Consider the following 124,180-nt stretch of genomic DNA (forward strand, 5'->3'; position numbering starts at 1 on the left):
TATCGACACACTGTGCCTACAGAACGTGTTTGGTTGAAGAAGTCAAAAGAGTCAGGTCCCGTCGAACTCAGATTCTGTATTTTTTTTCGTGTTTGGTTTTTCGAAACACGGCTCCATGTTGGAATCTGCAGATCCACAGAAGTCCACATTTAAGGCTAAATTGAGAATCCAATACAATTCACCCCTTGGGGTATATTCAGCAACGAATCCATGCGAGTCCACCTTCTCTGTTTCTCTCTCTCACTCTCTCGATTCTTGTTCTCCATTCCAGAGCAAATTGTTAAAACCAAAAAATCACTCAAAAGCCCGACTCTGAAGTGCTAACCTCCAGTCGAGCCAAAGCTACACTCTATCGTCTTCTGCAACTATTTGGGATAATTTTGGCAGTTATTCCAGAGCAACTGTGCCTTCTCTCTTCTTCTTACTTCTTCTCAATCTACAATTCCTTTACAGTCTCCCTTCAACTGTGCCTTCTCTCTTCTTCTTTTACTTGTTCTCGGTCTACAATCTCCTCCCATTCTCCTTTTCTTCTTTCTTCTTCTTCTTCTTCTTCTCCTCGGTCTGTAACTCCCATTCTTCTACCTTTTTTTTCTTCTTCCTCCCTTTGCAAGAGATCTAAAATCAAAGAGGCATTTTCCCCCAAATTATAAGGTTAACTTTGGATTTGTAAACCCTAACCAAAATTCACTTTTGATGTTCAAATTTGTTAACTTATTTTGTGTTTGTTGTTCTATTGCATACCTATTAAACCCTAACCACCAAAATCGGAATGATTCCAACTAACAGACTCAAGGTAACCAAACAGTTTTAAAGATGAATTCAAGATGATTCCAACTGACAGACTCAGGGTAACCAAATAGTTTTTTTTTTTTTTTCTCAACTACGAATCCACATGAACCAGATCCAAAATCAGAAATTGACTTGTCTAACACCTTCAACAAAAAAGGCTGCCAATTTTGAACCATAACCGACTCATTAGATATCGAAATCTAACCAAATCGATCTACCGAATACCTTATTTGGTCCGGTTCAGTATTTACCGATTGAATTATTGGTCTCCAATGGTTCTAGAACCGATAGACCAACTAGGAACCGTTGGACCGATACCGTTGGAATCGGAACAAATCTACATCCTAAACATATATATTATATAGGGAAATTTTCTTGTACCACCCTTGGAACTTGCCCTAATATTAGGTCGCCCCCATGATTTGGAAGTACTACAACCGCACCCATGGAACTAAAGGTGTTAACTTAAAACTTAAAAAAAATAATAAAATAAAAAAGACACTTTTAACCCTGAACTTAAATCGATTTTTTTTATTTAAAACCCCTTTATTTTACTGTTGAATACCTTGAGCCTGAAGCTTTGAAGACCGACCTGCTAAACCGAACCTAAAGCTTTGAAGATCTGCAAAGAAGAATTGAAGACCTAGCTCGGCTGTGACTACTGACTAGGTCGCCCTCCCCCTACCGCCACCGTGAGCAACAAAGGTAATCATACAACTCCTTCCATCTACTCTCTCTCTCTGGCCATTGCATTTGTAAAACCAAATACAGTTCCAGGGTCATTGCATTTGGCACCACCAATTCATACAAAATCAGTCACAGACTTAAATTTATTGTACTGTCTCAGTCCTTCTCTTTGCTAGCTCTGAATTTCACTTTTTGGGTCTATATGTGCATGCCTGGGTGTTTAGAATTGAGAGATTTAAAGTGGAAGATAATGTGATGTTGTAATCAATGTCCTAAGACTTGGCTTACATATCTTGGCTAACCAATTGATTGACCAACTGGGTTAAGGCTAGTCCAGTTCCTAAGCTATGGAGAACTCAAATGGCCTCTATCAAAGGTTAGAGGGTCTCTGTAAATTTTAGGAGACTATGGACTTGGATAACTGAAGAGAAATGATTTATCTATAAATTTTTTGTTGAGTTGGTTCTTAGAGTTTGGAATGAGTTAGTATAACAGCCCTCCTAGTCTCAATGGATATAATATTTTTTGGAACTTGCTCTTTATTGGAATGCCCTCTTTTGTGACTAATTATTTATCATGTTTATGTTACAGATCAACTATGTCATCAAATAGTGTCAATAACAGCACCAGCTCTCCAGGTCCATTGATGTATCGCAACTTAAGATATCAATGTCAAAAAAGGGCATTAGTGAGAAATTCAAAGTCTCGTCATAATACAGAAGGAGGATGTGGATTCTTCTCTTGGTGTAATCCCGTAGATGCACCAAGTGGATTTATTCTGACTAGAGACAATACACAATTGGAGGTGAAAGAAGAGTTGCAAAAGATGAGAGAAGGGATGAGGGAAGGGTTCCACAATGTGATGAATAAAATTACTTTGATGGGTCATATTAGAATAGGGCTAATAGTTGTGATTTGTCTATATTTGTTTGGATGTGCTTGACAATAGCTAAAACTTTAAATGGGGAAGCACTATGTTAAAAGCCTAATATCAATGAAATAGTCTTTTGTTTTTACCAACCTAATCTTCAAAGGTTTCACATTAAGAAATTCAACAATGGATCAATTTAATTTGAATAACCTGTATAAGACCATCTTCAGTAAGGGATCACAAATGCCCAATAAAATTCAACAAAATCAAAGGTTTGCCATTCACACAATATAATTCAAAGAACTCATTCACAAGATCTATTTCAAAGATTTAGCATGACGAAAATTCAGCAAGATCAAAGGTTTCACATTTAAAACTCATACCATAGTGTCACATGAAGAAACTACAACCAAGTGTCTGTCATTCACACAACATTATTCAAAGAACCCATCAAGATCAAATACAACCAAATGTTACTTCAGCTACAACTGTACTTTTGCCATATGTGAGTTCAAATACAACAAAATGTTTCCAAATTACTACAAACTCATAAAAACTAGAAACTGTCATCATCCAGTACCCATCAAATGTTACTCCTAAATTTGGCTACCACCACCTCCCCTTATAGCAACAGCTCTTTTTGCTTTTATATATGCTGCCTTCTTATACATTCTTGCTCTCTGCTTTTCCTGACTATTGACTTGATTGAGAGCTCTTGGTTGCATCCACATCACCGTTCTTTCTCTTTCTCTACACAATAAATAAAGAAAAAAAAAAATAGATTATAATTGCATAAAAATAAATAGTGATATTAAAAGAGGATGCTTGAATGAAATTACCCTCACACCAGATCCATGGCTGGAAGATGCCCCCTGTCCTTGGATTGGAGCTCTCTAGCATGTCCTCCTGTTATGATGTCCCAATTGCTTGCATAAATCGCACCGAATTGCACCTCTCTTCTTCCTAAATTCTCCAGGTTCTGGTTCACCAAGTTCCCTTCTCCTTTTTTTTTCTTTCGGTCTACCAGGTAGCCTTTTCAATGGTGGAGGATGCCATACATCAGTACCATCATCAATTTCCAACTTTTTCCAAACCTGGTAGTGGTTTCATCATCTTCTTGTGTGCAAGTTTGTATCTCTCTACTGTGTAAAATGAGTCACAATAGGCTTCTATATCACCCCTAATATGTCGGATTGCTGCTGTTGCATGTTTACGAGGGATTCATATAGCATCTCATACCTAACAACAAGAAGTCTTATTTGTCAAATGCACCACAAATCTTGACAACCCATCTGTGACTTAAAACTTCTCATATTCAGATGGCACAAGTGTACTGAACCTTGAATCTGACATAACCATCATCAACTTCTTTCTAATATTTGGTGTCACCCTCCCCTCCATAATGCAGGTCTTTTCATATCTTTTGTGTAACCTTGACATCACCTTAATCCTGATCTCATCAATCAAGTTTAGTATAGGCTTGCTTCTCGATCAATGGTATCCAATGGTTGATGGTCATGTTGTTTGTAATATGATCACTCTTGGCTCTGTAGTCAAATGCATGTCTAGACCAACTTGAGGGATCATTATGCTCCACTAACCAATCATATGCTTCATTGTTCTCTTTCTTTATCCTTTCTATTGCCTTATTGAAAATGAAATCATTTGGTGCTTTAGATGCTTTCCAGAATTGTGTCTAATAATAGACCTTGATACAAGGCCTCGAAATTGCTGTAGAGGTGTCTACTGCAATTCCTATGATGTGCACTTGGAAAGATTCCTTTGATTGCATATGCAAGACCCTACACAAAAAAGTAATACAACATTTAAGTTATACCTTAAACAATCTACTACAATAACTGTGATGTACACCTGTTTCAAATCATTATTGTGAAGTAAACATACCTTCTGTTTATCACTTATAAATGTGAGACCCATGTCATAGTAATCCAAATGAAGTGTTTCATCTAGATAATTGAGGAAGAAAGTCCAACTGTCTTTGTTCTCCACCTCTACTACACCGAAGGCAATAGGATACAATCCGTTGTTACCATCAACTGATATTGCAGACAGGAGTACTCCACCAAATCTACCCTTCAAATGACATCCATCCAAACCAATAAATGGTCTACATCCATTCACAAACCCATCCCTACATGCTTTAATACAAACAAAGCATCTCTTAAACATTATTTTTTCATTGATGCCATATCTCTGATATGGTAAGAGCCTGAACATAGTCCCAGGGTTAATCTCCATTAGCACGTGAGCATACTTGGGCAGTTTTGCATATGACTTAATAAAGCTGATTTCACTCTCTCCCTTAGCAAGAGTGCATGCCCTATGGCATTGCATTTTGTGTGCTTTAATACCATACCTTTGCAGTAGCAATGCAACCATGCTCTTTACCCTCATGTCTGACTCTTCTTTAAGCATGGGAGCAAGTTTCCTTGCTATCCATTTATAATCTACATTCCTGTTGCTTGAAACCCTTTGACAATTATGTGCTGGCCTAATTGACTTAATCATAAAGCTTATTTTATCAGCAACATATGAGGCATATATCGTCTATTGGCAACCATCTGCACCACATATAGCTGAAACCCTTGTCCTCTCATTTTTTCCTTTTATAAATCTGAAACCCTTCTTGTATGTTATAATTCTGCAAGGCATACCTAAAATGTTCCACATTCTCAAAAACATCATATGATGTGATCATGTAATTGGATTCTTGAATCATCCTTATACTCTCACTCTTGTTGATCAAGTAAAAAAGAACACTCTCATGCAATGCAATGTGTTACGTGTGGAAACCTCCGGTGCCCGGTTCGCCCACGGATGAGCCTGCAAAAAACCGAGTGAGCATAAGAGAGCCGGTGTGGCTCTGGCCTAGGAATCTCCGACGCTCAAGTCAGGTCTCCAATGCGACAGCGTAACAGCTAGTGAAAGTAAGATGAGCAATAGAGCTCCATACCTTAGTATTTATAGAGGGAGATGAGGCGGTTGGAAGAGTCCTAGTATGGTAAGAGTCCTTGTTTGGTAAGGCTCTTCCCCGCGGAGCGGAGTGGAGTGGAGAGTTTCTTTCGGGGTCGGACTCTTATTAAGGTAAGAGTCCTAATGGGAGTGTGATTCGGTATCGTGATGAGATCGTGACTCGATTCTTATCCCGTGATTCTCGGGTGGTACTGACGTGGCACCGTGATCTCCGGTGGGGCGTTTTGGTAGCCTTCATGGAGAGCTCGGCTTAGGAGCTCGGCCTTGGCCTGTATGACCTGAGGGTCATCATTAGTTGTGTGAGCTCGGTCGCGCTATGGTGCTCCAATCGCGGCCGACCTGTGTTGGCTCGGACCATGGGGTAGGCGGGCGTGCAACTCAGCCGTGATGGGGAGATCTTTGGGTCAGCATTGATCTGTCGTCGTGCTGTGCACTCAATGCTCGATTGAGTTCTCGGGTAGCCGCTACGATGGCTTTGGCGGAGGGCTCGGCCTCAGAGATCGGCCTCGGAGCTCGACCTCGTCTTACCCATGTGAGTTCGACTCGGTGTCTGCGGCTGACTTGGGTGGTGCTTGGCGAGCCCGGCAAAGCAGTAAGATTTATCGAGGATCGGGTAGGCCCGGTCTTCCACTGAGCTCGAATCGGCTCTTGGACTGACCTCGGCTTGGACATGTGGCAGTTTTTGACTGGTGATGTGATTTTATGCTGTATCACAGGCCCCCCCACTCATCAGTGATCGGCTCAGCACTGATGAGTGAAGTTTCCTGGTCTGCTTGTCTGAAAGATTCTTGCGACCGAGCCAAGCTCATTCTATCAAGGATTTAACATTATACGGTGCGTCAGTGCCATGTCAGCAGAGTCATTATGACAGGCTCGGGAATTCGAATCGTCTTTTGATCTGGGCCATTGAATCTTGCTGAGTTCTTCTCTGCCGGTGGATTAGTTCAGCCCAAAAGTTATAAATAGGCGACTCCTCCTTGTTCATTCTTCACTGCTTCAAGTTGTTGACTGCTCGGCTAGCTCAGATTTCTCAGCTCTGTAGTGCTCGGTGCTTTCCAGTTTGTGATTGGTTCGGTTTTTTACTTCGTTCGTGTTCAGTTCGTCTCCAGCTCTTCTTCAACTAGTAAGTCCTCTCCGCCCAGTATGTCAGTTGGTAGTAGTCACATCGGCGAGCTGCTCGCCGGGGCGACAGAGGACGCGAGTCTTAGCCGAGAGCTCTCAACTCGTTCTCCCACAATAGACTTGTTGGGCTCGACTTCGGACGAGCCTGGTGTAGGGGAGCCTCGTCAGGCCGACGTTGTCGAGCTTTCGTTGCCTCTGGAGTCCGGCCTTGAGGCCCAACCAAGTCCCGAAGATCGAGCTGAGAGCTTCGGGTCATCCTCGTCTGATGATGAGTCAAGTGAGGATAGTTCTTCAAAAGCGGGGGTCGGCTCGGTCAGCTCATCCGCTGATGCCCTTAAACCCGAAGAAGGGAGTGTCGGCACCGTCTAGAGCACGATCATGGATGCCGACCTTGACCGCCTCAGGATAATCTATGCCATCCCCGAGAGCATCCAGCTCCGAGGCTCCCAACTCAGGGGAGATGGCCTGCTATATCAGGCCCGACGAGGTGGCTTTGTACGAGCTGCCCTTCAAGTATGCGTTCAAGCTCCCATGCTCGACCGGGTGGACCAGATCTTGGACCACTTCCACATGTCCCCAGGTCAGCTGGTGCCGAACTCCTGGCTGGCCGTGTATGGCTTTTACACCTGTTCTGCGAGATGGGCCGAGGTGCAAGCGTAGCGCTTTTCTCTCGGCTCTTTTTCTTGAAGAAGTCTCCAGAGAAGGGGTGGTACTATTTCACCCATCGAACTGGGAAGAGTGCGACCCTGGGCGGCCATAAATTTTTGGTCGGCACGCTGAACTTCAACAAATCATGGAAGCCTCATTTTTTCTTCGCTTGCATTCCAAACAGCCCTTTCCGAGCCGAGTGGAAGGAGATCCACTTGAATTACGTCAACAGGGTATTGCCCCTGACCGAGAACGAGCTGACCTCGCTTAACCTGATCCTCCAGCGTCAGCCGTTTAACATCCTCCAGCTTCAGGACGAGGGGTTCCTCCAAAGGTGGCATATGACCCCTGGTAGGAGCCCGAGCTGAGCCAGTTTTTGTTGTCCGAGCTGACCCCTTTACTTAGTTTTCTTTCCTTTTTGATATGCTTCTAACGTTCTATTTTTCTTGCAGTGGTCGGGCACATTCCCCTGATGGATTCAGCTCGGCTCAAGGCTGAGACCCTTGCGAACAGGAGGAGAAAAAATGCCGAGAAGAAGTCCCGGGGCGAGTCCTTCAAGGCTTCCAAGGGCAAGGCTGTGTTTCCGAGCCCGTCAGACGTTGTGGTCGGCCTTGAGGCCGAGAAGAGCACGGACCCAGTGGGGTCTCCAAGGAAGGTAAAAGGTCGAAAAGGCAAGAGGAGCCCGTTGAGGGACGTCAAATGTCAGAAGCTCTTGCTTAATCTGACGAGTGGTGGTCTTCCACCCGTGGCCTCACCCCCTGACATCTCCCGATATCTCTTGGGGAGGGCCTCGGCCAGCAACTTTCCGGTGAGGCCAACCTGGCGCCTCTTCCCAGGGGACTCGACATTGACGTCGATCACGTATGCCAAGGAATGGCTGGACGTAGGTCGGCTACCAACTGATAGGGAGGAGCTCGAGGCGCTGTCCGACCCTGAGCTCCTCTCCAGCTTGTTTCAGGACTTTAATATGGTAAGTTTCCTGTTCGGCTCTTATGATTGGATCCGACCTATGTAGTCCGACCTGACCTTTGTTCTAATGCTTTCTTGTAGGGTTTCGCCGAGGCAGTGGAGACCATGCTTCGTTTTGAGTGGCTCTTGACCGAGAACCACTCCTTGGGCGTCCAGTGTAAAAAGGCTTACCAGGATGCTCAGGAGGCTGTTCAGAGGCGTCGGGAGACTCAAGAGAAGCTCACTACTGCTAAGCCCGAGGTGAAGAGCTCTAGGGCCGAGGTGACCAGGCAGAAGGAGAAGGTCAAGGCTCTGCAGGCTCAGCTCGACGAGGTGAGGGAGAAGGCCAAGGAGGACCTGGCTCTGGCTCGGGATAAGGCGATCAATGACTACCTCCAATCAAAGGAGTACGCTGACGTATGCCATGAGATCAGGAAGCCTCCTTATGTTGATGGTTTTGAGGCAGGCCGGGCTGAACTCTTGGCCGAGATCAAGGTCGCCTATCCCCATCTCAATCTCTCGCGCTTTGACGATGATGCCACCACTTTTGCTAAGGAGTTGGGAGATGAGGAGGGTGCCGAGGTCACGCAGGCTCTGCCAATTGAGGACCCTATGCAAGCCGACCCCCTCGCCCTCGACGCTGAGCCCCAAGACCTCCTCGCCGAGCATATTACTGTGGAGGTCACCGAGGTTGCTTCTAAGTCTGCTGCCGAGGAGATTGAAATGTAATTATTATTGTATTTTTTTTTTGCTGGGCCGAATTGCCCACTTTGTAACCATGCCGAGCAGTCGGCTTATACTGAATGAAAATATCTTTCTCTCAAAATTTATCTAAGTGTTTTAGCTCGACAATTTTAGCCTTCTTTTCCTTGTGTATGTTGTTCCATTTGATGTTGTGGCCGAGCTGATGACCCGTTCCGTTAGCCGAGCTTAAGGACTTGGCTGTTTTTTAGCTATGCTTTACTGGGTCGTCGGTTCAGCCATGCCATGTCCGAGGTCAGGATGACTTTCACCTTGGTTAATTAATTCGCTGTTCCCAGTGGTTAGATCAGATCAGCTACCACATACGCGGCTGCGTGGCCGAGCAGCCTCCATGGCTGTGCGTAATGCCTTAGCTTAGTTTTAGACTTTGTTCAGCTCGGCCATGGGGAGAGTTTGCTCTTGTTGGTTCAGACGTCGGCCAGTCTTTGTGGGCTGGTCTTATGACTTAATTGCCGACCTATGAGGGTCAGTCTTTAAGGTCGGGCAGGTCTATGAGGACCGGTCTTACGACTTGGTTACCAACCTATGAGGGTCGGTCTTAGAGGTCGGCCAGGTCTATCAGGATCGGTCTTACGACTTGGTTGCCGACCTATGAGGGGCGGTCTTAGAGGTCGGCCAGGTCTATGAGGACCTGTCTTATAACTTTGATTTTGGAGCTTGCAAATACGTCAAGTGGCGGAGAAAGACTTTATTTTATTGAATCAAACGTCGGAGCCGAAGCCGAATACAAATATGCTCGTCATAAACCTTGCCGAGCAGGGTATTTAAGGAAATGACTAAAAAAATTTCTTCAAATTTTTCGAGTTCCAAGGTCTCGGTACCTTTTTGCCCCCTGGAGTCTGCAAGCGATACGTCCCTGGGCGGATTTGCTTGGAGACTATGTACGGGCCTTCCGAATTTGATGCTAATTGCCCTTGCTGCCTTGGCTGGGATGCGCTGAGCTTTCTGAGGACGAGGTCCCCTTGACGGAAGTGCTGCTCTTTTACTCTTGAGTCATAGTACTTTGCCGTCCTCTATTGGTATGCCACGTTCCGGAGTAGGGCATTTTCTCAAACTTCGTCGAGGAAGTCCAGGTTGGCTCTCAGCCCATCTTCATAGGTCTTCTCATCGAAGTTGAGCACTCGGTATGACGATGCCATAACTTCAACCGGGGCGAGGGCCTCGGTCCCATAAGCGAGGCAAAAAGGGCTTTCCCCACTTGGTGTTCTTATCGTCATCCTATATGCCCATAGGACACTTGGGAGCTCTTCCACCCATCTTCCTTTGGCCTCATCTAACCTTCTCTTAATGCCGGCGAGTAATGTTCGGTTGGACACTTCTACTTGTCCATTTGCTTGTGGATGAGCTACTGAGACGGGTCGGAAGTCAATGTAGAAGTGCTCGCAGAACTCTTAAAAGGCCGGGTTATTGAATTACGTGCCATTATCTGTGATGAGCACTTTTGGTAGTCCAAACCGGTAGATGACCTTATCTCCGAAGAACTTCTCCATGTTCTTCTCGGTGGTTGCCAGGGGCTCGGCCTCGACCCGCTTAGTGAAGTAATCGATCGCCACCACCACGTACTTCCTTTTTCCCGACGCCAGGGTGAAATCTTCGAGAATATCCATCCCTCATATAGCGAAAGGGATTGGGCTCAGCATTGAGGTCAACTTTGTTACTGGTCGGCTCGGAATTGGTGCAAATAGCTGGCACTTCTCGCATGTCTTCACATACCTCATGGCCTCTTCTTGCATTCTTGGCCAATAGAATCTTTGCCGAAGTATCTTGTATGCCAGAGCTCGACCACCCATGTGAGTCCCGTATATTCCCTCATGTATCTTGGCCAAGGCGTACTCGGCTCCCTTCGATCCAAGGCATCGGAGAAGAGGTGCCGAGATTGCTCTTTTGTAGAGCACTTCGTCAATTATGGTGTACTTGGTAGCTCGGATCTTGACCTTTCTTGCTCTGTCTCGGTTCTCCAGGAGCTGGTCATTCTCCAAGTAGTTGACAATGGGGTCCAACTAGGTCGGCCCGTCCTCTTCAATGTGCTTTACGCTTTCTTCTTGCAATGATGGCTTCTCCAAGATCTCTATGTACACTGATCGGCTCAGATATTGGAGGTCGACCTCGGCCAACTTTGACAGGGAGTCAGCCGCGGCATTCTCTTTTCTCGATATTCGGGTAATCTCAAAGTGCTCGAGCTGGGAGATCAGATCCCTTGCTCGGCTCAGGTAGGCTATCATCCTTTCGTCTTTTGCCTCATAGTCTCCATTGACCTGGTTGACCATGAGTTGGGAGTCTCCTCGCACCTTCAACCGCTTTATGCCAATTGCCTTGCTGGCTCGAAGTCCGGCTAGGAAGGCTTCATACTCGGCCTCATTGTTCGAGGCGGGGAACTTGAACATTAGGGCATATTGAATCCGAAAACCCTCGGGGCTCACCAGGATCAGGCCAGCTCCGCTTCCTCCGGAGTTGCTCGAGTCGTCAAAACTCATGGTCCAGGTCGGATCGGCCTTAGCCCCAGCCTCTTCTGCTGTCTTCTCTTCCTCAACTTTGAGGTCGGGCACTGTGCACTTGGCGATGAAGTCGGCAAGGGCTTATCCTTTTATCGCCGTCCTTGGACGATAGCTTATATCGTACTCACTCAGCTCGACCGCCCAGGTGACCAGCCGACCTGACACGTCAGGCTTGTGCAATATCTTCTTGAGTGGCTAGTCGATCAGCACCGCGATCAGATGAGCTTGGAAGCACAGCCTTAGCTTTCTCGCGGACGTGACAAGAGCGAATGCTACTTTCTCAAACCCGGAGTATCTTGTCTTGGCGTCGACAAGAACATGGTCGATGTAGTATATGGGTTTTTGAGCTCGGCTTTCTTCCCTAACCAACACCGCACTGATCTCCACCGGGGTAGCGGCTAAGTAAACTTGAAGCTCCTCTTTTGGCTCGGGTCGGCTGAGAAGAGGCGAGTTCTCCAAGTATTTCTTTAGCTCTTCAAAAGCTTGTTGGCATTCGTCCGACCAGACAAAGCCCTTCAGGTTCCGGATGTTCTTGAGGGCCTTAAAGAATGGCAAACACTTATTGCCCGACCTCGACATGAATCGTGCCAATGCCGCCACTCGCTCGTTTAGCCTTTGTACTTTTCGGTTCATCCTTGGAGGGCTCATCTCTTGGATGGCCTTGATTTTTGCCGGATTGGCTTTAATGCCTTTGACAGAGACCATGAAGCCGAGGAACTTTCTTGAGGTCACGCCAAATGCACACTTGGCGGGGTTCAGCTTCATTTGGTTCTTCCTCAATACGCCAAAAGCTTCTTCCAGATCGGCCAAGTGGTGCTCAACCTTCAAGCTCTTCACTAACATGTCATCCATGTAGACTTCTATGTTTCTTCCGATCTGCTCGCAGAATATATAGTTCACGAGCCGCTGGTATGTCGCCCCGATGTTTTTCAATCCGAATGGCATGACCTTGTAGCAAAAATTTTCTTGGTCAGTTCGGAATGCCGTGTATGGCTCATCCTCCTCGTGCATCATGATTTGGTTGTAGCCGAAATATGCATCCATGAAGCTCAGCATCTCATGGCCTATCGTGGCGTCAATCAAGAGGTCGATCTGAGGTAGCGGGTACTCATCTTTTGGATAAGACTTGTTGAGGTCGGTGTAGTTGACACACATTCTCCACTTACCGTTCGGCTTGGGGACCATGACGACGTTAGCCAACCAGGTCGGGAATTTTTCTTCTCGGATGAACCCTGATCGGCGGAGCTTCTCCACCTCTTCTTTGATTGCGGCTTACCGATCAAGGGCGTAGTTCCATCTCTTCTGCTGGATCTGCTTTTGGCTTGGATCCACGTGGAGTCGGTGCTTGGCTATATGCCTTAGTATGCCCGGCATGTCGACAGCCGACTAGGCGAAGACATCGGCGTTCGCCTTTAAGAAAATTTTGAGCTAATTCCTTTGATCCTCACTCAGCAATGATCCGAGCTGGACCACCTTTGTTGGGTCTATCTCACTGAGGGGGAATGGGGTCAGGTCTTCCACGGGTCGTCCTCTCCTTTAGATGAGCTCATCCCGCTGATCCTCAGGGAGGTGCTCGAAGCACATTGCCATTCCTCGGACATTACCTTTGTTTTGCTTGACAAAAGTAGCATAACACTCCTGTGCCTTCTTCTGGTCACCTCGGACTTCGCCGATACCGTTCTCGGTAGGGAACTTCATCTTCAAGTGGGTCGGTGAGATGATGGCTTGGAGAGAGATCAATGATGGGCGGCCGAGTATGGCGTTGAAAGCCACCACCGATCGTACTACCATGAATTTGACCTGGATCGTCGCTTGACATGGAGCTTGTTCGATCATGACCAGCAGGTCGATTGAGCCCTTGATGGTCGCGGCAGCTCCCGAGAACCCGTGAACTGAGGTGCCCTCCGGCTTGAGCGCTTCATCACCGAAGCCAAATTGTCAGTACGCGTCTAGCGACATAAGGTCCACGGATGTGCCCGTATCGACCAATACTCGATGGACGGGTCTCTTCGTAATTTTTACCTGCACCACTAAAGCATCGTCATGAGGCAAACTCATACCTTCGAGGCCGGCCTCAATGAAGGAGATCGTCGCCGCTGGCTTGAGCCTCTTGGTGGGCATCTCGGCGCCTCCGACGAACCACGCGTTTGCCTTGGCCTTTCGAGTAGACTCTTGTCCGGGCCCTCCAAGGATAGTGTATATGGGAGCTCCCTTGTCACTGCTCGGCTCGGATCCGTCCTCTTTCTTCTCAGCTCGGACTTTATCTTCATCTTGCTCGGCTCACCTATTTTTGGGCCTTGGCTCGGCTCTCCTTTGATTGCGATCTTCAGGTCACCGACCCCCACGCTCTTCTCGGCCTCCCTTGACATATCGCTTCAGGCGCCTTGCTTTTATCAGCTCTTCGATTTCTCTTTTCAGCTGATAGCAATCCTCGGTCTCGTGACCGGTGTCCTTGTGGAATTGATAATACTTGTTGGGATTCCTAGATGACCCGGCTTGCATCGGTCGGGGTCAGCGGATGTACCCGACGTCCTGTATATGCATCAAAATCTCCTTGCACGAGGTATTCAGTGGGGTGTAATTGGGGCTCTGAGCTCGGTCTGATCTCTTGACTCGATGATTCATCCTGGGCCGCTTGTCCTCCTTGCGGTCATCAGTCCTCGGCTTTTTCTTATCGGCTCAGCCTTCGTTTCCCTTCTGGGCTTGGAGCACCTCTGCCGTATTTGCAAATTCATTACACCTCTCCAAGAGCTCGGCCAGGTTTTTGGTCGGTTTCTGGGCCAAGTCCTTGATGAGGTCCATGTCAGCGAGCCCATTGCTCATCGCAGTATGGGCCGTGGCCTCATCCAAATCCTTAATGTCTAAGGATTCCTTGTTGAAGCGGGAGACGAATGCTCGGATCGACTCGTCAGACTTTTGCTTCATGCTGAGGAGGTTGACCATCGTCTTCTTGTGTTTCATACTACTCTGGAAGCACGTGACGGAGGCTCGACAGAGCTGAGCGAAGGTTGTTATGGAGTTCGGCGGCAACCAGGAGAAAGCCCGATAAGAAACAATCTCGGTTCCCCCATACGTGGTCATCATCGCATTAAAGTAGTTGATATGATCTGTCGGGTTGGTCGTCCCGTCATACTGGTCGAAGGGAGGAGGTTTGAACCCGGTCGATAGTGGAGCGGTCATGATCTCAGGAGGATAAGGGTGTTGCCTGACTAGTGAATAGGCGTCCGGGGTCGCCTATTTTTTCAATCCCTCCACCTGCTCGGCCAAGTCTCGTAGCTACCTTTCCAGCTCGATTTCAGGTGCTCGGTCGTTTGGCTCATCCACCTGGTACAAATTATCTTGTCACTCGGCCTAGGTTGGCCATTTTATTCTTCAGCTTGAGGTCGGTATGCTCGATATTCCGCTGTGGTCGATCGTTCTGGTCGGCTCGGTCAGCGCCATCCCTCCTTAATCTTCTTTCCATCTAGAAATTGGACCCATGGGGGCTCCTCTGTTGCTCTTCTCTGGGAGGCGGGTTTCGACACCAGGGGCTATGGCGAGATCCTTCTCCTTGCCTTGCAACACGTCTCCCATTTGGCTCGTTCCCTTGTTCTCGGTTTCCCTTCGGTTGCCCGTCTTCTTGGAGTAGACCAAAAAATACTGACCTTCTCACTACCGAGCCCGCTGGTTTGATTTCTTGCCCTGCCCCTGGGCTTCGGTGATGCTCTTGCTCATCCCGTCGAGCGCCTCTACTAGGGCATGGAGGAGGAGTCTTCTGACGAGATGGGTGCGATGATGCGGCCCGGCTCGGCTCGGCCCAACGCCGGCCACCATTCTACTGCAAGTTTCCCTCTACGCGTACCGAGGCTGGAGGGGGCGCGACCAGTGGTTGGCCCATCAGCCCACCCCGGGCCATCTGGGTCATGAAAGCACGCAACATCTCGTTGGTGTGGAGCATCTGCAGCTGCAAGTCCATAACTTGTCGGTTATTTACTGAGGCTTCAAGGTCCAAATTCTCTGGTAAGGGCGGCGGCGGTGGTAGGCCCAGCCCATTCAAGTTTGGCTCGACCTATGCCCGGTCAGCCACTGCTGTGTCGAGCACACTTCCATCGTTCCCACCCTCTGGCGGGGGAATGGGATTGGCCACGGCGCCCGTGCTAGGCTGCGTACCCCTTACCCGAGGGGGTCTTCCGATCGCGCCCTGCCGTGAGGCTTCAGGGGGCTGTGATCGCCTCGCCTGCACAACGGGTTGTAGCTCATCCCCACGGGAAGTCAAGCCATGCTACCCTGATCTCGTGTGCACCATTGTTGCTGCTCTTGAAGTTGGTAGAAACGACGATGGCTTACTGACGTCGTTCCCACAAACGGCGCCAAATCTGTTGCATGTGGAAACTTTCGGTACCCGGTTCATCCACGGATGAGCCTACAAAAAATCGAGTGAGCGTAAGAGAGCCGGTGTGGCTCTGGCCTAGGAATCTCCGACACTCAAGTCAGGTCTCCAATGCGATAGCGTAATAGCTAGTGAAAGTAAGATGAGCAATAGAGCTCCATACCTTAGTATTTATAGAGGGAGATGAGGCGGTTGGAGGAGTCCTAGTATGGTAAGAGTCCTTGTTTGGTAAGGCTCTTCCTCGCGGAGCGGAGTGGAGTGGAGAGTTTCGTTCGGGGTCGAACTCTTGTTAAGGTAAGAGTCCTAATGGGAGTGTGATTCGGTATCGTGATGAGATTGTGACTCAATTCTTATCCCGTGATTCTCGGGTGGTGCTGACGTGGCGCCATGATCTCCGGTGGGGCGTTATGGTAGCCTTCGTGGAGAGCTCGGCCAGAGCTTGGCCTCAGAGCTCGGTTTAGGAGCTCAACCTCGGCCTGTATGACCTGAGGGTCATCATTAGTTGTGTGAACTCGGCCGCACTATGGTGCTCCAATTGTGGTTGACCTGTGTTGGCTCATACCATGGGGTCGACGGGCGTGCAACTTAGCCGTGATGGGGAGATCTTTGGGTCAGCATTGATCTGTCATTGTGCCATGCACTCAATGCTCGGTTGAGTTCTCGGGTAGCAGCTACGATGGCTTTGGCGGAGGGCTAGGCCTCATAGCTCGACCTCGTCTTACCCATGTGAGTTCGGCTCGGTGTCTGCGGCTGACTTGGGTGGTGCTTGGCGAGCCCGACAAAGCAGCAAGATTTATCAAGGATCGGGTCGGCTCGGTCTTCCGCTGAGCTCGGATCGGTTCTTGGATTGACCTCGGCTCGGACACGTGGCAGTTTCTGACTGGTGAGGTGATTTTAGGTTGCATCACAATGGTATTGATGGAAGTGAATGTGGAGAATCATATCCCTCTCCATCTGTTTTGTAGAGATACTCGGTCCTATAATTTTTGTCTTTTCTTCCTTCTCTCTCCTTCTATGTGGAGATTCCTTCCACACCCATTGTGCAGAGAAACTCGACCCTATTATTTTTCTTTCTCTCTCTCTCTCTCTAGTCTTTCCTTCCCACCTTAAAAAAATCCAGTGTTTATCAGATCCATAGAAGGTACATTAATGTTTAAAAAACAGTACATGATTTAAACATGTGACAGTGTAAGATGGCTTTCAAAAATGGACCAAGTTTCGCCTCACCTACAACGAAGGAGGAATTCCTTCATCAGTGATTAATTCCTCCTCGCCGATGGGTGTCAGTGCCTTGGGAAGCGCATTGGGAATAGTGTAAGGGGTATTTTTGATCCCGTACTGTAGTGGGGGCGTAACAAAGAAGATGGTGGGTGAAACCTCCTCCATGGATGGCAGAAAACTTTCACCATAAAACATTGGGCCATATTTTTCTCTGTGTTACCTTCCTCTCCATGTTTTCAATCTTGCCACAGGAAATTATGAGAGAAGTCAAACATGCATCAAATAGAGTCGATTCGCTTTTGCATGCACTTGTATCTTTTGCAACATTTTCAATCTTGTCTTCACTCTTTCTATATAGGCGCAAGCGCGCAACACATGGATTAGTTTTTATGAGTGTAGAATCCTTTTAAAGCATCCATGGCAATGGGTTCTCTACTGTATGGGCCTTTGTGAATAATTCTTGGTGAAGTAACTTTTAGGAGGCTAAACATTATTCAAGAGCCTCATTGATTTAAATCCCTTCCAATAAGCTATTATACTAATTCTTTCATTGTTTATGTTTTTGTTATACTTGTGTAAGAATAAATCCCTTTGGTTTTGATAGAAACCCTATGAAGAAAACCACACAGAACCTTAGAACACGATGAATAAATGAATATAGCAAGATTAGAACATACCTTGTACCTAGGTATGTTGGAAAAGACCTTGTAGAGCTTCGTTACGACGAGCACGTTCTAACCATTAGGTTTGGATCTTCCATAGTCTTCTTCTCCCACCAGTACCTCTCTTTCTTGATAGGAAGAACAAAGAATGAGACCAAAGAGACTATAGGGATCCTAACCGTGTATTTACAAAACAAAACCCTAATCTTTACCCACCCCCCACAATGGAAATGATTAGAATACCCCCATTAACCTTAAAGTGGTCCCAAATCAGATTTATGCCTATGGACCTACACCAATAGGTAGGATATAATTAATTAAGCCCACCAAGAAATCTAACAACTTGTGTTACTACAGTCACAAAACCTTTGATCCATTGATCCATGTGATATGCGAGAGACAGAGATACCCATATTAAAAAGGGTGTAACACAACTTGTTGAAAAAATAATTTTAAGAAATCAATTACTATGCCCAGGAAGCACGTTTGTAATTGTGCAGAAATCTTCAGAAGTTTCTTGTGATGTTTAGCAAAATTTAAAAGAAAATATATTAAAAAGGAGAAAAGTTCTATGTGGAGAGGGGGGGGGGGGGTGTACCATCATTGCACCTAGAAGGGGGGGTGAAATGATCACATCACCCCCATAAAAGGTGGTAATGTCATGCCACCGCATGTGCTCCCATTGGCCCTGTCTGCGCACTGGGCCACGACTTATAAACAATATGAAAAAAAGTTCTTGAGCCACCGGGGCAAGGTACAACACCACCTCTCTGTTTATCTCTTTCTTCTTACATGAAATGCATGACCTCATTGTCCTTCGAAATCGTGGGATTTCTATCACACCGCATTGGTGTATTTCTCTCTCTTTCTCTCTTTCTCTCTCTCCCCCCTCAGCAAAAAGAATGGGATTTCTGCCTTTCATGGGGGTAGGGCAGTCATTTAGCACCCCTATGTATCTTGGCGAGAGCATATAAAAGGTAGACACAAGGAGGTGCTAGCGTTGCATAAGCAGCCTGGTAGCCTTGTTTCTCCCTATATAATAATAGTCAATGTAACGCTGGGTGGTCAAACACCAAAACAATTAACAATTCAATATTATATATTTTTTCTACCAAAAAATAATATTATATGTTTTTCTTGTGAGATGCTCTGCAACAAGTTCTACTGCCTAAGCAGCCGGGCCTAGGGATATCTCTATTCTCTAGTAGTCGTATCGCTATTCGCTATGAAGGTTCTTCTTTAAATACAGTGGAGATCGAAGGGTATTTTAAGTAAGTAGCCATACAAAAGCCTCGTATTCTCTTTGTAGATCTCTGATGACTTTATTAGTGTAGGTTGCCCCGGGACTGCACCTAGCCCTGACCTGTATAAACACAACTCAGACTGGAAACCTAGAAGGCTAGAAGGAGAAGTTTGGGTTGGCCGGGGAGTTGTTCTTTTGAGAGAGAGAGAGAGAGAGAGAGAAGGGGAGACGAAGATTATCTTTATTGTTGTTACTGCAAATCTTCTCGATCCCTGCAAAAGAGGAAAAAGGAAAACGGGGAGGCCGGGTAGGGGCGAAATTAAGAAGAATTAATGGAATTAAAGGTTTTATTATGGAGCTGCTTGTGTGTGGTCGGTGTTTGTAGTTGGTTGTTTGGATATATATACATCATTGCGTGGGTAAAACCAGAGAGACTTCGAGAGAAGCTGAGGAGGCAAGGTATCAGAGGACCTCCACCTTCTTTCCTATTAGGGAATGTCCCTGAGATGAAGAAGATCCAATCATCACTTGCAGCAGCAGCATCATCATCATCATCATCCATTAATTCCATTTCAAAGGAGGTTAGGGTCGTCCTTGGAGATGATATCGCTGCCCACGACTACACCTCTACTCTCTTCCCATATTTTGAACATTGGAGAAAACAATACGGTACGTACATATTCTTCTTTTAATTCTTCTCGATCAGTTCTGATCTCGTACATCAAAAGAAATTAAGTGGGTGTAAGCTAGCTTTCTCCCTTTATTTGTTTTTTGTTAGTAGGAACTAAGAAACCAGAAATTCCATATATGGCTGGCTAAGACCTCCTGATCATCAGATCGAGTGTAGGAATTGAATATTGTAAGATCGATCATATATGGGATATCGATCTTATTAGAGCATAATAATATAATCATAATTAAACTATTGTTGCACAGGAGATAGGACCTTCACTGCTTTGCATATATAATAATAATAATGATTTATAATATATACATATTGTTTAACGATTACCTGACAATCATTAATATTATTATATTATTTAATGAAATAAATTAAAAAGCTTATACTATATCACATTATTGGCGAATTTGATGATGTTTATACAATACAATACTTAACCATTATTATTAGTTCTTTATAATTATGTTAAATGACAATGATATATTATCACATGTTTATATTACTATACAGTACTATAATTAGCGTCATGATCGATCTGTATCAGACACTGTAACCATGACCACAGTTTTGCCTTCCCTAGCTAGCTCATACAACAAAGGGGCGGTCTTCTTTGACCTCTATGCATGGGAAATAAATAGTAGAGATAGTATTATAAAATTTATTGTATCTTACAATGGTGTCAATTTTCACAATGATCTTTTTGTCCTATATGGGACACGAAAAAGTATTGATATGTTTTGTAAATTTTTTTTATTGCAGTGTGATTACTTTATTATTATTATGGGTAAAAAAAAACTTACCTCGTCGTGTGTGTGTGTGTGGTGCACGAGTCGGGATCCTCTACTTCCACCTATCCATATTTTCATGTGCGCCCTACATACAACGGAATGCACAAAGACAACCTTACCCCTGCCCGAGCGCCTTGCCCGAGCGGGGGTAAGGCGGTCTTTGCATACCCCGTTATGTGTTGGGCGCATATGGAAGTAGGGGCAGGCGGAAGTAGAGGATGTGGATATGTGGTGCACAGCCCTTGTGCCCAAACACTGGGCACATGAAATGACCGGACATCCCCATGGAAAGGTGGAAAATCCCAAGGGTGCGGTGATCATTTCATGCATCCATGTGTTTGGATGCAGGAGTAGCGCATTGTACACGTCCATGTAGCGTTCTTTCTCTCTATTATTATTATTAATCCCAAGGGTGCGGTGATCATTTCATGCATCCATGTGTTTGGATGCAGGAGTAGCGCATTGTACACGTCTATGTAGCGTTCTTTCTCTCTATTATTATTATTATTATTATTATTATTATTATTATTATTATTATTAGGGGGAAGTTTTCATACACAGCCGTGTAAGCATGCACGGTTGTCCCCTCTTACAAAGAGTTGGAAAAGTCACATTCCCATACCCATTAATTAATGCCTTGAAACTCCCACCCTCTCACATACACGGTAATAAGGTGTTTGGTAGCTGAACTATTTACTGCAACTACTTAATTAAATGTCCATCGGATCCTTATCTTTTCAGGTTCCTTGTCCGGTATAGGTTCCTTGTCCGGTATAGTATAATTCGTACGATTCCTCTCATAAGGGGTTTGAAGTGATCACTTTATCCTCTATCCTAACACACTGTCCAAGTGGGATCCATCCCCTCTCTTATTAAAGGCACTAGGCACCTATACCGGGCAGGGTTCGAACCTGAGAGGATACTTTTCCTTGTTTGAACGTCTACAAATCTCCATCACGGTTCCCCATGAACTCTGTCTCTAGTGAATTGAAACAGTTGCATGCTTTGAAGGGTCTTTATTAACATGGTCCATCGATCATATTCGTGTGTACGTGGATACCGTGGAGGAACAATGCTAATGTCGCCCTAGTACATACCCTCACAATTATTCAAGATTCCATGCACCGCTTTTGATAGGGACCCAAAACACGGCATCGGATCTGGATCCAGGAACATTCCAATCTGGATATCGGATATAGGATATAGATTAGCTTTGGCATCGGTATCTTCTTAGCATGTACGGTTTCTCAATACTCCCTGCTTGAGGTAGGGTTCACCTCCCTCTATTAGATGTATTTAACTGTCAAATATGAGTAATGTAATTAAGAGGATAAAAATTCATGATCCTATATGTATGTTACATTGACGTTTAATAGACTGATCAGATCAAATCTAACCTTTGGATAGGTACGTAGCTAGGTTCCTGCCTTGTGTCATAAATATTCTATTGTGGGGGACCTATGCTAAGTATGCTCCTTGGTTGGTGAGGCAATAATTTTCGGCCTTTCAATGATGCCTTCAATGTATTAGGAGGAATGCTGAGTTAGGTTTTCATGTGGTAGAAAAAAAATTAGGAGGTCTGCATTGATTTTGTTTGAATTTGCTCAATTTAGTGCGTGGAGACCACTTCAATTTCCAACGTGGTTCTCTCTTTCTCTCTCAGTCGGATCACGGGTGGGGAGCATAGTTTGTAATACCGGGATTGGTCAGGGCCGTCACCAATCTGATATCGATCTGGAATTCTGGATTGGTCAAAATTGGTAAAAAATGACCATAAAATCGGATTGGTTCTCATACCGGCCAGTGTCTAAAAAAATATTAAAGATTATGAAAATTAAAAGTAAATCATGGCCGATATCGATCCGATCTAGACAAATCGACCGATCCAATCTCAAGATTACGAACCATTTTAGAATTGTAATGATTGATATACCGTACGATTTGATCCCCAAATTTGGGCAATCCGACTCAGTTGATCAATCCAAGGAACGATCCACTACTTTCGGGCATGATCAGTCATTATTTGGGATTGGTCTAGGTCGATACAGATCCGATCTTGCTGGTTTTGACCGATCCAAGATTACAAACCATGAGTATAAGTGGAAGTTCTACTAGGAATTGAAAATGCTAAAGTCATATATATATATATATATATATATATATATATATGCGCAATGTACATGACCAATCAATTATCAGATAAATAATTTTTATTTCCCTATCCATTTCCTATTTTTTACATGCTAGCAATGTAATTGGTGTTTCACATGTCATGTGACCTTAGGCTCTTTTACAGAAAAAAAAAAAAAAAAAAAAAAAAAAAAACCCTTAGGCTCTATTTTTTTTTTTTTTTTTTGGTAATCACCTTAGGTTCTATCTGATTGCAAGAGAAAGTATGATTATCATATTTTAATAACAGTTTAAGGTAATTACACAATCCTGAATACAATATATTTTTTTAAACTAATTTAACTTCCCTTCCCTAACCTTACGATCAAATGTAGTCATTGGAAAATCATTTGTGGAAATATAACATAAATGACCCTTTTTTTCTTCCTCTTGAATTAAATGTATCGACGCAATTCCATTGGTTCTCCATAAATGAAAAAAAAAAATTGCGAGTTACGTTTCTTGAGGTTCTATATATACTTGGTGATATTCCAAAAGGTTTTGTGGGTGCAGGTCCAATATACATGTATTCAACCGGGAGCAGGCAACACTTGTACGTGAATCGCCCGGATCTAGTGAAGGAGTTAAGCCAGTCTTCTTCTTGGGATTTAGGTAAGCCATTATATGTAGGTAAGGCACTTGGGCCCATGCTTGGTAATGGCATTCTAAGGTCCAATGGTCATGTTTGGGCCCATCAGAGGAAAATCATCGCACCCGAGTTCTTCATGGACAAGGTTAAGGTACCATTAATATCTATAAAAAAAAAAAAAAAAACCAAAAAATTAAATTTTATACATATAGTTGCTTGATTGATTAATGTATTTGTATGTTGTGGGGTAGGGCATGGTGGGCCTAATGGTGGAGTCAGGGTTGGCATTGATAGACAAATGGGAGAAGCGAGTAATGGAATCTCAAGGAGGGATTGCTGACTTAAAAGTGGACGACGATTTGAGGAACTTCTCTGCGGATGTCATCTCCAGAGCTTGCTTCGGGAGTAGCTATTCGCAGGGCAAACAAATATTCTCTAAGCTCAGGGCTCTTCAACATACAATGTCCGAGCAAGGTTTCCTGTTCAAGGCAACCAGCTTTAGGTATCATACATACGTCCTCTACTCTCTAATACTACTACAATTCCTAATAGTCTCAATTAAGTACAATCTAGCTAGGGCCTAGGGGTTGCAACTCAGGCCAAAGTTAATTGGGATCACCTTTGAGCAAAAAGGACACATATTATCACTTGACTGTAAGTGAGTTCTACCAGCGAGTGCCAACTCAAGCGGGCCTAGGTTGGGAAATTGATAAGTTTTGAACCCAAAAAGTCAAATGATAATATGTGTCCTTTTTGCTTCCTTAAATGTTCCTCCATGCATTTTTATTAGGCAATAGATTAGACACATGTCATCACCTAATCATATGCAAAGCATATATGGATAGGTGATGATCCGGGCCAGTCTCCCAGAAAACTTCAAACCGTATCTGAGGTTCGGCCCGGCTCTTTTGTTTTTTTTTTTTGAAAACTTCGAGTTCTGTTGTGACCCGAATTGAAGATTTGGAAGAATTTCCTAATTTATATTTTACTGATGATCGATCACCTTGGATTAGAAACCTTCCAACCAGGAATAATAGAGAGATATGGAGGCTAGAAAGAGAGATCGAATCATTGATACTGAACACAGTGAAGGAGCGGCAAATAAAATCATCAATGGCTACCTCAACCTTAGAGAAGGCGGATCTATTACAAATGATATTGGAGGGTGCCAAGAGCAATACTCAGGTGGGGTCAAACTCATCTAATCGCTTCATAGTGGATAACTGTAAGAGCATCTACTTTGCTGGTCATGAGACTACAGCAGTAGCTGCAACATGGTGCTTGATGTTAATGGCATTGTATCCTGAGTGGCAAGACCGAGTCCGTGCAGAAATTAAACGAGTTTGTAGGGGTCGATTTCCAGATGCTGACATGCTGCCTAAGATGAAATCGGTATGTACATATATATATATATATATATATTTCAGCAATTAAAATACAAATATGCGGTGAACATGTTAGCTAGCTAGGAGTTTAGGACTTAAAAAATTATGTCCGAGTTTCCCTTCATCCATTGTGAAGGAGGAATGAAGGTAGTTTCACCGAAAGTGAAAGAATTCTTTCTTCTCTATGGGCTGGGCCGAAACTTTGCCATGGTAGAGTTGAAAATTGTTCTTTCTCTTATTGTTTCCAATTTCTCTTTCTCCATCTCTCCCAGGTATCACCACTCCCCCGCATATAGAATGATTGTAGAGCCTAAATATGGAGTTTATCTCCTCCTAAAGAAGATCTGACTCTGCAATATCAATGGACTTAACTCCTCTTAGGTTCTCTGTCCGGTCAGATTCGTAGGTTTCTCTCATAGGGGATCAGAAATGACAACCTCACCCCCTGCCCGAACACACTACTCGAGTGGGATGAGATCGTCATTTTCGCCCTCCCTATGAGAGGAACCTATGAACCTGACCTGACAAGGAACCTGAGAGGCGAAAAATTAATGTGGGCTTGGGTCAAGACTTTAATACAGACACTCTTAAGATTGAAAGGGCTCTACAGTGTCTACATTGAAAGATTTAAATTTTAAGACATTGATTAATTTGTACTATTCCTCATACGAAAACTGTTCGTTATAATTAGTCGTCACTTACTTTCCCTTGTCTCTCCCCACTCCCTCCCCTCCCCTCTTTAAGTGTTAGATGTCGAAATTTGGAAATGCATGCCTTGAAAGATCTATTTGTGGAAGTTTATGTGTTTATCCTAACGCAATAAATCACCTCATTGGAGAGGAACTATTTTTGTATATGTGTATATGAGAAAAGATAGGACAGAAATAGATATTTGGCGTATTAGGGATTCCAAAGTCTTTCCTTCTTTTATTCCAACTCCAATTAAATAAGATGCCAATCAGTTTTTGTTTTTTTGGGTTTTTCTGGGTCAAAAGATGCCAATCAGTTACATACGTACCACTTCTACTTAGCCACTTAAGTATTACATAGTTCACATAAAGACTCTCACGTAGGCTATACTAACTACAACTACTTACATTTTTCAAACCAAAATACTCACACACAATTACATAACAATATGGCCAAATGTTTTTTGTGCTGCGGCGCAGGCTGCGCCCAAACACATGGGGATAGGCGAAATGACCACCCTACCCCCCTAAATGGCAGACCCATGTGTCTAGGTGCAGCCTGCGCTGCAGCACAGAGAACATCAGCCCTAACAATATATTATGGTTTTGCATTTCCTTTTTGGTTTTTTTGGGAACCCAAATAAAGGGAGTGTGCGTTCAAGATTGTGTTTTATCGACTTCCTCAATTCAAGATTGTGTTTTACCAACTTCCTCAATTTTGGGTCATGGGCCCCACATGGTCAATGCCGAGTGTTTTGCTCTAATACAATTTGACGGTATCTCACCTAAAACTCGAATTCAGTGTGGAGAGGTGTTTTCAACAGTCATAAGCCCAACAATTGCACACTACACGGTTGACGCAAGACTAACACATCCTATTCCTAACCGTGGAGTTGCACCCATCGTATCAAGTAGGCGAGCTTACAACTCATCATTGGGAGCATCTATGGTCTTAAGGACAGCGTCATGTAACCTGACTTTGCCCACCTACATCATTTTTTTTTAACCAAGCTCCCTAACTTTTTTAAAGCTTGATTAACATTCTAAGATAGACAAAGATTGAGTTCCACAGATTTCTTGGAAATACAGATTGTACTCCAACTTACAACTTAAAGTAGGAACTAAAGATTTTTCTCTATTGGACCAAAAGAAAGATTGCTTTTTGAAGTAAAGAGACTGCAACATTGAAGATGGAAGTTTGAAAAAAGACATAAAATGTTGGGGCATAGCTGCCAAAGTGGACTGGATCAATACCTGTTTTCCACGGGCACTTGTATAAGCTTGGCCTTCCAACGCTGCATTTGGAGTCAATTTTGTGGAGTAGATCTTGGTAATGAAATTTATTCAACTTAATTGTTGGGAACAAAGGGAATCCCCAAATAGACGTCTAGCTAGACATGCATGTAGTTGGCAAAATATGGAAAAAAACTCGATCATGGATTGATCAAGATGTCTTAACTTTTAAGAGATGAAGAGACATTGGGACTGAATTGAGCTCTTGTTTTAATTAATAATTTTGAGAGCTTGATCCGATCAACTGAGAGCAATAATAGACCTACGTACATGGGTATTTTTATCAAGTGAAATACTATACTCAATAAATAAATAACGTGATTTATAAATTTTATATAATAGTATGATATTTATAATATACATACAGCTAGCTGCAGGTTTGTTTGTTGATGAAAGAATAATGGAGATATATGTATGTGATCGATCTCATGCTTTCTTGAAAAGGAGATTCATGCCATATTGGGGCTCTACTACAAGCCTAAATGTTGGTGAATGGAGATATTTGGGGGAGAGGGAGAAAGAGAATTTAGAGAGGATGAGGGAGAGGAGAACTTTCAATTCAATCATGGCGAATTTCCGTCCCAAGCAGGTCCGAGGGCCAAGCCCAAAGGGTATGTATGCCTGTGGAAGCTTGCAAGCACCGAAAATGCCGTTTGCGAACCTCTCCGGCTTGAATTGGTGGGCGTCTGTTCCCCAGATTTCCGGAATCCGATGCAGAGTCGGGATGGGAATCCATAGGTTTACGCCCTTTGGTATGATCATATCAACAACACCACCACCACCACCACCCAAGTTTATCTCTTCCAACGCCTCTCTCGCCACAAATGAACTTGGTGGGTATAGCCTCATTGTCTCTTGAATCACCATCGTCAACTGCAAGCAATTAAGGTCATGATCATCATGGATCAGCAGAATATATATATAAATCAGATACTTAAATATTGTATGTATGGTTGGTTTATATATAGACCGAATTGTAGCTATAATAAATAAATAATTAAATTAAAATCTCAAACCGTTTTCAACTTGAGAAGCATATGGGCATCTGGAAAATGGCCAGCAAAAACCTCAGCTACTTCGTTGCGAACACGAGACTGCCAATCTTGATGAAACGAAAGTAACATCAAAGCCCAGGTGGCAACAGTGGCCACAGTCTCATGGCCAGCAAAATATATGTTCTTGCAGTTATCCACCGCAAAGCGATTTGCAGTTTCGGACCCTAGCTGATGAGCATAGGCACCTTCCACGATCCTTTGTAGCAAATCCGTCTCATTACTACTTGATGATGATCCCTTCCGTTCCTTCACTACCTTTAAAATCAACCTTTCAATCTCTTGCTCTAACTTCCAAGCCTCCCTATTATTCTTGCTTGGGACATACCTATATATTTACCAGTACGTCCAAATTTTAATTATTAATATATAAGTCACCCCAATTTTGTAATTTATATCGTAATGTTTATGTTGAAACTGAAAACCTAATTATCAAATAAGAAATAAGAAACACACAAAGAAAGGAAACAACCTACAAATTAACAACCACAAGTACTTGTAGAGATTATGTCTACTTCCATGATACAGTGAAAGTATCTTCACTAGCTAGCACTGGAGTTACATGGGGGACCCTCTCATCATTGGTCCCCCATGCGCACGCAGGGGCCACACTGGTCTCCCTCTTTTCTTATTAACAGTCACATATTGAATTCGGTAATACATATACATACATACATGTTTAAATATATATTCTAATAAAATGTAAAGATTGGCGTACGATGAGGCTACACTTCAACTGGAGAATGGATCGAGATGGAGCCCAAAATATATATATATGTACTAATTAAAGTTAGGGATTTTAATCCAATGAATTAATGGACTAATAAAAACTTAATGGGAATTAAGAGATTCACAAATCAAATCATGACAATCTGCAGCAGCTAGCGTAATTAATTTGTTGAGGTGTAGGTTGTGCGTCATAAAATATTGGTTAATTACCTCAAAGCAGGAATTCTAGCATGTAAGCTTGTGCGAGAGGTGATCCTCTGCAATGTCCTAAGCAATGAAAAGATCTCTTTTCCTTCAGAATAGCAACTTCCAAAACAAGCTTTTGAGATAACATCAGCTGAGATATTTCTCAGATCTTCATCAACTCTAATCTCTGCAACTCCTCCCTTACCTCCTCCGACTTGATCCTCCCACGATTTCAACAGAGGCAAGCACGACTCCACCATTAATCCCACCATTCCCTACATATATTCCGTGAAAACAATCGTAGCGCGCTTAGCCCAAAATAAAAAATTAAAAAAACAAAAATCTCCAAAAAAATAAGTTACCTTGACTTTGACTATGAAGAATTCTGGTGCAATGATTTTCCTCTGATGTGCCCACGCTTGACCACTGGACAGTGTTACACCCAGGCCCACCAAAGGCCCAATCACCCCAATAAGGTACGTGGGCTTTCCCAGGTCCCAAGAGTTATGCAGGCTTATTTCCTTGACAAGATGAGGGTCACTGATGTACAGATGTTGTACATTGCCTGTTGAGTACATAAATGTTGGACCTGGCAAAAAACCATTAACCATATCCATTATATATATTCGACAAAGTTTAATAGTGGACGGTTCACCCACCATCTTAGGGTTCACAAATTCTTCCTACGGTTTTGTTTTCTTATGTTTCAAAATACCCTCCCAATATCCGTTATCGCCCTCTCCAACCCATCAGTGAATGGGATAACGTATATCTGGCTGGGCATGGCCATGGCCATGGCCAAAGTTACAACCATCCAGGGGCCAGGGTTTCAAGAATCGATGAATTGAATCGTGAATCGGCCAAGACCGATCCCAATTCCTATCGCTTCAGATTGGAATATTCACACTGATTCCATTGAATCAACGAGTTTTCAGATCAAATGGCCGATTTAAGGGTTCTTAATTGAGAACCGATTCCCATTAATTCCATAACGGATTCCTGGTTTTAAAATCCTGCAACCACCGTATAGGCTAAGTCTATCAATGCAAGCTTTGGCTAAAAGACTCCAACTTCACCCTATCAATTGTATGTACGTAACGGTAACGGTTGCAATCCTTTTATAATTATCAAGTTAAAAAAGACTTGGACCTGAATTATTAGTGGTCCCTTTTGTTGGACGTTTTATTTATTTTCTATCTGTTCCCGGAAGACTCAAAGAGAAGTTATTAATGCGTTTATTCAGTTTTGTGATGATCTAAGTTTTTCTTGAACTGAATGATTATAGAGTAATTTAATGTTGTTTCAACGATAGCTTCGATCAATGCTCCATCTCCGACCTGCGTGGATGAGGTTGTAAAAGGGTGGGAGCGGGTGAGTTTGTAGAAAGAAGAAAAGGAAAGGGAAAGGGAAAGGGAAAGGGAAAGGGAAAGGGTGCAAGAGCAATACGGTAACTTACTTAAATAGAAAATAGGTATAATTGTCAAGTTTCTTAGGTTTTTCAAAATTTTCTGTTAACTACAGCAGCCCATAATCACAGGTGTCGAAATAGAATCTAATCAAAAGGTCTTTTGGGAAATATAAAAATTTAAGGGGTACTTGCAAACCCATAGGGGAAGGGAATTATTCCATTTCGGCGCTTATAATTATTACAAGCAGCAAGAAAACTCATGTTGTTTGATCTACAGGTCATCATCTTACTGTATGTGTAGTGTACATGTACGGGTAAGTGACCCGGTTTCAATTTTAATGGCAATGGCGTTGTTCCGCAATAGTATTGACCTACATATGAATAAGGACCATGCTAAGAATTATCGGGCCTAGGCTTTAATAACTTGGAATTGATCAGACTCGTGATTGGCCTCCATCGATTCCGATTTGAGACAGATTGAAATCAATCTGAAATTTTTTTGGAACCCTAAAAATTGGAATAGGAAAGAAAGAAAGAAAGATCTCTCTAGATATGTAGTTTTTAAGAGTTTTTGATTCAGAGATTTGTAGATCTTGATACAAAATATAGATTTCAATGATTTTCTGTTATTTTTTTTAACTGGCTTAATGATTGAAAAATTGATTAAAAAAAATTGAAAATAAAAGAACATTCATGATCTATTCCAAAATAGGTTGGAAGAATTAACATTAATTAGAGTTTACATCGAATGATTCCAATTCAGATCACCCTATTAATTCCAATCCCATTTCTGAAACCATGATAAGAACATCCAACTGTTCCAATTTCCCACAGGGGAATTATGAAGGAGATTTGTAGAGGTTGAATGGTGATGAGATCGACGGTGGGTGATGAGATCGACGGTGGATTAACTAGCAGCAATAAATACCATTCCCCAAGCTACCAAAATCCTAATTAGAATAATAGCAGGGGATTGCATGCTGCCAGATAATGTGGCCCCTGTGTCCATATATAGAGGGTGAAATGATTAGACTACCTACTTGTGAGCCTACTCTTGTTGGATGCCTTTGCAGTTTGCATGTTCCCATTGACGCCGTGCTAGAGTAGGGTCACACGACCTAACACTTTATAGCACGACCACCGGATGTGGCAACCTTTTTTCCCTTAGAATTTAAAGGTACTGCCTAAACCCAAGTTATTTATATTAAATACGCTAACAATGACGTCTACTGAGTATTGACTCCTTTTTTTTTTTGATAAAAGCACTTCATCAACCGGGGGAACAACGTTCCCGAAACATCAGCTAACAACAAGGGGAAAATGGAGGGGGGTGGGGATGAGATCCAAGATACAGAGTGTTGGAGATCAGCTGCCATAGAGTCTAGAGAGTCAGCCACACAGTCTGAGTACTGACTCTTGATGTGCTATTGGACACCCAACGATGTTACATTATATCTATAACAAATTTAAATTTATTTGCATAAAAATGAAGAAACTAGTTTTTTTTTTGTTGTAAAAGAAGAAACTAGTTAATGGTTCGTTTTAATAACAATAATAATAATGTAATAAAATATCATATCATTCAGCATTGAATTAATAGTAGTTGATTGTATAAGCATCATCACATTCACCAATAATATGATATGGTATTTACCTTTTTGTCCTCTTTAATATTTTATAATAATTAATGTTTAATGATCCCCTCCAGACCCGGCCTGCAATGGTGGGAGCCTAATGCATGGGACACCCTTTATGATTGACATCATTGTCATTACACTTATTATCTATTTAATGTTATGATCAAAGATCCTGCAACAATAGTTTACCCACAGCTGTGATCTCATTATTATTCTAAGAAAATTTTTTCCTTCATCCACCATTGTGGTCTCATTAATTATTACTTACCTTAATGACAAAATGTCTTTGGCATCCACCACTCTGATCGAATCTTACTGGCAGCTCTTTCTGTCTCGTGATTGGGTCAAACACATCTGGGTGGCTGGCCCTCTAGATTTACGTATTAAATCTCTGATTTATGATTCCTTGAGTGATTTCTGTTTTAAGTTCTTTTACTCTAGACAGCTAGATAAAGTCTCAATCACCTGGTTCTTAGGGATGCTTATCATTATTTACTATTTCATTTGGTCAGCTCGAAACAAAGTTTTATTTGGTTCTGAAAAACCAAATGCTATTTGGATCTTGCAACAAGTTTCATGCTGGATTTCGGATTTAAATTTACAACCCCCTCCCTCTTTGCCCAATGATGTACTTAAGGAATCACGATCTAATCACAATTTGGTTTCTTGGACACCTATTCCTATGTATAAATATCCCATTTTATTGTGTGGAGGAATCCAGACCCCGGGACTAAGACTGGCAAGCTGGGAGTATATTTTTTTGACTGATGGAAGGTTTTTGTTTTTTGCTGCAAGAAATATTTTGGCGTCTAAGGTTTGGGATCCGGAATTGTACAGCATCAGGACGGGTCTAGACCATACAGCTATCTTAGGACTGCAAATCAAAGAGATTTGGTGCTCAAACCAACTGATCACCAATGTTCTTCCATCCCCTACTAACTCTCCTTGGCCATGGTTATATATTAAGGATCTTATGTATATAAGTAATAGAACTTTAGACATGACCTTTTCTAATTTTAAACATCACTTATGCTTAGAAGCGGCTCGCAACCTTTCGGCTTATTCGCAAGACAATCAGGTTGTACGGTTGCATTAAGCTAAAGTTGTTTTCTTTCTTTCATCAACAAATAAAAAATTTGCCAAAAAAATTGATGGGTAAAGAAATTATCTCCTCACCGTAAAGGAAGGAAAACTCAATCAGATTGATTATATGCAAATTAAAGATATCCCAGCATACTAACTAACATAATTAATAAGGAGAATTTGAGAGTATATGCGTACCGTATTGTTTTCTCCAATGCTCAAAATATGGGAAGAAAGTAGAGGTGTAGTCGTGGGCAGTCATATGATCTTCAAGGACGACCCTAACCTCCTTTGAAATGGAATTAATGGATGATGATGATGACGCTGCTAGTGATGATTGGATCTTCTTCATCTCAGGGACATTCCCTAATAGGAAAGAAGGTGGAGGTCCTCTGATACCTTGCCTCCTCAGCTTCTCTCGAAGTCTCTCTGGTTTTACCCACGCAATGATGTATATATATCCAAACAACCAACTACAAACAGCGACCACACACAAGCAGCTCCATAGAACATTTAATTCCATTCTGATTCCTTTGTCCCTGTTTTCCTTCTTCCTCTTTTGCAACAAGAAGATTTACAGAAAACAAGAAAGAAAGATCTTCTCCCCTTCCCTCTCTCTCTTTCTCTCAAATGAGACTCAAATTTCTTTTTCTAGAGGTTTCCACTCTTAATTAGTTGTGTTTATATAGCTCAGAGTCTCAGACTGAGAGCTCCAGTCTCGGGGTCTCTGTCTCGGGCCTGTACGTCTAATACGGATTATACCCTCCGATCGCTACTGTATTTACAGTTTCGTAGCGAAGCTACTACTAGATGTATCTCTGCTGCTTATGTGATAGAAAATATTAAACAAATCGACATGTGTCGAAATTACATATGGTTTCGACACATGTCCTTCTGCTTTTACAGTGCCCCTGAACTTTTTTTTTTTTTTTTTGATAAAACAGTGCCCCTAACCGATGATATTCCAAAAATCATATTCAATCCATCTTTGTATCTATCTAGGAGAATTCAAATTCGTTCAGAAGCTAATCGGATACGAATATAATAATAATAAATATTCATCTATTTGATTAAGTTTTTTATTTTATAATTTTTTAAGTTAAGATAATGTGATATTTTTCTAGATTTTCTATTAGTTTATATATATTGTTTTATGCATTATGATACATTAAATCACATATTTATTAAAATAAATACAAGATAAAATCAAAAGTAGAAAACGTAAGTGACAAACCCAAATTCACACTAATCAATCGGAGGCCGCCATGTGTCCCGACCCAAGGAGGTGTGGACCATGACAGAACCAGTGAAGGACCAACCACGGGCGCGGATCGCATGACCCTCTACGGGCGCAGACCGAATGACCACCCTCCACGGGCGTCGATTCGAATGACCACCAATTAGAAGCACTTTGAGTTTAAACAGAACTGCCAAACAAAGAGAGAGAGTCAAACTCTCACTGAGTTTTATTTCTATCCATGCAGGGTTTTAATAAAACCCTATTATTATAAATAGGGACCAAAACACAGAGGGGGAGCCATGTCTCCACGTTTTCTGGCTACCCCCTCTTGGATTTGTTTTGGTTCTCCTCTCTCTCTCTCTCTTGTGATCTCTTCTTCTTCTTCTTATTGCTCTCTACTATGATTGAGAATTAGGGTTTTAGAAACCCAGATCTGTGCTTGAAGAACTGAAGAGCATCTGGGATTGGCTTGAAGAATCTTGGTTGCACCATTGAAGGTTCAGATCTGTTTACTTGGAGTGTTCATTGGAGGAAGAACCATTGTCTATTGGAGGAGCAACACTTGAAGCTCATCAGGTTAGCAATTCTTTATTAATTTCTTTTGTTTTTAATTATTGCTTATTCATGGGATGCGAAAGAAACCCGAATCGATTTGTTTTCGCTGCGTATTTTGGTATGGGATGGATCTCTCTTTCCATTAGATGGATTAGAGATGAAGTTTCTCCATCTCTTTTGGGTGCCATAATTGCATGGGACACAAAAGAGAAGGACAGGGCATTGGTTTATCAGATCAAACCCTAATTGGGATGCACTAGGGGTTCCCATGGGCGACCATGAAAAATCCTAAAATTTAAATAGGGCGCCCTTGGGCAACCATGGGCTAATCCAGGGCGTGCAATACCCTAATTGGTTTATGATTGGTTTCCCAGGGGAATCATGACTTGATCCTAGGACCGTAATTTAACCTACAATTTGTGCATCTCTGAAATATCCTTGTAGCGGTTGAAGTAGGTTTTGCTTCAAAATACATCCTCTTGTAACACTAAAATAGAAGGTAGTGTAGAGTTGAGTCGTATTTTTAATGCCCCAATTTGTGCAATCCGGGTTGACCATGTGTTTATACCTTCAAGATAAAACAAGTCTCTAATCATATATGGTGTACCCCGAAATGCGATTACATAGGGGAGTCCGAACGCTATACTCACTTACTCATTAACACAAACACACTACGATGGAGAGGAAAACAAATTTAAGATTTCTTCAAACAGTGTTAGAATAAATGAGCAAGACCTCCTCTCTTTATATGAGAGAGGAAAAGACACCACTATATGATGTCTCCAAAAGATATGTCACAAATCATGCCTTTTTCCATAAGACTTGTTTATAGGTCATTCTAACAAGTCTTCCAATAGTTATACCCAGTGACTATTTAGGTTTCTATTACGAAAGGACTCAACCTTCTAACACGTCTTTTATAAAACAAAATAATATTTTGAATCTTAAAATTTTAAATTGTTTAAAATTCCAACAATGGGGGAAAAAAATCCTCTAAAATTCCCTAATCAGATGCGACATTGAATGGTGCCGAAATCTAGAAAAATAAAAGAAAAAAAAAACTCGATCAATCAAGCTCCCATTATTGGATGAAGCATCCTCTCAGCATGTCGAGCTTTCAGCCCCAAACTACACGGCACTCGGGGATTAGGGAATTGGGGAGGGTTTTTATTCCCAGCATGAGAGGGCAAGAACCACCCTAGTCGCACGGGGATTAGGGAATTGGGGAGGATTTAAATCCCGGTCTCCGAGGCCAAGAATCATCCGAGTCGCATGCATTATTCGGCTAGCTGTTGACTTTCTTTTGGGATGGGGGGGGGGGGTGTAGAGGTATTAACTAGCTTTTGACTTTGAATACGTAAAAAATTCACTTGGCGAAACCAATGGTATGGTTGACATTGACGAGCTTTACAATCCACAATCCGGGAGGCAGCGCGCAGGAGGGAGGAAGAAAAGGAGAAGACATCTACGAGTGACGACAGCCGGAAGAAGTGAAATAAGAGGCACCCCTCGCCCCGCACGTATTAATTCCATCATCTTAATTGAATCGCTCTGCCTCAGAAAATTAATCTAACGGAGGAGATGGCGGTGGCAAAGCCAAAGAGCCTTGTCCGGCCGTCATCGTCATTCCGGCTCAAGTCACCCAGCCTCAACTGCCTACGCCTGCGTCGCATCTTCGATATGTTCGACCAGAACGGAGACGACATCATCTCCATAGACGAGCTGAGCCAGGCCCTCGACCTCCTCGGCTTGGAAGCCGATATCTCGGAGATTGAATCCATGGTGCAGTCCTACATAAAGCCTGGCAACACCGGCCTAACTTTCGATGACTTTGAGTCCTTGCACCAATCTCTCAACGATACCTTTTTCGGGAACAGCAACAGTAACGACGACGATTGTCACGATAATCACCATGATTGTCGACGTGGTGGCGAGGAGGATGGGGAAGCAGCAGCAGCAGAATCGTCGTCCCAGGAGGATGCGGATCTAACGGAGGCATTCAAGGTGTTCGACGAAAACGGCGATGGTTTCATCTCGGCACAGGAATTGCAGGTGGTCCTCAGGAAACTAGGGATGCCCGAGGCCCGAGACATCGGTCGAGTTGAGCGTATGATCTTCTCGGTTGACCGCAATCAGGATGGCCATGTTGACTTCCATGAATTCAAGGACATGATGCACAGCATCATGGTTCGTAGCTCTTGAAATTGGAATGAATTCCCTTGTCTTCCTTCAATCGGAATTTACTTTCTTTTTGATTTTAAATCTATTGGATCACAGCTCTTGTTCCTTTCTTTAATCTCTTTCTCTTTTTTTTCTCCATTTTTTCTCCCTGTTTTGATTGTGGGGTTTGGAATTTTGAAGTTTGAACGTTCGTGAGACTTTCTTTTCCCTTTTCTTCTTCTTCTTTTATGTTCTTTGTTCTGGGGAATGAAAAGTACGTACGTTCGTAAGCCCTAAGAAATCACAAAAGTCTGAAAACGGATTGTAACACACAAGCCATGCCATAGAGACGGAAGAGATTATAGAAGAAGATCATTTAATTACAATTTGCTCATCAAGCTCTGGCCGCCGGTCTTTTAACCTGGACTTCTCGTGTTAACCTTATAATTAAAACGGCTCCAGTCTACTGAATTTATCATTGTATCTAGAGGAAACGAACTCTATCCACGACCAACCCTGTAAAGAATTAAAAGTTTAATTTTCCTTTAAAAGATAAATTAGTTAGGTCTACATTGTGTAATATTTTCATACCAATTAAGGTATGTCAAATCTCAGTCCAATATTCATACGTGATCACTTTTCACTATTGGACCAAGCAAGCCAACTCCGCAACAAGCAACACTTTCCAATCCGGTTTTAGAAAGACAAGAAATGTGACTATGCTGGCCTATCCAAAAGGAAACTTTACATGTAAAAGAGGAGAAATGAAGAATAGAACTTTCTTAAAAGAGAAAGTGTGGAGATGAGAAGAGAAAGAGATCGATTTGAAGGTTCAAGGTCAGACGAAGGACTGAGATGGGCAAGTTTGAAAGTTATGCTGGGAGAGCAGGAACCCTGGAGAGAACCTGCCATCGGAGAAGAAAAAGTTTGATGGATTTGATTCCCGACCATAAGATTCTGCCTTGTTTTAGACTTATAAGTAATTGCATACATACAGAAAACAGTTAGATTATTGCATAGATGGTTTTGTTCACTTACATTCACATGTATACAGAGGAACTGGGGCATCTTCGATACTCGTTGGAGTGTGGATGATGATCGTTGGCGTCATCTTGGTATTCGTTGGTTGACGTTGGGCTTCTTTGGTCACCGGAGTGAGAGTCTGCCTTCAGTTGCTCAAATGGTAGCAAAGGTTTTTCTCTCTGAGGTATCGATTGAGGAAGAAGAAGGGATGTGTTTGATTATTTTATTTGAGAGGGGCAGAATTATCTTAAAAAAAGGGTTTTTTACAATTACCACCTCAAAATCTTTTATATTTATTAGTACCCCCAAAACTTTGAAACAACTGTTACCCTCCCTGTTGCATACTAATAATCAATTGGCTCCCACCGTTACAGACCCGTAACGAAGGGGGTTAGTCGTGAGAATTGCCGTTGTCACGGGATTTTTTAGGACCAAAATACTTTATGTCAAAACGAAATAAACTTCAAAGGTTTATTTTCTTCACTTCCTCTTCACTTCACCTGCACTTCATCGTCTTCACTTCCTCTTCACTTCACCTATTGCAGCAAACCGGAGGAAGAACTTCGTCGGCGGCACTAGAGCACCCATCCCCGAACTTCATCGGCGACGCTACAGCACCCATCCCCTCTGCAGCTCGTTTTGCCAGTCTAAGGCTTGCATGAATTCTACAACCACCAAGTAATGATGCCCATAAGAACTTATCAGGCTTCATTGGCATATTATCAATAATCTCTTCAGCTTCCTCAAATCGGCCAGAACGACCAAGCACTCTCAATGTTTACACACTTCGAATATAGATGGACAAGAGCACTAGCAGCAAATCAGACCGGTTCAAACCCAATCCGAGTCATGTGCCCATGGACCTGTTTCCCAACATCCTCTGCAGCATGAGTTGAGCAAGCAGTCAAAATCCCAGCAAATGTAAATTCATTAGGTCTGACCGCTGATCTCAAAAGGTCAGCGAATAACTCAAACCCCTCTTTGTTCCTCCCACTTTGAACGTATCTTCCTATCATCGTAGTCCATGAAACAATTACGTCTCGGTCCATACAACTCCAAAGCTTCCCTGGGTTGGTCATTGCGAGAATACCCAGAAATCATTGAACTCCAAGAGCAATTATCCCTATCAGGCATTTCTTCGAACAGTTGGTGAGTTTTATTAAGCTATCTTTGCATAACCCGCAATCATGATGTTCCGAGAACACAAATCCCTGTCAGCCATTTCATCAAACAATTTCTGGGCATAGACCAGACTGTCACACTTCTATTACTTTCCAAGGAGGCGATTACAGATAAACACCAGGTTCAAAAACGGAACACTTAATGTGGTTATGGACCCTTCTGCCCTCCTAGAGTGCTCGTTGTTGAAGGCATAGTTGTAGAAGAGAAGAATATATTGAAGCTGATTAAAAAATGATCTAAAATATCTAGCATTTGACTTGCTTGCTTCAATTGTCTCCGTTGGCATAATATATGCATGGCTTCTTTCCATTTGTTGGTGTTTTATTTTTTTGGGTTAATCAATTTGTTGTTTCTACAGAGTCGGTTTATGAGGCTGCTTCCATCGGATTTTAAGAATGGGTTTTGATAAAGAGGTTTCTTCAAGTAGGCTTGTATTAATGTGGAGAAACACACCTCCAGTGAATTTGAGTTAGACAAATAGAAGCTCTCCGGTTTGGTGATGGGTGCTCTAGCGCCGCCAACGAATAGAAAGTCGAATGAGAAAGAGGGGATGGGTGCTGTAGCGCTGCCGACGAAGTTTGGGGACGGGTGCTCTAGCGCCGTCGACGAAGTTCTTCCTCCGGTTTGCTGCAATAGGTGAAGTGAAGAGGAAGTGAAGAAAATAAACCTTTGAAGTTTATTTCGTTTTGACATAAGGGTATTTTAGTCTTAAAAAATCCGTGACAACGGCACACTCTTACGACTAACCCCTTCTCCGGTGGGAGTCAGCTGGTTATTAGTATGCACCAAGGTAGGGTAATAATTGTTTCAAAGTTTTTGAGAGGATAATAGTAAATACGAAAGATTTTGGAGTGACAATTATAAAAAACCCTAAAATAAATTACTTATTGATATCACTACCTAACAACCCATAACTAACGGTAATGCCATAGGGGGTTGTGTGTTTTGTTTCTAAAGAAATGAGGTAATTGATATTTCGTTTCTTTGCAAGTGTTTCTTGATATTTTACCAAACCTCAAGGGATGACCCTGATAATTGCCCTTAAAAAAAGTATAAAATTCTAAATACAGTACCTAGTAAGGTGTCATTGAGACACACTTTACATGTATCTTCCAAACCTCAACTAAAAGACTAGGTCTTTTGAGAGGTTTGGTTCGGGCAGAAGAAGATGCACTTGAGGGGTCATCGCTGAGGATGAAATTTTGTTGCTACACTTGTAGGCTGGCAGCCAAGGAAATGAGATATTAAAGGGTATTTTAAAAAATACTAAAACCTAGGAGGGTATTTAAGAATCCAAAGGGGAGGTGAATTATTCCATTTCCTTGGCTGCTAGCCTTGTAGCAGGAACAAGTGTAGAAAGCAAAATTTTTTTCCATCGCTCAGGCATGGAAGTGTTTGTGACCAAAGACTACACAAGGATTGGTCAAACATTATTTTTGACAAATTCTTTGTTCGATTCTGGCACACGGAACCCAAGTTTGTAATGTGCCTAGGTTTGGTTGGTACATGTTAAAATGGAATCGCACAAGATGGTGAAATATGAGATCGAAGAATACAACAAACAAGACAATCGCAAACACAAACAGATTTACGTGGTTCGGTTTCGAGAGAAACCTACATCCACGGGAATAATAGCGACAAACTTTTCACTAAGCAAAAATGAAGATAAAGTTATTTTGTCTAACCCTAGAATGAGAGGAAGTGCCTCATATATACGGCTACCCAATCCTTCGTGTCACGAACTAAATCTGAAAATTTTTTCTTTTCAGATCACGCCGCAAAATATATCGAGCCGGATCAGATTCGCATCGCACGCGGATCCTTGAAATACAAACATACTCAACAATACACGTTGCAGAACTGGATCCGCAAGTCGAACCGGATTCTATCTAGTTCGATCACCATGTCTTCCAAGATCCAACCCATCGTATAAAACTCTACCATTAAAAAAAAAGAACAAAGAAAGAGGATAAATTACATAAAACGTAACGGTCTCTTCTACTTCCCTCTGCTTCTCATTCTCTTGGGCTTTCTTAGGCGTTGGTAGTTCCCTCAAGGTCATTGTTTATTGAAAGCTTATTGAAAATTTGAATTTGATACTTTGTTCTTGTCAGAGTTTCTTCATCTTCTTCCCATTGAATCTTTCTATTCCTTTTTCATACGACCTCCTTTCCCTTTCCTAAATTACTGTTCCATCTTAACTGTCATTCTGAATTTATTTCTCGTGATTATGTTGTTGTCTGTGATGAGATTTGTCATTTTTTAGTGTTTCATCTAAAAACATTCGCATTTCTCGTGGTTTAGGGTTTTCTCCCAGGCCTAGAGGACTTTCCGGTTATTTCCTCATATGTGCTCTTTCGTTTGATGTTAGGGTTTCTCGGTAACAAAAATCTGGCCGCTTCAGTTTCTGTATATGTTCAAGTTTTACACTGTGACTTGTGAGCACTGGAAAACTGGCCTGAGGAATACGATTTTCAATTTCCCCCCCTTTCTTTCAAGTTTTTGTTGTCATCGGACACTTGGTATCTGAAGACTGTATAGAGAAAACAAGTAACGAGGGAGACTCTTTACGGGAAACAGTACCCCTTGGGACAATTAGCGTCATGGAAGCTAAAAATGTTGAGCAATCATATCCAAAAATGGCTGATGGCAAAGCTGGTTTAGGGCTAATTAACAGAGAGAATGGACAAGCTCTCGCTAATTTCAAGTCTCCTTTGCCTTGGGTCTCGTCTCCTCCAAGAACCGTTGAGACTGAAGGTTCCGACCGTAGCCCAAGGACGCCAGAGGAGGATGTTTTTGACTCATTTGCACCGGGCCCTGAGGAGTTGATGTTGGCCCCCCGGTGCAAGAAATACTTGGATGAGTCGCGGAAGAGAGTGTCGGTAAGGCTGAATTTTGGTTCTTCTGTTGAGCCCATGGAAGTTGGTAAGGTAGACGAAGGATTGGATTCTATGGAATGCCTTTCACAGGAACAGATATTCTTGGAGACTGTGTATGAATCTATATTGGAAGCTATTATCTCAAAGCAGGTTGAGAGGGTTCGTGCTGAGACATCGCCTCTGCGTACAGATTGTGATGGTTTTAGCACACCCCAATCGTTTCCTCGTATGAATGGTGTTGCTGAGACCTGCCCTGGTGCACCTGTGGTTGTGAAACCCATGAGAAATTTAAGGAATATTGATAAGGGTTTATGTCGGAAGCTTGAATTTTAAAGTAACTTGACTTCACCAGCTCTGGGTACGCCCTTTGACTTCACCCGCACTCTACCAATCTTAACTGCGGAATTTCATGAGTAAGTCTGTACCTGCTACTTTAAACTATTTCACCATTTTTGAATTGTATAGTCAATTGTCACTGTCAGTGCTGAGTATTTTGTCATCGATTAATCGTTCTTGGTCATAGGTTATGTTCTTGTATAGTATTAGTATTATTATTATTTTTTTGGGGGGGGGGGGGGTGGGGGAGGGATGGAATCTTAGTTATTGATTTAGTTTTTTTGATATTTCATTTTCTGTTCCCGAACTGAAACAATAGTGATCAAGAAACTTTCCATGTCGCCCATGTTAAAAAGTAAACTTAATGTTGCTAGAGGGACTTTAAACACAAAACCCTCCATATTACATGGTGTAGCCTTAATCACTAGGCTAGATTTGGTTTTCCAGTCTGAAAACCAGCTTCAATAACAACAACAAACTCAGCCTTATACCAACTTAATGGGATCGGCTACATGGATCCAAACAAAACACGGTAAAGAAAACTGAGTTCTAACCAAAAAAGAGAAATAAAAGATTGGAAAAGAGGGATGGGGAAAGAGAAGAGAAATGCGAAATTGAAAATGAAAAATGAAAGATGAAAGATAGTAAGAGCAAAGAGGTACAACCCAACAAGTCAGGAGAATCTCAGCTAAATGGGGTTTGCTACTAGTTCCTTGCCCTCCAATAGGCTCTATCCGATGTCATACTTGGTGCAAGACCTAGACTATGCATGGCCTTCCTCACCACTTCTCCTATGGTCATTTGAGGCCTGGCCCTAGCTCTTTTTGCCCCTTCAATCGAAATCATATCACTCCTCCTTACTGAGGTGTCCCTATGCCTCCGTTGAATATGACCATACCACCTCAAACGACTCTCCCGGAGCTTGTCATTGATTAGGGTGACTCCCAAGTCCGCTCTAATACGTTCATTTCTTACTTCATCCTTCCTTGTTTTTCCACACGTCCATCTTAACATCCTCATCCCTGCTACGCATAGCTTATCGGTAGGACACTTCTTAACTGCCCAACATTCTGCACCATACCTCATAGCTGGACGAACAATAGTTCTATATAACTTTCCTTTAAGCTTTAGAGGAATATGTCGGTCACACAACACTTTGCTTGCACCTCTCCACTTCAGCCATCCCACTTTAATTCTTTGTGAAACATCATCCTCTATTTCACCTTCTTTACTTATGATTGACCCCAGATATCTAAAATAGTCATTTTGCGGTATCTCTCTTTCCTCAATTCGCACCATATTAATATCCATCATAGTGTAACTAAAATTACACATGATATATTCCGTCTTCGTTCAACTAATCTTAATCCTCTTGTTTCCAAGGTTGACCTCCAAAGCTCTAACTTAGAGTTGATCCCTTCTTTTGTTTCATCCACCAAAACAATTTCATCATTGAAGAGCATACACCATGGGACCTTGTCTTGAATGTTCTTGGTTAGATCGTCCATGATAAGTGTAGATAAATAAGGGCTTAAGGCTGATCCATGGTGTAACCCAATCGTAATTGGGAATTCGTTGATATGTACCTCCGTGCAGAGAAGCATACGAGGAGGGAACCTATGTACCTTACTCCTTTGTACATCTGACATATTAGATATCCACTGACATTAGATTGAAATATCCAAACAAAATAAATGAGAAAAAAATTGTTTTTGGTCATCAGACTGAAATGGACACACCATAATGAAAAATTCACGTTAGGTTGGAATACCTGGGTTCTAAATTGTTACTGAAATTGGTTAAATACTTTTTTTCCTTAAGGGTTGAAATCAGCCCCTGGCAAAATTTCATACCTTGAATAAAACTTGTTTACTTCCTATAAGGCTCTTGTATCTTAGTTAAATTATCTCCAGATTCTAATAGTTTCGTGACTTGGTTACTGATTTATTGAAGATCACATAAGATGCTTTGACATATGACAGAAATTTATCATGTCATATAAGGATTATGTCACTCTCTGCAAACCAAACTGAAGTCTTGGTTACTGGTTAATCATGATTTTGTTGGTCTTAATGCCATAGATATATAATTATAAGGACCCTTTCTAATCATTAGTAAAATCTTGTTGCATTGATATCTAATTTTTAGAGAAACTACGCTTGGGATACCTCATGTTTGATTTATTATGTTTGGGTTACCTCACTGTTCATAAATATTATGTTTGGGGCCCGTATCTCATATTTCATTAAGGACTAAGTTTCCCTCCACCACCCGATGAATGGATTCCCACCTTCACAAACCCCTCCTAGGTTTTAGTATGTTCCCCAAAATTCCCTCCGACACCCCCTGCATGAAGGTCACCAATGGTTCTTGAAAATTAGGGTCTTGGAATTTGAGATTTGGTTAGGATTCGGTGTCTCGAAAATGGAAATGGGATTTAGGTGACGGTAAACTTCTGAAGCTTTATAATCCATATATTAATTTTGTTTTTCTATTTGTTTTTGGATTTTTATCACTTCTGACTTTGAGTGAATCCATTTATTGCTGATTGAGTCTGTCTTAGTGGATTTCTTGGCTGTAATGGACAGAATCGAATCGATTCTCTTTTCTCTTTCCATCTTTGAAGTTTTAGATGAGTTGTAATATGGCTTGATTCAGTGTTTTGAGATTTGTTTTGAACTTCCTTTATCAAGAAATTTCGGTGCTTTTTGGTTGTTCACTTCACACTGTTATTTCTCCTGGACAAAATCCGTGTTTTTTCGTTTTAAATACTTTTGCTGTTTCAGTTTTCAGCTTCTGTGAAGTTTTTGGGTTCACTGAATTCTCATCTTTAGGTCAATTGAGTGCTGTGTTGAAGCTAAATTGCTTTCAACGTTAGAGGAATTCCATCCATGATGCCAATTTAATGTGATTCTTTCTTCCTTATGTACTGAAACAAGCTTCTCTTTGGGTTAGAGATTTTTTTTTTTAGGTGTGTATGAAAGGAAAGTAAACAATGGTCTCACGATCATATTCCGCTGTCTGGATGTATGAGACGTTGACTTCCCCCTTATAATTACGGTTGCAGGAATAATCGGAAGCCATGATGATGACCCATCTGATAGTATCTGCTCATATCTTTCTTCCTCCTCATGTTTGATATATTATATTTGAAATACCTTTTTTTCATATTTCCAATTTTACCCATACCACCACCTCTAACAGTCCTCCCATCACCCCCCCCCCCCAACCACCACCAGGAGTCAGGTGGGATGAAAGCTGGGACATATTTGAAGGTCTCAAGCAGGACCTGAGACGCATCTCCCTTAAGGCAACCTACATAAATGACCTCAACTTTGTCTTCTCCAAAACCATCTTTCAGCTGAAGAAGAGGTCAGAGGAAAAACAAGTAAGGATAAGTAGCACATTTTGTTCATTATCTGCTTTTGGGGTGTGCAGCTTTTTAAGACAATTAATATTGTTTATTTCTAACCATTGTTTTTTCTTTTCTCTTGTTATTTTTCCTGGTTTGACTTTGTGTTTAATTGCTTATTTCAGTGCTTCTGTGCTTTTTTTTTAAAATGATTTTTTAGTAGTTCCATTCAGACACTTCTACCCTTTCTTTCTAAATCATCTTCTACAATATGATTTGGATATACACTTTTCATATCAATTCATGTAACTATTTTTGTCACTCTTCGTTTCTTCTTTTAGCATGGTTGGCACTAAATCTCCTTGTTTAGAACCAATCCAACTGTTCTTTCCCCTCCCCCACACTTCATAAACACCACAGTTTGTCTAAGAATGGATTCCTGTTGCCATATGCTGATTACTGTGTAATTAAGGGTTAAGTAAAGCAAAGTTCTTGGGAAGTTCCATTTGTTGCATTCTCATGTCCATTTCCATACTGGTATTGTGGTATATTACCAACAATTTTTGGATGAGTCAGGTTGATTTGATGAACCTCAATTGAAAGGTGAATGGTGTCAACTAATGGATGCCCATGTAACTATGTTCTTCTGAATGCAGTACTGAGTCCAAGCCTGAATGGGGAATGGCTTTCACTTGGGCATCAGTTTGCACTTCTCTGAATTTAACAGCAAGGCAAATGTGTGGACTGATTAAATTCGAGTTCTGTGTTTCTTAGGGTGCAGGGAGCTCTTTATTTATGATTGTTAATGGGAATCTTCAGAATCGTAAACCACAAAACTTTGGGGTAGGAACTGTTGGATTCTCATGCTTTGCTTCTTTATTTGAATCTACCCTTAAGATACATAAGCATAAGCATGGATATATTTATCTAAAGGGAGTGTCTGAATGACACCTCTGATACTTTTATATGTCTATCTTAAAGAACTTTCGAGAATAAGATAAGGGACTGATAAAGAAGGTGCCAAGTTCTAAATACACTTATAGAGCTGCTATGAAGACTCTCTCAATATTACACATTTTCCTTGATTGTTGTTAAAATCTTGTTGTGCACAATGTACTCAGAAACTGTGTAAGATAATGATTACTCTTGAGAATGATATAATAGTAAGTTTTATTTTTTTTTAATTTAATAAATAATATATTAGTAAGACTATTTAAATCTATTTTGAAAACCCTCTTTTTAGTTGTATCACTTTGGGAATCAAGATAAGGACGGCATAAGTTTTTCTTAAGTGAAAAAATGGGGGGAAAAGTTCTCTGAGTGACAGGTATATAGAATCTCGTACGCTTTTTGCCCACACCAACGCTTTATTAACCCTTGATGGAAGGGAAAAAGATCCCAGCCATTCAATTAGGATGGCACTGTATCTATCCCTCAATCATCACTTCATCCTCTCTGTATCTCTCACCACCCTCCTGCAACACACCAAGCTTCACATGTCACCTCTCTATTCCAACCATGGTGTTAATGTATATATTGATGATATCTTTTCTTAATAGTTCGAGCTTTTAAGTGAAATGGTAACTAACATGGTATTAGAGCTGTGAGGTCAAGGGGACTCTTGAAAAGTGCATCGGAAGAGTTTTCTCAATATTTCTTTGCTCTCGGGGTTGTGAAAATGTTTATCATACCTCTTTCTCATTGTGCACAGAGATGATATGTCGATTGGAGATTTTACTTCTGTGGTGGTCTCGCATATTCTGTCCAACTGCTCTTCTAGAAAATGATTTTGCCATATGATGCTCTTTATCCAAATCCCTCGTAAACCTTGGATCTTGAGTTCCCATGATTCCATTCCATTGCTAGAATCATGATAATTGTATCCAAACGGTGATTGATTGTGTTTATTATCTCTATTCATGTCACGATTAAGCCTAAAGCGTTTTGCACTAACACCATTTCTGCTAATCATAACTTTACGGACAAGGTATCCTCCATTCGTAAGGGGTGAAGGCGTGAAACTCCTCCAGGTGCCATCACGACCTTGAGGTTGTCCGCAGAAATTCCCTTGAAGCAACATTCCCACCATTGTTATTACAGCGTGGACCCAGCCCATCATAATGATAATCATAAATCATTATTCTTTCTGGAGTGAAAGAAAGTAATTGTGGGTTTGCTGAACTGTACACTGCAGGCACACCAAAGGTGATTTTCAGGGACGAAATTTTGCTGCCACCACCCGGGTTGCAGAAATGATCCTGCTATCCGATTCACAGCCAAAGAAATAGAATAAAAAAGGGTATCTTGGAAAATATTATAACCTAGGTGGTTATTTGTAAACCCTAAGAGGAATGAATTATTTCATTTCTTTGGCTGCAAGCCCAGGTAACAAGAACATTCCTGCAACCTGGGTAGCTAACAAAAATTTTTCCGACTTTCAGGTCACCAAAAACTCCACCAGCAACAGGCATGACGATGGTGGTGTAACACAAAGCAAGGGAGGAGAGTGTAGAGGCAGGCAATGGAGTTGGTTAAGATGACGACTAGGCCGGCATTTATGATGAAAAGCTCCATAACTGGAGAAAGGTGCCGGCACCAACATCCACATGCTCTGCTTTTAAGGAACTCCAACTGTTGAGAGAGAGGGTAGGGGAGAGAGAGGTTCCTCCAGCAATTGAAGGAGAGAAATGGAGTGCTTGATCTAAGAATAGATACAGGAGTTCCAAGATAGATGGTATTTGGATCAATATCCTTAACTCCCAATAGTCTTTACACAGGATTTAGTAGCTTAATCAAAAGATCGACCAGAAATCACACTGTTCTTCTCAAAATTGATCTATTGATCAAAGAGATTTTAAAATAAATCAAGAATAGCTTTTAAATCTAATACATCACTCTTAGTTGTTTAGCAGATGAAAATTTCATTAGCAAATAACAAGGGAGAAATTGCAAGTCAACAATTAACCAAAATAAATTATGAAACATTTTTAACCAAAAAGTTGGAAAATAAGTTATGGTATTTGTTGGAATTCAAATGATTTAAATAGATGATTCAAAATATTAGAGAGTTATGTCTTTTCTTAATAGTCATCTAAATGACCATAGTTGTTTTTATTGAAAGGTATGTTTGAATGGTCAACAAACATAACTTGTGGGAAAAGACGTGTCGTATGAGCATTTCTTTTGGAGACACCCCTTAGAGGTGTTTCTTCCTTTCTTATATATAGAAAGAATGCTAAGTCTATTGCTTTAATAGTTTTAGACAAATTCCAAATTGTATATTTTGTTTTGTGTTTAATTGAACACGATTCTGAAGTGTCCCAACATGACCTAGTCTGCGAGTGCAGGTTGACTTGAGGGCCAATAGGGGTTGTCTTATATTGGGAGATTACTTCACACCAAATTAATTGCACCAATAAGGGGTGGAACTAAAGTCTTAAGGAGGGTGATGGCATGACTCAACTCTACCGATTCCTCAAATCTCTCCATGTATTTTCATGTTTGTGACACTATATTTGGTCTTTGAATTTATTGTCATCACCCTTGGTCTGTCGATGGTTTAGGTTTGCACTCTATCCTCTTTATTTACATGTGATATCATGTACACTTTGAATTTTTTTCAACACACATGCTTTTAGAGCTTTTTATATGTCTACATGGGAAAATTATGGGTCGAAACTTTCTTGGTTGATGGTTGATTATGTTGGCACACCAACAGAATTGCCATGTGGCATATTTTGCCCCCTTTCCCGAGGGACTTCTTATGATGGGACATCGAGGGATCCTGCCACAAATATTTTTTATATCATCATCGTCATCATCAATATAGGTGGTAGCACCAGAGACATGTTACCAAGCTAAATAACACGTCCCAATCGATATCTGCCAAGTGGTAATCGACCACAACCTCAAATTTGATGCACCAATGCGTCTTATCATGCCCAATCTACTTAAAACTTTTAGGAATTTTCAAATTACGTGAGAAATATAGTTTAAAATATGGTTAAAAAGTCAACGATCATCTACCATCCAAAGCACACGAGACTAATTAAATACAAGTTAGGCAAATCATATTTGACCACGAAATTTGACATGCCACTTATTCATTATCCACAGGGTCGAAAGTTCCCACATCATTATCCTTGTGGACATAAGCGATTGATACAAGTTAAGCTTGTAAATATCCATGTTGTCACATTTTTTTTTTATTGGCTCTGTTTGTTTCGACATAAAATTTTACCTGAAAAATTTTACTTGAAAATTTTCACTTCAAAAAATTTGACATGTTGAAAAGTTTTTCAATGTTTGTTTCTTGATGGAAAAAAGCATTGAAGAAACTAAAGGGAAAAAGATTGCCACATCGCTAGTGTACAATTTTTTTTTCTTAATTTTCTCTCATCTTTTCTCGAAACATAGCTCCATATGGGTGATATCTTTTTTAAGACACCTATTGATGTGGCATGTAGATTTCTCCCCACATTACCAAATAATAGTAACAGTAATATTAGGAAAACATAATGCTACCAGGACGTGTGCGGTGTGCCTTTCTATTGGGGCACGACGGTAATTTTGTGCACCTATGTCTGGGCACAAGGGCAGCGCACCGCATACGCCCAGGTGGTGTTCTTCGTGGCCCTTTTACGTGCCCTAATTATCATTACCGCCATTCATGGTGGTCATTTTGCCCCCCATATGTTTGGGTGTAGGGGATATACAGTCCCTCACAGAGAGCGTTTTCATTATTATTATTATTATTATTATTGAAAGAATAGTTTTCCTAAGCACATGCATCTATCACAGAACCTATGGATAACAGTATAACACATCTAATTATGTCATATGGCAAGTTGGATGCGATGAAATTTTATGGACCTAGCCATGGTCTGTTGCTCATATGTCCAGTTTTAGCATGAGAGTTTATATGATTGAATTTGTATAAATTGATATGTGACCAGTCTAAAATATTTCTTAGATATTCAACAATATATATATACTCCATAGATTTCATGGTGAGTAGTGCAAAATTTTAGTAAATTTTAGTAGGGAGAATGTTGCTTGGTCGCACCCCCCTATGCCTTCTCAAATGAGCGTGCAGAAAGACCATCTCACCCCTGCTGGTCGATGCCCATGTGTGTGCTGTCATTGGCCCAGCTATTGGCGCAACGGCCATGCAACCAAGCATCATTCTTTTCCCCATTTTACTAATGTACTTTATATACTTTTGGGAAGTAGTTTTCAGTCGGGAGTGTGGCCTAAGCCAACACTCCCATGTGTCTATGCCTCTCCTCCTCAACACAAGGGGGCAGAGGTGTCTTTTCATATGGGGAGGAAAGAGATAGACTCATGGGTCCCAATAATATCTCTTCTCTCCTCTGCTCCCATTGATTTGGCATGAGAATTTGATGATGAAAAAAGAATGCTACCTAGTCGTGTGGTTCCTACACTCAGACATAGGAGTATAATATTGCATGAAATTACCGTTCAACTCCAGTGAAATAGAAAATGTCATTTAAACAAATCCCTCTGCATACTTTCTCATTGACCCCTACCTTTGTGCAGGCACTACACAGCCAGAGCGTTCTCTTGCCCTATAATGATATTTCCAAGTCACGATCATTGAAAGACTCGTGAGATTTTTTGTTGGGTGAATGTTCTCTGCACCACAGCATACTAAGTGTAGGCTACGCCCAGACACAAGGGGTGGGATAGGATGGGAATTTCGGCCATTCAAGAGGGTGGGGCTGTCATTTTGCCCAACCCATGTGTCAGCAGATGCAACAAAGAAACGGTTCCTCCAAATCCCAAGTGGGGCCCAGGGTCTTGGGGGAAGAATAAACAGTTTTACAAGACGGGAGAATTTGACGGAAGGGTAAATAGGACAAAAGGGTTCCCGCCCTCCCTCCACCATTCCATGGCCCCGATAGTAGAGTACTCCTTTTAAAAATGATCAGAATTTCGCTCGTCCTCTCATACTTCCTATCGATTCGCTGTTTTCTCTCTCTCTCTCTGAACGTTGAGGCCACGACGCAAATAGTCAATACACAGTCGGAGTTGGATTCATCCAAGCATCAGTCTCAGGTATATTAACTCTCCTGCGACTTTGACGGAAATTAAAACTCTATATTTTGTGCTCCTTCCGTTCCCCATGCTGAAACTTTTATTTCTCCGTTGGAAGGGGAACAGAGAATTGCAGGGAGGAAGAGAGAAGATCACCAAAATTTTCATCGTTGTCTCTACATTTCCGGGGTAAGAAATTCTTGATCATCCTCCTCAGCGACTGTTCTTCGTTTATTCCCTATAGATCCTTTCTCCGAATGGTTATTCCTTGAAATCACTTATATGAATTCTGTTTCATTGATGTTCGTCGTTTTTTTAAACAAAAGGAACCTTCTATAACCATTCTTTTCTGTTTTTTTATTATTTTTTTTATTTTTATATAAATTTCATTCTTTACCGTTCATTTTGTTCTTAATCAATCTATATGAGTTATGGAACCTTCAAAAATATTTTGTAGTTTGATCACAATCCTGGAAAGATCACATGATATAATGCAAGATATATTCCATTTTTTCTCTTGAAATTTGAATCCATCATGCCTATGGGAGCCAAAGCTTAAACATTCTGGTGTGCTGTCTCTTATTTTTTCCCCCGCTTCTCACTCTTTAACGATGACTTGGTCAAATATTTTTTCCTCGGTCACACGTTGTTAGGAGTATGGTCTGTCGATGTCTGCAGTTTGTGTTTCTCGGATTTTTTTTTCTTCTTGTATTTTGATGTTTGCAGATGATCTTTCGCCTTCTGTATTATGGGTGATCATTAATATTCTTTGTCCCTCCCCTACCCTCTTTTTTCAGAGCATAGGATGTCGGATCCTGTCGAAGACGTTGGTTCTGAATCTCTAATGGAGAAGATCAACGATAAGATTCACAATCGCAATGACTCTTCTTCATCGGATTCAGAAAGTGAAAAATACTTGCCATCGAGAAAAAATCGATTATTCGGCAGGCAGAAACCTGTTCATGACATTCTCGGTGGTGGAAAGTGTAAATATATCTTTAATTTCTCATCTGATCTTTTGATCATGTTTTACTGCGTTCTTCTGCTTTTCTATCCGCTCCCGATTTTGGTGTTTACTTTGTGTTGCAATAACATATCATGTCTTGACTGCTATGCCACCCTCTTTATTAAATTAATATTCTTATTCAAAGGTTATAGATAACGCATTAAATTTTTATGCTTTATGCTCTCTTCTGCAATTGGAAATTACATTTGATAAGTTGTGTTTCTGAATTGAGAATAAAATTTTCAAATGCAATCTTCAATTTGCGGTAGATAACATAAAATTTATCTATTGATCCAGTAGATATGAATTATTTATTTATTTATTCTTGAGATTGAAAGTATGAAGCAAGCCTCAAAAGGCCAATGCACTTGACTATTTTGACCGTATCTGAAATATTTGTTCCTCTGGTTCTTTTATACCAATTGCAGGAATCCAATGTCCTTGAAAACATTCTTCTCTTTTTTTGCATTTCGAAATAAAGGACTTTCCTACTATGTGGCATTGCCTCTCTCTTTTCCTTTAAAAAAAAAGGTTGGTGTTCTCTGTGAGGAGAACGTGGTCCCTGTGCGCGTGGGGGCTAATGAGAGAACGCATCGGCATCATGGGGGCGGGGGAGGAGCGGTCATTTCATCCCCCCTCTGTGTCTGGGCGTGGGTGGTACATTCTCCCACAGAGAATTTCTTCCAAAAATAAAAATAAAAAGAAAACTTACATTGAATATATCCTGTATTAGCTGGATTTTCAAGTAGGAGCCAGAGACAGACTAATGTAAGACTAGAATACTAGTCCCAAAAACCCACAGAAATTCAAATAGGAACATAATCAGAATTAGAGACTTAGGGTTTTTGATCAAACCAGCCAAGTGATGGTCACCCCACTTGGATCGAGTGTAGAGAATAGTAGGGGGTAGCTTGCCTCCAAAATTGATTCAATTCTGATGGTCTGATGTAGAGATATTAAAGAGTCACCAAAATAGAAGGTTTGAAGAAACCTTCCAAAACAAAGCTGTTCTGGGCTTCCAGCAATAGCTGAGTGTCAGGCTTGGTGAATGAAACCTGGTCTGCAACTTTGGATCAATTCTGATGGTTAGAATTGGAGATGGGAGGATGAGACTGAAAATAGAAAGTGAGGGAATTATGGAAGTCTCGGGAAGTGGGATGGGGTGGAAGTGTCAATCGAGTGGAGGTAATTGAAGGGGAAATTTGAGTTTCAAAACCCAGCAGGGTTGGTGTTGATTTGAAGGTGTTGTTTTGGAATTAGAAGGTTGCAGCCAAAAGAGTTGCAGAGGTGCAGCACAACTCCAATTGGTGGATCTCCTAGCAGCAGCAATCACAGTGAGTGAGGGAAGTCTTCAGCCTTGAATATTATTCACCGGCAACAGCAGAAACACACTTGAGTGGCTTTCTGGGCAGAGGTATGTTCACAGCAGCCTTGGTTCGATGGAGCTTCTTAGCACCTGTGTTGATCTAAGGGGAAGCAGCAGCAGCTGTTGCAGCCACAGATCAGTGGTAGCAGCACTAAAGGAGCTCAAGCAGGGTAATGAAGAGACGAGAAGAGAAGATAGAAGAAGGGGGGTAGGGAGAATGGCTCTCTCGGCCTGGGTCTCTCACCCACAGCCATCTCAGCTGTTGAAACAAGGGGAAACTCCCATACTCGATGACTAATTTGGCCAGAAGATTCTTTTCTCAAAAATTCTGTTCCTTCATTAAGATGTGATGCCTACTAATAGTGTTAGCAGAACAGTTTAGAATGTAATGCTTGAATGATCACGTGATCATTGAGCCCTCTTATTTATAATATTGAAAGAATGGACAGAATTACAAATAAGTACCCTCATTCTACTAGCTATGGTGGGAAAAACCCCAAAATACCCTTTTGGGTTACACCACTCAACACTCCCCCTCAAGTTGGTGCATAGATATAACACATGCCTAACTTCACCAAATTAGGATGAAACATTTTTCCACTCAATCCTTTAGTGAAGACATCAGCAAGCTGATCACCTGACTTCACAAAAGGTATACAAATCTGTCCACATTCTAACTTCTCCTTGATGAAGTGTTCGTCAATCTCCACGTGTTTGTTACGGTCATGTTGCACTGGATTGTGGGCAATGCTAATTGCTGACTTGTTATCACAATACAACATCATTGGACGATGAACAAAATCACTAAGATCTTGAAGTAAACTTTGAAACCATAATAACTCAGATTTTTTTTTTAGGTGAATAAATATGAAATACCTTACCCCAGGGGGGGCAGGGAGAAAAGGAATATACAAGGGAGAAGGGGGGAGGGGGAGAAACAACAGCCAACCTACGCAGAGGTGGTAAGAAAAAGAGAGGCCAGATCAAGGCCCCAGTAGACTGCAACGTGCCTGTTCCTAGTGGTGTCTCTGACAGTGCAAAGGTGGGCACGGCTGAGCTTGGAAGAGACTTCAAAGGAGATGGCTTTCCAAATCAGATCGAGAGATCGAGAGTTGGAAGTCCATCTCCTAAGGTTATGCTCCATCCAAATGTGGTGAATTGTAGCTCCAAAGACCAGCTTTCCGATGGTGTCACAGATCGAGGTCCCAGAGAAGGACTTAGCCACCCAAAGCCATTCTCTGTCAAAGGGAAGGGGTCTCCTGTTTCGGTGCCAGATGGAGGAAAGGGCTTTTTTCCAGATGGCAGAGGTGAAAGGGTAGTCAAAGAAGAGGTGGGGAATGTCCTCAAGACTGTTCCAGCAAAGGGAGCAGGCAGGGAAAACATGGAGGTGACGGTGAATAAGGAAGGCTTGGGTTGGGAGGCAAAGGCAGAAGGCTCTCCAGGTGGTAAGGCTATGACGGGGAATGTGGCCTTTGAACCAGACAAGGTTGTGCCAGGGGACAGAGGGGGCGGACAAAGTTCTAGGCTGAGGAAGTGCTGAAGAGGCCATTGGGGGAGGGCAACCACAAGAGTCTGTCATCATGGGGGGAGGGGAGGGGGGGAGGGGGGAGAGCAGGCCAAATCAGAGCGACTATGGAGGGATTGAGGAAAGGGGGGGGGGAACCAGGAACCAGAGGAAATGAGACTGGAAAGGGGGGCATTTTTTGGAAGACCTGAGGAGTATATGGACCTGGGACCGAGGACACAGAAAAGGATACCAAGGGGGTGCCAAGGATCAAGCCAGAGGGAGGTGGAGGGGCCACGAGCAATGGAGGAAGAGATCCCACGGAGGGCTAGTGGGCAGAGGGCAAGGATCTTTCTCCAAATCCAGGAGGCATCAGAGGGGGTGGAGACAGTCCATTAGGAGTCGGACTTGAAAAGGTGAGAGTAAACCCAGTTAACCTAGATGGAATTATGACGGGTGAAGATTTTCCATATCAACTTGAGAATGCCAGCAGTATTGGAATCTTTGATGCGACGTATCCCAAGACCTCCCTCGAATTTAGGAAGGCAGATGGACTTCCAAGAGACAGGGTGGAGGAACCTGGAGGCATCAGCCCCTTTCCAGAGGAAAGCGCAGAAGAGGCGCTCCATCTCCTGGGAAATAGCTTTTGGTAAGCCAAAGATCCCACACCAGTAGATGTAAGTAGCTTGGAGGACAGAGTGAATACAAACAAGGTGGCCGGCATAGGAAAGGAGTTTGCTTTTCCAGAGCTAGAGGCGCTTGCAGATGTTGTCCAGCATAGGAATGCAGTGGTGCTTGGAAAGCCGGGCTGGAATGAGGGGAAGACCAAGGTATTTGACTGGGAGGGAGCCCAAGGAGAAGCCAGTCAGGTGCAGAAGGGAGTCTCTTTCCGGATCGGGAATACCAGAAAGGAAGATTTTGGATTTGAGGAGATTGATGCGGAGGCCGGAGAGGGACTCAAAGAGGTGAAGGGAATCCATAATTGCAGATATGGAAGAGTGAGAAGCCTTGGAGAAGATCATCAGATCATCAGCAAAAGCAAGATGGGTGAGATTGATATGCTTGCATTTAGGGATGGGAGAGATGAGGTGGAGGTCTGTTTTGGATTGGAGGCTACGGGAGAGGACTTCCAAGGCGATGGAGAAAAGGAAGGGAGAAAGGGGACAGCCTTGGCAGATACCCACTTTGGAGTGGAAAAAACCAGCTGGAGAATCATTGACCAGAACGGAGGAGGGGGAAGAGATGCAAGCATGAATCCAGCGGACAAAGGCAGGGGGAAACCCATTTGAGAGAGCACTCCACAGATGAAGTCCCAACGAAGGGAGTCAAAAGCTTTATGGAGGTCAATCTTCATGAGGGCGGCCGGAGAATGAGATTTGCGGTCACAGATTCCTTGGGCCATAGCATGGAACTCTGCTTCAACACTAGACCTTGCCATAACATTCTACTTCTTGCTACACCATGTGACAAGGTTACCTCCTACAAACGCTCAATAACTTAAAGTAGATTTCCGATCAGGATTACCACCCCAACAGCATCGGTTCAGGCCTCAATACGAAGATGATCATGCGGAGACAAAAGAATCCCTTTTCCTGGAGCTGGCTTCAAGTAATGGAGAAGAACAACAACCATATTAGTGGAGTAGGGGTCATGCATGAACTGACTGACCAAACTCACTTCAAATGCAATGTCTGGTCTAGTATGGGAGAGGTAGATCAATATTCCCACCAATCGTTGATAATGTCCCTTATCAACAGGATCACCATCTTTCTCTTTCAGGCGAGTAGTAGCTTCCAAAGGCGTATCACAAGGATGACATTCTAACAAACCAGTCTCTGAGAGAAGGTCTAGAACATACTTCCTTTGGGAGAGAAAAATACCTTTGGAAGAACGGACAACTTCAATCCCAAGGAAGTATCTTAGCTGTCCTAGATCTATTATTTCAAATTCTCGTCCTAAGAAAATCTTCAGGTGAGAAATCTCATCCGCATCATTGCCGGTCACAACTATGTCATTGACATAGAGTATAAGAAGAGTAATTTTATCTCTACAATGCTTGATGAACAAGGTGTGATCAGCATCACTCTGTTTGTACCCTACCGAAATACCTTTGGAAGAACGGACAACTTCAATACCAAGGAAGTATCTTAGCTGTCCTAGATCTTTTATTTCAAATTCTCGTCCTAAGAAAATCTTCAGGTGAGAAATCTCATCCGCATCATTGCCGGTCACAACTATGTCATCGACATAGACTATAAGAAGAGTAATTTTATCTCCACAACGCTTGATGAACAAGGTGTGATCAACATTACTCTGTTTGTACCCTATAGAAATCATGGCTTTATGGAACGTGCCAAACTAAGCCCGAGGGGACTGCTTAAGCCTATATAATGCCTGCTTCAATCTGCAGACTTTCCCACGAGTTTTGTCACATGAAAAAACTGGAGGAATCTCCATATAAACTTCCCCTTCAAGCTCTCTGTGAAGAAAGGCATTTTTACGTCCAATTGTTGCAATTCCCAGCCCAGATTGACAGCATATGACAATAAAACCCAAGCAATTTTCAACTTGTAATTGGGCAAAAGTCTTCTGGTAGTCGATTCCATAAATTTGAGTAAACCCTTTAGCCACAAGTCTTGCCTTGTGTCTATCTACTGACCCATCCATCTTCTGCTTGACTACAAATACCCATTTATAGCTGATTGGTCTCTTGGCCGGAGGAAGAACCACTAACTACCACGTCTCATTTTTTGTATAAGGCTTTCATCTCTTCCATCATGGCTGATTTCCACTTTGGATTTGCAATAGCCTCCTGCCACTTCTGTGGAATAGAAACATAGAAAAGAGAAGACACAAAAGCACGATAGGAAGAAGACAAGGAATCATAGGAAACAACATTGGAGATGGGATGTTGGGTATAGGACTTAATGCGTTTATGAACACAAATGGGTAATTCAAGAGAAGGATCCTTACCAGATGGAGTAGTAAGCTCTGGATCAAGGTCTGGAGATTGGAGAAAGGGTACAGTAGTGATGGTAGTCTCGACTTGCTCCTTGTGCTTAGGGATCCGGGTATAGACTTTGTCAATAGGAATCTGACTTACAGGCCTACGAACCAATTGCTCCCATTGAACAGGAACCGAAGTAGAAGCTGGAACAAATGGCTCCCCCTGAACGGGAACCGGTTGTATAGCAGGCACATCTTCAATACCCAAAGAATCATGCTGTTCTTGAAGAGGTGGCTATGAATAATCCGCTAAGGATTCATGGAAGACAATGTCCATAGTGACCAAAGTACGTTGGGTAGGAGGATTATAACACTTGTATCCTTTTTAGGTAGTTAAATAACCCAAAAAGATACACCAAATGCCACAAGGATCAAGCTTGCCATGAGGATGATGGTTACGAGCATAGCAAATACAACCAAATATCTTCGATGGAACAAAATAAAAGAGGAACCCTGGAGAATGTCTGTAGGTGCACGACCATCAAGAACACGAGTAGGCATGTAGTTTATCAAGTAGGCAGTGGTAAGGACATCATCACTCTAGTATTGAGAAGGTACCTGCCGTGCAAACATTATGGCCCTAGCAACTTCTAAGAGCTGACGATTTTTTCTTTCAACCACTCCATTTTGGGCATGAGTGTCAATATAGCTGGTCTGATGAAGTATCCCATTATCAGGCAAATATGTTTGGAACTGACCCTCCATGTATTTTCTGCCATTGTTACTACGCAGAATTTTTGCAGTTGCATTGAATTGGGTCTGAACCATATGGTGAAAGAGCTGAAAACATAAAAAATTTTTTACTTTTGTACTACATTATGTATACCCAGGTGGTACGAGTATAATAGTCAATAAAAGTAACAAACTATCGATGACCAGAAATATATGTACGACGGGCAAGACACTACACATCAGTATGAACTAAAGCAAAAAGAGAAACACTTCTTTTATTCAAAGGGAAGTAATTGGAACGAGTCTGTTTGGCTAAACATAAGCCTCACATAAAAACTCATCTGTGTTACAATCTTTGACTACTTGAGGAAATAAAAAAGCTACAGTTCGAAGTGGAGGGTGGCCGAGCCGACAATGCCATAGGTGGAGATCAGGAGACGAGACTGAGTGTAACTGATGAGCTGGAGATGAAGCTGGCGGAAGAGAAGTCTGACCCATGTCAAGTAAGTTGAGACCACCACGTACCTTACCACCCCCAATCGTTGTCCCTTTTACCAGATCCTGTATGACACAGGGAGAATGAAAAAAGGTATTTTGCAATTTGAATCTTTGGTAAGACTACTAATTGAAAGAAGATTAGTAGAGAAAGAGGGAACATGCAAAACAGAAGATAAAGTAAGGGTAGGAGAGTAGTGAATGTAACCCTTTCTAGATATAGGAGAAAGAGAACCATTAGCCACACGAACAGTGTCTTTCTCGGAAGAGGGAGAATACTAGTGAAAAATATGGGAGGAAACGGTCATGTGGTTAGTAGCACCAAAGTCTATGATCCAGGGATTGGAGACAGCCGATGCACAATGATTACCGACTGGAATACCTGAAGCAAAGTGAGAACCAGAAGGGGCAGCAGATGCAGATGCCGGAGCGGGTGAAGTTGGAGAGGCCTTTAACATGCTACAGAAAGCTAGAAGTTCATCTGGAGTGGGACCAATGTCTGTAGAAGGGGCAGCAACAATAGTTTCAGTGTTATTAGCCTTGGACTTAGACTTCCCACGACCACGTTTAGCCTCAAAGTCAGCAGTTTTCCCATGTAATTTCCAGCAAGTAGCCTTAGTGTGATAGGGTTGGTTGCAGTGTTCACACGTAACAGGCTCTTTGGAGGCAGCACTGCCATCGGGTATGGGAATGGGAGTAGGGCTGGAACCAGCTTGTAAAGCAAATCTATCAACAGTGGAGGTGTGCAATATAGCAGCCCGGCGAGTCTCCTCAGTATGGACCAAAGCAAAGGACTGCTCTGATGTAGGGAAAGGAGATCGGCTAAGCACTTGCAGACGGATAGGATCATATTCAACATTCAGACCTGCCAAGAAGTCATGGACAAATTTTGTCCACGTGTTTGCGATAGGCAGCAATATCAGCTGCAGTGGAAGGCTGAAAATCTGAGTAGTGATCCAATTGCTGCCATAAACTCTTTAGGGCAGCATCGTATTTAGAGATTGACAATTCCTTCTGTGTGGTATCATGAACCTTCTTTCGAATCTCATACACTTGAGCATCATTCCCTAACTGCCCATAAGTCTCTTTGGCAACACTCCATATTTGATGGGCTGTATCCAATTATAAATAATTGCTAAAGAGATCAGGTTGCATAGAGTGCAGCAAATAGGACATCACCATAGCATCATTGGAAACCCATCAATCTTGAAGAGGACCAGTGTCGACTGACATTACATCACTGCCAATAATATGTCCAGTAAGACCTCGACCAACAATGGTCAAATAAGTAGATCTGGACCATATTAAGTAATTTGTTCCATCGAGTTTAATAGGAGCAGCGAAAGGTAGATATTCAGTCCGTCAATCCTAGAAGTAGTCGTAATAAGATCTGAACCCGACATACTTGCATAAACCAATCAACAGAACCAGCAAGGGATGGAGAAATAACTCAACAGAATCAGCAAGGGATTGATGCAGCCAGCCAAAGAGGAACCAAAAAAAAAATATATCGATATTTGGAAAAATCGATCCTAGAAAGAGAAGACCTGAATTTTGCAAAAAATCTTAGTAGATGTGGCTGATATTAAGGTCGAGTGCTCCTCTGGTATGGATAGAACTCCCCTCAAAAAATCAGCAAGAGGTAACAACCCTAAACCTAAAATCGATCAGTGTCAGCATGTGTGATTCACTTGTTGGACCCGCTTTGGACTATCACATGGTACGGAGGGGGTTCGGAGGCTCCTGCGTGATTCACTCATTGGACCCGCTTCGGTAAATTTCCTGTATAGGGTTTCGCTATAAATCTGTAGCGAGAGTTCTTTCTCTATATTGGAAATCTGAGAGAGGTGTGAGGAACGAGAGACTGTAACCCTATTCTCCATTGATAGTGAAACAGATCTCATCTCACCGTAGACGTAGGCAACCTTGCCGAACTACGGAAATCTTTGTGCGCATTGTGTGACTGTGTAATGTAGCCTAGGTGAAATAAATCTCACTTAGGACCAGGTTCTGTTTTAGGGTTGGCCGAATGGGCAGTTTAGGGTAACTAGGGCAAAATTAGGGTTAGGAATGGGAGATTGAGTTAGGGTTTTATTGGGTAATGGTCTGCAGAATTTTAGGAATCTATTAGAATAGGTTTTAATGAGGTTTGAATAAGAAATAGAAATTCAGAAATATTAGGGTTAGGGTTTTGGGTTTTCAGATTTAGGATCTAAGCTGAAACTAGGGTTTAGGAGCAGATTTAGGCGCTGGGCTTTAGGTCGAGTTTTCCTAGCAGGGAGGGGGTGGTTCGGCTGGACTTTGGTGGGGTTTTGATGGCTGGTTAGGTCTAGGCAGATCTTAGGGTTTCTGGGTTTTTATGTTGAGGGAGGGATTTAGGGTTTGTAGTGGATAGGTGAGGCTGCAACTGAGATCGAGTGGGAGGGTTACTGTGATGGACCTGTGGTTAGGTTTTGAGTGTAATCTGATGAGGGAATAGGGCTGTGATGAATGTAGATGAAGCTAGGGTTTGGGGAAGTCGATTAGGTTAGATGGAAATAAGAAGAAGAGATGATAAAGTTGCAGGAAATTGTAACTCTTACTGGAATTGCAGAATTTCAGCAGCAGCAACCTTGAAGAACTTGAAGGAAGAAGAAAACGAACCTCCCGATCTGCAAGATGCAAGGAGTCGCCGGATTACTCCAGCCCTAGCCCTTGATATTACTCACAAGGGGTCTTGATATGACACACAAGACAGAGAAGCAGCAGCAGCCATGGCGGCAGCAGCAAGAAGAAACAAAATTTCAAACATAATAGGTGGGGGAGCCTCCCACGATTCTACTATTTATAATAATAAAGGGGGGCCTAAAGGCCTTACAAATAATCAATCTAAAGCAATCCTAATCAGATTAGGAGTTGGGATTCCTAATCTGAATCCTAATTATAAAACATAGAATAGACTTATACTCTAAATAGGAGTATGAGTGTAAACAACTAAAACAAATAAAATAAAATACTAATCCCTCTAAAATCGTGGAGAGGAACTAAGAAGATAAACCATGAAAAAGACTGTTTTAACCCTAGGCTAAAAGAACAAACAAATAAAAAGGCTCCAACGAAAAATCAAAGAACAGCCAAATTAATCATGGTTTCGGCTTCTGCATCACTGTGTTTACGATTTCCATTCTTCTCTGCATCGTGTTAGGTTCTACAAGGACGAGGTGGAGGTCTTCCAATAGTGGACTGCCAAGAGTTGTCCTTCACTTCCTGCACATCATCCTTCAAGGAAGCAATCTCTACCATCAACTGTCGGACAGCTACAGAAAGATCTTCATTAGTACTCAATGGAGCATGGTGAGGATGGTTGGAACTCTCTTCATCACCCATGGCTATGATACCAAATAATGTAAGACTAGAATACTAGCCCCAAAAACCCACAAAAATTCAAATAGGAACAGAATCAGAATTAGAAACATAGGGTTTATACTCAAACCAGACAAGTGATGGTCACCCCACTTGGATCGAGTGTTTAGAGAATAGTAGGGGGTAGCTTGCCTCCAAAATTGATTCAATTCTGATAGTCTGATGTAGCGATATCAAAGAGTCACCAAAATAGAAGGTTTGGAGAAACCTTCCAAAACAAAGCTGTTCTGGGCTTCCAGCAGTAGCCGAGTGTCAGGCTTGGTGAATGAAGCCTTGTCTGCAACTTTGGGTCAATTCTGATGGTTAGAATTGGAGATGGGAGGATGAGATTGAAAGTAGAAAGTGAGGGAATTATGGAAGTTTCAGGCAGTGGGATGGGGTGGAAGTGTCAATCGAGTGGAGGTAATGGAAGGGGAAATCTGAGTTTCAAAACCCAGAAGAGTTGGTGTTGATTTGAAGGTGTTTTGGAATTAGAAGGTTGCAGCCAAAAGAGTTGCAGAGGGGACGTGCAGCACAACTCCAATCAAAGGATCTCCCAGCAGCAGCAATCACAGTGAGTAAGGGAAGTCTTCAGCCTTGAATATTGTTCACCGGCAACAGCAGCAACCACTCGGAGCAGCAGCAACACACTTGAGTGGCTTTCTGGGTAGAGGTATGTTCACAGCAGCCTTGGTTCTATGGAGCTTCTTAGCACCTGTGTTGATCTAAGGGGAAGCAGCAGCAACTGTTGCAGTCACAGATCAGTGGTAGCAGCACTAAAGGAGCTTGAGCAGGGTAACGAAGAGAGGAGAAGAGAAGATAGAAGAAGGGGTGGTAGGGGGAATGGCTCTCTCAGCCTGGGTCTCTCACCCACAGCTATCTCAGCTGTTGAAACAAGGAGGAACACCCATACTCGATGGCTAATTTGGCCAGAAGATTCTTTTCTCAAAAATTCTGTTCCTTCATTAAGATGTAATGCCAATTAATAGCTTAGGCAAGCTTACAATAGAATAGAAACTTTCCAAAATAAAAACTAATCTAAAATAGAAACTACTAAATCCTAACTAAAATAGAAGGTAACTAAATTAAAACTACTAGGCTTTATAATTCAGCCACATGCAAGGAACCAATTAGAAACTAATAAATATAGAAACTACTTAAGTGCATCAATCCTAGCTGACTGGTCGAAGGAGAATCCTATAAAAAATAGTGGAGCACCTTTGACTGGTCAAGGGGGGATCCTATCACAATCATGGGGTGAAAATAGATCCTGACCTGCTGGGCTGGCTCGAGATGGTCCATCTCTGGCCCAAAAAGGAGCCTGGTCTTTTGTCTCTTCCTCTGGCAAGAATCTACATCACAGACACAGCACCCACTCGGGTGCCTAGGTGTATTAAGAAAATATATCCTTTATTAGCTGGATATTTCAAGTAGGAGCCAGAAACTGACACAGATTCCACTCGTGTCTCTGGAGGTGTATCTGTGATAATAATTTTGAGGAAAATTGAGTTAACATCAGAGCAAAAATCATTGAATTGCTGTGGTTGATAGAACTTCAATTCAGAGAATGCATACTGGAAAACAAGGAAGGTGGGTACAGAATATCGAGATGCTTGTGTAACCATAACTCAAAAGCAAGTATAATCCAAAGATAAATTGTATGGATGAGGTAAGAAGAACAGTAAAAAGTAAGTGGTGGCATACATTTTTGTATTTAGGTTTAGAAATTCAATTTCCTTCTTGCATGGAAAATGGGGATCGCAAAGAGAACAAGAGGTATTTAGTTTCTCCCTTTTGGTGTAGTGTCCTCACACATGATGATTGATGGGGTATGAGCTGATGGAGCACATCCATGATGATTGGTTCACTTTGCTTGGTTGAGGGCTATAGCCACCTGGGCAATCATTTTTCTTGATCAGAATCCGAGATTTCTGTTTCTGGATAACCTGAGATTCACCCCATTGGTATTTTTTCTTATCCTTAATTAGATATTATCACCAATCTCTTTTGTCAAACACCCATTTATGTAATGGGTTGGCTGGAGTTCTTTTCATGAGGTAGATTTGGTAAGTTTCGTAAGTTGAGTTATTTGTAATAATATTTAGAGATGTCAAAGAGAAGTATCTCATCCTTAAGAGTTAAGAACTACCAATATTTGGACCAAAATGATCAGCTAGATAATAGCTTTTAGTAAAATCCCAGTTCATACCATTTATAAGAGTCATAAGTTGATAGACAGTCAGACAGATAGTTGTATACTGTTAAAGGGATAAGGGGAAATGAAAGATTATTTGTTCATTTGATCTTGTGAAACTGTTTGGAGAATGATTAGCAAATTCACCAGCATTGATAGATAGATGGATATATGGAATTTATTGGTTGGCATTTGACTGGTAAGTGGTGACTATTTTGATGATTACATGTCAATGGAGCAATTTTGGTGTTGTTTTCACCCTGTTTTGTGGAGTAAATCCAGATGTTTGAACTAGGCAGTCCCACTAGTACAGATGTAAGCATTCATTTGGACAGGTTTTTACCTGTCAAATTCATGGGTTGATATTGCCCTGTTGACTCACTGAGATGATTATTGTTGTTGACATAGTGTTATTCGTGTTCTGGCTTTCATTGTTTGTCACCTTGTTTTGTTGAGTCAGTTGTCCACTTTTATGCAAAAAATTTGGTGGTGATGCCCTGTTTCTAATTTTAACCTTATCGACTATCCAGTGTGTTTCCTTGATCTTTCTGATGATGATTAAATTGTTTGTTCGGTGTTCAGCTGCTGATGTAATACTTTGGAGAAACAAACAGATTTCAGCCTGCATAGTTGCTGGTGTGACGGTTATTTGGCTAATCTTTGAGTGGATGGGCTATCACCTGCTTACCTTTGTTTGCCATTCTCTAATCCTAGCCCTCGCGACATTGTTTATCTGGACCAATTTCTCGTCATTTATTAATAAGTTAGTTTCACATCCTTGGATCTTTTCATTTGTTTGATGTTCTACTGTATGTTGCCTTTGTTCTTTTTCTTATATTAGCTAAGTGTTATTTTCTTTTTAATTGGCTTTATTAGAATGACATTCAGAAAAAGGGTGAAAAAAATCTGAAAATGTGGCACTCAGTTGTGATTTTATCTCACTTAATATAATTTTAACGCAATATAAATGTTTTTGCCCTTCTTTTCTGAATAAAATATTTTAGAGTAAACATCTAGTACACCCCCTGAGGTTTGTTCACCTATCTTGTAGCCCCCCCATTATTTAAAACCTTACTTACAGACCCATAAACCTCACCGTGTTAGTTAGGTATTAGTTTTACAATGTAAAAGACCAAAATATTGTACTCCATCATCCTCTCACCTAGGGCCTCTTACCCACTGTCTCTCACTGTTGACGCTTCTCACAGCTTCAACCTTAACTCTTTTCTCTCAATCTCTGTCTCTTTTCTGCTCAGCCACAAACTATTTATAATAAAACCTAAGACAACTTCTAGGAATAAAATAAAATCCTAAAAATAGAAACTACCCATTACATAAAACACCCCATTAAAATAGAAACTTGTGTCTAACTAGGATTCCTAATTAGGATTAGAACTCAAATAGGAAACTAAATAAGTGTCTAATAATAAAACTAACACCTAGAATCAACTCTAGCCAGCAGTCCTTCTCAGCCCCAAATTACTTTTTGCGTGAGGTACTGTTCACTTGAACAGTAATTTTTTTCTTTGTTTTCTTCATGCTTCAATCTACATCAACCAGGAAGAACTAACCATTGACCATCTTAAATCAACGGGGACGCGGGGGGGGGGGGGGGAGGGAAGAATATTAAATAAGGAAAGAAAAAGCATTATATGATCATAAACATTATCTTTAAGCCCTAGCTAAATACTAACTAAACATCTATGAACAGATACAATCAAGACCTAACTTCAATATTTTTCAGTGAGGTGGGGATGGTTGTCCTTAGGGCAACCATTTGTACCTCCCCACTGTATTTGTGGTAATGTTGCTGAGTTGAAGGGTCTTGGAATTTGAAATTAGTTATGGACTGATTCTAGCAAGCAGGAAGATGTGAGGGTTTGGAAAGGAAGAAGAAGAGGAAGAAGAGAAAGAAGAGGAAGAAGAGAAAAAGAAGAGATGAGAGGGAAATCGTGAGGTGTTAGGAGAATAGTCTCCTAACACCTATTTACTTCATTACCAACTATTTAGGAATTACAAAGGCCTCCCTGGGGAAGTAAAAGGTAAAAAGACAAAGTATATTACAACTCTATGACTAATAATAAGAACAGTAACTAATGTACCCCTAACACATAAACTCTAACACTCCCACTCAAGCTGGAGAATAAATGTCATACGTTCCCAGCTTGCAGAGAAGAGTATTGAACTGGTTCGGAATGAGACCCTTGGTGAAAATGTCTGCCAGTTGATCACCAGTCTTCACAAATGGAGTACAAATGCAATTTGAATCCAGCTTCTCTTTGATGAAGTGTCTATCAACTTCAATATGCTTTGTTCGGTCATGTTGCACAGGGTTATGAGCAATGCTTATAGCCGCCTTGTTATCACAGTAGAGCCGCATAGGTCCCTCTTGGTCAAACCCCAATTCTTGAACCAATTGCTTCTACCATATGAATTCACACACTCTATGAGCTATGACTCTAAATTCAGCCTCTACGCTGGATCTAGCAACAATTGGTTGGTTCTTACTTCTCCATGTAACAAGATTACCACCCACAAGGGTACAGTAACCGGATGTAGATCGTTTGTCAGAAATAGAACCAGCCCAATCTGCATCAGTGTAGCCCTCTATCCTCAAATGACTATGTTTGGCATATAGAAGGCCTTTTCCTGGAGAGGATTTCAAGTACCTGATGATGCGATAGACAACATCCAACATAGTTGTCAAGGCGGTAAGGCAACCTAAGGCGGTGGAGAGGTACCTTAGCGCTTAGGCGACAAGGCGCTCGCCTAGGCGATCAAGGCGCCCTCAAGTATTATTTTTTATTTCCCCCCTTTTCTAAAATTATTAAGTGTGCTACAATATTTTAGTATGCTACAATAGATACCTTATATCATCAAAAATCAACATTAAGCCTCCTCAAGTCATCAAAAATCAACATTAAGTCACCTCGAGTCATCAAAAAATCAACATTAGGCCACATCAAATCATAAAAAATAACATTAAGTCACATCAAGTCATCAAAAATCAATATTAAGCCACATCAAGTCATAAAAAATCATTCACCAAAAAAAAAGAAAAAGTCATAAAAAATCAGCATAGAACTAGAAGACCAAAGAACTGAAGAAGCAAGCTATTAGAAGTTTGAAACAATCAAAGCATACATTTGGTTTATACTAGTCTCACTTTTTGTTTATACTGTTCTTAGAAAATATGAGTTTATCTATAAGTAATTAAATTGATCTCGATTTGGAGAGATGTTCTTGTTCTCTAAGAAGTTTGACTAGTCAAATGATTTTAGTTTTACATGAGACTTTTTGTATTAGTTAGAGCACAAAACCAGCTTTCTAACAAATCCAAAAGTGCTTAAATCATGATTTATATTGAAGAAGTTATGTTCCGACCAAACTTTTTTTGGTCTGTGCGAATGCTGTCAAAATCGCTCTGAATAAAAATATTTTTTTATATATCAAAACAAATGAATATTTTACCGCACTTTTGGTTTTTAGTAATGTTTTACCATATTAATATTTAAAGAATTTTTATATTTGAGAAAAACCCCAGCATTTGAAAGTTGAAAATTTTACCTACCGTTGAAAATCCAATTTTCGTTCTTGAACTGGGAGGTTGACTTTTTATCCTTTTGGAATTTTATTTTTTAACTATTTTTATTAGATTCAAATAGGGGGTATTTGCTTATTTATGAATAATATCTTAAGTAAATATAAAAACATTTACTTAAATGATATTTGACATAAATAAGGGTCAATACCGGAACCTGGTACTGATAAAAACCAGTGCAAGACGCCCTGCAATAAGGCGGATGTCGCCTAGGCCCCAACAAAACCGCCTGGACGCCTAGGCGACGCCTGGACAACTGGATGCATGTCCACTTTTGGGAGCATGCATGAATTGACTCACCACTCCAACTACATAACTGATGTTTGACCGAGTCAAGGAGAGATAGATCAATCTCCCAACCAACCTCTGGTATTTCTCTGCATCTACAAGAGGAGAACCAGAGTCTTCACTCAGTTTGTGATTCTGATCAATTGGGGAGTTGGTTGATTTACATCCCAATATTCCTATCTCTTTCAATAGGTCCAGAACAAACTTCCGCTGGCAAATATTGATACCCTTCTTTGACCTAGATACTTCAATCCCCAAGAAATACTTCAAAAGTCCAAGATCCTTAATTTTAAACTGTTCGGCCAGGTAAGCACGACGGGCATCCTTAAGCTCCTCTGGAGAATCTCTTCCTGCCAGGATTCTTTCTGGGTTTCCTGGGTCCATTCTCATCTCCTTAAATCTGACTCCATCTGAACTGTCTCCATTCTTGCTGACTCCTTTTGGATTTGGCGTAAGATCCTCTCCCTCCGCCCCCTTGCCCTTCGTGGTGTCTCCTCTTCCATTGCTGATGGCAACTCCACCTCTCTCTGGCTCGATCCTTGGCACCCTTCAGGGATCCTCTATAAGCTTCTGGGCCCCAGAGCCATTTATTCCTCTGGCCTCCGCAAGGCTGCCCCTGTCTCCTCCCTAATCTCCTCTGGTTCTTGGGCCCCACACCCCTCCCTTAACCCAGACATCATCTCTCAGATCTGGGCAACCCTTCCCCCGTTGCTGCAAAACTCCTCCCCTCGCGCGGATAAGGTCATCTGGCTCCCCTCCCCCAATGGTCTCTTCTCCTCGTTTTCTGCCTGGAACCTCTCTAGAGACCCTCGCCCCTCTGTCCCTTCGCACAACTTAGTCTGGTTCAAAGGCCGCATCCCTCGCCATAGCCTAACTGTTTGGAGAGCCCTCAAACTTTGCCTGCCTACCTAAGCCTTTGTAGAGAGGATCGGAATTAGAACACAAGGCTTAGATGATTAATTATCATCCCAAGCACATCTATTTATAATCATAATAAAACATATAACGTAATTACATGAGCAATGTGGGACTAAACCACATACAAGAGATATAATAAAAGACATAATAAAAAGGGGAAAAAGTCCAGAATACCCCCACGGTATTCTGGCTTACATGAGCAATGTTGGACTAAACCACATACAAGAGACATAATAAAAGACATAATAAAAAGGGGAAAAAAGTCCAGAATACCCCCACGGTATTCTGGCCCATATAATCTAACACTCCCCCTCAAGTTGGAGCATATATGTCATACATACCCAACTTGACTAAGATAGGAAGAAACCGTTTGCCACTTAGTCCCTTAGTGAATACATCAGCCAGTTGATCAACAGACTTCACAAAGGGAACACAAATGAGTCCGGCTTCAAGTTTCTCCTTGATGAAATGTCGGTCAACCTCCACGTGCTTAGTACGATCATGCTGGACAGGGTTATGAGCAATGCTAATGGCGGCTTTATTGTCACAATAAAACATCATGGGAAGATGGACATCAACATCGATATCCTGCAATAATCCTCTAAGCCATAGAAGTTCACAAATTCCTTGTGCCATCGCACGAAACTCGGCTTCAGCATTGGACCTTGCCATAACATTCTGCTTTTTGCTATGCCATGTGACAAGGTTCCCACCCACAAAGGAACAATAGCCAGAGATAGATTTTCTGTCGGTAGAACCAGCCTAATCGGCATCAGTATAAGCTTCAATCTTTAGGTGACCATTGGGAGAGAAAAGGGTTCCCTTTCCTGGAGCAGACTTCAAATACCGCAAAATACGACGGACTGCATCCATATGAGAGGAATAGGGATCATGCATAAACTGGCTCACCAAACTTACAGCAACTGCTATGTCAAGTCGTGTGTGTGAGAGGTAGATTAGTTTGCCCACTAATCGCTGATAACAACCTTTGTCAACAGGCTCACCCTCTTTCTCCTTAAGTTTTGTAGTAGCTTCCATAGGAGTATCTGAAGGATGACAACCTAGCAGCCCAGTCTTAGTCAATAGATCAAGGACATATTTTCTTTGAGAAAGAAAGATGCCCTTCGAAGATCGAGCAACTTCTATCCCTAGAAAATATTTTAGAGGGCCAAGATCTTTTGCCTCAAACTCACAGCCAAGGAAGAGCTTCAAATTCTTGATAGCATCACCATCATTACCAGTGACCACAATATCATCCACATAGACTATGAGAAGAGTTACCTTGTCAACTCGTCTGATAAACGAAGTGTGATCAACATTGCTCTGCTTATAACCTGCTGAAATCATAGCCTTGTGAAATCTGCCAAACCAGGCCCTAGGTGACTGCTTCAACCCATAAGGGGCACGCTTCAATTTACAGACCTTGCCCATAGTCCTGTCATCAGAGAAGCCTGGTGGAATGTTCATATATACCTCCTCAAGCTCCCCATGGAGGAAGGCATTTTTACATCTAACTGTTGAAGATCCCACCCAAGATTTGCAGCACAAGATAATAACACCCTGATAGTGTTAAGTTTGGCCACTGTTGCAAAGGTCTCCTGATAGTCAACTCCATAAGTTTGAGTGAACCTCTTTGCAACCAGACGTGCCTTATATCGATCCACTGAACCATCAGCCTTCTGTTTGACCATGAAGACCCATTTACATCCAACTGGTTTTTTCCCTGGAGGAAGAGCCACAAGATCCCACGTATTATTTTTGTGTAGTGCTCTCATTTCTTCCAACATTGCTGCCTTCCAATTTCCATCTGTAGATGCTTCCTGCCAATTTTTAGGAATCGAAACAGAAGAAAGAGAAGATACAAAAGCACAAAAAGAAAGAGAAAGAGAGCTATAACAAACAAAACGAGATATGGGATGTAAAGTGCAAGTCCTAGTACCTTTGCGATGAGCAATAGGTAGGTCGGAAGAAGAGGGATTACCAGGAGATGACGGATCTGGATCTGGAGCCAGCAATTGGATGGGTATTGGTGCTAAAGTGGATTGCAGCTGCCCTCTGTTGGTTCTGCCCCTTATATAGGTGAGTATGTTGGAGTTGTCAATTCTCTTCTGAAATTCACCAATAGTTCTCTAGACTGGAGTCAGCTCCCCCTGGATAGGAACATTAGCAACACTATTTTCTATGGTCTCCCCCTGTAAAGGATTCCCGTCAGGTGAGGGAGGAACAGCCAGAGGAGGTTGGGCATTAATCAAAGTAGGATGGGCATCATCCAAAGGAGGTTGGGCAGCGGTTAAAGGAGGCTGGGCAGCAGCCAGAGGAACCTCAAGAGGAGGAATCTCAAAAGACACATCTTTACTAGAACTCTCCCCCTGAAGAGGTGGTAAAGAATAATAAGAAAGGGACTCATGAAAAATAACATCCATACTAACCAAGGTACGGCGGGAAGGGGGATGGTAACACTTATAACCTTTATGGGTTGGAGAATAACCCCAGAAAATACAACGGAGCCCCCGAGGTTCATGTTTGCCTGGAGATTTGGTATCTCTAGCATAACACACACAACCAAACACCTTGGGAGGCACAATAAAGGAGGAATTTCCTAGTAAAACATCAGAGGGGCTACGGGAGTGAAGAACCCAAGAAGGTAACCTATTAATGAGATAGGCTGCAGTGAGAACCGCATCCCCCCAATATTGAGATGGGACATTCTTCACAAACATCAAAGCCCTGGCCATCTCTAACAAGTGGCGATTTTTTCATTTTGCCACACCATTCTGGGCAGGGGTATCAACACAACTAGTTTGATGAATAATGCCATGATCAGCCAAATAATTTTGAAATTGAGATTCTGTATACTCGGTTCCATTATCACTTCTCAATATTTTGAGAGTAGCCTGGAACTGAGTTTGGATCATTTTATGAAAATGTTGAAAACATGAGAAAACTTGATTTTTTGTGTACAAAAGATACACCCAGGTGTTCCTAGAATAACAATCAATAAAAGAGACAAACCAACGATGACCAGAAGTAGATGGCTTACGACTACCCCAAACATCAGGATGCACCAATTGAAAACAAGAAGAACTCCTTTTATTTGAAATTGGATAAGTGGAAAGTGTCTGTTTGGCCAGAACACAAGCCTCACAAAAAAAGTCATCCTTAGTGTGTAGGGTGACCAAACTAGGAAATAAATGAGCTAAAATTCCTAAAGGGGGGTGACCTAACCTAGAGTGCCACTGGTAGAGTTCAGAAGAGACCATGGAGTTCTGGTGTGGCGGAGAAGGTAATGGTGGTGGAGAGAAGCGACCGTCATCAAGCAAGTACAACCCACTATGCACTTTACCCAATCCAATCATCTTCCCAGATTCTAGATCCTGAAACACACAATGAGAAGGAAAAAAAGTGACTTTGCAGTTAAGATCACGAGTAATACTACTACTTGAAAGAAGGTTAGTAGTAAAATTAGGAATGTGCAAAACAAAAGACAAGGGAAGAGAGGAAGTGCAGTTGATGAATCCTTTTCCAGATATGGAAGAAAGGGAACCATCAGCCACTTTGACCTTGTCTTTCCCAGAAGTGGGAGAATATTTGTGAAACAGAATAGAGGAACCGGTCATATGATCTATAGCTCCAGAATCTATGATCCAAGGATGGGAAGCTACAGAAGCACAATGACCTCCAAATGGAATACTTAATCGGGCAAAGTGTGAACCAGAAGGAGCAGAGGAATTGGCAGTAGCTGATGTAGTAGAGGTAGCAGCAGTGGAAGACCTGAGCATACGTAGGAGTGCCTGTAGATCATCCTGGGATAGACCAGTGTCAGTAGCAGGGGCTGTAGTAACAGTCTCAGTTTGATGGGCCTTGGTCTTTGTCTTTAACTTTGTCTTGGCAGCCCTTTTAGCTTCAAAATTGGTTGATTTCCCATGAAGTTTCCAACACTTCTCTTTGGTGTGGTAAGGTTTGTGTTAGTGCTCACAAACAACAATCCCTGTAGTCGAATCACCAAGAGAAGCAGTGCCACTAGGTGCAGGAGTGGCCGGGGCAGCAGCCTTGAGAGCTGATCTGTCAGTAATAGGAGGGTGCAACATGGCAGCCCTACGGTTTTCTTCAAAGGAGATCAGGGCATAGGACTGTTCAAGTGTGGGAAAAGGTTTGTGACCCAACACTTGAACCCTAATCTAATCATACTCCACATTTAACCCAGCCAAAAAATCATGAACTCTGATCTTGTCCACATGTTTCTTATATGAAGTAATATCAGCAGCTGTACTTAGGTGAAAGTTAGAAAAGTGGTCCAGTTGCTGCCAAAGGCTGCGCAAAATAGCATAGTATTTGGAGACTGTCAACTCTCCCTAAGTAGTGTGAAGAACCTTCTTTCTGATTTCATATACCTGGGCATCATTACCAAGCTGTCCGTAGGTTTCCTTGCAAGCAGCCCAAATTTCCGAGGCTGTGTCAAGGAGAAGAAAATTATGTTGCAGATCTGTAGTCATCGAATCGATCAGGTAGGACATAAGAACTCCATTGTTGGCAAGCCACTTGTCTTGAGCAGCTCCAATCTCGGTTGGCATAACATTGGTTCCAGTAATATGACCAGTAAGGCCACGGCCAGCAATGGCAAAGGAAGTAGACCTAGACCAAAGCAAGTAATTAGTGCCATCCAACTTGATTGGATTAGAAGGAAAGGTATGATAATCTGGCTTGCTTTATCCATCACCAATAGAAGTAGCAGTCGAATCCACAGAGTCGCCCATGAAGACATGAGAGAATCCTAAATCGCAGAATGGGGCTGTTGTGAAGAGAAACCCAAGAAATCCTTCAAGTTAAGGGCTGAAAAAAAGGATGAGAGTCCTTTAGTAATGAAGGAATAAATGTCTCCAAAACTCAGCAACAACAGACAAGGAGAACCTTGAGATCGATTTTTTCAAGGTTTTGAAAAAAACCCTGAAAGTGCTGAAATCGATAAGAGGAGAAGAAGCCCAAAAGGTGAGTGGATGAGGCTGAAATTGCAGTCGAGTATGCCTTGAATAGGGGAGAATCGCTCCTCAAAAAATCAGAACCAACTGACAGGTGGAACCCCAAGATCGACTATTGTCAGAGTTCTGAAAAACCCTGAAATGTTAGGTGGCTAATAAATAAAATGATCTGCACCTTATGTAGGACTCATTTGGTTGTGCTTGCATGTGCATGCATGGTTTATATTTCATTCACTGGCTTGGTGGAGCTCACACTCTTGTACATTCTCTTTTAGTTGATTTTACAGGAACGGATTGGCCAATAGGCGAGGAAGCTGTTGATGGAATTGTAGATCTTCCTCATCTCGTTGCATAGCGACGATCTTGTTATTATTTAAGTATCTTTCTTTCAAGAAGTGTAATTACCAAGATAATGAACTTATTGAACATAAAAGGATATGTATATGGTATAACATAGGTATTTGGGATTTTATTATTGGTAATATAAATCGTCTGTGGGTATCTTCCGTTGCACTCTGAGAAAAAATATCGAACTTGAGGGGTCTTCAACTTGATGTAGATGCTGGAATACCAATCTGCTGCAGTTCCTGAGCTCCAAAATGGTGAACAAATCCCTTGTAGTATAGATGGAATCTGTCCAACGAAGGTTGAAGTCTCCAATTTTCGCAGCAAAGAGGCAAAGCACCCTATCGATCAAATCTGGATATCATGGGATGAGGTAAAAAAAGGAGGGCAACAACTGGATCAATAGATTACCTCATCAGTGCTGCCCTATGGAAAGAAGAGCAAAACAAAGGGAAGAAGAGAAGAGAAGAGAAGAGAGATCGAGAATTAGAGAGGGGGGATCGAGAATGGGAGAGGTGGGGTCCTAATTCATAACCTGCTCTGATACCATGTAGAGAGGATCTGAATTAGAACACAAGGCTTGGATGATTAATTATCATCCCAAGCACATCTATTTATAATCATGATAAAACATATAACATAATTACATGAGCAATGTGGGACTAAACCACATACAAGAGACATAATAAAAAGGGGAAAAAGTCCAGAATACCCCTACGGTATTTTGGCCCATATAATCTAACAGCCTTCCTCATTCACCGCACTATCCCAACTCCCTCCTTTTGCAACCTTTGTTGGATCGGCCGTGAAGATATCCCTCAACTCTTCTTTGACTGCCCCTTCACCTCCACCATATGGAAAAAGGCTTTGTCCTCCATCTATCCACGCAGCAGAAGGATTCGGAGTTTTGACCGTGAATGGCTTTGGTTACTCAAGACTTTTTCTGGGAACTCCATTTGTGACACTATCGAGAAGCTAGTTTTTAGTGCTGCTATTCACCATATCTGGATGGAAAGGAATCTCAGGAGATGGGCTTCCAACTCTAGATCGTTTGATGTGATTTGGAAAGCCATCTCCTTCAATGTGTCCTCTAAGCTCAACTGTATCTATCAGAGGTACTCCTCGGACAACCCTAGGAACAGGCATATTTTGACTTTTTGGGGCCTTGATTCTGCCCTTTTGCGGTCTTCCTCCTCTGCGTAGGCTGGTTGATCGCCCCCCCTTTTTTCTTCTTCTCCCTCTTATATATTGATTCTTTTGGTTCTCTCTTCCCTGCCCCCTCTTGGGGTTCGGTAATATACTTATTTACCAAAAAAAAGAAGATTTTAATCTCTTTATCTCATCTTTGTCATTCCCAGTTACAACAATATCATCAACATAAACAATAAGAGCAGTGACTATACCATTTCCTCTCCGGATAAACAAGGTGTGGTCAGCCTGACTCTGGGAATATCCATTCTTTAGAATGGCCTGTCGAAACCGCTCAAACCAAGCTTTGGGAGACTGTTTGAGACCATAAATAAAGTGCCTTCTTAATGAGGCACACCTTCCCTTCTGCTGAAGGAGACTTGAAGCCGGGTGGAGGTTGTATATACACCTCCTCTTCCATATCACCATGAAGAAAAGCATTCTTCACATCTAATTGATATAATGGCATTCTTTGTTGGCTGCCACTGATAGGAGGACTCTGATTGAGTTGTGCTTGGCCACAGGAGCAAAAGTCTCTTGATAATCAATGCCATAAACTTGACTGTGTCCTTTGGCTACCAACCGAGCCTTATATTTGTCCACTGTACCATCTCATTGGTATTTGATTGTATAGACCCACCTGCATCCAACTGGAACTCTCCCCCTGAGGAGATTAACAAGAGTCTATGTACCATTCTTCTCAAGAGCCATCATTTCCTCTGACATGGCCTTCTTCCATTTTGGGTCAGATATAGCCTCAGTAAGGTTCTTGGGAATAGTGGCAGATGAGAGAACAGTAGTAAAGGCAAGACCTGTAGGAGAGATAACATCATAGGAAACAAACTTGGCAATAGGATTAGTGCAAGCTCTTTTTCCCTTTCTAGTAGCAATTGGGAGATCTAAATCAGAAGGAAGATCACCTGACTGAGGAGGATGGAGCTCAGGATGTGGCTCCAAACAAGGCTCTTGGCAGGTCTTCTTCCTTTTACTCTTCAAGCATTCACCTTTTTTATACTTAATGTGGTAATCTTTCCTATTACCAGAACCACTTTCAACAACAGCCCCTTGATCACCAATATCAATAACAACACCTTCTTTAGGTTTCCCAATATCAAACAAAAATGAGGGAGTAGGCAAAGATGGGAGCAAAGGGATATCAACATCCTCTTCATTCCAACTATTCTCCCCCTGAAGAGGATGCTGATGAGAAGGAATGAAGAAGGGTGTAGACTCAAAGAAGGTGACATCTTTGGAGAGAAAACGCCTTCGGGAAGAGGGATAGTAGCACTTATATCCCTTGGTGGAGGAAGAATAACCAAAGAAAAGACATTGAGTGCCTTGGGGTCAAGCTTAGTCCTAGCAGATTTATTGACATGGACATAGCGGACACACCCAAATACCTTGGGAGGAAGAGGGAAGCCAGATGTCTGAGGAAGAAGAGTTCCCATAAGGGATTTGGAGCCAAGAAGCAAAGTTGGTGTCCGATTGATAAGAAAGGTAGCAACAAGAAGAGCATCAGACCAAAAGGTCTTGGGAACATGCATGCCAAAAAGAAGACTCCGAGTGACCTCTAACAGATGACGGTTTTTCCTCTTAGCCACTCCATTATGTTGACGTGTATCAACACATGTAATTTGGCAGATAATACCATTATCAATGAAAAACTGTTGGAGCCCCCCATACATGTATTCCCCCCCCCCCTTTATCACAACGGACTATCTGGATGCGGGTACCAAATTGAGTAAAAATTAACTGATATAAGTTCTTGAAAGCATCATAAACATCACTCTTTTGTTTCATTAAAAAGGTCCAAGTAGTCTGGGAATAGTCATCAGCAAATGAAATAAAATAACGATATCCAGACAAAGAGGTAGTGGGAGCTGGTCCCCAAACATCAGAATGGACAGTATTAAAAGGAATAGTGTATCTATTACCATGATAGGGATAAGATGTGAGACAATGTTTAGCAAAAATACATGGTTCACACTGAAAAACATGAGAAGAAGAAAAAGAAGTAAACAAATGAGGTAACTGTTTTCTCATAACAACAAAAGATGGGTAGCCTAAATGTTAATGCCAAAGCATCACGGAACCATAGTACTCCTGTCAGTTTGGCCACAAACATAGGACTGAGCAGCAGGGAAAAATGGGCAAAATAGGTGTCTAGGACTCAAGCAGGTAGAGTCATTTCTCCTCACATCCACTGCCAATAACCCTCTTCATCTTCAAATCCTGAAAGAGATAATGAGAAGGAAAGAAAGTGACACAACAGTTCAAGGATTTGGTTAGATGACTGACAGATAACAGGTTAGTGGAAAAATTACGAACATAAAGGACAAAAACAAGAGAAATAGAAGAAGTGACTCAAACATTACCCTTACCAGAGATAGAGGAAAGAGAACCATCGTCAAATCTAACCTTATCTCTACCAGAGCAAATAGAATAAAAGTCATAACACTGAGACATACCAGTCACATGATCTGTGGCACCAGAGTCAATGACCCAAGTGGGAGCAGTAGAAGGGGCAGATGTAGAGGCCTGCAAGGCTAAGGCTGAATCTGACTCTGCAGGAGCAATAGAAGAATGGCCAAGTCGGGACATCATCCGACGAAGTGCTGCAATATCCTCTCTGGAGAGAGAATCATGATTAGTCTGTAGTCCAGGTGACTCCGTATCTGCGGTCACAGAGTGGGCTCTAGCTCCCCCTGTCCGACCACCTCGGGTACCAGATGATCCACCATGCATACTAGGAGGCTGTCCATGAAGGGCCCTACACCTGTCCTTAGTATGCCCCAACTTTCCACAAGTCACATTTAAATCTATCTCGGTGATCTCCATGGTTTGGTCCATGGCCTCTCCCTCGACCTCTCTGGTCTCAGTAGGAACTAGAAACGAAAGCAGATCTCTCCAATGAGGGTGCAGACAGGGTTGTAAATGAATAGCCGAAATCCGTTTCCGTATCCGTGTCCATATCCGTTTAGCACTATCCGAATCCATCCGAAAGCTAAACGGATGCAGATACGGATAGGCTGTAGATATCTGAAAAGCTATATTCACATGTAAACGGATAAAATATCCGATCCGTATCCGTGTCCGTATCCATTTAGCACTATCCAAATCCGTCTGATAGCTAATCGGATACGGATGCGGATATAGCACTATTCGAGCAGAATCCGATCCGTTTACAGCCCTAGGTGTAGTGTCCATGGATCCTCTTCTATTTTCCTCACTTTGCAGGTAGCTACACACTTCATCCAGAGATGGAAGAGGGGACCTCCCTAAGATCTGTAAGCGAAGAGGCTCATACTCCGGGTTAAGACCACCAAGCAGAATAAGGATCCTTCCCTTTTCTTGTTTCCTGTAGACCTCATAGTTGTCACGGCGTCACGACGATCCAAGTCGGTCGAGGGGTGTCTGATCGATATATCGACACGTCGCCCGCCATGGCGATCATGTCGACCATGGCAGAATTGTAATTAAATCCAAAGTTGAATGGAAAACTAGTAAATAAATCAAGATTTATAAGAGCAATGGCAGAATTGTAATTAATCTGAAGTTGTAAAGAAGGAGTGGCAGAACTGTAATTAATGGAAATCAATTTAATAAAGAAAATAAACCAGGAAGTGGGATAGCACATTTGGTGGGTAAAGGGTATACTTGGAACAAATGGAAAATAATAGATGGTGGGAATAAAAGTAAAAGAAAAGGGTAATGTTGGGAACTAAGGAAAATGGGTTTAATAGATAAGAAATCGAGAAACAAAAAACAAAGGAATTCAGTCTTCTTCATCCTCACGACTCCTCAGCCAAAGAAGGAACCATAACCCAGTGGCAGAATGGAAGTTATTTCGAAGATCGGCCTTCCTCGTAAGAACCCAATCAATACGAAGCTTCAGGCAAGAGTCGCCACAACCTGTTCTCTCAAGGGCACCAAGAATCTAATTGAAAGAACTCGCAACCAAGAGATCAATGGAACTGAACCAAATCTGACGGTAGTAATGGAGGTGCAGGTCTGATAATGTTGAAAGGGGTTGAGCCAAAGGTTTGGAAGGATGAATCGCCCAGACCTACGAGAAATAGCCCCAAAATTCTGCTGGCAGCCGAATGGTGAGAGCAAGGCTAAAATAGAAGATTTAGGGAAACAGACGCCATGGCATAGGTCGATATGGCCATTTCTCCAGTGCCAGGATGCCATGGCGACGCCATGACAACTATTGGCCTCATCTTCAGAATTGGACAGCTGGAGATTGTTGCAGTGATCATACTCCTCCCAAAAGCATTTGGAGAATTTGATACACCTTTGCAAATCACCAACTCTATCAAAAACTCTGGAAACATTGTTCCACATATCCTTTGCAGTTTCCTTACTCATAAATGTCCTACCTATCTCAGGTTTCATGGAGAATATCAGCCATGTTATAACAGTAGAGTTCTCAGTCTCCCACTTTAGATAGTCTGAATTTGTAGGGCTTTGATGGAGCCAGTAATATACCCCAACTTTCCCCTACTACGCAGGGACAACTTCACCTTATGAGACCAATCCAAGTAGTTGGTATTGTCAAGCTTCACAATGGAAAGTTGGGTGTTGGGGTTATCAAAAAATGTCATGGTGGGAAGAGTACCACTGGAAGCTCCCAAAGATCCACTGATACTAGAGTCATTACCAGACGTGGTAGACATAATGCCAAACACTTCAAAGAAACTTAATATAGGGTCTTGCACAAATGGGGAGTAACCTCAACCCAACCACAAGGAGAAAACCAAGGCAGACAGCAAACCAGCAAGCAAATGAACAATAATTTCTTAGAGAAAGCTAATTCAAAGGGCACCTTCTATAACTTAGCTTCATTCCATAACACTAACAATACTTCAGGCCTTATAACTCTTCAAAAAAACAGCAGCTATTCAACACATTACAAGGCTGCAAATGAAGGAACAAGGGAGTAAACCAGAAGCTGGCAGTACTAGAAAGGATGCACAGAAATGGGTTGCAGGCTTCAACCCTTAAACATCACCAACCGAGACCTTGGGGGTTTGAAAGAAGACCCCTGGGCGATTCTAACAGTGCTGGTCCCACTCCAAATGGTGATGGGATGAAGGAGAATCGAAGAGAACAAGGCAGGCCTGACGGAAACAGCAGTAGAACAGGTGGAGCTTCAATGAGCTTTCAATCTTCTTCAACAAATCCCAGAAAAACTGCTCCATTAGGGCTTAGTTAAGAAGATAAACCCTCCATTAAATCTTCTATGTAAAGCATCTCACATTGTATAGCCTCTAGTGGAACCCTTTATCTTTCTAGAGTTCCAAAGAGAGGTATAGAAAAGGAAGATGAGCTTGGTCGACTCTCAACCCAGCTCTGATACCAAGTTAGAAATTAGATATGGACTGATTCTAGCAAGCAAGAAGATGTGAGGGTTAGGAAAGGAAGAAGAAGAGATGAGAGGAAAATCGTGAGGTGTTGGGAGAATAGTCTCCTAAAACCTATTTACTTCATTAACAACTATTTAGGAATTACAAAGGGCTCCTTGGGGAAGTAAAAGGTAAAAAGACATAAAAGTATAAAATTACAACTCTATGACTAATAATAAGAACAATGACTAATGTACCCCTAACACATAAACTCTAACACTCGGTTGGATAGGAGGACAGAATTGGGGGTCCTCGAGTATCAATAGGTACTTTGGAAACTAACTAATAATTGATTGAAGTGGGTCAAGAATAGAATTTTCTTCTGTAATTTTCAGTTCTCCATCAAGTATGCAGTACGCTATAGGAATGCTAAGTAATCCTTATTCCAAGGTTCCCCCCCCCCCTCCCCTCACCTTTTTTTTTAACGCCTTAGGTGATATTCAGTAATTCTGTTTAAACAAGCATTAATCGTAAAAAGGCTCTTTTTTGGGGGGTAACAAGCTATAAGTAGTACAGAAAAGCAAATGCTAAACCCTGCCTTAGTTGATAGACTATATTCGTAATTTTGTTCTTTTTTGTTATTATATATCATCTAATAAAACTAGCTAAGTGATATGATTCTCTTTATGTTGATGTTTTTAGGTTTCAAAATGTAGTTATGACCATTGCAAAATTTATTTGAAGATATATAAATAATTATGTTGGTATGGCATTGCATCATGACTAAAATAAAATGACTTAACCCAGACAGAACTTCTAACTAAATGTTTCTATGGGATTGACTGAACATGTTCCAAAACATGGAATTTTTAATGGATGGGTTGTTCTCAAGTTAGCGCAACTCAACTTCGATGATATGAAATAACAAAGCCCCAAGGTGGCATTAACAGGTTGATGGATTCAACATAAAATTATTCATTTGTTACGTGTCAATTTCATGTTAATCCAAAATTAACCAAATCCAGAAGTAACTAAGCCGAACATGCATTTGTTTCGGTTGGCAGGTTGTGGAGTATTGCCATCCCAACATCGACAGATTTTGGTTGTTTACTTGGCCACCTTAATAAAAAATTAAACAATTATTTCAAGTGCTTCATTTTGAAATTTGAAATTGTAGGTTATTTTTGTTCTGTGGGGATGGATTAGTCATGTATCTGTACTGTGGGTGTTTAGTTGTATTAACATAGAAGATGTACTTGAAACTTCTGCTTCTTGCATTTTGCCTTAATTCTAAATGGCAATCATGGTTTATGTGGAGGTGTGGAACAATCAATTTTTCTCAATCTGAACAGCAATTTATCTTTGAATGAGAGAGATCTGATGATCACAAACTTGTTAATTTGAGCCATAATCGTTCTGATGGATTATTTAGCTGACAACACCATCAGTTATAATAACTCTTGTTTGACTGTAAGTGTAAGTTAATTTGCTAGTCACTTTCTGAATGCAAAATATCAATATTATTGTGTTTTTTTCTTCTTCTTTTTATTTATTTATTTATTTATGTGATTGGGAGTCAGGTCACCGCCTAAATTCCCTGAGGTAATATTACCAGAAGATCTGTTCATGAGTATCGCACTGTTGTTGAGGCATGAATGCAACGAGGCCTTTGCAACCTTCAGGGAAGTAGCTTCAGGAAATGACTTGAAGAAATTCCTCATGGTACAGCATTTATTTCTAATCTAGTAGGAAGATTGTCTATTTCTTCTCTCTTGTTTTATCAACTAAGACAAAAAGCCATGTGCAGGTGATTGCAGCGTTGTGGGTTTTGTCGGTTGTGGGCAGTTGGTTCAATTTCTTAACGCTCTTCTACATGGGTGAGTTTTTTGTTTCATGTTTTTTATTTTATTTTTTTCTTTTGGGGGTGCAGGATAGGGGAGAGGATGGGCAAACAAAAAAGATCTCTTTTTCGATAAGACAACCTGTACAAACTCTCATGTACTTTGCAGATGTTAAGCACATAAACCTGGAGACCAAGAACAGAAAATGATCAAAATGTCAGCAGTGACAAGGTAAATTAAAAAATTTGAAAGCTAACACTGTACAAAATCAAGAAGCCAAAGCATAAATCTCCCTAGTCTAAGCCCCTTGAAAGCCTTGGACCCAGACAAATACATGGAAAAAGTCCAATAAACAACGGTGGTAGTGATCTCCAAAATTGTTCCTTATAAAATTCTTGAGACAAGAAGTGCAATTAGGAAACAATGAACTATTTTGGCTGGATCTTTCCTTATCTTAAACAATTCCTATTCGGTTCCATGTATTTTCTTGAATTTAGCATAAGGGAGTAATAGGAGTTGCCTCTTCCTATAGGCTTCACATAACCTCTCCCTTCTTCCTGTGGGTCCCCCCACCCCCCAGGCAGCTATGTTCCTGTGAGGAGACCCTTAATTTTTTCAACCTTTTTGTAGATTTTTTTTAGGGTGGTCGTGGAGGGGTGGGTTGTTGAGATCAGTGTTGTTGAGTTTGCCCTCCTTAAAATCTATGGTAGTAGAGCCCACCATACTATTATGCTGTTACAGTGACGAATAGTCCCCACATCATTGGAAGAGTATTTGTAAGGGATGAGGACATTGTGAAGAGATGGGATGAGTATATTTGTGACCTACTAAATAGAGATAGGTTGAGTAGAAATGACCCAGACAACCATTCAACAAGACACCACACACCATTGATATGTACAAAAGGTTAGTGTGGCAGAAGCACAGTTGTTAAGGCGTCACCAAGGCGCCGCCTTACTATAGGGCGCCTTGCATTGGTTTAATTTGAATCAAAGCAGGTTTTGATACTTATTTATGCCAAATATCATTTAAGTAAATGTTTTTATATTTGAATCCAATAAAAATAGTTAAAAGATAAAATTCCAAAAGGATAAAATGTCAAACCCCCAGTTCAAGAACAAAAACTGGATTTTTGGTGGTAGGTGAAATTTTCAACTTTCTAATGCTGAGGTTTTTCTCAAATCTAAAAATTCCATAAATCTTTATATGGTAAAACATTGCTAAAAACCAAAAGTGTAGAAAAATATTCATTTTTTTAATATCTAAAAAAGTATTTTCAATCAGAGCGATTTTGACAGCATTCGCGTATACCAAATAAGGTTTGACCGGAACATAACTCCTTCAATATAAATCAGATTTAAGCGATTTTGGATTTGTTGGAAAGCTGGTTTTGTGTTCTATCTAATACAAAAAGTCTCATGAAATTATAAGATCATTTGATCAATCAAATTTCTTAGAGAACAAGAACATTTCCTTTAAATCGAGAGCGGGTTGATTACTTATTGCTAAGATCATATTTTCTAAGAACATTATAAACCAAATGTGAGACTATTTAAACCTGAAAATGACCAATTCCAAGAACATATAAGCCAAATGTATGTTTTGATTGTTTCAAACTTCCAATAGCTTGCTTCTTCAGTTTTGTTGCCTTCTATTTTTATTTTTATTTTTTATGACTTGATGTGGCTTAATATTGATTTGTGATGACTTGATGTGACTTAATGTTGATTTTTTATGACTTGATGTGGTTTAATGTTGATTTTTGATGATATAAGCTATGTATTATAGCATACTAAATAATGTTAGAAAAGAGGGGAAATAAAAAATAACACTTGGTCACTTAGGCAACGCCTAGGCGGGCGCCTTAGTCACCTATGCACATAGACACCCCTGCACCGCCTTGGATCGCTTTGCCGCCTTGACAACTATGGGGGGAAGTTAAAGAAGCCTTAAGAAAGATGAAAGTAGGTACAACACTAGGCTCAGTTGAAATTCCAATAGAAGCATGGAAAACCCTAGGAGGTTGTGGGGTATATTGGTTAACCAATCTATTTAATAGGATTATGAACACAAGATGCGAAATAAATGGAGGAGAAGCATTGTAGGCCCGGTCTACAAAAATAAAGGTGATATCTAAAGTTGCAATACTATAGAAGCATAAAGCTAATGATTCATACTATGAAACTTTGGGAGAAGGTTATTGAAGCCTGTTTGAGAAAAGAGACTCATATCTCGATGAACCAATTTGGCTTTATGTTCGGTAGATCCACAACAGAAGTATCTTCTTATAGAGGAGGCTCATGGAAAGATATAGAGATAGCAAGAAGGATCTCCATATGGTCTATTTTATTGACTTGGAAAGAGCCTATGATCGAGTCCCTAGATATTTCATCCAACATGTTCTAGTGAAGAGAGGGGTATCGAGTAAATGTGGATGTAATTAAAGATATGTATGAGGGCGTGGTGACTAGTGCGAGATCTATGGGAGGTCAGGGCAAGGAATTCTCAATTACAATTGGGTTACATTAGGGATCAGCCTTAAGCCCTTATCTATTTGCACTTATCATGGATGACCTAACCAAGAGAATTTAAGACAAGGTCCTATGGTGTATGCTCTTCGTTCATGATATCGTTTTGGTGGATGAGATAAAAGCAGGGATAACGCTAAGTTAGAGGTATGAAGATCAACCCTAGAAACAAGAGGTTTTAAGATTAGTAGAACGAAGACGGGTCACACTATGATGCATATTGACATGGTGCGAATTAAGGAAAGAGAGATATTGTAAAGTGACTATTTCAGATATCTGGGGTCAATTATAAATAAAGAAGGTGACATAGAGGATGATGTTTCACAAAGAACTAAAGTGGGATGGATAAAGTTGAGAGGTGCATCTGGAGTGCTGTGTGACCTAGGTATTCCTTTAAAGCTTAAAGGAAAGTTCTATAGGACTGTTGTACGACCGACTATAATGTAGGGGGCAGAATGTTAGTGTTAGACAAAACTGAAATAATGGGAATGCTTGAATGATCGAATTGATCAACCAAGCCATATATTTATAATGTGAGAAATTACATCCTAATGACAATAATGCCCCTAACATAGCCGACATAGCTAGGCAGTACATAAACAAGTAGGGGTGTCAATACCCAACCCGGACTGATGAAACCAGCCCGAACCAGCCCGGACCACACCGGACCGAACTCTTAATGGTTTGGGTTCGGTTTGTGGATCTAGAGAGGCAAACGGTTTGGTTTGGTTTGGGCTAGCCCGACGGTGCACCGGTAGCCCGAACCGTTAGGCCCAAACCCAAACCGAACCGACCTAACCCGATAAATGAATAAATCAGTAAATGCCTAATGCCCCATTGCCCCCTAAATGTGTTGTGATAGTTTCTCACTTTATCTCATATCCTTTGTTAGTGATTACCCAACTAATTGTATCCATAGGCCATAGGACATAGGATACAAAGATGCATTGTATTTGAAATATTTTATGTACTTAAAAGAGAAAGAGAAGAAAAATTAGCACTAACTGGACCTTACTAGTTATATAAAATCGGTACCAAACCGATATCAACCCGTTATCATAAACTGAAATCGACATGAAACCAAACTGCACCAAAACCGAAACCACACCGAAACCGAACATTTCTTAATGGTTTGGTTTCGGTTTCTATAAAAGTCACACCGAAACCAAAAAGCCCGAACCGAAACCGTTGACACCCCTATAAACAAGCATAAAATTGTAAAAAGACCAGAATACCGCCACGGTATTCTGGTGTACATTATTCAACACTCCCCCTCAAGTTGGAGCAAAAATATCAATCATGCCTAACTTGACTAAATTAGGATGAAACATCTTTCTGGACAGTCCCTTTGTGAATATATCAGCAAGCTGATCAGTAGACTTCACAAAAGGGACACAAATCAATCCTTCTTCCAATTTTTCCTTGATGAAATGCCTATCCACTTCAACATGCTTGGTACGATCATGTTGTACCGGGTTATGTGCAATGCTAATTGCAGCCTTGTTGTCATAGTACATCATCATAGGAAGACGGACAGGAACCCCAAGGTCTTGTAGCAAACCTTTCAACCAAAGCAACTCACAAGCCTTGTGCCATAGCACGAAATTCTACTTCAGCACTAGAACGAGGCACCACATTCTGCTTTTTACTACGGCAAGTGACAAGATTTGCCACCTACAAAAGAACTATACCCAAAGATAGACTTGCAATCCAGAGAGCCAGCCCAATCAGAATCCGTATATGCCTCTATCCGTAGGTGATCATGAGGAGACAAGAGAATACCTTTCCCATGAGCTAACTTTAAAGTAGTGAAGAATACGAAGAACAACCTCCATGTGGGAAGAGTAGGGATCATGCATAAACTGACTCACAATACTCACAGCAATAGCAATGTCAGGAAGTGTGTGTGAGAGATAAATCAACTTCCCTACAAGTCTATGGTATCGACCTTTATCAACAGGTTCACCCTCCTTTTCTTTTAGACAAACATTAGCATCCATAGGAGTATCTGAAGGGTGACATCCTAACAAACCAGTTTCAGCCAATAAGTCTAGGACATACTTCCTTTGGGAGAGAAAAATGCCCTTAGAAGATCTGGCAACTTCAATCCCAAGAAAGTATCTCAGCTTTCCTAGATCTTTAATCTCGAACTCTTGTCTAAGAAAGGTCTTCAACCGGTTGATCTCATCACCATAATTTCCAGTAACTACAGTATCATCAACGTAGACTATAAGCACAGTGAGTTTTTTTCCAACCCTCTTTATAAAAAGAGTGTGATCAGCATTGCTCTACTTGTAGCCTACAGAAACCATAGCCTTGTGAAACCGGCTAAACCATGCTCGAGGTGATTGCTTCAGCCCATAAAGTGCACTCTTCAATTTACACACTTTGTCTTGGTTTTTGTCACAATTGAACCCTGTTGGAATGTCCATATACACCTCCTCATCCAGTTCTCCATTAAGAAAAGCATTCTTCACATCCAGCTGCTGTAAATCCCATCCAAGATTGACTGCACAAGAGAGCAAAACTTGAACAGTATTAAGTTTTGCAATAGGGGCAAAGGTCTCCTGGTAATCAATACCGTATGTCTGAGTAAACCCTTTTACCACGGGTCGTGCCTTATATCTATCCACAGTGCCATCCACCTTCTGTTTTACTACAAACACCCACTTGCATCCAACAGTCCCTGATGGAGGAACCACAAGCTCTCATGTGTCATTTTTTTTCAGAGCTTCCATTTCTTCCATCATTGCTGCCTTCTACTTTCCATCTGATAGAGCTTCCTGCCAATTGTTAGGGATATGAACAGAAGAAAGAGAAGAACACAAAAGCACGAAAAGATGGAGAAAGGGAGTCATAGGAAACAACATGAGATATAGGGTGCTTAGTGCAAGACCTAACACCTTTGCGAACGCAATAGGTAGATCAAGAGAAGAAGTATTACCAGGTGGAGAAGCAGGTTCTGGATCTAGGTTTGACAACTGGATGGGTACTGGTACAGTAGTGGATTGAAGCTGCTTATGTTTCCTTGTATAGTCTGCACATTAGTTTCATTAATCCTCCTCTGAAATTCACTAATGGTTTTCTGGACTAGAGTTCGCTGGACAGGAGTTATCTCCCCCTGAATAGGAATGTCAACATTATCTATGATGGTCTCCCCCTGTGTAGGAACCTCTCCCCCTGAGTTAAGGGAGGAACAGGAACAGACTCATGGTGAACATACGGAAGGGGAGGTTCTATTATCAACACATCTTCACTAACATTCTCCCCCTGAAGAGGTGGAGACAAATAATAGGAGACCGTCTCATGAAAAACAACATCCATACTTACCAGGGTACGTCGAGCAAGAGGATAATAGCACTTGTACACCTTTTGCGTAGCAGAGTAACCTAAGAAAATGCAGCGGAGACTACGAGGCTCAAGTTTACCAGGGGACCTAATATCCCTAGCATAACAAACACAACCAAACACCTTAGGGGGAACAATAAAAGATGAAGAGCCATATAATAGCTCAGAAAGTGACTTGGAGCCAAGAACCCGACTAGGCAGCCTATTAATTAAATAGGCCGCAGTGAGGACAACATCTCCCCAATAAAAAGATGGAACATGTCAAGCAAACATGAGTGCTCGAGCCACCTCCAAGAGATGGCGATTTTCCCTCTCAGCCACACCATTCTGGGTTGGAGTATCAACACAGCTGGTTTGATGTAAGATCCCATAGGCAGCAAGGTATTATTGGAATTGACCTTCCATATATTCTGTCCCATTGTCACTTCTCAAGACTTTGAAAGTGGCATTAAATTGGGTCTGGACCAGCTTATGAAAATGTTGAAAATAGGGAAAAACCTTTAATTTTGGTGAGCATCAAATAGACCCAAGTGGAAATAGAAACTTTGCGTCTAGGACCCCACACATCGGTATGAATCAATTAAAATAAGGAAGAAGATCTTTTATTAGAAATAGGAGGAACCGCTTCCTCTAAAAGGCCGACCTTGTAGGAAATGGAGAAAACAATATGTATATCATACAGGAGCTCTAACACGGCGGACTATCTAAAGGGGGACACGGGTGGATAAATAATTTTTTAACACTTGCCCGCTCATAGGGGGACTCGATACCGTGACTCCTGCCTGCTCTGATACCATGTTGGACAAAACTGAAATAATGGGAATGCTTGAATGATCGAATTGATCAACCAAGCCATATATTTACAATGTGAGAAATTACATCCTAATAACAATAATGCCCCTAGCATAGCCGACATAGCTAGGTAGTACATAAACAAGCATAAACTGTAAAAAGACCAGAATACCCCCACGGTATTGGGGGTATTCTGCTGTACATTATTCAACAGTTAGGCAGTTAAGAAATGTCATATTGAGAAGCTATGTGTGGTTGAGATGAGGATGTTAAGATGGATGTGCGGAAAAACTAGGAAGGATAAAGTAAGAAATGAACATATTAGAACTGACTTGGGAGTTCCCCGATCAATGACAAGCTTCGAGAGAGTCGTCTGATGTGGTATGGTCATGTCCAGTGAAGGCCTAGGGACGCCCTAATAAGGAGGAGTGATATGATCCTGATTGAAGGAGCTAAAAGAGCTAGGGGCAGGCCTAAAATGACCATAAGCGAAGTTGTGAGGAAGGACATGCATAGTCTAGGTCTTGTACCAAGTATGACCTCGGATAGAGCCTATTGGAGGGCAAAGACCCACGTAACAGACCCCCATTTAGCTGAGATTCTCTTGACTTGCTGGGTTGTGCCTCTTTCCTCCTACTTTCTTCCTCCATCTTTAATTTTTCTTTTTATTTTCCACCTTTCATTTGTCTTTTGCCATTTTTCATTGCACATCTCATCTCCCATCCCTCTTTTCCCCATCTTTCATTTGACCTCTATTTTCCCTACTTTGTTTTGTTTGGATCCATGTAGCCGACCCCATTAAGTTGGGATAAGGCTGAGTTTGTATCAAGTTAGTCAAGAGTCTGAAGGCTCTTTTAAGTTTCAACTCTTCTATTGTCTTTGTTGATTTTAATTAAGCTTGAATTGAAGATGAGCTAGAAAAATGTAAGGGTACAAACATATCAAAATATTTTTTTCTTTCTAACACTCGTAGAATTATTTGCATGATATACAAATGGTAAAATTTTTTAGTCCCTGGACATTTTCTCTCTTCATGTACAGCAGCACTTCATGCAGGCATCTGATTCCAACGCCTGCACCCTTGCACATAATAAAAGTCTCTTAACCCCTAAAACCTCGATACTTGACCCGAGAATTCACATTTATGATGCATATGGGCTGCTTGGTTTGTGTGCAAAAAACAAGATAAACTCTGCTTTGGTTTCTTTTTCTTTATTCTTTTTTGTTGCAGTGTTTGTGTTACTACACACAGTACCAGTGCTGTATGAGAAGCATGAGGATCATGTGGATACTTTTGCTGAGAAGGCAATGGTGGAAATCAACAAGCAATATGCAGTATTGGATGCCAAGGTGCTTCAGAAGCTTCCAAAGTTACCCTTTAACAAGGATAACAAGCAGCACTGATGATAAACCACAGATCTACAACAGCCACTACAGAGCCACTCCTCTATTTCATTGAGGTTTTTTGGCCCATCGTTTAGCTTTCTTGGGAGTTTAGTGACATAGTTCTTATAAATTATACATCGCTCAACAGCCTTGGGCAGTGATTATAGTGTTTTTCTTTTTCATCTTCTCTGTTTTCTTTGTTTCTTTGCGAAGTGGACAACTTTCTTGCTTTTGGACATGCCTTAAAGCATAAGAGACCTGCTTATCAACACTGTGCGAAGGTTAAAATTTGTATCCTTTGAGAAGCATGTTTATTGAAAATGATTGAAGATGGACCATAGTTGCCTGTCTTTTTTTGCTTCCATACAAGTCTTTCAGATCTTATTGATACTCTATGAGATAATTTACTGAGTCTTTCTGAACTTTTCTAGTTTTCTTAGCTTATAGAAAGAACAATAGAACCTTAAGCTAGAATTGAGTCCTTATGGAATGCAGCTGTCTTTACTATTTGACTGAGCTTGCAAATTAATGCTCTACCACTGTACAAGAGGGAAATGCAGCAGAAAAATCCACAATATCAATTGATTAACATGCGGTATCATTCTTCAGCTCATTAAGCAAAACTGATTTGCCCCTTACATTATAATCTCCCCCAAATGCTCTCCTTCCAAAATAAGTCTCTCTGCCTGATAACTTTTTTGCGTATCTGCTCTGGACTCTGGTAGATAGTCATCCCTAAAGATGGCTTTACATTTTCCAATGGAAGACGTGGGCTTTTGAGAGATCCCTGCTTTCCCATTAAACTTGTCTCTATACGGCCTTGATCAGTAAGAAATAGCTCATCTGAATTTCTCCGTGCATAATTAAGAATATATTCAAAAGAATTGCATCAACCTCTATGCCCAGCACAGATTAAATCCAACTTTGGACATAAGAGAGAAGAAGTTGAATCTAAGTAGGTGAGAAGAGTGAAATGTAAGCGAGATTTTCATAAGAAATTAAATCGAATAAAAAAAGTGTACAGAGAAGGGAAAACAAAGGATTAAAAATGCAGGCTAAGAGTCACATCACTGTCGACTACTTCCCACCCGACGAAACCAACCTTGCTTTAATCCTCCAGTGTTTGCATCCTTGGATTGAAGCGTTTGAACAAAGGAGAGTGAAGAGCAAACCCTAGATTCCACCATGAGAAGATCGGGGTAACTCACAGCGGAGGAGAAAGAAGAATAAACGAAGAAAGTAGAGCGTGACGATGAAAAGAGAACGGAAAAGATTGACATCGTTGGCTCTGACCAAACTCGGAGAGGTCGTGCACGAAGATGGAGAGGTCGAGTTGCAGAGATATCATCGTTCTTGCGAAGAAGAGTTGAGAAGATGAGTGAGCCTTTGCGATTTAGGGCTACTTTACACCAATGTTATGTTTTAGATGGCAAATTCCATTATTGCCCCTCGTTCACTTAGGTTATCTTTGGTATCATTTGTATTTTTGATTTTTATCTATTTAACAAAAATCATTTGTGAAAACCATTTTTGATCAAAACATAAAAATTGATAGGTAACCAATACAATAGATTGGGTATTCAGAAATAGGTTTGGTATACCTATCTGTAAAATGATTTTTATAACTTTTAAACCAATCATCGTCATTGCAATCACCACTGCCTGCGACCTCCCTCTCCAACGGGTTCCTACAGAGCTCTCCACATGAATGCGGCGTTAGATACAAATCCATAGAAGGGTCTGGTCGCTCCCCACAGAAACAAACATATCGAATCTCCTTCGCTGTCAGCAATTGCACCGACTGGCAACCAGGGCACCGCCAATTCATGCCCTAGTTCTTATCCACAGACAAATCAACAGAAGTCGGTGCTCGAGCCCATTTCCTTATACAATTGAGATGGGAAATGGAGTAACAGCTCGAGCACTACCATATTGGGGCAGACCTCCCTACCATGTCATAACAAATCATGCATTCAACCGCCCTTTTCGCGAGCTTATCTTGAATTTCTTGCACAAGCTGCGGGACATCGAACACCTTAGGCTCCAGAATCTCTGGTTCCTTCTTTGGATACGAAGGCCGAGCCGTGTAGCTTCGACAAACAAAGCCACCTCTATGCCGACCCCCAGGAGGGGCGGAATTGTAATTCGAGTCTCCACCGTTTCCATTGGGATTTGATTCATTTGAATTGAAGATTGGAGGTGGGTTGGGTGGGTTGAAAATAGTAGCAGTAGATCCTCTAGCAACCCATTGTTGATGGGTAGTATGAGCAGGAATCCGAGAACCCTCTCTTCGATCATCTCGGCGTTGACGGCTCATTGTTTGAGGGATCCGAAACAACTGAACCCCAACCCTAACCCCTTCTGTAACTGAACTGAAACAAACCCAATCGAATAGAGTCGAATTACAATAGGAGTAGAGGGTGGGTGGGTGAAGCTGAAACCCTAGAGATTGAGAGAAAACAATATATGAAAATTCCTGATTCTCTGATAGGATTGAGAGGGTATGAATCAACTGGGTTTCTTTGTTGTGTGATGTGTTCCTCTATTTAGTTTTTGGGTTCGAGATTTCGGGGCTGCAGTGAAGACCAAAAAAATTTTATTCTGTGGGTTTTTGAGATATGGGCATTTGAATTAGGGTTTCAGAAAGATGGGAACAGGTGGTGATGCTATTCAGGTGGAGACATGGGATGTTAGGAAATCGAAGAGAAGGAAGAAGAAAGATGACGAGACGGAGGACAAGTTAAGGTTTATGTTGGCATTTTACAAATTTAACCTCATCATAGAGCCATTGTAAACACGTGCATTTTAAAATTCTTAAGTTCAGCGCACAAATAATGAAAAACAATTTTCTTCTAAAAATCATAAAAGACTTTCAACCTCTTTTTGATTTTTGATTTTTTTCAACCTTTTTTTATTAGAAACAGATTCCATAAACGATACCAAACGCAAGCAAAAACGTTTTTTAAGGTAAAAATAAAAAATAAAAAATAAAATTTATACCAAAGAAGCCCTTAGGTTGGAGGGTGTTTTTTCGAAAATTGATAGAAGTGTTTTTCATAAGTAAGAAATCTACATTGCAAAAGTGTGCGAAAGTGCCCGAAATGAACTAGATTTGCCATGAATTTTTATCGTGTGTGGTTCCTGATTGGTGCGGTTCCCTAGTGCCTCTCACAAGAGGAGGGTGGACCCCACCTGGGTAGAGTGTTTGGTCAAGTGCCCCAGGTGGGTCCCACCCTCCTTGTGAGAGGTACTAGGGAACCACAGACGATATAAATCCGATTTGCCATGGATGAGACTTCTCTACTTCCCCCTCGGGCAGTACTTCCGTGTGCCCCACATACAAGGTGGGTGGAATGTACCGGACAGGCGGAAGTAGAGGAGTCGGATCTGATTTGCCATACAGTTTTTACGTCGTTTCTATTAAAAAAACAGTTCGAGAACTACTTTTTAAGAATGTTAAAATCATAGCGTTGAGGTGGATGAATGGTAAAACTCAAATAAAAGAAGAAAAAAAAATATAGAATGAAAAAAGTTGAGTTAATTTAGGAGTAGCCTCAATATAGAAATGGGAAAATTGACTGCTCTAGACTAGAAAAACAAGGAGCCACGTACATTGCATGCACAATGTAAGTTTCCCCTCGATTTTTATAAAAAAGGGGATTACTTATTGCTCTGCATTATAGGTCCAATAAGAAACCCACCATGTTAATAGTGTAGATCCTCCTCATTTCATCTGTAGCAGTAGAAGGACACGAATGATATTTCAGATTGAAGGAAAATTAGAATTTACAAGTCGATCTCACTATGGCAGTCCTGGCATCGGATTTTGAGGTCGCTGACACCAATGACAATCTGGCAATCGGAAACGGCCACCACGTGTTTGTGGAAGATAAGCAACTTTACCCTACCGGGGACGGAGGCCCTGCTCTCCACTTGGATCTCTCCCGCCATGACGTCGCTGACCAACTGGTTCATCTCTGAGGCAAAGTGGTCGGCCTGGAGGGTGACCCTGCAGGGAAGTGTCTCGAAGCCAGTGGCGGGGATGAGTCCAGGGGAGAGTTGGGCCGACGCCACCTGGAGGGTGCGGTGGTAGAAGACAAGTGCGGTGATAGGGCCGTGCTTGAAGCTGACATGGTTTGGGTTGTGGATCAGGATGTTCAACTCCAGGGTGATGTTTAGTTCCACCTCCAACTGCGGCACCAAGACCACCCGTGGCCTCACGCCCTCCACCGTGGATGACACAATTTGGGTCTTTGGGTCTTTGGTCTTGAAGACGGTTGATGAGACATAAAACACCCCACCAATCAGAAGCGGCCACATGGCCGAGCCGAGGTCATACCAAGAACCAAATCGAGCTAAGCGGAAGACCAGGCTGACCCGATCTGGGTAAACCCTACAGCTTGGCCGAGCTCATCAAACACTTCCAAGTCAACCGGACGCTGAGCCGAACTTGTACGGGTCCGATGAGGCCGACCTAGTAGGCCGAGCTCTTCTGCTGATCTCTGCCCTCACGGCACGACAGATCAGTACTCACCCAAAGATCCCCATTACGACTGAGCTGCACGCCCGCCGACCCCACGGTCCGGGCCTACACAGGTCGGCCTCGATTGGAGCACCATAGCACAACAAAGCCCACACAACTAATGATGACCCTCAGGTCATGCAGGCCGAGGCCGAGCTCTTAGGCCGACCTCTGAGGCCGAGCTCCTACGCCGAGCTCTCCACGAAGGATACCATAGCGCCCCATCGGAGATCACGGCGCCACGTAAGCACCACCCGAGAATCACGGGATAAGAATCGAGTCAGGATCTCATCGCGATACCGAATCACACCCCCATTAGGACTCTTAACTTAACAAGAGACTGACCTCGAAGGAAATTCTCCACTCCACTCCGCTCCGCGAGGAAGAGCCTTACCAAACAATGACTCTTACCATACTAGGACTCCTCCAACCGCCTCATCTCCCTCTATAAATACTAAGGTATGGAGCTCTATTGATCATCTCGCTTTTTACTGGTTGTTACGTTGTTGCACTGGTAATCTAACTTAAGCATCGGAGAGTCCTAGGCTGGAGCCACACCGGCCCCCTTGTGCTCATCACTTGGTCCTTGCAGGCTCATCCGTGGGCGAACCAAGCGTCAGAGATTTCCACACGCAACAGATTTGGCGCCTTCTGTGGGAACGACATCAACAAGTCATCGTCGTTTCTACCAACTTCAAGAGCAACAATAATGGTGCATACGAGGTCAGGGCAGCATGGCTCGACTTCCCGTGGGGATGAGCTACAGCCCGTTGTGCAGGCGAGGCGATCACCGCCCCCTGAGGCCTCGCGGAAGGGTGCGACCGAAAGACCCCCTCGGGCAGGGGGTGAGCAGCCCATCACGGGCGCCGCGGTCAATCCCATTCCCCCACCAGAGGGTGGGAATGGCGGAAGTGTGCTGGGCACAGCAGCGGCTGACCGGGTACAGGTCGAGCCAAACTTGAACGGGTTGGGCCTACCAATGCCGCCGCCCTTACCGGAGAATTTGGACCCCGAAGCCCCAACAAATAATCGACAAGTTATGGACTTGCAACTGCAGATGCTCCACACCAACGAGATGTTGCGTACTTTCATGAACTAGATAGCCCAGGGCGGGCTGATGGGCCAACTACCGATCTCGCCCCCTCCAGCCCCAGCGCCCGCAGAAAGAAACTTGCAGCAGAGTGGTGGTCGGCGTAGGGCCGAGCCTAGCCGGGCCGTGTCATCGCACCCATCTGGTCAGAAGACTCCTTCTCCGTGCCTTGGCAGAGGCGCTCGGCGGGATGAACAGGAGCATTATCGAAGCCCGGGGATAGGGCAAGAAATTAAACCAGCAGGCTCTGTAGCAAGGAGGTCGATATTTTTTGGACGACTCGGAGAGGACGGGCAGCCGAGGGGAGTCCGAGAACGGGGGAACGAGCCAAATGGGAGATGTGTTACGAGACAAGGAGAAGGATCCCATCGTAGCCCCCAGCATCAAAGCCCGCCTCCCCGAGAAGAGCAGTAGAGGAGCCCCCGTGGGTCCAATTTCCAGGTGGAAAGAAGAACAAGGAGGGATAGTGCTGACCGAGCCGACCAGAATGGCCGACCACAGCGGGACGATCGAGCATACCGACCTCGGGCTGAGGAGCCAAATGGTCGACCTAGTCCGAGCAAGTAAAATAATTTGTACCGGGTAGATGAGCCGAGCGGCTGAGCACCTGAAACCGAGTTGGAAAGGCGGCTATGAGACTTAGCTGAGCAAGTGGAGGGATTGAAAAAATAGGCGACCCCGGACGCCTATTCGCTGGTCGGGCAATACCCTTATCCTCCTGAGATCATGACCGCGCCACTACCGACCGGGTTCAAACCTCCTCCCTTCTACCGGTATGACGGGACGACCGACCCGACAGATCATATCAACTACTTTAATGCGATGATGACCATGTACGGGGGAACTGAGATTGTTTCTTATCGGGCTTTCCTTGCATCCCTCAAGGGCGCGGTGACCTCATGGTTCTCCTGGTTGCCGTCGAACTCCATAACAAGCTTTGCTCAACTCTGTCGCACCTTCGTCACGCGCTTTCAGAGTAGTATGAAACACAAGAAGACCATGGACAACCTCCTCAGTGTGAAGCAAAGGTCTGATGAGTCAATCCGAGCATTTGTCTCCCGCTTCAACAAGGAATCCTTAGACATCAAGGATTTGGATGAGGCCACGGCCCATACTGCTATGAGCAACGAGCTCGTCGACATGGACCTCATCAAGGACTTGGCCTGGAAGCTGACCAGAAACCTGGCCGAGCTCTTGGAGAGGTGTAGTGAATTTACAAATATGGCCGAGGTTCTCCAGGCCAGGAAGGGAAACGAAGGCCAAGCCGATAAGAAAAGATCGACAATCATTAACCGCAAGGAAGACAAATGGCCTAGGACGGATCACCAAACCGAGAGATCGGATCGCCGAGCCGAGAGATCGGATCGAGCTCGGAGCCCCGATTACACCCCACTGAATGCCTCTCGTAAGGAGATTTTGATGCAAATACAGGACGACGGGTACATCCACCGGCCCCAACCGATGCAAGTGGGGTCATCTCGGTCACGACACCGAGGATTGTTATCGGCTGAAAAGAGAAAATGAAGAGCTGATAAAAGCGGGCCACTTGAAGCGATATGTCAAGGGAGGCCGTGAAGAGCGTGGGGGTCGGCAATCCGAAGATTGCTGTCAAAGAAGAGCCGAGCTGAGGCCCAAAAATAGGCGAATCGAGCGAGACAAAGATAAAGCCCGAGCTGAGAAGAAAGAGGATGGGTCCAGGCCGAGCAGTGACAAGGGAGCTCCCATATACACTATCCTCGGAGGGCCCGGATAAGAGACTACTCGAAAGGCTAAGGCAAACGCACGGTTCGTCGAAGTTGCAAAGATGCCCACCAAGAAGCTTAAGCTAGCGGCGACGATCTCCTTCACCGAGGTTGACCTTGAGGGCATAAGTTTACCTTATGACGATGCTTTAGTGGTGCAGGTAGAAATTGCGAAGAGACCCGTTCATCGAGTATTGGTCGACACCGGCGCATCCGTGGACCTTATGTCGCTAGACGCATACCAATAATTTGGCTTCGGCAATGAAGCGCTAAAGCCGGAAGGCACCTCACTTCATGGGTTCTCGGGAGCTGCCGCGACCATCAAGGGCTCAATCGACCTGCTGGTCACGATCGGGCAAGCTCCGTGTCAGGCGACGATCCAGGTCAAATTCATGGTAGTACGGTCAGTAGTGGCTTTCAACGCCATACTCGGCCGCCCATCATTGACCGCCCTCCAAGCCATCATCTCCCCCACACACTTGAAGATGAAGTTTCCTACCGAGAACGGTATCGGCGAAGTCCGAGGCGACCAGAAGAAGGCACGGGAGTGCTATGCTACTTTTGTCAAGCAAAACAAAGGCAATGTCCAAGGAATGGCAATGTGCGTCGAACACCTCCTCGAGGATCAGCGGGATGAGCTCATCGAAAGGAGAGGACGACCCGTGGAAGACCTTACCCCATTTCCCCGCAGCGAAGAGGACCCAGCAAAGGTGGTCCAGCTCGGATCATTACTGAATGAAGATCAAAGGAATCAGCTTGGAGCTTTCTTAAAGGCGAACGCCGATGTCTTTGCCTGGTCGACTGCCGACATGTCGGGCATACCAAGGCATATAGCTGAGCACTGACTCCACGTAGATCCAAGCCAAAAATCAATCCGGCAGAAGAGAAGGAACTACGCCCTTGATCGGTAAACCGCGATCAAAGAAGAGGTGGAGAAGCTCTGCCGATCAGGGTTCATCCGAGAAGAAAAATTCCTGACCTGGTTGGCTAACGTCGTCATGGTCCCCCAGTCGAACGGGAAGTGGAGAATGTGTGTCGACTACACCGACCTCAACAAGGCTTGTCTAAATGATGAGTACCTGCTACCTCGGATCGGCCTCTTGATCAACGCCACGGCAGGCCACAAGATGCTGAGCTTTATGGACGTATATTTCGGCTACAACCAAATCATGATGCATGAAGAGGATGAGCCATACACGACATTCTGAACTAACCAAGAAAATTTTTGCTACAAGGTCATGCCGTTCGGATTGAAAAATGCCGGAGCGACATACCAGCGGCTTGTGAACTATATATTCTGCGAGCAGATAGGAAGAAACATGGAAGTCTACGTGGACGACATGTTAGTGAAGAGCTTGAAGGCCGAACACCACTTGGCCGACTTGGAAGAAGCCTTTGGCGTATTGAGGAAGAACCAAATGAAGCTGAACCCCGCCATGTGTGCATTCAGTGTGACCTCGGGAAAGTTCCTCGGCTTCATGGTCTCTATCAGAGGCATCGAGGCCAATCCGATAAAAATCAGGGCCATCCAAGAGATGAGCCCTCCAAGGATGATCCAAGAAGTACAAAGGCTAAATGGGCGAGTGGCGGCATAGGCACGATTCATGTCGAGGTCGGGCGACAAGTGTTTGCCGTTCTTTAAGGCCCTCAAGAACATCCGGAACCCGAAGGACTTTGTCTGGTCGAACGAATGCCAGCAAGCTTTTGAAGAGTAGAAGAAATACTTGGAGAACCCGCCTCTTCTCAGCCGACCCGAGCCGAAAGAGGAGCTTCAAGTTTACTTAGCCGCTACCCCGATAGCGGTCAGTGTGGTGTTGGTTAGGGAAGAAAGTCGAACTCAAAAACCCATATACTACATAAGCCACGTTCTTGTCGACGCCGAGACAAGATACTCTGGATTCGAGAAAGTAGCATTCGCTCTTGTCACGGCCGTAAGAAAGCTAAGGCCGTACTTCCAAGCTCATCCGATCGCGGTACTGACCGACCAGCCACTCAAGAAGATATTGCACAAACCCGATGTTTCAGGACGGCTGATCACCTGGGCGGTTGAGCTGAGTGAGTACGATATAAACTATCATCCACGGAAGGTGATAAAAGGACAAGCCCTTACCGACTTCATCGCCGAGTGCACAGGGCCCGACCTCGAAGTCGAGGAAGAGAAGACAGCAGAAGAGGCTGGGGTTACGACCGACCCTACCTGGACCTTGAATGTCGATGGCTTGAGCAACTCCGGAGGAAGCGGAGCCGGCCTGATCCTGGTGAGCCCCGAGGGATTTCTAATTCAATATGCCCTAAGGTTCAAGTTTCTCGCCTCGAACAATGAGGCCGAGTATAAAGCCCTCCTAGCCGGACTTCAAGTCAGCAAGGCAATGGGCGTAAGGCAGTTGAAGGTGCGAGGAGACTCCCAACTCGTGGTCAACCAGGTCAACGGAGACTATGAGGCGAAAGATGAAAGGATGATAGCTTACCTGAGCCGAGCACGAGATCTAATCTCCGAACTCGAGCACTTTGAGATGACCTGAATACCAAGAAAAGAGAATCCCGAGGCTGACTCCCTGTCAAAGTTGGCTGAGGCCGACCTCCAATATCTGAGCCAATCAGTGTACATAGAGATCTTAGAGAAGCCATCCTTACAAGAAGAAAGCGTAAAGCATATTGAAGAGGACGGGCCGACCTGGTTGGACCCCATTGTCAACTACTTGGAGAGCGACCTACTCCCGGAGAACCGAGATGAAGCAAGAAATGTCAAGATTCGAGCTGCCAAGTACACCATGATCGACAGAGTGCTCTACAAAAGAGAAATCTCGGCCCCTCTTCTCTGATGCCTTAGACCGAAGGGAGCCGAGTACGCCTTGGCCGAGGTACATGAGGGAATATGCGGGAGTCACATGGGTGTCCGAGCTCTTGCATATAAGATACTTTGGCAAGGATTCTATTGGCCAAGAATGCAAGAAGAGGCCATGAGGTATGTGAAGACGTGCGAGAAGTGCCAGCTGTTTGCACCAATTCTGAGCCGACTAGCAATAAAGCTGACCTCAATGCTGAGCCCAATCCCTTTCGCTATGTGGGGAATGGATATTCTCGGAGATTTTACCCCGGCTTCGGGAAACAGGAAGTACGTGGTAGTGGTGATCGATTACTTCACTAAGTGGGTCGAGGCTGAGCCCCTTGCAACCATCACCGAGAAGAGCATGGAGAAGTTCTTCCGAGATAAGATCATCTATCGGTTCGGACTACCAAAAGTGCTCATCACTGATAATGGCACGTAATTCAATAACCCGGCCTTCCAAGAATTCTGCGAGCACTTCTACATTGACTTCCGACCCGTCTCAGTAGCTCATCCACAAGCAAATGGATAAGTAGAAGTGTCCAACCGAACATTACTCGTCCGCATTAAGAGAAGGTTAGATGAGGCCAAAGGAAGATGGGTGAAAGAGCTCCCAAGTGTCCTATGGGCATATAAGACGACGATAAGAACACCAACCGGGGAGAGCCCTTTTGGCCTCGCTTATGGGACCGAAGCCCTCGCCCCGGTCAAAATTATGGCATCATTGTACTGAGTGCTCAACTTCGATGAGAAGTCCTATGAAGATGGGCTGAGAGCCAACCTTGACTTCCTCGACGAAGTTCGAGAAAATGCCCTACTCCGGAACATGGCATACCAACAGAGGACGGCAAAGTACTATGACTCAAGAGTAAAAGAGCGGCACTTCCGTCAAGGGGACCTTGTCCTCAGAAAGCTCAGCGCATCCTAACCAAGACAGCAAGGAAAGTTAGCACCAAATTGGGAAGGCCCGTACATAGTCTCCAAGCAAATTTGCCTAGGGACGTATAGCTTGTAGACTCCGGGGGGCAAGAAGGTACCGAGACCTTGGAACTTGGAAAATTTGAAGAAATTTTTTCAATAACTTTCTTAAGTATCCTGCTCGGCAATGTTTATGACGAGCATGTTTGTATTCTACTTCAGCCCCGACGTTTGATTCAATAAAACAAAGTCTTTCTCCACCACTTAACGTATTTGCAAGCTCCAAAATCAAAGTCATAAGATCGGTCCTCATAGATCTGGCCGACCTCGAAGACCGACCCTCATAGGTCAACAACCAAGTCGTAAGACCGGTCCTCATAGACCTGGCCGACCTTGAAGACCGTCCCTCATAGGTCGGCAACCATGTCGTAAGATCGGTCCTCATAGACCTGGCCGACCTCAAAGACCGACCCTCATAGGTCGGCAACCAAGTCGTAAGACCGGTCCTCATAGACATGGCCGACCTCCAAGATCGACCCTCATAGGTCGACAACCAAGTCATAAGACCGGTCCTCATAGACCTGGCCGACCTCAAAGACCGACCCTCATAGGTCGGTAACCAAGTCGTAAGATCGGTTTTCATAGACCTGGCTGACCTCAAAGACCGACCCTCATAGGTCGGCAATCAAGTCACAAGACCAGCCCACAAAGACTGGCCGACGTCTGAACCAACAAGAGCAAACTCTCCCCTTGGCCGAGCTGAACAAAGTTTGAAACTAAGCTAAGGCATTACGCTCAGCCAGGGAGGCTGCTAGGCCACGCATCAGCTTATATGGTAGCCGGTCTAATCTGACCGCTGGGAACAGCGAATTAATTAACCAAGGCGAAAATCATCCTGACCTCGGACATGGCATGGCCGAACCGACGACCCCGTGAAGCATGGATAAAAAATAGCCAAGTCCTTAAGTTCGGCTAACGGGACGGGTCGTCAGCTCGGCCAAAACATCAAATGGAACAACATACACAAGGAAAAGAAGGCTAAGAATGCCGAACTAAAACACTTGGACAAATTCTGACAAAAATAGATTTTCATTCAGTATAGGCCGACTGCTCGGCATGGTTACAAGGTGGGCAGTTCGACCCCCAAAAAAAAAAAATTTATTATTACATCTCAATCTCCTCGGCAGTGAACTTGGAGGCGACCTCGGCGACATCCATGGTGGTATGCTCGGCAAGGAGGTCTTGGGGCTCAGCATCAAGGATGAAGGGGTCGGCTTGCATAGGTTCCTCAATGGGCAGAGCCTATGTGACCTCGGCTCCCTCATCTCCCAACTCCCCGGCAAAAGTAGTCACATCATCGTCAAAACGTGAGAGATTGAGATCGGGATAGGCCGTCTTGATCTCGGCCAAGAGATCAGCTCGGCCTGCCTCAACACCCTCGGCGTAAGGAGGCTTCCTGATCTCATGGCACACATCAGCGTACTCCTTCGATTGGAGGTAGTGGTTGATCGCCTCGTCCCGAGCCAGGGCCAGGTCCTACTTGGCCTTCTCCCTCACCTCATTGAGCTGAGCCTGCAGAGCCCGGACCTTCTCCTTCTACCTGGTCACCTCGGCCTTAGAGCTCTCCACTTCGGCCTCGATGGCAGTAAGCTTCTCTTGAGTCTCCCGACGCCTCTGAACGGCATCCTGGGCATCCTGGTAGGCTTTTTTACACTGGACTCCCAAGGAGTGGTTCTCGGTCAAGAGCCGCTCAAAACGAAGCATGGTCTCCACTGCCTTGGTGAAGCCCTGCAAGAAAGCATTAGAACAAAAGTCAGGTCAGGTTACACAAGTCGGACCTAATCATAAGAGCCGAGCAGGAAACTTACCATATTGAAGTCTTGAAACAAGGTGGAGAGGAGCTCGGGGTCAAACAGCGCCTCGAGCTTCTCCCTGTCAGCCGGGAGCTGACCTGCATCCAGCCATTCCTTGGCATGCGCGGTCGACTTCAATGCCGAATCAACTGGGAAGAGGCGCTAGGTCGGCCTCACCGGAACATTACTGGTCGAGGACCTCCCCAAGACATATCGGGAGATGTTGGGGGGTGAGGCCACGGGCGGAAGGCCACTACTCGTCAGATTGACCGAGAGCTTCTGACGGCTGGTATCTTTCGGCGGGCTCCTCTCGCCTTTTCGGCCCTTCCCTTTCCTCGGAGACTCCGCTGGGTCCATACTCTTCTTGGCCTCAAGGCCGACCAAGGCGTCTGACGGGCACGGCAACACGGCCTTGCCCTTGGGGGCCTTGGAGGACTCGCCCCGGGACTTCTTCTCAGCATTTTTCTTCCTCCTATCCGCAAAGGTCTCGGCCCTTACCCGAGCTGTATCCATAGGGGGAATATGGCCGACCACTGCAAGAGAAACAAAACGTCAGAAACAAACTAAAAAAGAAAAGAAGACTAAGTGACGGGGTCAGCTCGGGCGGCAGAAACAAGCTCGGCTCGGGCTCCTAGCAGGGCTCATATGCCACCTTTGAAGAAACCCCTCGTCCTGAAGCTGAAGGACATCGAAGGGTGGACACTGGGGGATCAAGTCAAGCGAGGTCAGCTCATTCTCGGTCAGGGGCATTACCCTATTGACGTAGTTCAAGTGGATCTCCTTCCACTCGGCTCGGAGAGGGCTGTTTGGAATCGAAGCAAAGAAAAAGTGAGGCTTCCAATGCTTATTGAAGCTCGGCGTGCCAACCAAAAACTTGTGGCCTCCCAAGGATGCACTCTTCCCAGATCGGCGGCTGAAATAGTACCACCCCTTCTCTGGAGACTTCTTCAAGAAGAAGAGCCGAGAGAAAAGAGCCACGCTTGCACCTCGGCCCATCTCGTAAAATAGGGCGTAGAAGCCGTACATTGCTAGCCATGAGTTCGGCACTAGCTGACTGGGAATAGGTGGAAGTGGTCCAAGATCTGGTCCACCAGGCTGAGGACGGGGAGCCTGAACGAGTACTTGAAGTGCAGCTCGTATAGAGCCACCTTGCCGGGCCTGATGTAGCAGGCCATCACCCTTGGGTTAGGAGCTCGGAGCTGGATTTCCTCGAGGATGGCATAGGTCGTCCTCAGATAGTCGAGGTCAACATCCGTGATCATGCTCGAAACGGTGTCAACACTCCCTTCTTCGAGCTCAGGGGCGTCAGTGGACGCGCTAACCAAACCAACCCCCTTTTCTGAAGAATCACCCTCACTTGACTCCTCATCGTCGGACGAGGATGATCCAAAGTTCTCGGCTTGGTCCTTGGTAATTGGTTGGGCCATGAGGCCGGACTACAGGAGCAATGAAGGCTCAGCAACCTCGGCCTGACGAGGCTCCACTACATCGGGCTCATCCGAAGTCGAGCCCAACAAGTCTACGGTGGGAGAATGGGCGGGGAGCTCTAGGCTCAGGCTCACGCCCTCTGCCGCCCCGGTGAGCAGCTCGCCCATGTGATTACTACCAACTGACATATGGGGTGGAGAGGACTTACTGGTTGAGGAAGAGCTGAAGACGAGCTGAACACGAATGAAGTAAAAGCTGAGCTGATCACAAATCGGAAAGCACCGAGCACTGCAGAGTTGAGATATCCGAGCTTGCCGAGAAGTCAATAACTTGGAGCAATGAAGAATGAACAGTTAGGAGTTGCCTATTTATAACTCTTGGGCTGAACTAATCCAACGGCCAAGGAGAGCTTAGCATAATTCAACGGTCCAGATCAAAAGACGTTTCAAATTCCCAAGCCTGCCATAATGACTCTGCTGACATGGCACTAATGCCCAACTGTTAGACCGTACATCGTCAAATCCATGGCTAAACGAGCTCGGCTCGGCCGTAAAAATATTTCAGACAAGACAGACCAGGAAACTTCACTCATCGGTATCTAGCCGACCCCCGATGAGTAAGGGGGCCTGTGATGAGGCATAAAACACCCCACCAATCAGAAGCCGCCACATGGCCGAGCTGAGGTCATACCAAGAACCAAATCGAGCTAAGCGGAAGACCAGGCTGACCCGATCTGGGTAAACCCTACTGCTTGGCCGAGCTCGTCAAACACTTCCAAGTCAATCGGACGCTGAGCCGAACTTGTACGGGTTTGACGAGGCCGAGCTCTTCTGCCGATCTCTGCCCTCACGACACGACAGATCAGTACTCACCCAAAGATCCCCATCATGGCTGAGCTGCACGCCCGTCGACCCCACGGCCTGGGCCTACACAGGTTGGCCTCGATTGGAGCACCACGGTGCGGCAAAGCCCGCATAACTAATGGTGACCCTCAGATTATGCAGGCCGAGGCCGAGCTCCTAGGCCGACCTCTGAGGCTGAGCTCCTACGCCGAGCTCTCCACGAAGGATACCATAGCGCCCCACTGGAGATCACGGCGCCACGTAAGCACCACCCGAGAATCACGGGGTAAGAATCAAGTCACGATCTCATCGCGATACCAAATCACATCCCCATTAGGACTCTTACCTTAACAAGAGACCGACCTCGAAGGAAATTCTCCACTCTACTCCACTACGTGGGGAAGAGCCTTACCAAACAATGACTCTTACCATACTAGGACTCCTCCAACCGCCTCATCTCCCTCTATAAATACTAAGGTATGGAGCTCTATTGATCATCTCGCTTTTTACTGGCTATTACACTGTTGCACTGGTAATCTAACTTAAGCATCGGAGAGTCTTAGGCCGGAGCCACACCGGCCCTCTTGTGCTCATCACTTGGTCCTTGCAGGCTCATCCGTGGGTGAACCAAGCGTCGGAGATTTCCACACGCAACAACGGTGAAGGCCATGGTGAGGATGACCAACACCAACACAACGACCATGAAAATCGCCACCAATGCTGTTGCGTGTGAAAACCTCCGTCACCCGATTTGCCCACGGATGAGCCTGCAAAAAATCGAGTGAGCGCAAGAGAGTTAGTGTGGCTCCGGCCTAGGAATCTCTGACGCTCAAGTCAGGTCTTCAGTACAACAGCTTAGTAAAAAGTGAGATGAGCGTTTGAGCTCCATACCTGAGTATTTATAGAGTGAGGTGAGGCGGTTGGGAGAGTCCTAGTATGGTAGGAATTCTTCTCTTGGAAGGCTCTCTCGCATAGAGCGAAGTGGAGAGTTATTTTTGGGGTCGAACTCTTATTAAGGTAGGAGTCCTAATGGTAGTGTGATTCGGTATCACGATAGGATTGTGTCCCAATCCCTATCCTGCGATTATCGGATTGTGCTGACGTGGCTCTGCGATTCCTGGCGAGCCGTTTCAATGGCTTTCATGGAGGGCTCGGCCACAGTGGTCGGCGTCGAAGGTCGGCCACAGTGGTCGGCCTCGGAGCTCGGCCACAGTGGTCGACCTTGGAGCTTGGCCTCAGAGTTCGGTCTCAGTCTTGGTTGACTGGCGTGAGGTCGGCTCGGGGTCGATGGCTGATTTGGGAGTGCTTTACGGGCTGAGCCATGGTGCTTTACGGGCAAAGTTGTGGTGCTCAGCTCGGCCATGTGATCTCTCGGGGACTGGGTCGGCTCAACTTCCCTCGATTCAGGTCGGTCCACGGATTGACCTCGGCTAGGCCAGGTGGCAGCATCTGATTAGTAAGGTGATTTTATGCCTTATCACAGGCCCCCTACTCAGCTGGGGTCGGCTCGGCCCTGATGAGCAAAATTTTTGGCTTGCTCAGCTGCCTCTCCTTGCGACCGAGCCGAGCTCATCCCGTCGGTGATATGACGTTGTACGGCCTGACAGTTGGGGCAATGCCACATCATCCGCCCCCATAATTCCTCTCGGGAAGTCGAATCGTTCTTTGATCTGGGCCGTTAGATCTTATTGAGTTCTTCTCGACCATTGGATCTTCTTTGCTCAGTGGTTATAAGTAGGCGACCCTTCATTCATTCTTCACTATTTCAAGTTTTTGACTGCTCGGCTAGCTCGGATTCTTCAACTCATTCGGTGCTCGACGTTCTCAGCTTCTAGTTCTTGCTCAGCTCGTCTCCGAAGCTTCTTCAACCAGTAAGTCCCCTCTGCCAATTATGTCAGTTGGTAGTAGTCATGCGAGCGAGGTGTTCGCTAGGGCGACTGCGGGTGCGAGTCCGAGCTGAGAGCTCCCTGCTCGCTCCCCAACAATAAACCTGTTGGGCTCGACCTCGGACGAGCCCGTCGTAGCAGAGCTACGTTAGGCCGACGTCGTCAAGCTTCCCCTGCCCATGGAGTCCTGCTTTGAGGCCCAGCCAATTCCTGAAGACTGAGCCGAGGGCTCGGGATCATCTTCGATCGATGACGAGGAGTCGGGTGAGGAAGGTTCTTCCCAAGATGGGGTCGGCTCGGTCAGCTCATTTGCTGCCGTTCCTAAGCTTGAAGTAGGAAGTGTCAGCACCGTCCAGAGCATAGTTACTGATGCTGACCTCCAACGCCTTAGGGCGACTTACGCCATCGCCTAGGACATCGAGCTTCGAGCTCCTAACCCTGGGGAGATGGTCTGCTTCATTCGTCCTGGCGAGGTGACCTTGTATGAGATGCCCTTCAGGTATGCCATCAGGCTTCCCGTGCTTAACCTGGTGGATCAGATCTTGGACCATTTCCACCTGTCTCCAGGTCAGCTGGTGCCAAACTCATGGCTGTCCGTGTATGGCTTCCACGTCCTCTTCGGTGAGATGGGTCGAGCTGCGAGTGTGGCTCCTTTTTCTCGGCTCTTTTTCCTGAAGAAGTCACCCGAGAAGGGGTGGTATTATTTCACCCGCCGCACTGGGAAGAACGCGACGCTAAGCCACCATAAGTTTCTGGTCGAAACGTCGTCGTCAAATAAAAACTGGAAGCCTCGGTTCTTCTTTGCTTCCATCCAGAACTGCCCCTTCCGGGCCGAGTGGAAGGTGATCCACTTAGGTTATGTCAACAAAACCTTGCCCCTGACCGAGAATGAGCTGACCTCGCTCGACCTAATCCGCCAGCATAAACCTTTCGATGTCCTCCAGCTCCTGGACGAGGGGTTCCTTCAAAGGTGGCATATGATAGGAGTCCGAGCTAAGCTGTCTTCAGTTTGCTGTGGTCGGTTGGGGCATCTGACCCAACCTATTTACTTGGTCTTTTCTTTCTTTTGGCATATTTCTAACATGCTGTTTCTCTTGCAGTGGTCGGTCACATTCCCCCAATGGACACGGCTCGGCTCATGGTCGAGATCTTCGTGGAGAGGAGGAGAAAAAACACCAAGAAGAAGTCTCGAGGCGAGTCTTCCAAGACGTTAAAGGGCAAGGCTATGCTGTCGAGCCCAACTGACACAGTGGTCGGCCTCGAGGCCGAGAAGAGCAGAGCCCCGCCGAGCCCCTCCCGAAGAGGGAAGGGTCGAAAGGACGAGCTGAGCCCGCCGAGGGACATCAAACGCCAGAAGCTCTCGGTCAATATGACGGGTGGTGGTCCTCCACCCGTGGCCTTGCCGATCGATGTCTCCTGGTACATCTTGGAGAGGGCCTTGGCCAATAATGTCCCACTGAGGCCGAACTGGTGCCTCTTCCCAAGGGACTCAACCTTAACGTCGGCTGTGCATGCAAAGGAATGGCTCGACGCAACTCGGCTTCCTCGAGACAGGGAAATGCTCGATAAGTTGACCGACCCCAAGCCCCGCTCCTCCCTGTTCCAAGACTTTAATATGGTAAGCTTTCTGTTCGGCTTTTATTGAGTGGTCCGACTTGTTGTGCTTGGCCTTGCTAATGTTCGGTTGTCTTTTTCAGGGGTTTTCCGAGGCCGTGGAGACCCTCCTCCGATCGAACGGCTTCTGACCGCGAACTCCTCTTTTGAGGCTCAGGTCGAGTTGGCTAACAAGGAGACCACAGCAAAGCTCGAGGAAGCCACAACAAAGCTCAAGGAAGCCGAGGCCGAGGTCAAGAGCTTGGAGGAGGCAATGGCGAAGCGGGGGGAACAAGTCAAGGCCTAGAAGGCTCAGCTCGACCAAGCCAAGAAGAAGGCCAAGGATGACCTGGCACGGGCTCGAGCCGAGGCTGTTACCGAGTACCTCATGTCGGAGGAATACACCGAGGTGTGCCATTAAATAAGGAAGCCGCCGTACGACGAGGGTTATGAGGCTGGTCGGGCCGACCTCCTGAAGGAGATAAAGGCCGTCTACCCCACCCTCAAACTTTCCCAATTTGACGATGACGCGACCACCATTTTCGAGGAGTTGGGAGATGATGCTGGGGTGGAGGTCGACCAGGTCGGCCTGACCGTGACCGTTCCCCAAGATGAGGTTACTGAGGATGCCACCGTCAGGGAGGTCATCTTCGAGCACCCTACTGCCGAGGACCCCCTCCACACCGCCGAGCTCTAGGCTCCCTTTTCTTCTTTTGATGTACACATCCCCCCGCACGGGGTTTTGGATAAAATTTTTTTTTTGTATGTACGGGGCCGAGCTGCCCACTTTTTGTAACCATGTCGGGCTGTCGGCCTTCAATAAATAGAAAATTTTCTTTTTATAAATTGTCTAAGTGTTTGAGCTTGGCACTCATTTGCCTTTCTTTCCTTGCATGTGTTGTTCTTGATTGTCTGTATGTCGTGGCCGATCTGCCGACCCGGCCTCTTAGCTGAGTTCTAGGACTCGGTTGTTTTTAGATATGCTGTGCTGGGTCGGTCAGGTCGACCTGATCGCTTGGTCACGAAACGTCTGCGATGGGCCGAGGTCATGTTGTTGTCCATCTTCATTAACTTATCGTTTTCACCGATCAGCTCGGGTCGGCTACCACTTGATTAGTTGTGCAACCGAGCTGACTCTATGGCGGAGTACAATACCTTGGATATTTTTTTCTTACTTTTTGGCTTTCATTCGGCTCGGCTGTGGCAAGGATTTGTGCTTGCAGGTCTAGTCGTCGAACTATGTGGATCGGTCTTCTGACTTGGCCGTCCTATGAGGGTCAGACTTTGAGGTTGGCCAGTTCAATGAGGACCGGTCTTACGACTTGGTTGCCGACCTATGAGGGTCAATTTTTTAGGTCGGCTAGGTATATGAGGACCGGTCTTACAACTTGGTTGCTGACCTATGAGGGTCGGTCTTTTTTAGGTCAGCCAGGTCTATGAGGACCGGTCTTACGCCTTGGTTGCTGACCTATAAGGGTCGGTCTTTTTTAGGTCGGCCAGGTCTATGAGGACCGGTCTTACGACTTGGTTGCTGACCTATGAGGGTCGGTCTTTTTTAGGTCGGCCAGGTCTATGAAGACAGGTCTTACGACTTGGTTGCCGACCAATGAGGGTCGATCTTTGACGTCGGCCAGGTCTATGAGGACTGGTCTTATGACTCGGCATGCTTGGAGTTTGAAAGTACGCGAAGTAGTGGAGAAAGACTTTGTTTTATTGAATCGTCAACGTCGAGGCCGAAGCCGAGTACAAAATATGCTCGTCATAGACCGTGCCAATCAGGATATCTAAGAAGACTACTGAAAAAATTTCTTCAAATTTTTTGAGTTCCACGGCCTCGGTACCTTCTTGCCCCCCAGAGTCTGCAAGCGATACGTTCCTGGGTGAATTTGCTTGGAGACTATATATAGGCCTTCCCAATTTGGTGCCAACTTTCTATGCTGCCTTGGCTGGGACCCGCTGAGCTTTCTGAGGACGAGGTCTCCTTGGACAAAATGTCGCTCCTTCACCCTCGAGTCGTGGTACTTTGCCGTCTTCTGTTTGTAAGCTGTGTTCCAAAGTAAGGCATTCTCTCAGACTTCGTTGAGAAAGTCGAGGTTGGCTCTAAGACCATCCTCGTAGGTCTTCTCATCGAAGTTGAGCACTCGGTATGATGATACTTTGACCTCGACGGGAGTGAGGGCTTCGGTTCCATATGCTAGCAAAAGGAATTGGGCTCAGCATAGAGGTCAGCTTTGTTGCAGGTTGGCTCGACACTGGTGCAAAGAGCGTATACTCTTCACACGTCTTCACATACTTCATGGCCTCTTCTTGCATTCTATGCCAATAGAACCCTTGTCGAAGTATCTTATATGCTAGGGCTCGGCCGCCCATGTGGCTCCCGTATATTCCTTCGTGTACCTCGGCCAGGGCGTACTCGGCTCCTTTCGGTCCGAGGCATCGGATAAGGGGCGTTGAGATGGCTTTATTATAAAGCACTTCGTCGATCATGGTGTACTTGGCAGCTCGGATTTTGACTTTCCTTACTTCTTCCCGACTCTCTGGGAGCTGGTCATTCTCCAAGTAGTTTACAATAGGGTCCATCCAGGTCGGCCCGTCCTCCTCGATGTGTTTGACGCTTTCTTTTTGCAAGGAAAGCTTATCCAGAATCTCAATGTATACTGATCGGCTCAGATTTGGGAGGTCGGCCTCGGCCAACCTAGACAGGGTGTCGGCCATAACGTTCTCTTTCCTTGGTACTCGGGTCATTTCAAAGTGCTCGAGCTTGGAAATCATCTCCCTTGCTCGGCTCAGGTAGGATATCATTCTTTCATCTTTTGCCTCATAGTCTCCGTTGACCTAGTTGACCACAAGTTGCGAGTCACCTCATACCCTTAATTGCTTGATGCCTACAGCCTTGCTCACATGGAGCCCGGCTAGGAGGGCTTCGTACTCGGCCTCATTGTTCGAGGCTGAGAACTTGAATCTTAGGGCGTATTGTATGCGAAAGCCCTCGGGGCTGAATAAGATCAGCCTGGCCTCGCTCCCTCCTTGGTTGCTCGAGCCGTCAACTTTCATGGTCCAGGTCGGGTCGGTCTTAGTTCCCGCATTGGCTTCTTCCGCTGTCTTCTCTTCCTCGACCTCGAGGTCAGGCATTATGCATTCGGCGACGAAGTCAGCAAGTGCTTGCCCTTTTATCGTGGACCTTGGGTGATAGCTTATATCGTACTTACTAAGCTCGACCGCCCATGTGATCAGCCAACCTGACACGTCGGGCTTGTGCAATATTTTCTTGAGAGGCTAGTCGGTCAGCACCGCGGTCGGATGAGCTGGAAAGTATGGCCTTACCTTTCTCGTGACCGTGACAAGAGCGAATGCTACCTTCTTGAACTTGGAGTATCTCGTCTTGGCGTTGACAAGAACATGGCTAATGTAGTATATAGGCTTCTGAGCTCAGCCTTCTTCCCTCACCAACACCGCACTGACCTCCACCGGGGTAGCGGCTAAGTAAACTTGAAGCTCTTCTTTTGGCTCAGGTCGACTGAGAAGAGGCGGGTTCTCTAAGTATTTCTTCAGCTCTTCAAAAGCTTGTTGACATTCGTCTGACCAAATGAAGTCCTTCGGGTTTTGGATGTTCTTGAGGGCCTTAAAGAACGGCAGGCACTTGTCGCCCGACCTCGACATGAATCGTGCCAACGCCGCCACTCGCCCGTTTAGCCTTTGTACTTCTCGGATCATCCTTGGAGGGCTCATCTCTTGGATGGCCTTGATTTTCGTTGGATTGGCCTCTATGCCTCTAACGGAGACCATGAAGCCGAGGAACTTTTCTGAGGACACGTCGAATGCACACTTGGCACGGCGAAGGCTTCTTCTAGGTCAGCTAAGTGGTGCTCAGCCTTCAACCTCTTCACCAACATGTCGTCCATGTAGACTTCCATGTTTCTTCCGATCTACTCGTAGAATATATAGTTCACCAATCGTTGATATGTTACTCTGGCGTTCTTCAATCCGAACGGCATGACCTTGTAACAGAAATCTTCTTGGTCAGTTCGGAATGCTGTGTATGACTCATCCTCCTCATGCATCATGATTTGGTTGTAGCCGGAGTACACATCCATGTAGCTCAACATTTAGTGCCCCGCCGTGGCGTCAATCAAGAGATCAATCTGAGGTAGCGGGTACTCGTCCTTTGGGCAAGCCTTGTTAAGGTCAGTGTAGTCGACACACATCCTCAATTTCCCGTTCGGCTTTAGAACCATAATGACGTTCGCCAACCAAGTCATAAATTTTTCTTCTCTGATGAACCTTGATCGGCAGAGCTTCTCCACCTCCTCTTTGATCATGGCTTGTCGATCAAGGGCGTAGTTCCTTCTCTTCTGCTGGATCGGCTTTTGGCTCAGATCCACTTGGATTCGGTGCTCGACTATGTGCCTTGGTATGCCCGGCACGTCGGCGGCCGACCAGGCAAAGACATTGGCATTTGCCCTTAAGAATTTTCCCAGCCGACTCCTTTGTTCTTCACTCAACAATGACCCGCGTTATACTATCTTCGTTGGATCTTCATCGTTGAGGGAGAATGGGATGAGGTCTTCCACAGGTCTTTCGCGCCTTTCTGTGAGCTCATCCCACTGGTCTTCTGGGAAGTGCTCGACACACATCGCCATCCCTCGGACGTTGCCTTTGTTTTGTTTGACAAAAGTAGCATAGCACTCCTGTGCTTTCTTCTGGTCACCTCGGACTTCGTCGATGCCGTTCTCGGTAGGGAACTTCATCTTCAAGTGCGTCGATGAGATGATGGCTTAAAGAGCGGTCAATGATGGGCGGCCGAGTATGGCATTGAAAGCCACCACCGACCGTACTACCATGAATTTGACCTGGATCGTCGCTTGACATGGAGCTTGTCCGATCATGACCAGCAGGTTGATTGAGCCCTTGATGGTGGCGGCGGCTCCCGAGAACCCATGAAGTGAGGTACCCTCCGGCTTGAGCGCTTCATCGCCGAAGCCAAATTGTTAGTACGCATCTAGTGACATAAGGTCCACGGATGCGCCCGTGTCGACGAATACACGATGAACGAGTCTCTTCGTAATTTCCACCTACACTACCAAAGCATCGTCGTGAGGTAAACTTATACCTTCCAGGTCGGCCTCGGTGAAGGAGATCGTTGCCTCATACTTTGACCTTTTGCCTGGCATCTTGGTGACCCCTACGAATCGAGCACTCACCTTGGCCTTCCGTGTGGATTCTTGTCCGGGCCCTCCAAGGATGGTGTGTATTGGAGCTCCTTTGCCGCTGCTTGGCCCGGATCTGTCGTCTTTCTTCTTAGCTCGGATTTTATCCTCGTCACGCTTGGCTCGTCCATTCCCAGACCTTGGCTCGGCCCTTTTTTGGTCACGGCCTTCAGACCTCTGACCTCTATGGTCTTCTCGGCCTCGCTTGATGTACCGCTTCAAGTGCCCTGCCTTGATTAGCTCTTCGATTCCTCTTTTCAACTGATAACAATCCTCGGTGTCGTGATCGGTGTCCTTGTGGAATTGACAATACTTGTTGGGATTCCGAGATGACCCGGCTTGCATCGGTCAGGGTCGGCAGATGTATCCGCCGTCCTGTATTTGCATCAAGATTTCTTTTCACGATGTGTTCAAGGGGGTGTAGTCGGGACTTCAAGCTTAGTCTGATCTCTCGGTTCGACGATTTTCCTTTCGGGTTGGAGCACCTCGGCCATATTTGTAAACTTATTGCACCTCTCTAAGAGCTCGGCCAGGTTTTTGGTGGGCTTCCAGGCCAAGTCCTTGATGAGGTCCATGTCAGTGAGCCCGTTGCTCATCGTAGTATGGGCCGTGGCCTCATCCAAATCCTTGATGTCTAAGGATTCTTTGTTGAAACGTGAGACGAATGCTCGGATCGACTCATCAGATCGTTGCTTCACGCTGAGGAGGCTGACCGTCATCTTCATGCGTTTCATGCTACTCTGAAAGCGCATGGCGAAGGCTCGACAAAGCTGAGCAAAGCCTGTTATGGAGTTCGGTGGTAACCAGGAGAACCATGAGGTCGTCGTGCCCTTGAGAGATGCAGGAAAAGCCCGACAAGAGATAATCTCGGTTCCCCTGTACATGGTCATCATCGCATTGAAGTAGTTGATATGATCCGTCAGGTCGATCATCCCATCATACCGGTCGAAGGGAGGTGGCTTGAACCCTGCAGGTAGTGGCGTGGTCATGATCTCGAGAGGATAAGGGTGTCGTCCGACCAGGGAATAGGTGTTCGGGGTCACCTGTTTCTTTAATCCCTCTGCTTGCTCAGCCAAGTCTCGTAGCCGCTTTTCCAGTTCGATTTCAGGTGCTAGGCTATCGGCTCATCCACCGACGATGCTCCTGCTCATCCCGTCAAGTACTCCTATTAGGACGTACAGGAGGAGTTTTCTGATGAGGCGGATGTGATGATGCGGCTCGGCTCGGCTTGGCCCGATGTCGGCCACCATTCTGCTGCAAGTTTCCCTCTACGCGGATCGGGGCTGGAGGGGGCGCGACCAGTGGTTGACCCATCCGCCCACCCCGGGCCATCTGGGTCATGAAAGTACGTAGCATCTCATTGGTGTGGAGCATCTGCAGCTTCAAATCCATAACTTGTTGATTATTCGCCGGGGCTTCCAGATCCAAATTCTTCGATAAGGGTGGCGATGGTGGTAGGCTCAGCCCATTCAAATTTGGCTCAACCTGTGTCCGATCAGTCGCTGCTGTGTCCAGCACACTTCCACCATTCCCACCCTCCAGTGGGGGAATTGGATTGGCCGCGGCGCCCGTGCTGGGCTGGACACCCCCTGCCCTAGGGGGTCTTCTGGTCGTGCCTTGCCGTGATGCCTCAGGGGGCGGCGAACGTCTCGCTTGCCTATCAGGTTACGGCTCATCCCCGCGGGAGGCGGAGCCGTGCTGTCCTGATCTTGTTTGCACCATTGTTCCTGCTCTTGAAGTCGGTAGAAACGACGATGGCTTGCTGATGTCGTTCCCACAGATGGCTCTAAATCCGTTGCGTGTGAAAATCTTCATCGCCTGGTTTGCCCATGGATGAGTTTGCAAAAAAATGAGTGAGCGCAAGAGAGCTATTGTGGCTCCGGCTTAGGAATCTCCGACGCTCAAGTCAGGTCTCCAGTGCAACAGCGTAACAGCTTAGTAAAAAGTGAGATGAGCTTTTGAGCTCCATACCTGAGTATTTATAGAGTGAGGTGAGGCGGTTGGGAGAGTCCTAGTATGGTAGGAATTCTTCTCTTGGAAGGCTCTCTTGCGTAGAGCGAAGTGGAGAGTTATTATCGGGGTCGGACTCTTATTAAGGTAGGAGTCCTAATGAGAGTGTGATTCGGTATCGCGATAGGATTGTGTCCCAATACCTATCCAGCGATTCTCAGATTGTGCTGACATGGCTCTGCGATTCCCGTTTAGCAGTTTCAATGGCTTTCGTGGAGGGCTCGGCCGCAGTGGTCAGCCTCGGAGCTCGGCCTCAGAGTTCGGTCTCAGTCTCGGTTGACTGGCGTGAGGTCGGCTCGGGGTCGATGGCTGATTTGGGAGTGCTTTGCGGGCTGAGCTGTGGTGCTCAGCTCAGCCATGTGATCTCTCGGGGACCGGGCCAGCTCGACTTCCTTCGGTTCAGGTCGGTCCTTGGATTGACGTCGGCTCGGCCAAGTGGCAGCATCTGATTGGTGAGGTGATTCTATGCCTTATCAAACACCACGATGTTGCGTCCTCTGTGACACCTACACAGGCATTTCCCAGGGTAGTCTCGACACTGGCGTTGTGGTGGTGTTTGATGTCCTTCGCTGCCATTGACAACTGGCTTCGTCATCCTTCAATTGGATGCTTCTTTAATTTTTCTTCTTTAAACAGTTCTATTGTTTTCTATCAATTGGACTAACTTCCTTCTTCTAACTTCTAAGAGTGGAGAGGAGAGGAGAGCAGAGAAGTAAACCTGTGTAGTTAAGATACTAAAATTGTCTCTACTTTCTGGCTTTAGGAGGAAGAGCCGTGGTCATGAAAGAATATATAGAACCATATATAGGAGATTAGAAATAAGATCTGAATTAATGTTTGATGAACTACTAAACATACAATATATTTGATGCCCAACTGATCGAATGCTCTATTGAAATTAAGAGCTTTCGTCCATCAATTCATTACAATTATAAGAAGATTTACTCAGAATGGAGAGAGAGACGTGGACGTGGAACTGTACGTGCGAGTGAATTGGGACTGTGGCCGGGTGGGGACGGTGACTGATGAGTAGGATGGAGCATGGGAGGTAGCTAGGAACTGTGCTGTCAATCATCAGAGTACTGTTTAATTTAACTCGATCTATACGACCAACTACGTACAAGTGAGCTAGTTATGGTACAAGCGTACAGCATAACCGCTCTCAGAGAGTCAGAGTTGAGGGATTCTTTCTTCTCTCTCTCAATCTCGATTCTTAACTCTTAAACTTTAAAACCTGTCTGGCAAATGGCAATGCACAAAATTAAAGAGTGCCTCCAGGATCTCCCTCCGCATGCAGTCCGCTCCATCGCTCTCTGTTAAAACTTAGAAGGGCACATGCATACAAAGTATGAACAACTAAGGGGTGAGGGGAGAAGCAATCCAGATCCTCTATTGCCGAGCTGCCCGGTAGGACCGTGCAGCCCAGACACAGTGAGGCATGCAGTGACTACCTTGCCCCTGCCCAAATGCCTTGCTTGAGTGGGGGTAAGGCGGTCATTGCGTGCCTCACTGTGTCTGGGCTGCACGGTCCTACCGGGCAGCTCGGTAGTAGAGGATCCCGATCCGGCGAGAAGGGATTGATGGAAGCAATTTGGAACCTCTATTGCCGAGCTGCCTGGCAAGACTGTGCCGTCCAGACACGGTTCTGCGCACAATGACTGCCTTACCCTGCCCAAATGCCTTGCCCGAGTGGGGGTAAGGTGGTCATTACACGCAGCACCATGTCTGGGCAGCATGGTCCTACCAGGCAGCTCGGCAGTAGAGGATCTGGATCATTGATGGAAGCTGTGTAGGATTTTCCACAGGTTAGGTCATGTTATCGTCACAAAGTTTATGGGAGAAAGGTGGGACTTGGGAGCAATGGTAAGGTTGCTCCATTGTGATCAAGTGGTCACGGGTTTGAGTGGGGGAAGGGCCTCTTAGCTAAAAGTAGGCGTAAGACTGCGTACATTATGTCCCTCCCTAACTAGTCCCTGTAATGGCGGGTACGCCCTTTTTTTATGTGGGATTTATTTGATATTTACATTTGATCAAGTGGCCATGGGTTCGAGTTTGGGAAGAGCCTCTTTGCTAAAAGCAGGGGTAAGGCTGCATGCATTATGACCCTCCTTAGTCCCTCCAATGGAGGGTACGCCCTTTTTTTAGGTGGGATTTGGGAGCCAAGCATGGATTTAGGTATCTATATAGTATCCACTTATACATCCCGGTATTTGATCCCAATATATATTCGATATTTACATTTTTTTTGTTGAAACGTACATATATCGATGTTTGATCCTAATATATATTTCATATTTATGGGTTTTTTTTTTTATACTTAAATCGGTTTGATATGGATTAATAAGATCGATCCATATGGGTATTGATATTTGACGGCAACCACTGGCGATGTATTGATGTGGAACATGGATCGTGTCCTTGTACAAGTACCATCCAATGCCCTCTAGGGCCAGTCGCATGGAATCCATAGTGGGACCCACAAGAGGAGTGGATTCCATGTGACTGGCTCTAGCTAGAGGACATTGGACGGTACTTACAAAAACACGATCCAGCCTCATTGATGTGATATTATACTAAAAAAACCTTGGAGCCAAGAGGCCCTGGGGCTGAGAGTCTAATCCTAAGAGGGATTATTTCTTTTTAGAAATAAAAGACCAATTCACAGAATTGTTCCAATTGAGTTTTTTTATTCATCAGTCGTTTTCATTATTGACTGAACTAACAAAAAGAAGAGTGACATAGGTAGGAGGAAAAAAGGATTGGTTAATTATCTGTTAAGATCTATTAATCTTGTGATTCTAAATCAACAAATTCATTGAACAATTCTTGAATAAAGTAATTAAGAACTGTGTCCTATTACTTCATTCAAAAAAATCAGGGTAGACATGCCGCTAGATCTGATAACTAAGGATATATATATTGGAGAGACAGTTCATGACCTGGCTGCGAGTAACCATCCATCATTTGTATTCTATTTGTATATCTCTATCTAATTGAAAGTTGGAATAGAAGACATACGTTTATCAAACAAAAAAAAGGCATAGAAGAGAAGGCATTTCTCTTATAGCCTTTATCTTGGAGGGATCTACCTCTATGCCCCTCTCACTTACCATGAAGCCTAGAAGTTTTCTTGCTGTTGCCCACTGGTCGAACACTCTCAACCTTGGTTTGGTTACATTTGGCTAGCACCAAAAAAAAAAAAAAATGCCATGCATTTTATTTAGCAATGACCAACTCTTGAGATACAAAGTGTTAATATCATTATTCGTACAAAAAAAAAAAAGTGTTAATATTTGATAAACCCAAATTCACACCCGTCAATCGGAGGTCGCCACATGCCCCAGGTCCAAGGAGGTGGACCAAAACCGAGCCAACAACGGACCGACCGCAGGTTCGCCCCACACGGCCCACTATGAGCCTGGACCAAACAACCACCCTCCAGGAACCTGGACTAGGATACTACCATCGTCCCCCATCGTCCCCAATAAGAGGTACACCGTCACCTAGACTCTGTACCACCGTCATAGACAAGACTTATACCATCTTTCGGACTCTACACCATCCTCTACCAATTACACAATCCAAGACGGATACAAACACTTTACATTTATCCATTGGAAACACCATTTCTATCAGGACACTATCTCCCGGTAGAGAAGCAACCAACCATGGAAGACCCTTGACACTCCTGAACTCCATCTGCTACGGGGATGATTCGCCATCAACCAGGACTCTTCGCACCGCCATACTCCATAATAAAAAGAAGGTATGTTACTCCATCAGGTATCTTGAATTCTATTCAATCATCTGTTTGCTCAGAGAGATCTAACTTTGGCATCGGAGAGTCTTAGGCCGGAACCACATCGGTTCTCCTTTATCATTGAGGGTCTTTTGCAGGTTACAACACAACAATATCATTATTATATGTCACAGGAAGGGAAGGGGGAAAATTTTCAAAAGGGAAGAAAACAGTAAGAATACAAATCAGATCAGCAGAAAATGAAACAAACCATCAAAGCAAAATAGATCCATTCGGTTCCTTTAGGAAATTATAATTAATTTTGATGGTGAGAGATTTATCCTTTCAAGCATGGTGCATTGGGTAATGATGTTTTTTTATTCTCTTAAGTATTGGGTGGATGATTGGATTCTTAAGCGTGACACACTTATGGTTGGATTCTTAAATGTGATGGTGCCCCACACTTGAGAGGGGTGCCAGTGCACCACACTTGAGAGGGATGGTATTATCATTAGTTCAAAATCATTCCAATAAAGCACATTCTCACTCCTCTGAATTCTCTCCATTTCTTTCATTCTTTTGTTTCAGCATTCAATGTCAGAAGAATCCAGAAAAAACTAAGTGAAAATATTGAAAATTAGGATTGAAAGAGGCAAACCCACAAATTGAATTTGAGTTGATCATCAATGGGGCTTTATTGCTGCTATCTTTGTTCCCTAGCTAATTTCTTATCTTCATCGGTTTTATCTTTCCTCGCTAAGTCTCTACCATTCCCTTCATTTATTCATTTGAAGAGTAGAAGAAGAATTAACTGGCTTCTAGAAGAATGGAGAATTCCATTATTATTTTACCAGTCGAAGAAACGGAATTAACTGGCTTCTAGAAGCCGACTATATCAATCAAGTGTCGAACTGTCAATATATAGATATTAAAAGATCTTTGAACAGTTTTTTCTTAACCTCTAAAGAAATTTTGAAAGTTCAAAGGAAAATGTGGAGGCCCACTCGATTGGATCCTAAAAATTCCAGTCCACAGCCCCAACACCGTATGGGCCCGGCCCCAGTCTTCTAGATTCCACCACGGGGACGGGAGTCACGGGACGGGACTTCAAGTTCAAACGCCTAAAACTTCAGCTGCAGCAGAACACCGTTCGGTGGGTCGTTCTCACGCGAACACGCGTCAACCACCACCCCATCTAGTGGCTACTGCCCCACCCACCTGAGGTCCCAAGTGACCGTCTTAACTCACGTCTCTCGTCTCTCGCTTTCTTTATTAGTCACAAACATGAAACACCCGACGATCACGATCAAGCAAAGCTAAACAACGTAACAAAACAGATCTCTCTCCCTATATATTTCGCCTTCTCCCGTTTCCGCTTCCGAGTTTGCGTGCACTCCATTTTTATTAAAAAAATTTATTTTATCTCTTCTCAAATTCTCTTTATTTATTCCGGAATCAGATACTTACCCTCGCCCCTTCTTTATAGGGTATTCCCGGATTCGGGTTCAATTCTCTCTGTCTCTTTCTCTCTTTTCCTAGTATTTGTTCTTGGGAATAATCGATATAACGGAAGCGGGAGGACGTTTTCATTAGTTTCAGTGAATTCAACGAAATCAATATTGTTTATTCGTCGTGGAATTTCATCTTTCTTCCCTTTACGTAATTTCCATCAATCGCTGAAATGCCATTGACAACAGTTGAGCTATAGAAGGACGCGGGCGGCCAGCCGTCCAGCCGAGGTAGAACTGTGGAAGCCGCTATGGTGGTTGCTGAGTCTTCTGCACCTCGTTTTGAGGAGCGCGTACTGGAGACGGTGAAATGTTGTCAAGAACGAAGAGACCCTCCCTTTATCTGGGTTATGGAGGTCTGCAAATGCGTCCGAGAGGCCGGTTTAGGGTTGCCGTCTCCTGAACTTGGGCAGGTTTTGGTTTCCACTCTTTGCTTCAATGGAAACAACAACCCCTTTCTATGGAAATTTATTGGCCAGGCCCTCTCTTCCGGCCTCCTCTACTCCTTCCATGTCCTCGCTCTTCTCACTCCCAGGTAACCTACTTAATTATACCCAATGTCCTTTCTGTTTTCTCTTTCCCAACCCTCTCTTCATGCATTTATCCAGTATGTTATATGTAGGTGGGCTCCGGCCCTTTTATATGCTTCATTTTTCCAAATTGGATGTTGGGGTTTCTGGTTCCGTGGCTTATGCCTAGTTTATGTGAATCCCAAGTGTAAAATTATATGTTACCAGCAACAACAACCTGAATCACTTAGCATGCTTCTTACGTTACCATTCCATTTTCTGGACTTACCCTTCTCTTTAGCGTTTTCATGTATTCATATATCTTAGTTTGGGATGAATCCAATGAATTGTTATTTTTGAGGTGGTTAAAGATGTGGTTAAACATAGGCTGTATGTGTTGAAAAAATGAATCCTAACACGATGCAAAAAAAGAATGGAAATCGTAAACAACAATCACACAATGAACACAAGGATTTACATGGTTCGGCAAGATTGCCTACGTCCATGGTGAGATGAGATCTGTTTCACTATCAATGGAGAATAGGGTTACAACCGCTCATCCTGACACCTCTCTGAGATTTCGTTACAGAGAAAAAACCCCCGCTACACATTTATAGTGAAACCCTATATAGGAATTTTATTGAAATACCCATAGAGTCCTTAAAAATTTTCCAAAACGACGGAATACAAATCGTCACACCCCCTCCCCAACAATCTCCACCTTGGCTTGAATTTTGTAGATGCCTTCATCCCAATACCTCCATATAGGTACAAACTCGCACCCATCTGATGCGTCCCTCACCTTCAACAAGAAGTAATATTGATAAAGTCCAAACAAGACTTGAACTTCTCTGTGGTGACTGGCTTGGTAAGCATATCTGCAAGATTGTTGTCTGTATGATTTTCCTCAAGTGAATACTGCCTTCTGACACAAGCTCCCTGATCTTGTGAAATCTCACATCGATATGCTTTATCCTTGCATGAAACACCTGATTCTTTGCAAGATGTATGGCACTCTGACTATTACAATGTAGCATC

At 43.7% G+C, this 124,180-nt stretch overlaps 3 protein-coding genes across 3 annotated transcripts; 2 read left to right on the forward strand and 1 right to left on the reverse strand.

Moving 5' to 3' along the window:
* Positions 1–26,802: 26,802 nt before the first annotated feature.
* LOC122653213 (cytochrome P450 714C2-like) lies at positions 26,803–33,047 on the reverse strand. The gene is made up of 5 exons (XM_043847165.1): positions 32,700–33,047; positions 28,736–28,962; positions 28,398–28,648; positions 27,423–27,786; positions 26,803–27,279 (listed from the first exon to the last, which is right to left on the reverse strand). Exons 1-5 carry the CDS (start codon positions 33,022–33,024, stop codon positions 26,833–26,835), a joined length of 1,614 nt encoding a protein of 537 aa, XP_043703100.1. The 5' UTR covers positions 33,025–33,047; the 3' UTR covers positions 26,803–26,832.
* Positions 33,048–35,827: 2,780 nt separating this feature from the next.
* LOC122652504 (calcium-binding protein CML42-like) lies at positions 35,828–36,505 on the forward strand. Its single transcript, XM_043846265.1, has one exon. The coding sequence runs from the start codon at positions 35,878–35,880 to the stop codon at positions 36,496–36,498; it is 621 nt and encodes a 206-aa protein (XP_043702200.1). The 5' UTR covers positions 35,828–35,877; the 3' UTR covers positions 36,499–36,505.
* A 15,548-nt stretch (positions 36,506–52,053) lies between these two features.
* LOC122649726 (reticulon-like protein B5) lies at positions 52,054–91,759 on the forward strand. The gene is made up of 5 exons (XM_043842970.1): positions 52,054–52,271; positions 65,492–65,672; positions 83,154–83,295; positions 83,381–83,450; positions 91,314–91,759. The coding sequence occupies exons 1-5, from the start codon at positions 52,091–52,093 to the stop codon at positions 91,484–91,486; spliced, it is 747 nt and encodes a 248-aa protein (XP_043698905.1). The 5' UTR covers positions 52,054–52,090; the 3' UTR covers positions 91,487–91,759.
* Positions 91,760–124,180: the final 32,421 nt, after the last annotated feature.

This window comes from Telopea speciosissima, chromosome 2, assembly GCF_018873765.1.
Source record: "Telopea speciosissima isolate NSW1024214 ecotype Mountain lineage chromosome 2, Tspe_v1, whole genome shotgun sequence".
Lineage (NCBI taxonomy): Eukaryota > Viridiplantae > Streptophyta > Magnoliopsida > Proteales > Proteaceae > Telopea > Telopea speciosissima.

Coding starts and splice junctions, on each gene's coding strand:
- LOC122653213 (XM_043847165.1), bottom strand. CDS start 33,024: ATGGAATTAAATGTTCTATGGAGCTGCTTGTGTGTGGTCGCTGTTTGT. Junction 28,963..32,699: donor GCATTGGAGAAAACAATACG/GTACGCATATAC, acceptor GTTTTTTGCCAG/GTCCAACATTTATGTACTCA. Junction 27,787..28,397: donor GCTAGAATTCCTGCTTTGAG/GTAATTAACCAA, acceptor GTAAATATATAG/GTATGTCCCAAGCAAGAATA.
- LOC122652504 (XM_043846265.1), top strand. CDS start 35,878: ATGGCGGTGGCAAAGCCAAAGAGCCTTGTCCGGCCGTCATCGTCATTC.
- LOC122649726 (XM_043842970.1), top strand. CDS start 52,091: ATGTCGGATCCTGTCGAAGACGTTGGTTCTGAATCTCTAATGGAGAAG. Junction 65,673..83,153: donor TTCTCGTCATTTATTAATAA/GTTAGTTTCACA, acceptor ATTGGGAGTCAG/GTCACCGCCTAAATTCCCTG. Junction 83,451..91,313: donor CTTAACGCTCTTCTACATGG/GTGAGTTTTTTG, acceptor TTTTTGTTGCAG/TGTTTGTGTTACTACACACA.